This window comes from Rutidosis leptorrhynchoides, chromosome 9 (genome assembly GCF_046630445.1).
Source record: "Rutidosis leptorrhynchoides isolate AG116_Rl617_1_P2 chromosome 9, CSIRO_AGI_Rlap_v1, whole genome shotgun sequence".
Taxonomy (NCBI): domain Eukaryota; kingdom Viridiplantae; phylum Streptophyta; class Magnoliopsida; order Asterales; family Asteraceae; genus Rutidosis; species Rutidosis leptorrhynchoides.
In genome coordinates this window covers 21945919-22090097 of record NC_092341.1, presented here as the reverse complement: position 1 = coordinate 22090097, position 144179 = coordinate 21945919, and the positions used below count along the sequence as shown (strand labels likewise).

Here is a 144179-nt window from a genome sequence, read left to right as displayed (position 1 = left end):
TGAATTTTGTCTATACACTATTCATGCAATCATTGCAGTAAGATGTGACTAGACTAAAAATGATAAGCAGGTAATATCTTAAGGATGATAAACTGATGATTTTCGACAAAAACGATAAGCAAAATTTTTTGACATGCAGACACGGTCGACGTCCAGACTCACTAATGCATCCTAATGACTTATCAGTTATACATACTAATGCAGACCTGGTTCGCTAAGACCATCGCTCTGATACCAACTGTAGAGACCCGTCCTAATCCATCCAGACGAAGTCTATATCGGTTATAAACGATTCACAACAGTTGATTACAACGCGAGGTACTTGACCTCTATATGATACATTTTACAAACATTGCATTCATTTTTGAAAATACAATCTTTCATTACATCGAAAGTTGACGGTGTGCATACTATTTTATAATATATCTAACTATAATTGACTTAATAATAATCTTGATGAACTCAACGACTCGAATGCAACGTCTTTTGAAATATGTCATGAATGACTCCAAGTAATATCTTTAAAATGAACAATTGCACAGCGGAAGACTTCTTTCATACCTGAGAATAAACATGCTTTAAAGTGTCAACCAAAAAGGTTGGTAAGTTCATTAGTTATCATAAAGAATCATTTCATAATTTTAATAGACCACAAGATTTCATATTTCCAATTCTCATAAACATACGTCCCATGCATATAGACAAAAATCATTCATATGGATTGAACACCTGGTAACCGACATTCACAAGATGCATATAAGAATATCCCCATCATTCCAGGATCCTCCTTCGGACATGATATAAATTTCGAAGTACAAAAGCATCCGGTACTTTGGATGGGGCATGTTGGGCCCAATAGATCTATCTTTAGGATTCGCGTCAATTAGGGTGTCTGTTCCCTAATTCTTAGATTACCAGACTTAATTAAAAGGGGCATATTCGATTTCAATCATTCAACCATATAATGTAGTTTTAATTACTTGTGTCTATTCCGTAAAACATTTATAAAAGCAGCGCATGTATTCTCAGTCCCAAAAATATATATTGCAAAAGCATTTAAAAGGGGAGTAATGAAACTCACTTAATGTATTTTGTAGTAAAAATACATACGACGACATTGAACAACGCAAGGTTGGCCTCGGATTCACGAACCTATATCATTTGTATATATATTAAAATATATAATTGTAATCTAACAAATTTATGTATTATTATGAATGGTTATTTTAGTAACTTGTATGTTTCATTAATAATTAAATTAACTATATTTATTTTATATACATTAGATAAATAATTAGTATTTATTATGAAAATAATAATGTTGTTATGTGATATGTAGTAAATACATTCATATATAGTTACTTACTAAATAAGATTTGTATCTTTTTATGATAGTAATAATACTATTAATAATACTTTTAATAATAATAGTAATAATAATCTTAATATAAATTTTAAATGATGGTAATAATTACAATAATAATACTTATAATGATAATATTAGTATTAGTAATAACAATATAATAAACCTAATAATAATAATACATATGTAATAATAATATCAATAATACTTAGTGATGGTAATAATATAGCAATTTTAATAATACTAGAGTAATATCAATAACAATCTTAATAATAATAATAATAATAATAATAATAATAATAACAATAATAATAATAATAAAAATTGGGAACTACCTTATAAGCTTGTCTTAAAAAAAATGCCCCGAACCGGGCTCGAACCCGAGACCTCTCGATACCCCAACACTCGCTTAAACCATTAGTCTGCTGCTTTCATATCTGTTTTAATTCGTTTTTAATTTGTTTTAAACCATTTACGAATTTCTTCATCTTCTTCATGCCTTAATCGACTAAGAACCAATTTAATCACATTATGAAGTCAATTTCAGGATTTAACAACAAAATGTAAAACGCTTGCAAGTGTGATTACAATTTATCAGACACAATCACAAACTAAAAAAAATAAATATTACCCAGGCTGCTGTTCGAAAAAGAAAAAAATATATATGAACTCAAATTTTGATTTAAGAATTTAGACGTTTTTAGACTAAAGTTTCTTCATGAAATATGTTGTGAAACCTTTATAGAAGCTCTCTAGATTCTGAATTTCAACAGAACCATCCTATAAACCTTTAATTCGATCATTAAACTCCCGTTTAACTTTTTGCTCAAGAACTTTGACTTTAAAATTCGTGTTTGATTTGTAAAATTGGAAGCGAAAATTTTATACAAACATTTACGACATGCTTTAGAACCACACTGCATTTATCGATTTTTAATTAGAACAAAAATTCAAATTTTGGCTAAACGGGTACAAGAACAGAGAACAACTGGCTTTTGTGCTTTTCTGATTAAATCAAATCGACTAACACAAGTGCAGTTGTTAATCAATAGTAATGGTAAAACAATAGAATGATTTATGTCTAATAATGTGAATCAAATTGTTTGTTTTATAGCAAGTTTTCGACAGGAAGCATCAACCGAGGCCAAAAGAAAGAAAAAAATAAAATAAAAGATGATACCGACCTGAATTTGTATTATATCTGTGTTTGGATTCGTTTTTATCACTTTTACAAACAGGAACAACAATCACTACAGATGAAGTATCCGTGAACTGAACCTAATCCTTTATTCCTGATTCTATATATTTATTATTATAAATTATTAATTATAATTGTATTACAAATAATAATAATAATATTAATAATAATAATAACATTAATAATGATAATAATAAGAGTAATATAATATGTCATAATAATAATAAGTTTTAGTGTAATTGATAATAATAGTATTTATATATGTATCTATTTATAATAAAAATATACCTATTAATAATAATATTGTTGTTAATAATAATAATAATAATAATAATAATAATAATAATAATAATAATAATATCTAGTAATAATAGTAGTATTAATGACAATGATAATAATAATTAATGTTAATAATAATTAAATACAAATAACAATAATAATTATTTTAATAATGATAATGATATTATTTATCATAGTACTTTTGTTAATAATAAATATAAAAATAATGCTAGAAAAATCTTACAATAATAAGTAATAATATTAATAACTATTAATAAACAATACTGATAACAATAATTTGTATGTTTCAATTTCTATATATGCCATTTAATAGTTATACATTTTATATACTATAAGATACCCACAATCTTAATTTTTGTATAGAATCATATAAATATATATATATATATATATATATATATATATATATAGATATTTATTTTTGAAAAATAACTTTATTATTTGATATACTATTTTACATACTTAACTATAATGATCAATTTATATTTTAAAATTTCTATTTATTACATCTACTTACATTTATATACATATGCATATTTATTTACAAACCATAGTTCGTGAATCGTCGAGAATAGTCAAAGGGTAACTCGAATATATAGTTTCCAAAATTTTTGAGACTCAACATTACAGACTTTGCTTATCGTGTCGAAATCATATAAAGATTAAGTTTAAATTTGATCAAAAATTCCCGGGTCGTCACAATATGCATTAGTGTTAGCAAAATAACAAATAAACGCAATTACAATAACATGTTAAATCAAAATTAAACTTATACTCATTTTCACAATTTTAACAATTCTACATTTTTTTTCAAATAAGCATTTATGAAAATGTTTACAAAGTTCATGAACATTCAACTCAAATAACATGTTAAAATAACCATTACTAGCAATTAAACAAGTTTCAAATGGCATTTACATCAATTTAATCAAGTTCATGAATTTTAGACCTAAAAAGTCCACTTTAATTCTTAAAAATCATGTTTAGGATCAAAGTTTGGATCATTTAGCTACCTAAACAAGTTACACTACTTAATTTAGCAATAATTCATGACAAAAATCGGCCATAACCTATTTATATCAAAAAGCCCCAAATTGCTCAAGAACACAAACCCTAGATTCCTAAAAATTTTGAAGTTTTTGGCTTCTAATCATGTTAAATAGCATCAATCTAGGTTATACATGCATAATATACTAACAATTTAACTCTAATTACACTAGAAATTAACAAAATCAAATTAGGTAAAATATTTGATAAATATCACAAAAACTAGAAAGTTTATGAGTTTATGGGTGTAATTTTTACCTTCTTGCTAAAAAATCCGAACCTAGGCATGATTAGAGCGGATTGTAGGATGAAATTTGGTTGAATTTGGTGAAAAAATGGTGATTTGAGGAGTGTATGTGTGTGTGTTTTCGTATATGTGTGTGTGTTGTGTGGAGAAGACAGAACTCGCTGAGAGTTTTAATTCTGGCCATATATTGGCCTCCATGCGATCGCATGGATTTGAAGGCCAAACCCCATGCGATCGCATGGGGTCCTGGTATTTTTTTTTTTAAACCTTATACTTATTAAAATAAATAATTAATTAAATTTTAAAAATTTTGTTTCTTTTTAGGATGAGGGCGTTTCGGATCGTTGTCCTAGTCCGTCCCTCGACAAAATTTTAAAAATTTGTCACGTTTTAAGCGCGGTTTTAAAAGTAAAGATTTTTGGGTTTTTTAATGTTTTTGGCTTACTTTAATTCAATAAGATTAAAAATAATGATAATAAAAGTTCTCGTCCCTCCCTTGGGTAGAGCAATTTCGGTTCAACGACCTAGTTTTCAACTCACGACGAATTTTTAGAAATCACATTTTTAACTTAATGAAATAAAGTAAATTTTTGTTTTTAAATTCACACCAAACTTAAATTTAAAATGCATAAAATTAAAAATTAAAAATTCATACCAAATTTATATTATATTTTTGTTTTTATACATACAAACTTATATTAAAAATATTAATTTTTCAAATATTTACAAACTTAAATATATTGATTTTAAAAAGCTTACAATAATAATTTAATATGTATATATTAATTTTAAAAACATGGTAAAAATTAAAATTCAAAATCTTTTTGGTCTTTTATCCCACTTTAATCAATCAAATATTATCAAAAATATACGCCCCTCTTTTCGGTAAAGTAATTTCGGCTATATTACCTAGTTTTACTCCTGACGAATTTTTGAAATATTTTGGACTGATTGATTAAAGATATTTATACCTTAAGAATAAACGGTAAATTTCGCAGTGATGTAATAAATTTTTGTATGATATCAATAATTTTGGTTACGCATACCTAATTTTATTGAATACCAATTTAATACTTTATAGCGAACGATTCAGCGTTTATTATCAAAAGGTTAAAAGCAATAAAAATAAAAATAAAATCCGTACATACTTACCTGTGAGAAAGAATTCTCAGAGACCTGCTTTACCCGACTCATAGGAGAGTCGTGTGATTTGGTTCCCCATAGCTACATAAGCATAACCTCGAATCTTTAATATCTTTTCTTCTAAACATATAATCGGTCCTTCTCTGCATAGAGTAACAAATTCGGTATTTGAATATGTTTGATTATTTGAACATTTACCTTCGTGTGACCATTTTCCGCATTTGTAACATCTTTCAAGGTGTCGTTCTCTTCTTTTTGTTGTGGATTTTGATTTTCCTTTACCAAAATGTATCTTATGATGATCTTTTCTGAGTTCTTTTCTTACTCCGTCCATTTTTTCTCTTATGAATGATACCAGTTCACTCGGAAGTGTGTCATTATTACGTTTAGTAATCATAGCATGTAGCATTAGACCATGGTTCAGATCAAAGGAATTCTTCATCTCGTAAAACCTAAAAAAAATAAAAATTCAAAATGGGGGGAGAAGACTAGTTCTTTAGGGTCTGCTAGGGAAAGACCATTCGGATTCCATTCTCGAAAACTACACGAAAACAGAATATCTAACTCTAACAGAAATATATATTACCCTAAAAAATTCGAACCTTCCCACACTTAGTCAGCTGTGGTGTTGAAATTGTGATTAACTTCATCTTCAACTTCCATTAGATTATCTATGTAATGTTTAACTCTGTGACCATTAACTTTAAATTCAATCCCATTTGAATTTATTAATTCTACTGTTCCGTATGGGAAAAATCTTTTGACTATGAATGGTCCAGACCATCTTGATTTCAATTTTTCAGGAAATAGCTTGAATCGTGAATTGAAAAGAAGAACTTTGTCTCCTTCTTTAAATTCTTTTGAACTTCTGATTCTTTTATCATGCCATTTCTTCGTTCTTTCCTTATAGATTAACGAATTTTCGTATGCTTCATGTCTTAATTCTTCTATTTCGTTTAGCTGACTTAACCGTAGACGTCCAGCTTCATGTAAATCAAGATTACATGTCTTCAAAGCCCAAAATGCTTTGTGTTCAATTTCTACTGGAAGATAACATGCTCTTCCGTAAACGAGTCTGAAAGGTGTGGTTCCAATTGGAGTTTTGTAGGCTGTTCTAAAAGCCGAGAGTGCATCCTCCAATTTCATGGACCATTCCTTCGGATTTGATCCTACAGTTTTCTCTAGAATACGTTTTAATGCTCGGTTGGTATTTTCAACTTGTCCACTTGTCTGTGGATGATAAGCGGTTGAGATTTTATGAGTTACTCCATATCTTTTGAGAACTTTCTCAAGTTGATTATTACAAAAATGAGTACCCCGATCACTTATTAAAGCTTTCGGTGTTCCGAACCTAGCAAAAAGACGTTTTAAAAAGTTGACTACAACTCGTGCATTGTTAGTTGGAAGAGCTTGTGCTTCCGCCCATTTAGATACATAATCAATGGCAACGAGAATGTAGAGATTATTATGAGATTTTGGAAATGGACCCATAAAGTCAATACCCCAAATGTCAAATATTTCACATACTTGAATGACATTTTGTGGCATTTCATCACGTTGACTTATTTTTCCGGCCCTTTGACAAGCATCACAGGATTTGCAAAGAAGGTGTGCGTCTTTGAAAATTGTAGGCCAATAGAATCCAGCATCGTAAACTTTTCTTGCTGTGAGCTGAGGCCCATAATGCCCTCCTGTTGGTCCTGTGTGACAATGGTTTAAGATTTTACTAGCTTCATCTCCGAATAGACATCAGCGTATTATTCCATCGGGACAACTTTTAAACAAATGTGGATCTTCCCAGAAATAGTGTTTTATATCACTAAAGAATTTCTTTCGTTTTTGGTACGACAACCCTTTTTCAAGGAATCCACATACTAAGTAGTTTGCATAATCTGCAAACCATGGAATTTCACTATAATCTATCTTCAATAGATATTCATCAGGAAAGTTATCTTGTATGTCCGATTCATTTAGAACTTCTAATTCGGGATTTTCAAGACGAGAAAGATGATCAGCGGCGAGATTTTCTGCTCCCTTTTTATCTCGGATTTCAATATCGAACTCTTGTAAGAGTAAGATCCAACGGATTAATCGTGGTTTAGCATCTTGTTTTGAAAATAGGTATCTAAGAGCAGAATGGTCGGTATAGACCACCGTTTTAGCTAGAACGAGATATGAACGAAATTTGTCAAAAGCAAAGACAATAGTAAGGAGTTCTTTTTCAGTAGTTGTATAATTTGTTTGTGCTCCTTGTAACGTCTTACTAGCATAATAAATAGGTTGAAATCGATTTTCAATCCTTTGTCCTAAAACGGCTCCCATTGCAAAATCACTTGCATCCCACATGAGTTCAAATGGTAGATTCCAATTTGGAGTTATCATGATCGGCGCATTAGTGAGTTTCTCTTTAAGAATATTAAAAGATTTGATACATTCATCTGAAAAGATAAATGGAGCATCTTTTTCTAAGAGTTTATTCATAGGAGTGGCAATTTTAGAAAAATATTTTATGAAACGTCGATAAAAACCGGCATGCCCTAGAAAACTCCTAACTCCTCTAACATTGGTGGGATGTGAAAGTTTAGCAATTACATCTACTTTAGCTCTATCCACTTTAATTCCTTCCTTTGAAATTTTATGACCAAGAACGATGCCTTATTTAACCATGAAATGGCATTTCTCCCAATTAAGTACTAGATTTGATTGTTCGCATCTAATAAGCATTCGTTCAAGATTAACTAGACATGATTCAAATGTATCACCGAAGACTGAAAAGTCATCCATGAAAACTTCCATGCATTCTTCTATCATGTCGTGAAAAATCGCCATCATGCACCTTTGAAAGGTTGCAGGGGCATTGCAAAGTCCAAATGACATGCGTTTGTAAGCAAAAGTACCATAAGGGCATGTGAATGTGGTTTTCTCTTGATCCTCAGGTGCTATTGGAATTTGAAAATATCCGGAAAAACCATCAAGAAAACAATAGTAACTATTTCTGACTAATCTTTCCAACATTTGATCAATGAAAGGTAAGGGAAAGTGATCTTTTCTGGTGGTGTCATTTAATTTTCTATAATCAATACAAACATGCCATCCTGTTACAGTCCTAGCAGGAATAAGCTCATTTTTCTCATTTGTGATGACAGTCATGCCACCCTTCTTAGGCACGCATTGAACTGGGCTTACCCATGGACTATCAGAGATTAGATAAATTAAACCTGCATCAAGCAGTTTAATAATTTCTTTCTTAACAACATCTTGCATATTAGGATTTAGTCTTCATTGATGTTGCACATACGTTTTATGACCTTCTTCCATAAGGAATTTATGTGTGCAATAAGAAGGATTTATGCCTTTAATATCATGAATTTTCCATACAATAGCTGGTTTATGAGCTTTTAGCACAGTAATGAGTCGAGATTTTTCATTTTCAGTAAGAGAAGACGATATTATTACAGGTAATTCAGATTCACCATGTAAATAAGCGTATTCCAAATGGTTTGGAAGTGGCTTTAACTCTAATGTCGGTGGTTCTTCTATCGATGATTTATATCGATATATGTCTTCTTCTTTTAGCATTTGAATTTCTTCTGTTGTTGGTTCATATCCATTAGCCATGAGTGCGGCTAACATTTCAGCTTCTTCAATTGGTTCAGTTCCTTCTCCTAAAGAACATTCTCCTGTTCCTTGTAATTCTGGAAATTCTTCTAACAATTCTGCATGTGAATCTATAGTTTGAATATAATAACATGTATCATCTGCAGATTGCGATTGTTGCATGGCTCTATCAACAGAAAAGGTAACACTCTCGTCCTCTATACTTAGGGTCAGTTTCTTACCGAACACGTCTATTATTGCTTTAGCCGTGTTTAAGAATGGTCTTCCTAATATGAGAAGAACTCGAGAATCTTCTTCCATGTCCAGAATAACAAAATCTACTGGAAATACTAAAGTACCAACTTTAACTAGCATATTCTCCATTATCCCTCTAGGATATTTTACTGATCGATCGGCTAGTTGTATACTTATTAGTGTTGGTTTCAATTCTCCAAGGTCTAGTTTAGCGTATAGTGAATACGGCATTAAATTTATACTAGCACCTAAATCTGCCAATGCTTCTATTGAACTAAGACTACCCAGAAAACATGGAATTGTGAAACTTCCTGGATCTGAAAGTTTTTCTGGTATCTTATTCAATAGCACTGCAGAACAATTAGCATTCATTGTTACAGCCGAGAGTTCTTCCATTTTCTTTCTATTTGTGATTAGATCTTTCAGAAATTTAGCATATCTAGGCATTCCTGAAATCACATCAATGAAAGGAAGATTTACATTTATTTGTTTAAACATATCCAAGAATTTGGATTGCTCGGCTTCAAGTCTCTCTTTTCTCATTTTACTCGGGTAAGGAAGTGGTGGTTGGTATGGTTTAACATAAGGTTTAGCCTTAATTGTGTTATCTTCATTAACCTTTTCAACTACCGGTTCTGTTTCCTTATCTTGCTCAGATTGTGGTTCTTGTGTAGTAGGAATAGCGTCCTCAGAAATTACAGGCATTTCAGGTGGTTTAAGTGTAATACCACTTCTTGTGGTAATGGCTTTAGCTGTTTCATTCCGGGGGTTAGCATTTGTATCGCTAGGTAAACTTCCCGGTTTTCTTTCACCTATCAACCTTGCTAGGTTGCTTACTTCTTGTTCCAAATTTTGAATAGAAGCTTGTTGATTTCTAAATGCTTGAGAATTTTGTTCATTGGTTTGTTTCTGGGATGTGAAAAACTGCATTTGAGATTCAACTAGCTTCGACATCATGTCTTCTAAATTTGGCTTTTTATCATCGGTTTGTGGCGGTTTGTTTTGAAAATTAGGTCTTTGCTGGTTGTAAGTATTATTGGATACTTGTTGATTGCTAGGACCTTGTTGGTTGTTGTATGGAATATTTCGGTTATAATTCTGGTTTTGATTGTAGATTGGTCTTGGCGGTTGATAATTATTCTGATAATTATTTCCAGGCCTTTGGTTCATGTATGAAACATTCTCTCTTTGTTCCATTGTTTGTTCAATACTGAGACAATCTTTTGTCAAATGTGGTCCTCCACACTGCTCACAACTAATTCGTATTGAGTGAATATCTTTAGTCATCTTTTCCATTCGTCTCTCGACAGCATCTATCTTTGCGGAAATGGAATCGAAGTCATGGCTAGAATCGGCTCTAGCTGCTTTAGATGATCTAACGATATCTTTTTCTTGATGCCACTCATGTGAGTGGGAAGCAGTGTTATCAATAATTTTGTAAGCGTCAATTGTTGTTTTCTTCATAATGGAACCACCAGCTGCTATATCTATGTCTTTTCTTGTAGTGATGTCGCATCCTTGGTAGAATATTTGTACTATTTAACAAGTGTCTAAACCATGTTGCGGACATCCTCTCAATAACTTTCCAAATCTTGTTCACGCTTCATATAGAGTTTCATTTGGCTTTTGTGTGAACGTAACAATTTCTCCTTGAAGTCTTTCGGCTTTAGATGCCGGAAAGAATTGTTTAAGAAATTTTTCAACTAAAACGTTCCATGTATCAATCGCCCCTTCAGGTAACGATTCTAACCAATCTTTGGCTTCTCCCTTTAAAGTCCAGGGAAATAACATGAGATATGTCTGTTCATCCTCCACTTCTCTTATTTTAAATAAAGTACAGATCCTATTAAAAGTTCGAAGATGTTCATTTGGATCTTCCTTCGGCGCACCACTAAATTGGCATTGATTAGTTACCATGTGTAAGATTTGTCCTTTGATTTCATAATCTGGCGCATTAATGTCAGGTTGAGTAATTGCGTGACCTTGACTAGTGTGTTTAGCTCGCATTCGGTCTTCCATACTTAGAGGTTCCAGATTCTCCATGATTGAATTTGTTGAATCTGAATAACTAGAGGATTCTGATTTAATGGGTTGTTCCTCGACAATCTCTGTTTGAATGATTGGTGGTTTCGGAGGAAAGATTAGTGGTTCAGGATCTCTGAATTGTCCCTGAATATCCTTCGGATTCTCAATTGTGAGGTCGGGTTCAAAAAATGGATTATCGGAAATTTGAATTGGAGTACTTGGTCGACTGGATGACGATTCTAAAGAAAAATCAACGGCAACAATATTGGCTAGATGTCTTGATCGAGTTACAGGTGGTGAATGTATAAAAGGTGGTGAACGTTTTGCTCGGTGCATTCACTGAATATCCTATTAGTTATAAAAGATAAAAATTATATAAGTTATCAAATTAATAGACTTTTTTGATTTTGCCCACGTTTCGAATAGCCAATAGATGCAGCAGAGAGCCAGAACCCTTTAAATCGGAAGCTCACAACTCAGCCACTAACAAATCCAACTATTACTACGAACCAGAAAATTTTGGATGTCTATCAATTTAATCACTTAAAATAATTTTTCGTTGAAGTTTAAAGAAATTTTAGAGAAGAAATAGAAAAAATTCTAAGTCCTAAAAACTAGAGAGTTGAGAAATAAGAAAGAAAAAGAGCTCGTCAGAAAACGTCAAAAAATAAATGGTCGAAAAAAAATAAAAAGAACGTAGCGCGTCGAAACTTAAAAGTATAAAAACTAAGAATTAAAAGTTACGTCTAAAAATATTAAAGCTTAAAAGAAATACTATATCCAAAACGACAATAATTTAAAAAGGTACTAAAATCAAAAAACGGCGTCGGAAAATTCTAAAGCACCTAAATCTTAGTCTAAAGTAAAAGCACTTAAGGGATTTTATGGCAAAGCCTAAAAATCTAGAAATAAAAATAACTATGGCAAAAACTATGACTTAAAACTAAATACGAACGAAAAATACAAATATTATGCTAAAACAAATAAAAAGATACAAAATATAAAAATAAAATTAAAGTTGTAAAAAGTACAATTTTTTTAAAAATATTATTTTTATATTATTTATTTATAAAAGTATTAATTTTATAATTTATTAAAACTAATTAAAACTAAAAATACAAATTAAATAAAAACTAAAACTAAATAATTAAATAAATAACCCTAATTAGGGTTTTAATTAATTATAATTAATTTATCCTCCGTAATTAATGTAGTAGGAAGTCAATCTGTGGCGTGTCAGCTCAGGCCATGCGATCGCATGGTCTTTGTGTTATAAATTCATGCGGTCGCATGGAGTAGGGTTTCGGGCCAGAATTTGGGCTGCTACAGTACTAGGCCCGATTACTTTAAATATATTTTTTTTTCTATTTTTCTGTTTTTAGATTATATAAAATATATATATATAACTTAAATAAAAATTTAATTTTAAAAACTAAAATAAAAATACTTTTTAACTTTATATATATTTAATAACTCTTAAAAACAAATATATAGATTTTGTTTTTCTTTTTATATTTTTGTATTTTTTTATTTTTAAAAACGTATATTTTTACAAAATAAAAACTTAATAAAACTTTATTAAAAATCTTTTTTTTATGGCGTTGCGCTTTCGACGTTTAGAAGTTCCCCGGCAGCGGCGCCAAAAATACTTGATGTTATGCGATGGGTATACGAAATAGTATTAATTTTTACAAGGAAATACTATTAAATAGGATACAATTTTACACAAGTTATTTATTTATTTATAGAATGGATATACCTAAACCTTGCTACAACACTTATAGGCAGTGTACCTAATCGTACAGTAGTGTAGTTTTTAGTAAGTCCGGTTCGTTCCACAGGGATCTTAGCTAAGTTTAACGCTATATTTTTAACTTATAATTGTAAAAATACAAAAATATATATAAGTAGTATTATTATTATAAAAGGGGGTTTTTACTGTTTAATGACCGGTTTGTCGATTTTAAAACTTTAGTCGCAGTTAAAACCTAATGTAAAATATTAAAAATAAATATAACTTAATTTAAAGCGTAAAGTAAAAGACAATAATGAAATTGCGATAAATAAAAGTGCGTAAAGTAAATGACAATAAATAAAGTTGCGATAATTAAAAAGTACGATAATTAAAAGTGCAATTAAATATGAAATAAAGGAATTATGCTTATTTAAACTTCTGTAATCATGATGTTTGACGTGTTGATTTTAGTTTATTCCCATGGGTTAATTGTCCTTTGTCCTGGATTATTCAATATGTTCGTTTGGTTTTTGTCCATAACAGTCCATCAGTCATAAATATAAAGTGCGAGTGTCCTCGTCAAATTATCCTTATATCCGAAGTCAAATATTCCAACTAATTGGGGACTTAAACTATAATTACACCAAGTGTCCTTGTATATAATTCACCCCTGTTTTAATAAGTCCATTGACTATTATTCCATTCCCGTGTCCAGTTAAATGAACGATTATTAGTACTTATAAATATCCCGTCCATCGTGTCCGATCGAGTGTATATGGTTATTTATAGGTACGTCCAATTGTAAATCTTTATATTAAATTAGCAAACTATAATTTAATTAAACAAATATAAAGCCCATTAATAACCCATAGTCTAATTTCCACAAGTGTTGTTCTTTTGTCCAAACCCCAATTATGGTACAAAGTCCAATTACTCAGTCTTAAATAATTAGCCCAACATCACGATTACTTCTGCTTAAATAAGCATAATAATAACTTAGCTATGAGACATTAATTTAAAAAGGTTGAACATAACTTACAATGATTAATAATAACGTAGCTTTACACGGACATAATTTCGCCTTACACCCTTACAACATTCGCTAACATACCCTTATTATTATTAAAATTAAAATTAAAATTAAAATTAATATATATATATATATATATATATATATATATATATATATATATATATATATATATATATATATAATACGTTGATAGATAGAGAAGAGAAAAGATGATAACATTATACCGAATTCGTTGCTTTTTATAGGATGTGGTCTGGTACTGTTCACCATGCGATCGCATGGCTTTTCTTCTTCCTGGCCATGCGATCGCATGGCCAGCTGGGAGAGTTCACATGTTGTTGTTTGCTTCTTGCCGACGGTTTTTAAATAATAATATAATATATATAATTTTAAGAATTAATTATATATTATATTATATTCATGTGCATAGTTGACTTGTAATTTTTAGTCCGTTGCGTCGAGCGTTGAAAGTTGAATTTGGTCCCGGTTCCGGATTTTCGAACGTCCTTTCGTACAATTTAATATCTTGTATTTTGCGTTTTGCGGCTTGTACTCTTGTAATTTTGAGACGTTTCTCACCAATAATTTGAACCACTTTGATTGTACTTTGTACTTTTTAGCTTTTTGGTCGTTTGCGTCTTCAAATCGTCGAATCTGTCTTTTGTCTTCACCTTTTATTATTTAAACGAATATCACTTGTAAATAGAACAATTGCAACTAAAAGCTTGTCTTTCTTGAGGGATAATGCTATGAAATATATGTTCGTTTTTAGCATTATCACCTTAGTTGATTTTTTGTACATTTGGAATCGGTTTGATTTGTTTGTTGGCTTGCTTGTAGTTGGTTGTGTTGCCTTTTAGGCTCGTTTGTAACTTTTGTTTGTGTTCTTTTGTTAATAGATGAAAGATTCATGTTTTTAATGTAAAGGCTTAGTTTTATTAAAATGAAAAACAAGTATAACTTGAGATCGAATACACGTAAAAGAATTTAGTTAATATTAAGATTAAAGAATGTTACAATTGATTCAGAGTACCATCTGACTGGTAAGACCCTACGGTCAATTGACTAAGCTATTGGTCTAATTCCAAACAAACAAATGACATTGGACAATTATATTGCTAACTCTAAATTACCAATTTTACAAACCATTTAAGCATCTAATAAACCTAAGCTATTGAGATCCAAGTATCCAACACATACTAATAATTAAAAGATATTTAATCTATACATACTACGCGAACAGTCCATGTGGTTTGTTCAGATTACGCATTCAGTCCCTAAATCTTTTTTCTTGCATGGATAGTCCTCGTGATTTTCACATTTTGAAAACACAGTCCTTGAGACCGAAGAACGTTAGAAACTCTGTTAAAACCCCTCACCTGCTATGTACATGAGGATATTTTTGTCATTTTTCTTTATATTTCTTCTTAAACACCCAGCTTCATCTTCATTTATCATAACACTCAGCTTCATTTTTGTCCTATTAAAAAAACATGAACACACAAATGTAATCCCGCTTCCATTTTTCTGACTTAGCCGGAACCACTTCATCCTATTAAAAGAACATAAACCCTAATTTTTTTCAAACCAAATAAACACCTAGCTTCATTTTCGTCCTATTAAAAAAACATAAACACACAAAGGTAATCTCGCTACCACTTTTTCGACTTACCAGGAACCAATTCCTCAGATTAGAACTACATTCCTAGGGACGCTCTACCATTTTATATATTCATTATCAACAACATAACCATAACTGAAATTATGGTGGAAGGATCGATATATGTTTTTACAGGTTGATTGTCAAAGATCCGTTGAACGCTGGACTACAACGACGATGAACATCACCGGTGAAATGTGGTTAGGCTTTATGATTTACAACAACAAACTACAATATGGAGAAATTGCTTTCGGCAAACCTTTTCAGTTTCTGAATGTATCGAGGTGACGATTTTAACAAGTTTCATCTTTTATTAGAGGTGAATGTGTCTCAACCTTGGTAAGAAGATAATGATTTAAAGGTGACTTTGGTTTGTTCTATTGCTTCTGGCGACCAACTTCAGTTTCTGAAGTATTGGAAACTTGGAAAGTAGTGTTAACTAGAAACATATAAAAAATTGGAAACATAAGCAAAACCAAGATGCATTGTTATTGGTCAATAATACCACTTCGATATTCAAAAGTTATGTGCCTGTGTTTTATGATAACAATAAATACATAAACGCATAAATAGGGTAAATAACACAAGTTTGTAAACCTCCTTTTTCTTATGCAAATGAACAAATCTTTAAATGTGTCAAAAAAGTCAAAATGAAAGGTCCTTTGTTAAACAATTCTTCTACGATCAGATCATGACTCAACTGTGAAATGATTCGTGATGAAGATACAACGGAAAAGGCTTTGATGTCTTAACGTAGAGACAACACTAAGTTATGCTGACTCCAAGAAGACACATCAAGGCTCTGATACTTATGAAACAGGAAAGTTGTGCTGACTCAATGAAGAGGCAGCATGCTAACTCAACAAAGAGAAAAAAAAAAAACTGTGTTGGCCAAGCAGAAAAGTTCTCCAGGCTGTACATGGCATAACTAAGTCACAGTGGAATCGTGTGACTCGTTGTTAAACATAGTTTAATATACGATAGTTTAAAAGCAAGTCCTTTGAAAACGTATTTAATATATCTTTCTTACAAGACACTCTAAGAAATCTAGAACTTTCACTTTCATATATTGTGGGAAAGTGAATCACATTGCACTTAAGAAATTTCTATAAATGTTTCCTAAATAATCATATCGTGACAAAGTGTTTTAGTCCTTTGCCTTAAGCTCAAGTAATTAACTTAATTAGTGGTCATTTAAGTCCTATTAAAAGTTGCTCTCTCTTTGTAACGACCTGAAAAAATCGTCATTGACGGCGCCGTTAACTTAGGTCCCCTTACGTGGTTATAGTCCCTCAATGAGACGCGTTTGACCAAAATTATGTCACATTTATTTGAAACGTATATGACTTACAAAGTTTAGTTTACCAAACGGTTCGACAACAAGTTTAAGTTTATAAAAGTTATAAAGTATAAATGAAATGACTTGCAACATAATATAAGTTGAAAATCACGGTTTGCTATAAATAGTGTAAGTATATATGCTTTAAGTTGAATCCAAAGGTGCTATCACTAGCGTATGCATGTATGCTTGACCTCAAGCAAGTAATCAAAGTGTGCGGAAGCATGTATCAAGTAGCCAAGTATGAACCTGAGAAACATATAGAAAACTGTCAACGAAAAACGTTGGTGAAATCATAGGTGTATTTGTAAACGTTATTTTTGAACCACAAGATTTAGTATTTCCATAAAGTTGATTATCCAAATCGTTTGCATTCCAAAAGTACGTTCGCGAGCACCCAAATATCAAACTTAACTGTTTTGTACCCTGTTACGTAGTGTTAGAACATACACTATACTCGAAAATATATTTCATCCGCTAACGGAAGCGAACCGTCCGAATGAGGGCTCGTCAAGCCCATGTGATCACATAACATAAGTTCACGTTTACACCCTGCAAGTGTAACTAATGATAATTAAATTAAGGCTTTTTGTTCTAACTCACCGTGGAATGTTTGTTGTCGTACTTGTGTTCAAAGCATAAAAGTATGATACGTATATGTTTCTCATCCCATGATTTAAAAGTATAAAATTTGTTAAAAGGATGGGACTATGATCTCACCTCGAGTGCACGAGTATAAAGGTACTTCACAAAGTAAACGTGTGCATGAAAGTTGCTTAGCCTTGACCTAAACAAGTAAGTTGTATCAATTAGCCGGTTACGACACAAGGTCGGGCGAAATGTGTTCAATTAGTCCTATGGCTCGTTAGGACTCGAATATATAGCATGTGAATCACGTTATCAAGTTTCATGCAAGATATAAGTATAAAAGCACGTTAGGACGATTGCATAAGTGTTTGGTTAAGTTTGACTAAAAGTCAAACTTTGTTCAAACTCAACAAAAAAGTCAACACATTCGAGTTGGGTCTCGGACTATTTTTCTGAGCTAATTTATCATATATAAGCGTATTAGAATAAGTTACATGTTAATCGGAGGTGCGTAGCATAGTTAGATTTTTCGTTAAAATGCAAAGTTTAACGGCCCCTGAACACGACAAATGTCGCGCCGCGACATAGGTGGGCCGCGCCGTGGCCATACACGGGAGCTAATCCCTGGGCTGCTTCAAATGTTCAAGTCTCGAACCGAAAATCACCAATTCACAAATAACGAATCGTAAACAATTAAAACATGTATATTATATCGTTAGAAACGTATTTTGACGAGGAATACAACTAAGCGCATATCATCAATCAAATTCATCATTTTCAATAACCAAAACCTCGTCGAATGATCATTTTATAACGTTTCAAGCTCACAATTGCAAACGGTGATTTGGGAATCCAATTTACGCATACGATATGCCGTTTTGAAGGTAATTAAATATACATTGCAACTAAACACTTACTAACAACATTAACAAGCATTCAATGCATCAAAAGTTTGTTTTAAGTCTATCAAACTCTAACCAAAAATCATAAAATCAACAATCATGTTAATGAAGTCTTTCTAAGTCAACCTATATACCAAAATGTAGCTAGTGATACTAGTAATACATTTAATACATGAACTTTAACATAATAACAACATTTAATCATCCAAGACTCAAGATTAAACACACCCATTTCAAGTTCATGCTAGTTCATGCAAAATAACAAGATCGAGCAAATAAATCACATTTTCATGCTAGACTTGAGCCATAGACACTAATTAACACCATGTTAAGTCTATAAAATGAATTTAGAGAAATCTAGAGTTTTTAGAAACCTTACCCCAAGTAGTGAAATTGGTACCAAATTGAAGAGGATGAAGAGAGGATCACGAATATGTAATTTATTTTGATGTTTGCTTGCTAGATCCGATTTAGATGATGAATGAATGATTTGGGAGTTTTAGAGTAAAAATGGAAGTAGTAAAGAGAGAAAGAAAGAAAATGGGTGGTTAATGAATGAGTGGTGGGGAGATGGGTTGACTAGTTGACCTAGTCAACTAGTTTGCCCACTTGGAAACTTCGGTCCCTCGAGTTTGAAGCGGATGCGTGAATTAACCAAACGAATTAATTTAAATACGCGAGAATAAACTGGAGATATTATAATCGAATAACGGAAATATTAAGAACGTTAGTTAACGAAAGATACGAATTTAGATAACGAAAGATATTATCAAAAAAAAGACGGCGTTAAAATAAATTTAACGGAAAATGGCGGGATGTTACATTACCTACACCTTAAAAGAAATTTCGTCCCAAAATTTAGTTGGAATTAAGAGTCATTGTTTCTTCCTCGAAATCTTGCGTTGTCAATTCTACGAATGAGTGAAGGTACTTCCTTGGGCATTCCAACGAACTTTGACGGTCGGATTTTATGTTGTTCTAGAGTTTGGTTTCACGATCTATAATTTCAACCGGTCCTCCTAGGAAGTGGAGTGTATCGTCAATAGTCAGCTCATCGAAGAGGATAACAAGTTCTTGTTTCGCAAGAAACTTCTTTAAGTTTGATACACGGAATGTAGAATGAACGGAATTCGATTGAGTTAGGAGTTCGAAACGGTAAGCAACGGGTACAAAATGCTCCAAGATTTTAAAAGGATTAAAATATCGCGGATTTAACTTTGTACGTTTTCCGAAATGGATTACACCTTTTCAAGGTGCGACTTTTAACATTTCGCGGTTACCCACTTGGGATTCGAGAGGTTTACCTCTAACATCGGCATAGCTCTTTTGGCGACTACGGGCCGTCTTGAGCCTTTCTTAGATTTGAATAATTTCTCGGTTGTTTCATGAATGAGTTCGGGTCCGGTGGTTTGCTTGTCGCCTACTTCGGCCCAACAATTAAGAGAATGACAATTGCGGCCATATAAAGTTTCGAAAAGGTGCGGCGTTAATACTTGAATGATAACTATCGTTGTAAAAGGAATCAATTAAAGGCAACAATACAAGTTCGTAATATTTTTTTCAAAGGTTTGAATCGTATGTTTGCTTGGTCCGTCGGTTTGTGAATGATACGCGGTACTCATGTTTAAACGTGTTCCCAAGGCTTCTTGTAAGGCACTCTGAAATTTAGAAGTGAAACGAGTATCTCAATCCGAAATAAATGGCAATTGCACACTGTGTCGAGATAGAATTCCTATAATGTATAGTTGTACAAGTCTTTCCAATCTTGTCGGTTTCTGAAAGACGTTTGTTAGAATAAGTTTCTTATTGGTTTCCGAAATACGTTTGTTAGGACTATTCACCCTCGTGGTGAATACTAGTATAACGTGAAGAGTCTCTCTCTCCATTGAGAATTTAGATAAAGGTTTTTCTCACACGGAAGTACGAGTGCAATGCGAGAGAAGTTTCCGCCTCGATGTGAGCATATCAAGCGTTTCGTAGTTCGTCAATAAAAGTGTGCGAAGACGAGATAATATACACGTGTAACATATGTTTTGAAGTTGAAAGAATTGGTCATTCGTTCAAAAGCATAAATAGGATTTGGAAATATCAAGATGTGTCCCTGGTATGGTTGTTATCAATATTCTCAAAGTTTTCGGATGGCAACAAGGAAAAATAAAGTCATATACATGGCACATGATGGTGATCAGGTTGATCGAGTCCAATCGCCATCATGGGTCATTAGAACTTCGGTATGACTTACCATAATATAACTACGTTGATCGAGTGTCGTTATATTACGCTAACTCATACCTCCATTCCCATATCACTCCATAGAACTAAGTTTGTGTAATCGTGAAGATTTAAAATGAACAAAGTGTAACGGAATCTCTAACGTGACTCGTATTACATCGAAAGAATTAGTGCAACTCTAAAGATGTGTTTCCCGAGGGAAGTGTATAACCGGTTGTTCATGTCAATGCGGTTCAAATCAAACAATAATGTCTTTGGGTACGACAAGAGTAACGAATCGTGATAACAAGTAGTATGCGACCGTAGTGATAAGCGGTGATGACGATACTCATCTAGAGTAGTGATGGTAGCAACTAGAAGTGGGAGATAGTGAAGGTTACCGGTGTAACATCGATAGTGGTTAGTGATTGCCCTAGTGGGGGGAAACTTTATAGTACTCGTGGATAGTAAGCTGGGATGGTGGTGAATAACAACCTGGGAGACAAAGTTCCCGATCTAGTGTGATTAACGAAGTCATCATCATCCTTACGCATATGAATCTTGAATTTACGTGTGTTACCAGAAAGTGGCAGAGTACGAGTTCGTATGATGGAAATTTGGTACCATTAAAAGTTCACCTAAGAAAGATTCAAGTATAATGTACAAGTAAGCAAGTAAGTGCTATCTATAGCAAATGCAAGTCAGAATGCAATGATTAACTATCCGGTTGTAGTCTAGATTCACTAATGCATCCTAACGACTCTGTCAGACACACTAATGCATGTCCTAGATCCCTACAACCAACGCTCTGATACCATCTGTAACGACCCCACAAAATCATCATTGATGGCGCCGTTAACTTAGGTCCCGTTACGTGGTCATAGTCCCTCAATGAGATGCATCTGACCAAAATTATGTCGCATTTATTTGAAACGTATATGACTTACAAAGTTTAGTTTACCAAACGGTTCGACAAAAATTTTAAGTTTACAAACGTTATAAAGTATAAATGAAATGACTTGCGACATAATATAAGTTGAAAATCACGGTTTGCTATAAATAGCATAAGTATATATGCTTTAAGTTGAATCCAAAGGTGCTATCACTAGCGTATGCATGTATGCTTGACCTCAAGCAAGTAATCAAAGTGTGCGGAAGCATGTATCAAGTAGCCAAGTATGAATCTGAGAAACATATAGAAAACTGTCAACGAAAATTGTTGGTGAAATCATAGGTGTATTTGTAAACATTGTTTTTGAACCACAAGATTTAGTATTTCCATAAAGTTGATTATCCAAATCGTTTGCATTCCAAAAGTACGTTCGCGAGCACCCAATTATCAAACTTAACTGTTTTATACCCTGTTACGTAGTGTTAGAACATACACTATACTCGAAAATATATTTCATCCGCTGACGGTAGCGAACCGTCCGAATGAGGGCTCGTCAAGCCCATGTGATCACATAACGTAAGTTCACGTTTACAACCTGCAAGTGTAACTAATGATAATTGAATTGAGGCTTTTTGTTCTAACTCGCTGTGGAATGTTTGTTGTCGTACTTGTGTTCAAAGCACAAAAGTATGATGCGTATATGTTTCTCATCCCATGATTTAAAAGTATAAAAGTTGTTAAAAGGATGGGACTATGATCTCACCTCGAGTGCACGAGTATAAAGGTACTTCACAAAGTAAACGTGTGCATGAAAGTTGCTTAGCCTTGACCTAAACAAGTAAGTTGTATCAATTAACCAGTTACGACACAAGGTCGGGCGAAATGTGTTCAATTAGTCCTATGGCTCGTTACGAGTTGAATATATAGCATGTGAATCACGTCGTCAAGTTTCATGCAAGATATAAGTATAAAAGCACGTTAGGATGATTGCATAAGTGTTTGGTTAAGTTTGACTAAAATTCAAACTTTGGTCAAAATAAACTAAAAAGTCAACACGTTCGAGTCGGGTCTCGGACTATTTTTCTGAGCTAATTTATCATATATAAGCATGTTAGAACAAGTTACATGTTAATCGGAGGTGCGTAGCATAGTTAGAATTTTTCATAAAAATGCAAAGTTGAACAGCCCCTGAACACGGAAAATGTTGCGCCGCGACATAGGTGGGCCGCGCCGCGGCCATACACGGGAGCTGATCCCTGGGCTGCTTCAAATGTTCAAGTCTCGAACCGAAAATCACCAATTCACAAATAACGAATCGTAAACAATTAAAACATGTATCTTATATCGTTGGAAAGGTATTTTGACAAGGAATACAACTAAGCACATATCATCAATCAAATTCATCATTTTCAATAACCAAAACCTCGTCGAATGATCATTTTATAACGTTTCAAGCTCACAATTGCAAACGGTGATTCGGGAATCCACTTTACGCATACGATATGCCGTTTCGAAGGTAATTAAACATACATTGCAATTAAACACTTACTAACAACATTAACAAGCATTCAATGCATCAAAAGTTCATTTTAAGTCTATCAAACCCTAACCAAAAATCATAAAATCAACAATCATGTTAATGAAGTCTTTCCAAGTCAACCTATATACCAAAATGTAGCTAGTGATGCTAGTAATACATTTAATACATGAACTTTAACATAATAACAACATTTAATCATCCAAAACTCAAGATTAAATACACCCATTTCAAGTTCATGCTAGTTCATGCAAAATAACAAGATCGATCAAATAAATCACATTTTCATGCTAGACTTGAGCCATAGACACTAATTAACACCATTCCAAGTCTATAAAACGAATTTAGAGAAATCTAGAGTTTTTAGAACCCTTACCCCAAGTAGTGAAATTCGTGCCAAATTGAAGAGGATGAAGAGTGGATCACGAATATGTAATTTGTTTTGATGTTTGCTTGCTAGATCCGATTTAGATGATGAATGAATGATTTGGGAGTTTGAGAGTAAAAATGGAAGTAGTAAAGAGAGAAAGAAAGAAAACGGGTGGTGAATGAATGAGTGGTGGGGAGGTGGGTTGACTAGTTGACCTAGTTAACTAGTTTGCCCACTTAGCAACTTCGGTCCCTCGAGTTTAAAGCGGGTGCGTAAATTAACCAAACGAATTAATTTAAATACGCGAGAATAAATGGGAGATATTATAATCGAATAACGGAAATATTAAGAACGTTAGTTAACGAAAGATACGAATTTAGATAACGAAAGATATTATCAAAAAAAACGCGGCGTTAAAATAAATTTAACGGAAAAATGCGGGATGTTACATTTTCATACCCTGTCCAAATTCTTTTGAACGAATACAATAACATCTGGTACCATTTTGATGAACAGACCTCTATATGCCATGAATGACTCCAAGTAATATCTTTAAAATGAGCAAATGCACAGCGGAAGATTTCTTTCGTACCTGAGAATAAACATGCTTTAAAGTGTCAACCAAAAGGTTGGTGAGTTTATAAGTTTATCATAAAAAGTAATTTTGATAGACCACAAGATTTAAATACAGTACACCTATCTCGTGTGCGAAACCATTTTTCAATAATTCTTTGTAACCGTACACATATCTCGTGTACAAAATATCATACACATAACCTGTGTATAAAATCATTCTCCCGATTCATGACATTCACATTTCTTTGCTTTCGTAGCTTGGCTTGGTAACCGACCTTAACATATAATGCGCATTAATAATATCCCCAAAACAGAACATCTCGTCTGTATAATATATAAACTTCAAAGTACTAAACACCACGCCCACTAGCTCTTCCGTCTAGTGAACATTCTGGGTGGGGGTGTTAAACCCGGTAGCTACCTTTAGGTTTCGCGTAAATTAGGGCCATACCCGATTCTAATTCTTAGGTTACCAAGCAATAATAATCAGGGGAAAATATTCATAACAATTAGTGGCAATTATAACGTCCAACTAATTCAATAATAATCCACAGAACTTCTGTCTGCATAATAATTCATTCGAGGAATGTTTTGCTTGTATCTATCTCGTCAAACATTTATAAAAGCATTTCATGTATTCCCAGTTCAAAATATATTTCAAAAGTATTTAATAAAGCAGTTGTAAAAAAAACGCATGTATTCTCAGTCCCAAAAATGTAAAGAGTAAAAGGGAGCAAATGAACTCACCAAATTGTATTTTGTAGTAAAATACATATGACATCATTGAACAAGTATAGAGTTGACCTTAAATTCACGAACCTATATCAAGTATGCATATTAACACATATAATAATATTCAAATAAATATTTATTTTTATATTAGTAATATACTTGTGATATTAAATGTAATATTTATAGTTACTTAAATATTTCTATTTTATATATTTCATTAGGTTATGATGATAATATATTATATACTTTATTAATATATTTAGAATAAATACTTAGTAACAATATTTTTTATTTAAATACCCATAATTTTTAATATGATAATATTTTTAATAAATTCGAGTTATATTAAAACGTAAATGAACAAAAAGTATTTTATTAGTAAAAGTAGTATACTTATTATATATACTTCTATATATCAAATGTTTGTATCTAACTTATAATATCTATCTTTTTAGTTTGAGATCATAAAAAATATAGTTATATTTTATATACAAGATACATTTAAAACTAAAGTTGTAGTTAGTAATAATAATAATAATGATATTAGTAATAAAATGATAATGATAATAATAATAATAATAATAATAATAATAATAATAATAATAATAATAATAATAATAATAATAATAACAATAATAATAATAATAATAATAATAATAATAATAATAATAATAATAATAATAATAATAATAATAATAATAATAATAATAATAATAATAATAATAATAATAATAGGAATAATAAGTATACTACCTTATAAAAATAGCTTCCACAATAATATCGCAGCCCGAGCTCGAACCCGTGACCTCTCGTTCCACACAACCACTCTTAAACCCTCTGATCTATCTTGTTTTTCTGAATTAAACTCAATTTAGTTACTTATAACCCTTTTTATGTTTCAAGCCCGATTAGTCCAATCACATTAAGCCCAACAACATATATACGGCCCAACACTTAGCCTGACTGATACAGTTATTTGATGAAAAAGAAAAAATAACTGTAGGAGCAGGGATTCGAACTCAAGACCTATAGTATATCAACACAACACCCAACCATCCATCTATTTCTCTTTTATCTGTTAAACCACAACTATTGATTTTATTTATATGATGATTCAGTTTCTTCATCTTCATCTATATTATCATCTTCATGTATATCATAACACCCTCACCGAATCATTATCATAATTATCCTTATCTTAACATTATGCTATCGTGTAACACCATCATCATCATCCTATCATACCCGCTATCATACTTATTATCATAAAATCATAACCATGATCATATCTCGTGACCATAATCATAATCATATCTTCATTAGCTTCAACTATCAACTTCATTATCTTCTTTATAGTCATAATCATCTATGATCATCACCATCTTAAAATCATCATCTATCATTATCATTTTCGAACAGGATTCATACAGTAGCGGTAGCAAGGGTGGTTTATGGTTTTCGTTTATCAATAGCAACAACAAAATACTTTGAAATTTAACCGTCTTCTGTGAATGGCCCGGTTTACTTCGACCTAAAAAAAAATATAGTTGCACGATAGCCCAACAGCAATCATCTATGCAGCCCAAGTTGTAAAACTTAAATGGGGTTCGGTTTTAGGGTATAACCCTCGATCGGTAAAAGAAGTGGAAACAGAAACAATACACAATCATTATCGACATCTTTCTTTCCTAATCATGATCATAATCATGATCATCATTACCTCGTCAATTATCATAATCATATTCACAACATGATCATAACCATAATATAATCATGTACATCACCTTGGTCACGTTCCCTAACTACTAACATCAACCTCGTTATCACTATTATATCATCATCAATTATCTTATAACCTCCATCATTACGTTCATTATACTACACCATCATCTTGCTATTTACAATTACTCTCATGGTACCGTAACAAAAAACAGATTTAGTGGTATGGTGTATGTGTCATCGTTTAAGAAACCAAAACAGAAAGTGTTATGTTTGCAATGAGTGGCCCGGTCCATGATAACTTACAAATGAGTCCAATAACAATGTATTTGGCCAAAGTAGCGGTTTACATCGGGTTCCACTTAAATCCCTCAACATTTGTTCTCTAGTATCGACCCCACTCCCCACTAAAAGAATACATGTAAGTGGAACTTGATTAGAGGTGGTCTGCCATTTAGATGATACAAGTCCCACTTGTTAATCTAATTTCTAATGGATATAAATATATAATACACTCATATAGAATTAATAAGACTTATTGTACCCACTAGTGAATAGATAAGCCAAGTGGGGTAATCCTAATTGAGAAATGTCGGCCAAAAAGAGGTAATACGCACAAAGGATTATTATTTGCAGGCATTTGTCCTAATATATAATGGTTTGGTTGTGTGGTTTGTTATAAAAAAAAAATTGTAACAGATTAAATATCAAGATAACAGTTAGCAGAGAGAAAAGATCATAGTTGATACTTGGGTGATGATTGTACGTGTTTGATCAGAAAGAATAAGAAAGGAACAGGCGAGTAATAGGTCAGCAGTTTGATGATGATTCATAGTTGTTTAGTGGTGACTAAAAGGTAGCGGCTTATGGATTTTCGTTTGATGATCAAATGGGTTTGATGTGGGTTTTCAAAGGTGGTGAGAGTTATGGTGATTCAACGAAGAAGAACTCGAGCAAGGTGGTTCGATGGTGATTGTGTGTGTTAGTTTATGGCAGTAGCACACAAGAGTTTCAGAAAACAATCGAGTATGGTGATGCAAGGTTGGTCATAAAGTGATGACAATCGTAATTCTTGTTGAAAAAGAGAAAACGATTGAAAATGGTACAAGTGACTCAAGAGGTAATTACGAGTTTTAATATTTGTGTGAGTAATATATATATATATATATATATATATATATATATATATATATATATATATATATATATATATATATATATATATATATATTGTGGGTGATACCACAATAATATTTGATCGCATTTTGTTTTATAATATAGTTTGGATTCAGTTTCTATTGAATTGAGATAGATGTGTAACAAGACTTGAAAGATAATTGTATTGTAGTGTGATTCGAGATCGACAAGAAGAATCAAATCGAAGAGATAACAACAAAATAATAAAAGAAAACAGATGGAGAATGTTGTCAGAAATATTCGAGCCAGGAAGAAGAAACAAAAAAAATAAAAAGGCAGATAGGGATTGGAAACAGCTTCGTACACTTATTTGATTTTGATTTCCCAACATTTTGTTTTGCATCTATGAATGGAGATTGATACGAATAAGATATAGTACAAATAATGAGCATAGATGAAGAAATTTTGTAAAAGTTGATTGTGATTTCTAACAGAATTGTACGATCGATTTGGTTGTTTAACTCTTCCAGAGACATGAAACAAAATTTGGATAAAGATGAAAGGAACGTGAAACAAATTTGATTCTGTGTTTTAATCTGTATTCAATCTAATTTTAATACATACAAAAATACTGATTTGTATATTGTATCTGTATATATATATATTAGTATATATATATATATATATATATATATATATATATATATATATATATATATATATATATATATATCTGATTTTATATATCTGTATTTATATATCTATATGTATATATTTGTATTTACATGTTGTGATTAATCTTATTAATTAATAAACAAAACCATAATAATAATACACTTAACAATAATAACAATAAAAACTTATATTAATATGCTAATAATCATAATAATATTATTATTAATGATAATAATAATTATATATTATACATTACATGATAACTTATATTGAGTATTAAATTGAGTAAATAATTTTCAGATATTACAATATACATGTAGAAATCATATATTTATATATAAATTTATTTTAGTTACAACTTATTTGTTTTATATCTTATTTTACATATTAAGTTTTAATGTTTAAATTATAGTTCATTATTTCCAAATATTATTATATATATACCTACATTTAAAATTATATATATATATATATATATATATATATATATATATATATATATATATATATATATATATATATATATATATATATATATATATATATATATATGCATCTATGAATGGAGATTGATACGAATAAGATATAGTACAAATAATGAGCATAGATGAAGAAATTTTGTAAAAGTTGATTGTGATTTCTAACAGAATTGTACGATCGATTTGGTTGTTTAACTCTTCCAGAGACATGAAACAAAATTTGGATAAAGATGAAAGGAACGTGAAACAAATTTGATTATGTGTTTTAATCTGTATTCAATCTAATTTTGATACATACAAAAATACTGATTTGTATATTGTATCTGTATATATATATATTAGTATATATATATATATATATATATATATATATATATATATATATATATATATATATATATATATATATATATATATATATATATATATATATATATATATATATATATATATATATATATATATATATATATATATATATTAGTATATATATATATATATATATATATCTGATTTTATATATCTGTATTTATATATCTATATGTATATATTTGTATTTACATGTTGTGATTAATCTTATTAATTAATAAACAAAACCATAATAATAATACACTTAACAATAATAACAATAAAAACTTATATTAATATGCTAATAATCATAATAATATTATTATTAATGATAATAATAATTATATATTATACATTACATGATAACTTATATTGAGTATTAAATTGAGTAAATAATTTTCAGATATTACAATATACATGTAGAAATCATATATTTATATATAAATTTATTTTAGTTACAACTTATTTGTTTTATATCTTATTTTACATATTAAGTTTTAATGTTTAAATTATAGTTCATTATTTCCAAATATTATTATATATATACCTACATTTAAAATTTTATATATATATATATATATATATATATATATATATATATATATATATATATATATATATATATATATATAAATATAAATATATTTATTTATAAACAATTGTTCGTGAATCGTCGAGAGTAGTCAAAAGTTAAAGGAATGCAAGAAAACAGTTTAAAAGTTTTGAGACTCAATCTAACAGACCTTTCTCATTGTGTTAAAAATACTAAATCGTATCAAGAGTTTGGTTTAAAATTAGTCAAAATTTTCCGGGTCGTCACAGTACCTACCCGTTAAAGAAATTTCGTCCCGAAATTTGAGTGTAGTTGTCATGGTTAACAATAAGAATGTTTTCATGACGAATAAGAGTTGATAAATAGAATTTTATCATTATTGATTAATATCGATAAAACGATTCGATTTAAGTGAAACGTCCGAGTGAAGCTGTCACATAAGAGTGAAATGAGGAATTTAAGATTCGTCTTGCTTTTGACGTAGTCACGTTTGAATTTAGAAATTAAGGTGCATCTTAACTTTTGGCGTTGTCTTGGTTGAATTTCGGGAATCAAGGGATTTAAAGAAATCTTTGAAATCTATAAGATCTGATTCTTCGGTGAATAAGGAAATTAAGATCTCTTTGATTAAATGCGATTATTTGTCTCGATTGTTCTATCTGATACTTTCATTATAAATTAACCTCTCCCGTTCCATTACTTTCACCATTTTAATACTTTCTTTCTTAATTCATATTTCTAAGAATTGTGAAAATGCTTAATCCAGTTCTAATCCTTGATATTTTCTTGATTATCGTATCAATCACTCTTCTCTTTCAATTACCACCAGAGGAATCTGTTTACTTCTACTATGCTCTAGGGATTATTGTATTTCTTATTCTCCCGTGTCTTTATATTGCTATACGCATTGATATACACGGTTTGTAATTTCAGTGTTGTTATCGGGCTTTATATTTTCCCTTATATTTCGGAGCTCCATGCTGTTGTTTTCTCTTCCCGACTTTATATCAAGCGAATAATGGTCCAGAATTCATAGATATAGAGTTTCGAATTGTAGTGACCCGAACTTTTCCATGTTTATATATATTAATTGAGATTGATATTTACATGATTAAATGTTTCCAACATGTTAAGCAATCAAACTTGTTAAGACTTGATTAATTGAAATATGTTTCATATAGACAATTGACCACCCAAGTTGACCGGTGATTCACGAACGTTAAAACTTGTAAAAAATATATGATGACATATATATGGATATATATATATATAGTTAACATGATACTATGATAAGTAAACATATCATTAAGTATATTAACAATGAACTACATATGTAAAAACAAGACTACTAACTTAATGATTTTTAAACGAGACATATATGTAACGATTATCGTTGTAAAGACATTTAATGTATATATATCATATTAAGAGATATTCATACATGATAATATCATGATAATATAATAATTTAAAATCTCATTTGATATTATAAACATTGGGTTAACAACATTTAACAAGATCGTTAACCTAAAGGTTTCAAAACAACACTTACATGTAACGACTAACGATGACTTAACGACTCAGTTAAAATGTATATACATGTAGTGTTTTAATATGTATTTATACACTTTTGAAAGACTTCAATACACTTATCAAAATACTTCTACTTAACAACAATGCTTACAATTACATCCTCGTTCAGTTTCATCAACAATTCTACTCGTATGCACCCGTATTCGTACTCGTACAATACACAGCTTTTAGATGTATGTACTATTGGTATATACACTCCAATTATCAGCTCTTAGCAGCCCATGTGAGTCACCTAACACATGTGGGAACCATCATTTGGCAACTAGCATGAAATATCTCATAAAATTACAAAAATATGAGTAATCATTCATGACTTATTTACATGAAAACAAAATTACATATCCTTTATATCTAATCCATACACCAACGACCAAAAACACCTACAAACACTTTAATTCTTCAATTTTCTTCATCTAATTGATCTCTCTCAAGTTCTAACTTCAAGTTCTAAGTGTTCTTCATAAATTCTACAAGTTCTAGTTACATAAAATCAAGAATACTTTCAAGTTTGCTAGCTCACTTCCAATCTTGTAAGGTGATCATCCAACCTCAAGAAATATTTGTTTATTATAGTAGGTTATCATTCTAATACAAGGTAATAATCATATTCAAACTTTGGTTCAATTTCTATAACTATAACAATCTTATTTCAAGTGATGATCTTACTTGAACTTGTTTTCGTGTCATGATTCTGCTTCAAGAACTTCGAGCCATCCAAGGATCCGTTGAAGCTAGATCCATTTTTCTCTTTTCCAGTAGGTTTATCCAAGGAACTTAAGGTAGTTATGATGTTCATAACATCATTCAATTCATACATATAAAGCTATCTTATTCGAAGGTTTAAACTTGTAATCACTAGAACATAGTTTAGTTAATTCTAAACTTGTTCGCAAACAAAAGTTAATCCTTCTAACTTGACTTTTAAAATCAACTAAACACATGTTCTATATCTATATGATATGCTAACTTAATGATTTAAAACCTGGAAACGCGAAAAATACCGTAAAACCGGATTTACGCCGTCGTAGTAACACCGCGGGCTGTTTTGGGTTAGTTAATTAAAAACTATGATAAACTTTGATTTAAAAGTTGTTATTCGGAGAAAATGATTTTTATTATGAACATGAAACTATATCCAAAAAATATGGTTAAACTCAAAGTGGAAGTATGTTTTCTAAAATGGTCATCTAGACGTCGTTCTTTCGACTGAAATGACTACCTTTACAAAAATGACTTGTAACTTATTTTTCCGACTATAAACCTATACTTTTTCTGTTTAGATTCATAAAATAGAGTTCAATATGAAACCATAGCAATTTGATTCACTCAAAACGGATTTAAAATGAAGAAGTTATGGGTAAAACAAGATTGGATAATTTTTCTCATTTTAGCTACGTGAAAATTGGTAACAAATCTATTCCATCCATAACTTAATCAACTTGTATTGTATATTATGTAATCTTGAGATACCATAGACACGTATACAATGTTTCGACCTATCATGTCGATACATCTATATATATTTCGGAACAACCATAGACACTCGATATGTGAATGTTGGAGTTAGCTATACAGGGTTGAGGTTGATTCCAAAATATATATAGTTTGAGTTGTGATCAATACTGAGATACGTATACACTGGGTCATGGATTGATTCAAGATAATATTTATCGATTTATTTCTGTACATCTAACTGTAGATAACTAGTTGTAGGTTACTAACGAGGACAGCTGACTTAATAAACTTAAAACATCAAAATATATTAAAAGTGTTGTAAATATATTTTGAACATACTTTGATATATATATATATATATATATATATATATATATATATATATATATATATATATATATATATATATATATATATATATATATATATATATATATATATATATATATATATTGTTATAGGTTCGTGAATCAACCAGTGGCCAAGTCTTACTTCCCGACGAAGTAAAAATCTGTGAAAGTGAGTTATAGTCCCACTTTTAAAATCTAATATTTTTGGGATGAGAATACGTGCAGGTTTTATAAATGATTTACAAAATAGACACAAGTACGTGAAACTACATTCTATGGTTCAATTATCGAAATCGAATATGCCCATTTTTATTAAGTCTGGTAATCTAAGAATTAGGGAACAGACACCCTAATTGACGCGAATCCTAAAGATAGATCTATTGGGCCTAACAAACTCCATCCAAAGTACCGGATGCTTTAGTACTTCGAAATTTATATCATATCCGAAGGGTGTCCCGGAATGATGGGGATATTCTTATATATGCATCTTGTTAATGTCGGTTACCAGGTGTTCACCATATGAATGATTTTTTATCTCTATGTATGGGATGTGTATTGAAATATGAAATCTTGTGGTCTATTATTATGATTTGATATATATAGGTTAAACCTATAACTCACCAACATTTTTGTTGACGTTTTAAGCATGTTTATTCTCAGGTGATTATTAAGAGCTTCTGCTGTCGCATACTTAAATAAGGACGAGATTTGGAGTCCATGCTTGTATGATATTGTGTAAAAACTGCATTCAAGAAACTTATTTTGTTGTAACATATTTGTATTGTAAACCATTATGTAATGGTCGTGTGTAAACAGGATATTTTAGATTATCATTATTTGATAATCTACGTAAAGCTTTTTAAACCTTTAATGATGAAATAAAGGTTATGGTTTGTTTTAAAAATGAATGCAGTCTTTGAAAAACGTCTCATATAGAGGTCAAAACCTCGCAACGAAATCAATTAATATGGAACATTTTTAATCAATAAGAACGGGACATTTCACGAATGATCATGACGTTCTAAGAAGAAAGGAACGAAATCTCACGATTTCATTTGTCAAATTATCAGAATCACTGAGGATGGAACTATCAATAATATATTTTATTGATATGTTCGGAAGTTAAGTAGAATGAAAGAGTTATGTAACATGGTTCATGATAAGGGTATGATCTGTGATCCTTTATCACGTTCCATCATAAACTCAGCATGACTTACTATAATATAATTACGTTGGCCAAGCACCATTATATTATACTAACTCATGCTTCAGTTCCCTACACTTCTCCAGAAACCATTCATAATTCAACTCGAATTTTTAAGAAAGATAGATACTAAAACAAATTCCTGTATGATGTAGTACAGATAGTACGAAGAGATATATAATTTCGGACGAGAATATTTATGAAAATATCTTCAGATATATCGAAGATATTTATGATGATATTTTGGAATTTCAAAGTTCGAAGGTTGATGAAGAAATTTTTTTTTTCCGCAAGATTTTACATGAGTACGAAGCAAGATATTCTCTAAAGATTTCATCGGATCCAAAATTACCTGGATTCTTTGAATATAGGGTTTGGCCCTTGTATTTGTCCTTGATCTCCTTCTTGGTTAACTCAATCCGTTTTTCAGTACTAATTTTTCTATCGAGTGTTCCTAACATTCCATTCTTTATTATCAAACTTTTGGTCATTTAGACCATCTACAATTTTGTTGTTTCCTCTGCATTTAATGCTACCATATCTGAATCATCGGTTATCAATCCGAGGTGGTTTCAAGAGAATTGTGTTTTTAGATGATTAAACGCTGATGGTAATCGTCAAGATACGAATGATTGTTTAGGATGAAATCAAGTGGCAAACTTATATATTAAAGTTATAATAAGGCTAATCCGAATGAAAGTCAAAGTTGATTTGCTGGAGCTGTGACAAAATTGGCTAATTTTGAAAAGTTATTGTAAAGTTATTTTCGGTAATAACACGCCAATGGATCTGGCACAGTTTTAAATTTAAAGTATGACTTTAAAAGATGTAGGAATCTAAAAATGATGTCTTATGTTAAATCTTGACTTGGATTTTGATCGGTCAAAATCCAAATATGAAATCAAATTTGAATGAAAATGGTTATTCTTTGGTGAACGGATACGTATATCTGTGGTTGTAAGTAGGATAGTAAATGATTGTTGAATCAGATTTGAAGAATGTGCAGTGTAACTTTATATATATATATATATATACACACACACACACACACACACACACACACACACACACATATATATATATATATATATATATATATATATATATATATATATATATATATATATATATATATATATATATATATATATATATATATATTGTAGGTATATATATAATAATATTTGGAAATAATGAACTATAATTTAAACATTAAAACTTAATATGTAAAATAAGATATAAAACAAATAAGTTGTAACTAAAATAAATTTATATATAAATATATGATTTCTACATGTATATTGTAATATATGAAAATTATTTACTCAATTTAATACTCAATATAAGTTATCATGTAATGTATAATATATAATTATTATTATCATTAATAATAATATTATTATGATTATTAGCATATTAATATAAGTTTTTATTGTTATTATTGTTAAGTGTATTATTATTATGGTTTTGTTTATTAATTAATAAGATTAATCACAACATGTAAATACAAATATATACATATAGATATATAAATATAGATATATATACAGATATATAAAATCATATATATATATATATATATATATATATATATATATATATATATATATATATATATATATATATATATATATATATATATATATGTATATATATACATGTATATATAGATATATATATACACTAATATATATATACAGATACAATATACAAATCAGTATTTTTGTATGTATTAAAATTAGATTGAATACAGATTAAAACAAAGAATCAAATTTGTTTCACGTTCCTGTCATCTTTATCCAAATTTTGTTTCATGTCTCTGAAAGAGTTAAACAACCAAATCGATCGTACAATTCTGTTAGAAATCACAATCAACTTTTACAAAATTTCTTCATCCATGCTCATTATTTGTACCATATCTTATTCGTATCAATCTCCATTCATAGATGCAAAACAAAATATTGGGAAATCAAAATCAAATAAGTGTACGAAGCTGTTTCCAATCCCTATCTGCCTTTATATTTTTTTTTCTTCTTCCTGGCTCGAATATTTCTGACAACATTCTCCATCTGTTTTCTTTTATTATTTTGTTGTTATCTCTTCGATTTGATTCTTCTTGTCGATCTCGAATCACACTACAATACAATTATCTTTCAAGTCTTGTTACACATCTATCTCAATTCAATAGAAACTGAATCCAAGCTATATTATAAAACAAAATGCGATCAAATATTATTGGGGTATCACCCACAATAAATATATGTATATATGTATGTATATATATATATATGTATATATGTATGTATGTATATATATATATATATATATATATATATATATATATATATATATATATATACATATACTTAGGTTTATATTACTCACACAAATATTAAAAATCGTAATTACCTCTTGAGTCACTTGTACCATTTTCAATCGTTTTCTCTTTTTCAACAAGAATCACGATTGTCATCACTTTATGACCAACCTTGCATCACCATACTCGATTTTTTTCTGAAACTCTTGTGTGATACTACCATAAACCAACACACACAATCACCATCGAACCACCTTACTCGAGTTCTTCTTAGTTGAATCACCATAACTCTCACCACCTTTGAAAACCCACATCAAACCCATTTGATCATCAAACGAAAATCCATAAGCCGCCACCTTTTAGTCACCACTAAACAACTATGAATCATCATCAAACTGCTGACCTATTACTCGCCTGTTCCTTTCTTATTCTTTTTGATCAAACACGTACAATCATCACCCAAGTATCAACTATGATCTTTTCTCTCTGCTAACTGTTATCTTGATATTTAATCTGTTACAATTTTTTTTATAACAAACCACACAACCAAACCATTATATATTAGGACAAATGCCTGCAAATAATAATCCTTTGTGCGTGTTACTTCTTTTTGGCCGACATTTCTCAATTAGGATTACCCCACTTGGCATATCTATTCACTAGTGGGTAAAAGAAGTCTTATTAATTCTATATGAGTGTATTATTATATATTTATATCCATCGGAAATTAGATTAACAAGTGGGACTTGTATCATCTAAATGGCAGACCACCTCTAATCAAGTTCCACTTACATGTATTCTTTTAGTGGGGAGTGGGGTCGATACTAGAGAACAAATGTTGAGGGATTTAAGTGGAACCCGATGTAAACCGCTACTTTGGCCAAATACATTGTTATTGGACTCATTTGTAAGTTATCATGGACCGGGCCACTCATTGCAAACCTAACACTTTCTGTTTTGGTTTCTTAAACGATGACACATACACCATACCACTAAATCTGTTTTCTGTTACGGTACCATGAGAGTAATTGTAAATAGCAAGATGATGGTGTAGTATAATGAACGTAATGATGGAGGTTATAAGATAATTGATGATGATATAATAGTGATAACGAGGTTGATGTTAGTAGTTAGGGATCGTGACCAAGGTGATGTACATGATTATATTATGGTTATGATCATGTTGTGAATATGATTATGATAATTGACGAGGTAATGATGATCATGATTATGATCATGATTAGGAAAGAAAGATGTCGATAATGATTGTGTATTGTTTCTGTTTCCACTTCTTTTACCAATCGAGGGTTATATCCTAAAACCGAACCCCATTTAAGTTTTACAACTTGGGCTGCATAGATGATTGCTGTTGGGCCATCGTGCAACTATATTTTTTTTTTGAGGCCGAAGTAAACCGGACCATTCACAGATTACGGTTAAATTTCAAAGTAATGAGATTTTGTTGTTGCTATTGATAAACGAAAACGATAAACCACCCTTGATACCGCTACTGTATGACTCCTGTTCGAAAATGATAATGATAGATGATGAATATATATATATATATATATATATATATATATATATATATATATATATATATATATATATATATATATATATATATATATATATATATTTATAAACAATTGTTCGTGAATCGTCGAGAGTAGTCAAAAGTTAAAGGAATGCAAGAAAACAATTTAAAAGTTTTGAGACTCAATCTAACAGACCTTTCTCATTGTGTCAAAAATACTAAATCGTATCAAGAGTTTGGTTTAAAATTAGTCGAAATTTTTCGGGTCGTCACATACACTCCTTAAATAGACTTGTCATAATAACGACTAGGTAACTCACAATGTATCTGTTATACTTTTAATAAAGTTATGTATTGACCAAAATCTAAAAGACCTCCTTAAGTGTGTTGATGAGAAGATCAAGGAAAGACGCTTACTTACTTTGTAAAGGACCTGTCTACATCAACATGCATGTTTCAACATGTATTCAAACATATTCTTTTAAGCCAAAGATACCTTTATGTTTGACAAGATTTTATAAATGTTCCTAGTTGAATGTTGATTTGATTTAATTGTTAGATTGGTATTTGGATTTGGGTTTCTAGTTTTGATTTTCAAGAAGAAATATAGTTTGTATTGATTTTGGTTCCTGGAAGAAAATGGAAGAAAACAATCAAAAATGACGAAAATACCCTCATATGCATGGCATGTGGGGATGTAACTGAGGTTTTTAATGTCTGAGATCAATCTCAAGAAAATGTGTCATCCACTAGCTAGGACTGACCATGCAAGAAAAAAAGTCTACGGAATTACTGCTTAATATGAGCAAACCACAGGGAATGTCGGCATAATTATGTCTTTTAATCCATCATTACTATCGTAAGATGCATTCCAGTTTGGACTTTCATCCAGCTTGTTAATGAGAACTGTTCGTTTAAGTGTTGTTAATATCATAACTAACTTATCAGTGTGTATATATATATATATATATATATATATATATATATATATATATATATATATATATATATATATATCTATCGAGGTTTTAATAAAATTTTGCAGTTAAAAAAATCGAGGTTTTAGACTATTTATTTAATTTATTTGCAAATAAATAGTTAAAGTCAACCTAATAATTAGAATTGATAAGTGATAGCATCAGTAGCAGAGATAGGGAGGGACGGAGGGTGCTCAGCCTCTCCCAACAGGCCTAATTCCAAAAAAATATTAATAGCTCATATTTAATATTTCTAGTAAGCCTCCATCAATCATTCATATAACTCAATTTTTTTGGTTAACAATCTTCTTCCAAACATAAATTAAGCGTAATATTAACTAAAACAAATCGTAAAAGTTTACTTATCAATTACTTACATTGGCCATTTTAATTTTCATACTCCATATTTTATAATAGTATTTTTTATCTTTTGATAGTAAAGTTTCGTAGTAAACTAGTTATCTATATTTATATATGTATTAAACAAATATAATAAGTTATATATAGAAAGTTGACTTGTTTTAGTTTTATTTGATTTGACTCGTTTAATTGTAGGGTAGGCCTCTCGTATCGTCAAATCGTGGCTCTGGCTCCGAATAGCATTGCATATTGGATACTAGCTAGTCATCAGAGGTTTGTTTTATGTGGTCATATATATTATTTTTGTGGAGAGTTGTCGTTGCCAGCGTGTCTGATGGATCCTTTCACTATACTTATTTATTGTTAAAAGCATTTGAACTAGACGTTAAGTTAATAATTTATTTACTATGAAATTAGAATCTTTTTAAGGGCAAAGTGTGCATTCAATGTGTGTATTGTTTAATAAATGATCTGGACATCGTTTTTGTATTTACTGATATTGATGATTGATACGGATCGGTTATTTTAATACAAAACAGCTATAACGTTGTCAGCCGCCAAGTTGTGATTTGTAACATTATTAGACTTGTGATTAAAGATGGATCTTTCATGTATATATCTTTAATTAGTTTGTTCATCTTTCATGCTCATCATCATATAATAACTATCTTTTTAAGTAAGTATCGATATGATATCAGTTGTATAATCGTCTATTAGGCGTTAAATAATATTTGAAATGTTCAAAAAAAATTGAGTAAAGCGTTTTTCAAAATAATTGTTCTTAATAACATACGTAAAACTATTAGATTACACTTTTACATTAATAATTAAATAATAAGAAAATTGTTTCAGAATTAATCTAGCTGTAGGTTAAGAAGTGCATTAAAAGAATACGAAGTAGTTGATGGTTAAATGATATTTTCAAATTTCTATTTCATTCACTAATTGTTCCAGAAGCACTAATTGTTGCAAAGCATGCAACTCCCTAACTTATGTACATGAACACTAAAGCATGAGTACTAAGTAATAAGATAGAATCCCGGATTAGATAACCATGTGAGCCAATCGTAACTCCGCCCCCTCGATCTATTGGATCCACTTGAATGTACGTTTGTTTATATGGCGTGCCACATGATATATTAAAAGAAATAAATTTAAAATTGCTTTTTACCAGTTTTTAAATTATATTCTGTTGGTGATACGATCGAAACTAAATATTTGAGATCAGAAGGTTTTAAAAGTTAGGTTCAATACATGGTTTAGTTAGTGGACGACAGTTTATTTTCTAAGTATATGTGGTAGGTACGTAGCATAAATTGGGCAATTAATTATTGTACACTAGCTTAAAATTTGTTTCATAACAAAAGAAATCTGATAATGACTTATGCGTACACTTTCAAAGGTTGTTAGCTAAATTTTCCCAAACATAATTTAGTTTTAGCATGTTTTTGCTTTTAATGTTCCACTTATTTTCACTTGTCATATGTTACAGAGCACTTCTGCCATGCATATCTCAATTCATCGTCCACTACTAACTTTTTTTTGGGCGAAAAAAGAAAATTGAAATAATAGAATTAGATATCTTCATCAATTAATGAAGGATATCAATCAAACAAAAGATACAATAACGAAGTAAAGCTCGGTTATGAGTTGAAATACAATACAAGGCATTAAAGCCTAAAAACATAATAAAAATTGGTTTCGATCCCATACATAAGATTGTAAATCATGAAAAAGATTGAGATTGGTAGCTCATAGAAAGACGTTTAGCTTGAAATTCCACACAATGACTGACCTCATGATTATAGCGATCCAATGTATTCTTTTTCAACATTTGATTAAAGAAAAGAAATCGGTTCTCCAAATTGAAACTAATCCTCCCGATCTTCCAACAGCTTTGGTTTGAATTGCTTCGAATGTATAGTGTTACCAAACCTCATTAAGTAGAGGTTGCACTACACGTTGTACCATGGTTTCTTGTATTGCTAAAAATTGAAATTGAAAGAGATTGATTAAAGAACCCGCCATACGACCTCTCGATTTGTTTCCGAGGGCGCGGCACGAGGCGAGCCTCATGGTTTTGATGTGCTAACGGGAAGCTCGTCGTCATCCATGTTTTTCATAAGATCGTTAAATTTCTGCAACTCTTTTTTGTATGTTAATTAGTTTTTGGGCCCCGAATTGTTGACTATTTAACTTGGAAGCTTTAAGAGTCGTTTCTTGTCCGACTACGTGGCTGATTTAACTAGTTGTATTGAAGATAATAGATATGATCGGGACGTCATCAATCCAGATATTGTTATTTGATTGGATAAATAGTTAACCACTTATATATCCACATTAAATTTTTGTATCGCAAATAAAAAATTTTTTTTTTTTAAATAAATCAAATTGCGTAAAAGATGACTAGTTGTTGAATTTGTATAATCCCACAAAATTTAATACTCAAATTTAACACTCCCCTTTAAAAAAAAAAAAAATTCACCTCTTGATCTTGTCATGTCAACAAAAGTACTGTGACGACCCGAAAATTTCCGATCAAATTTAAACTTAATCTTTATATATTTCTGACACGATAAGCAAAGTCTGTAATGTTGAGTCTCGAAAACTTTGGAACAGTTTACATGAATGCATTTGCCCTTTTACCATTCCCGACGATTCACGAACAACTAATTGCAAATCGATATGTGTGTGTGTGTGTGTGTGTGTGTGTATATATATATATATATATATATATATATATATATAAGTAATAATTGGAAATATAATTCGAATTATTATATGTTGTTGTTATTAAAATTAAATATATAAAATAAAATAAAATATGATATTCTAATAATTACTATTTAAAATATATCAATATATATAATCGAAGTATATTAAATAAATATATGTGATTTCGAATCTATTTTGTAAACGACGGTAACGCTCAATTGTCATTCGATTAATAATAAACGAGTTAAAAAGGAACTTATCTTAATTTAAGAATAAACGGTGATCCGAAAAAAGAGTTATATAAAATATAGACTTATTAAAAATACAATTAGGAACTATTTGTTGAATTTTAAAACTTTGCATATTTTACTTGGGGTTGGGAGTGAATAATTAATGTAATTTTTATTTAATAGTTAATGCTCGAATTTTATATCATAATGACCAAAATAAATAAAGATAATTAATCTAAAAATTTGAGATTATTCTGTGGACTTTTATTCGCCACTAATTATCAACGAAGCACGAAACATTACCAGTAATAACTGTCGCCAGGCTATTAAATAATTGTACACCCGTGAATTTAACTAGACTCACTGTTTGCTTTTCATGATTAGTGACACATATTTTTTTATATTATTATTAATTTATTATATAATTATATATTTACATATCATATAGAGGGAGAAAAACGCTAAAACATACACACCATCCTTCTTTGGTTCATAGTCGCCATCCATCTCCATCCTCAAACCACCATTGACCATCGTCCGCCACCATGAACGATCACCACATCTCTCTCTCTCTCTATCTCTCTCTCTCTCTCTCTCTCTCTCTCTCTCATTCCCTCTCTCTCTCTTCCACTATGAATCTTGTTTCTTTTTATGTATCCATCTGTTTTTCTGTTTATTAATCTCGACCACCACCACCCTTATCACTAGCTACCACCGTCACCATATAAACCTTGCGTGATATTATTTTTTTCTTTTTGTTAACGAGTTACACCACCAAGACACTCACCATTGATGCCAATTACTTCGGTTGACTGTGTTATGAACTAACTACTGCTGCATCGATTTTCTGTGTGGATCAAAGCTAAGTTGTTGCTACGGATACTACCTATATCTGTAACTGTTTCTGTTTCACTCGAGTTTGCTACTGTAGTTTAACGAAATTAATAAAGATGGTGATGAACAGTGACTTATGATATGAAGATGATGAAGTTGGCGATGATTACACGAGGAAGACAATGAAAGCTACTACTGCTCTTTGTTTTATCTTGTTTTGTCGCCGAAACCACCACCACAGACCTCACATCCACTATAACCTGCGTATTGTTTTGGTTTTATGAACTATAAAAGTGATGACGTGAACGATGATGATGAGCTGTGTTGTTAATTAAAGAATTGAAAGATGATGATAGTGAGGCGTGAAGAAGATTTAATAACGAGGAAGAAGTTAACAACTTATCTTAACTTTCGTTCATTTGTTTGTTTTTTTTCTTTCCCATCGACTGATAACACAATTACAGCTAGACGAATTAAAAACGGGTTCTGGATCGTCTGTTGGGCCAAAGTTATAATTTTGGGCCGAGGTTTATATATATTAATCTGTTGGCCGGGCTGCCATGTTACTTTTGGGCCGTGTTCCATATTATAGTTGTGCGGGTTATATAGTTAGAAATCGGGTATTAAAATAAAGATGAATGGGCAGTGGATTGGTTTGGTGTGGTGTTGGGTTAGCGGGAGGTCGCGGGTTCGAGTCCTGGCAGAGACTGTTTTATATTTATTTTTTTTGGAGCTTATACTCTTAAGGTAGTAAATTATTATTATTTTCATTATTAGTATTATTATTAGAAAAAGTATTATTATTATTATTAATATCATTAACATTATTATTATCACAAGTATTATTAATATCATTATTATTACCGTTATAATTATTATTATTATTATTTTATTTGCATTATTATTATTATATCATTTTTATTATTAAAACTATCATATAACATTATTATTAAAGTTATTATCCTTATTAAAATTATCATTTTTAAAATTTACATTTATATTATTTCTATTATTACTATCACTATTATCTTTATCCTTAAGCTAGTATTACTACAAATTATTAATTTTGCAAACGAAAGATATGTATATATATATAAAGTATACTAATATTACATAAAATTTTGTTTTAACTAATATTATTGATGTAACATTAATTGAATATCAAATAAGTATCATAACGTATTATAAGTATTAATGAAATTATATATAAGAATATTAATCTTAATACATAACAGAATATATATAAACTTAGTTGATTTATATTATAATGTGTTAATATATATACATGATATAGGTTCGTGAATCCGAGGCCAATCCTGCATTGTTCAATATAGTCATATGTATTTTTACTACAAAATACATTAGGTGAGTTTCATTTGCTCCCTTTTTAAATGTTTTTGCAATATATATTTTTGGGACTGAGAATACATTTTTATAACTATTTTACGAAATAGACACAAGTAATCGAAACTACATTCTATGGTTGGATTATCGAATCGAATATCACCCCTTTTAGCTTGGTAGCCTAAGAATTAGGGAACAGACACCCTAATTGAAGCGAATCCTAAAGGTAGATCTACGGGCACTAACTCCCACATACTGAAAAATGGTATGCTTTAGTATTTCGAGTTTATATTATACAGATGGATTTCTGTTTTGGGGATATTCTATATGCATGATGTTAATGTCGGTTACCAGGTGTTCAATCCACATGAATGATTTTTAAACACTTGCGAGTGTATGATTATTGAATAAAGGAAATCTTGTGGTCTATTAAAATGATGGAAATGAATATTTATGATAAACTAATGAACTCACCAACCTTTTGGTTGACACTTTAAAGCATGTAGTGACCCGAACTTTTCCATGTTTATATATATTAATTGAGATTGATATTTACATGATTAAATGTTTCCAACATGTTAAGCAATCAAACTTGTTAAGACTTGATTAATTGAAATATGTTTCATATAGACAATTGACCACCCAAGTTGACCGGTGATTCACGAACGTTAAAACTTGTAAAAACTATATGATGACATATATATGGATATATATATAGTTAACATGATACTATGATAAGTAAACATATCATTAAGTATATTAACAATGAACTACATATGTAAAAACAAGACTACTAACTTAATGATTTTTAAACGAGACATATATGTAACGATTATCGTTGTAAAGACATTTAATGTATATATATCATATTAAGAGATATTCATACATGATAATATCATGATAATATAATAATTTAAAATCTCATTTGATATTATAAACATTGGGTTAACAACATTTAACAAGATCGTTAACCTAAAGGTTTCAAAACAACACTTACATGTAACGACTAACGATGACTTAACGACTCAGTTAAAATGTATATACATGTAGTGTTTTAATAGGTATTTATACACTTTTGAAAGACTTCAATACACTTATCAAAATACTTCTACTTAACAAAAATGCTTACAATTACATCCTCGTTCAGTTTCATCAACAATTCTACTCGTATGCACCCGTATTCGTACTCGTACAATACACAGCTTTTAGATGTATGTACTATTGGTATATACACTCCAATTATCAGCTCTTAGCAGCCCATGTGAGTCACCTAACACATGTGGGAACCATCATTTGGCAACTAGCATGAAATATCTCATAAAATTACAAAAATATGAGTAATCATTCATGACTTATTTACATGAAAACAAAATTACATATCCTTTATATCTAATCCATACACCAACGACCAAAAACACCTACAAACACTTTCATTATTTAATTTTCTTCATCTAATTGATCTCTCTCAAGTTCTATCTTCAAGTTCTAAGTGTTCTTCATAAATTCCAAAAGTTCTAGTTTCATAAAATCAAGAATACTTTCAAGTTTGCTAGCTCACTTTCAATCTTGTAAGGTGATCATCCAACCTCAAGAAATCTTTGTTTCTTACAGTAGGTTATCATTCTAATACAAGGTAATAATCATATTCAAACTTTGGTTCAATTTCTATAACTATAACAATCTTATTTCAAGTGATGATCTTACTTGAACTTGTTTTCGTGTCATGATTCTGCTTCAAGAACTTCGAGCCATCCAAGGATCCATTGAAGCTAGATCCATTTTTCTATTTTCCAGTAGGTTTATCCAAGGAAATTAAGGTAGTAATGATGTTCATAACATCATTCGATTCATACATATAAAGCTATCTTATTCGAAGGTTTAAACTTGTAATCACTAGAACATAGTTTAGTTAATTCTAAACTTGTTCGCAAACAAAAGTTAATCCTTCTAACTTGACTTTTAAAATCAACTAAACACATGTTCTATATCTATATGATATGCTAACTTAATGATTTAAAACCTGGAAACACGAAAAACACCGTAAAACCGGATTTATGCCGTCGTAGTAACACCGCGGGTTGTTTTGGGTTAGTTAATTAAAAACTATGATAAACTTTGATTTAAAAGTTGTTATTCTGAGAAAATGATTTTTATTATGAACATGAAACTATATCCAAAAATTATGGTTAAACTCAAAGTGGAAGTATGTTTTCTAAAATGGTCATCTAGACGTCGTTCTTTCGACTGAAATGACTACCTTTACAAAAACGACTTGTAACTTATTTTTCCGACTATAAACCTATACTTTTTCTGTTTAGATTCATAAAATAGAGTTCAATATGAAATCATAGCAATTTGATTCACTCAAAACGGATTTAAAATGAAGAAGTTATGGGTAAAACAAGATTGGATAATTTTTCTCATTTTAGCTACGTGAAAATTGGTAACAAATCTATTCCAACCATAACTTAATCAACTTGTATTGTATATTATGTAATCTTGAGATACCATAGACACGTATACAATGTTTCGACCTATCATGTCGACACATCTATATATATTTCGGAACAACCATAGACACTCTATATGTGAATGTTGGAGTTAGCTATACAGGGTTGAGGTTGATTCCAAAATATATATAGTTTGAGTTGTGATCAATACTGAGATACGTATACACTGGGTCGTGGATTGATTCAAGATAATATTTATCGATTTATTTCTGTACATCTAACTGTGGACAACTAGTTGTAGGTTACTAACGAGGACAGCTGACTTAATAAACTTAAAACATCAAAATATATTAAAAGTGTTGTAAATATATTTTGAACATACTTTAATATATATGTATATATTGTTATAGGTTCGTGAATCAACCAGTGGTCAAGTCTTACTTCCCGACGAAGTAAAAATCTGTGAAAGTGAGTTATAGTCCCACTTTTAAAATCTAATATTTTTGGGATGAGAATACATGCAGGTTTTATAAATGATTTACAAAATAGACACAAGTACGTGAAACTACATTCTATGGTTGAATTATCGAAATCGAATATGCCCTTTTTTATTAAGTCTGGTAATCTAAGAATTAGGGAACAGACACCCTAATTGACGCGAATCCTAAAGATAGATCTATTGGGCCTAACAAACCCCATCCAAAGTACCGGATGCTTTAGTACTTCGAAATTTATATCATATCCGAAGGGTGTCCCGGAATGATGGGGATATTCTTATATATGCATCTTGTTATTGTCGGTTACCAGGTGTTCACCATATGAATGATTTTTATCTCTATGTATGGGATGTGTATTGAAATATGAAATCTTGTGGTCTATTGTTACGATTTGATATATATATATAGGTTAAACCTATAACTCACCAACATTTTTGTTGACGTTTAAAGTATGTTTATTCTCAGGTGAATATTAAGAGCTTCCGCTGTTGCATACTAAAATAAGGACAAGATTTGGAGTCCATGTTTGTATGATATTGTGTAAAAACTGCATTCAAGAAACTGATTTCGATGTAACATATTTGTATTGTAAACCATTATGTAATGGTCGTGTGTAAACAGGATATTTTAGATTATCATTATTTGATAATCTACGTAAAGCTTTTTAAACCTTTATTTATGAAATAAAGGTTATGGTTTGTTTTAAAAATGAATGCAGTCTTTCAAAAACGTCTCATATAGAGGTCAAAACCTCGCAACGAAATCAATTAATATGGAACGTTTTTAATCAATAAGAACGGGACATTTCAAAGCATTTTATTCTCAGGTATGAAAGAAATCTTCCGCTGTGCATTTGCTCATTTTAGAGATATTACTTGTAGTGACCCGAACTTTTCCATGTTTATATATATTAATTGAGATTGATATTTACATGATTAAATGTTTCCAACATGTTAAGCTATCAAACTTGTTAAGACTTGATTAACTGAAATATATTTCATATAGACAATTGACCACCCAAGTTGACCGGTGATTCACGAACGTTAAAACTTGTAAAAACTATATGATGACATATATATGGATATATATATATATATATATATATATATATATATATATATATATATATATATATATATATATATATATATATATATATATATATATAGTTAACATGATACTATGATAAGTAAACATATCATTAAGTATATTAACAATGAACTACATATGTAAAAACAAGACTACTAACTTAATGATTTTTAAACGAGACATATATGTAACGATTATCGTTGTAAAGACATTTAATTTATATATATCATATTAAGAGATATTCATACATGATAATATTATGATAATATAATAATTTAAAATCTCATTTGATATTATAAACATTGGGTTAACCACATTTAACAAGATCGTTAACCTAAAGGTTTCAAAACAACACTTACATGTAACGACTAACGATGACTTAACGACTCAGTTAAAATGTATATACATGTAGTGTTTTAATATGTATTTATACACTTTTGAAAGACTTCAATACACTTATCAAAATACTTCTACTTAACAAAAATGCTTACAATTACATCCTCGTTCAGTTTCATCAACAATTCTACTCGTATGCACCCGTATTTGTACTCGTACAATACACAGCTTTTAGATGTATGTACTATTTGTATATACACTCCAATGATCAGCTCTTAGCAGCCCATGTGAGTCACCTAACACATGTGGGAACCATCATTTGGCAACTAGCATGAAATATCTCATAAAATTACAAAAATATGAGTAATCATTCATGACTTATTTACATGAAAACAAAATTACATATCCTTTATATCTAATCCATACACCAACGACCAAAAACACCTACAAACACTTTCATTCTTCAATTTTCTTCATCTAATTGATCTCTCTCAAGTTCTATCTTCAAGTTCTAAGTGTTCTTCATAAATTCTACAAGTTCTAGTTTCATAAAATCAAGAATACTTCCAAGTTTGCTAGCTTACATCCAATCTTGTAGAGTGACCATCCAACCTCAAGAAATCTTTCTTATTTACAGTAAGATATCTTTCTAATACAAGGTAATACTCAAATTCAAACTTTAATTCAATTTCTATAACTATAACAATCTTATTTCGAGTGGAAATCTTACTTGAAATTGTTTTCGTGTCATGATTCTGCTTCAAGAACTTTCAAGCCATCCAAGGATCCTTTGAAGCTAGATCCATTTTTCTCATTTCCAGTAGGTTTATCCAAGGAACTTGAGGTAGTAATGATGTTCATAACATCATTCAATTCATACATAAAAAGCTGTCTTATTCAACGTTATAAACTTGTAATCACTAGAACATAGTTTAGTTAATTCTAAACTTGTTCACAAATAAAGTTAATCCTTATAACTAGACTTTTAAAATCAACTAAACACATGTTCTATATCTATATGATATGCTAACTTAATGATTTAAAACCTGGAAACACGAAAAACACCGTAAAATTGGATTTACGCCGTCGTAGTAACACCGCGGGCTGTTTTGGGTTAGTTAATTAAAAACTATGATAAACTTTGATTTAAAAGTTGTTATTCTGGGAAAATTATTTTTATTATGAACATGAAACTATATCCAAAAATTATGGTTAAACTCAAAGTGGAAGTATGTTTTCTAAAATGATCATCTAGACGTCGTTCTTTCGACTGAAATGACTACCTTTACAAAAACGACTTGTAACTTATTTTTCCGACTATAAACCTATACTTTTTCTGTTTAGATTCATAAAATATAGTTCAATATAAAACCATAGCAATTTGATTCACTCAAAACGGATTTAAAATGAAGAAGTTATGGGTAAAACAAGATTGGATAATTTTTCTCATTTTAGCTACGTGAAAATTGGTAACAAATCTATTCCAACCATAACTTAATCAACTTGTATTGTATATTATGTAATCTTGAGATACCATAGACACGTATACAATGTTTCGACCTATCATGTCGACACATCTATATATATTTCGGAACAACCATAGACACTCTATATGTGAATGTTGGAGTTAGCTATACAGGGTTGAGGTTGATTCCAAAATATATATAGTTTGAGTTGTGATCAATACTGAGATACGTATACACTGGGTCGTGGATTGATTCAAGATAATATTTATCGATTTATTTCTGTACATCTAACTGTGGACAACTAGTTGTAGGTTACTAACGAGGACAGCTGACTTAATAAACTTAAAACATCAAAATATATTAAAAGTGTTGTAAATATATTTTGAACATACTTTGATATATATGTATATATTGTTATAGGTTCGTGAATCAACCAGTGGCCAAGTCTTACTTCCTGACGAAGTAAAAATCTGTGAAAGTGAGTTATAGTCCCACTTTTAAAATCTAATATTTTTGGGATGAGAATACATGCAGGTTTTATAAATGATTTACAAAATAGATACAAGTACGTGAAACTACATTCTATGGTTGAATTATCGAAATCGAATATGCCCCTTTTTATTAAGTCTGGTAATCTAAGAATTAGGGAACAGACACCCTAATTGACGCGAATCCTAAAGGTAGATCTATTGGGCCTAACAAACCCCATCCAAAGTACCGGATGCTTTAGTACTTCGAAATTTATATCATATCCGAAGGGTGTCCCGGAATGATGGGGATATTCTTAAATATGCATCTTGTTAATGTCGGTTACCAGGTGTTCACCATATGAATAATTTTTATCTCTATGTATGGGATGTGTATTGAAATATGAAATCTTGTGGTCTATTGTTACGATTTGATATATATAGGTTAAACCTATAACTCACCAACATTTTTGTTGACGTTTAAAGCATGTTTATTCTCAGGTGAATACTAAGAGCTTCCGCTGTTGCATACTAAAATAAGGACAAGATTTGGAGTCCATGTTTGTATGATATTGTGTAAAAACTGCATTCAAGAAACTGATTTCGATGTAACATATTTGTATTGTAAACCATTATGTAATGGTCGTGTGTAAACAGGATATTTTAGATTATCATTATTTGATAATCTACGTAAAACTTTTTAAACCTTTATTTATGAAATAAAGGTTATGGTTTATTTTAAAAATGAATGCAGTCTTTGAAAAACGTCTCATATAGAGGTCAAAACCTCGCAACGAAATCAATTAATATGGAACGTTTTTAATCAATAAGAACGGGACATTTCATTACTTGGAGTCATTCATGGCATATTTCAAAAGACGTTGCATTCAAGTCGTTGAGTTCAATAGATATTACTATTAAGTAAATGACATATTAGGTCATTTATAAGTTGGATATTATGAAATGGTATGCATGTCTGTCAACTTTTGATGTAATGAAATGTTGTCTTTTAAAAACAAATGCAACGTTTGTAAAATGTATCATATAAAGGTCAAATACCCCGCGATGTAATCATATGTTATTGTATTCGTCCTTATGGATTAGGACGGGTCGTCTCATGTACATCACTAATATTTGACATTATAGTCACGGTTAGAAACAGTCTAACAGATTTTTATCGCAACGCACGAAACCCTGATCTCGTTTATACATAAAATCTATTAAATTATTAATATTCCTTGTTCATTTAGTAACCATTTATATATCTCCATATTAAATTTTGGTAATCGTAAATAATTTAATTATTATAAAAAAATCAAATTGCGTAAAAGATGACAAATTGTTGAATTTTGTATAATCCCACTCATCAAGTACCTAATATTTACAGCTGTATACTATTCCAACTTAAAAAGTTAAAAGCAGAACAAAGTTAAACTCCTAAAAAAACAAATTCAGATGAGGAAATGAGGTATGCCTACCCCACTTGATTGCTATGCAACGTGGAACCTACGTGTCAGCTACAAGATCATAATGACACGTGTCACGAAAAACTTAATTTAACAATCTCACGTCTATAAATAACACCATCATCTCTACTTCTATTTTCCACATCCATTTTCTGTTCAGTGTCGTCCTTTGAATCTTCGCGAATCTATTTTTCAAATAAAGTTTTTTTATTATATTCTAAAAATTTTGCATTCCTCCAAACGTCGTCGTTTCAATCTGAATCTCATCAGTTTCTTGATCGCATCTGATTAAAAATAAAATACAAAATAAAATGAAAGAAACTGTTGCAAATCCCCTGCATCTTAAATCGTTGAATCATATATCACTTGTATGTCGATCTGTTGAAGAATCTACTGATTTTTACACAAACGTTCTTGGATTTTTTCCAATTCGAAGGCCTGGATCGTTTGATTTCGACGGTGCTTGGTAATTAATTTAATTTAATTTAATCATCACGTTGTAATTTAAATTTATGTAATTATGCAGCTGCTGTTGTTAATTTGAATGATTATGATTAATTTTCAGGCTGTTTAACTACGGAATTGGAATTCATCTATTGCAATCAGAACACCCTGATAATATGATCAAGAAAACTGAAATTAATCCCAAAGATAACCATATTTCATTTCAGGTATACTTAATTATTTGTCTTGGATTAACTATCTGATTATTTATTTATTTTTTAAATCATTACTTATTTTTAGTGACTTTATACCATATCAAGTTACACGTACACCTAGTTGAATCCTTAATCTCTTAAAGTAACAAGAAGTTAGATTGCACTGTTTAATATATATTCGCACAACCTAACGTGAAATAGTAAAACTATCATTATTCTTAATCATACACTATTAAATACTATGCACTATTGAATATAATATATGTGGTAAAGTGTTGTTCACTATAATAAAATATTTGGATCATTATTATGAGATATATACGCGTACAACATATACTAACAAACTATCCTAACATATCTTTATCTTTAACTAATCTAATATTTACCAAACTATAAAGTTATGATAAACAAATTGTGCGGTATTCTAAAATTTAATTATAATATAATGTTTTTGGTGATAGTGTGAGAGTATGGGAGCAGTGGAAAAAAAGTTGAAAGAAATGGGGATAACATATAAGAGACAGAGGGTAGAAGAAGGAGGAATTTATGTGGATCAGTTATTTTTTCATGATCCAGATGGTTTTATGATTGAGATTTGTAACTGTGATAATTTACCGGTGATACCAATTGCCGGAGAAATGGTTAGGTCATGTTCCCGGCTAAACTTGGGCATTATTACTCAGAAGCAATTACAAACATTTGTTTAGTTGTAAAGCTAAAGCTAGTGGATTCTTATTTGGTTATGTTGTCATGGTTTTATTTACTTTGTAATCGTTTTAGATTTGTTTTTTTTTTTTTATATATTGTGCTCTATTTTGTTGTTTAATTAATAAATTTAATTTAATTTTGGTGATGACCTTAGTGGGGTCATTACCATTTTTATGTCTTCAATTTTCTCTACTTGAATTAATAATAATTTTTCCCCTGGTAATGAACTACTCCGTATGATTTTAATAAGAGGTTGAGAGTTTATAGAAGCTTGTAATAGCTTGAGTTATAATTTCAATAGGTGTTTTAATAGGTTTTAAGTTATAAACTTTTAATTTGGCATACATCGAAAAGTAGAGTTTAAAAAAAATATAGTAACTAATCAAGCAGGCTTGCCTGAGTGGTCACCGAGTTGCCCAATGAAGCACACCACTCGGGTTCAATCCTTGGCTATGACAAATTGTTCAAAAAAGGAGTGTGACTAGAGGGTGCGCATAATGCGCAATTCACCCGGTACCAGGTCTCGCGCTCGGGAGGCTTGATTACCCGAGGTTTTACCTTGAGCCAATGTGCTCGTTGTTCATAGGAGGGTTTCCTTGTTTACCCAATATATATATATATATATATATATATATATATATATATATATATATATATATATATATATATATATATATATATATATAGTAACTTCTTAAAAAGAAGCTTCTAAAAGTTCTAAAACTAGTAATAAAAGATGGAGCTTTTGGTCACGAGAAGGAAGGGAAAAAATGAAGTCAATTTGTATATACAACAACAAAATCGAATGAAGTCACAATGGTCATGAAACTGAAGTTAACTGTATATAAAACAATAAAACCTAATCTCGCACTTGTAAGGTGAAATGTAGACAATCTTGTCTCTAACTTAAAATAGAAGATAAGTCATTTTTTTAACCGTTAGTCAAGGAAGAATTCTTCACCCACAGAAACTCTCTACTCCAGGGTTAGTTTAATTTAACCATATAAAAACGTGTCATCAGTCGATTGATTAAAAAAAAATTAAGGAATGAAAAAAGAAGGGGAAATAGAAAAATGGAAGAAAAAAAAAGTGTAAAAAAAATTTTATGAGGTGGTTCTGATCAATTAACGATCGATTATTTTAACATTTTAAAAAATGATTAACGGTCGGTTAATTAAACGTTTAAAACTAAAGAAATGAAAAGGAAAGGGAAAAAAAGATATGAAAAAGTTGTAAAAAGAATAATTAAAAAAAAGTTTAAAAAAAAAAATTTGAAGTACCACAATACCTCCGGAGTGAAAGGGCCCGTTCATATCGATTATAAACGATTCACAATAGTTGATTATATTGCGAGGTTCTGACCTCTATATGATACATTTTACAAATATTGCATTCATTTTTAAAAGACAAACTTTCATTACATCGAAAGTTGACAGGCATGCATACCATTTCATATTATATCCAAACTATAAATGACTTAATAATAATCTTGTTGAACTCAACAACTCGAATGCAACGTCTTTTGAAATATGTCATGAATGATTTCAAGTAATATCTTTAAAATGAGCAAATGCACAGCGGAAGATTTCTTTAATACATGAGAATAAACATGCTTAAAAGTGTCAACCAAAAGGTTGGTGAGTTCATTAGTTTATTATAATCGATCATTTTCATAATTTTAATAGACCACAAGATTTCATTTTTCATAAATAACATTACACTCGCAAGTGTATAAAAATCATTCATATTGTGAAAGCTTGATAACCGAACTAACGGGATGCATATAGGTAATCCCCCGCATACTCGCAAGTATGCTATATAACGGCAATCGCAATCACCTTTTAAATCGAAGTACTAAAGCATTCCATTCTTCAGAATGGGGTTTGTTAGGTCCATAGATCTATCTTTAGGATTCGCGTCAATTGGGGTGTCTGTTCCCTAATTCTTAGGCTACCAAGCTAAAAGGGGCGATATTCGATTTCGATAATCGAACCATAGAATGTAATTTTTGAGTACTTGTGTCTGTTTCGTCAAACATTTATAAAAGCAGCGCATGTATTCTCAGTCCCAAAAATATATATTGCAAAATCATTTAAAAGGGGAGCAAATAAAACTCACGATACTGTATTTTGTAGTAAAAATACATATGATGTCATTGAACAAGTGTAGGGTTGGCATCGGATTCACGAACCTATATCATTTATATATAATATTAAAACATATAATCGTAATTGGACAAGTTTATATATTATATCTTAAATTATATATTATATATATATTTAATTTGGGCCCTGAGATCCTTGCAAGAGGTCTCAGGTTCAATTCTTGGGGTGGCCAGGGAAGGGTTGGAAACAGCCAGGGAGTATTCCTGATGGGCTGCGTACACTAGAGTATGGGGTCGGATTACTCGCCCTTCCCGGGTAACCCGAACAGGGAAAACCTTACAACTTTTTTATTTGATTAGTATTATAATAAAATACCTAACTTGTTATATATGAATATTTATATAAATATTGTTAATACGATTAATACATACTTATAACCTTAATAATATTTTTAAAACTTTTATTTTCATAATCCTAATAATTTTAATATTAATAATATTGATAATACTAATAATAATAATACTGATAATTTTAGTGATAATAAAATGATAATTGTTAATAATGATAATGATTTTTATTAATAACAATACTAAATATGGTAATAATAATAATAATAATAATAATAATAATAATAATAATAATAATAATAATAATAATAATAATAATAATAATAATAATAATAATAATAATAATAATAATAATACATATGTTAATAATAATAATAATCCTAATAACTATAAAATGATACTAATATCAATATTAATGAAAATAATAATAAATTTTATTATTTTTCATAATAATAATGATAATAATAATAATAATCATGTTTGTAACTATAATCATAATAATAATTAATAATTGATAATCTTTATCATGGTACTTATTTTAGTAATAATAATAAAATAATTATAATACTAATAATAATAACAATATTAATAATAAATAATATAATAATGATAATAATAATAATGATAATATTCATAATACTTAATAATAATAATGCTAATGATAATAATACTAACACTTAATAATAATACAAATAATAATAATAATAATTATAATAATAATAATAATAATACTAATAATAATAATAATAATAATAATAATAATAATGATAAAAATAATAACAATAACAATGATAATTTATAATAACAATGATAATAATAATAATAATAATAATAATAATAATAATAATAATAATAATAATAATAATGATTTTTAAAAATATAAAACTACCTTAGAAGCCCATTTTAAAAATATTGCACCAAACCGGGCTCGAACCCGTGACCTCTGGCCCACCCGACAACAACCTTAACCATTCGTCCATTGCTTCATTTCTGAATAAATTTATATCCTACTTATATTTATCCCGTTTTATTTTCTCTCTCTTATTCTTCTTCCTCTTCTAAATTAAATCGAACATAAACCATTTGTTACAACGATTTAAGGATTGAAACTAGGCCTTGTTAACAAACAGAAACGACTCAATGTTTGATTAAATCAATTTAAACAGAATAAAAGAAAATTTAGTTGTAACAGCTTTTCAAGAACACGTTTGACCTCAAACATCAATCCAACGATTCAGACAGATTTAGATTGTAATTTCAACATGAAAAAGACTTTAAATCCCTCCTAGAAACTTTTGCCATCATTAATTGATCATGAAACATTAAAACGAATCCGAATTTTATGATGAACACAATCTTTGACTTTTTGAAAATAAGGTTTGACTCGAAAATTAGAACTCGATAAAAAGAATTGGGATTTGAAAACTTATAGGTAGTTTAAGTATTTGATTTCTAACATATCTACATTTAAGGATTTTAAAATGGAATTCGAATTCGAAGTATTTGAGAAAGTGACCAAGAACAGAGGACACGAGTTGTGTTCTTCAAATTAAATTTTAATTTTGTTGTTTAAGCTCGAATTGCATTAGTATGGTATTATATAGATGTTAACAGATATAATTACATCTAATGTAACTCATTTAACGTTTGTTTGCTAGCTTAATTGGTACGACCAAATTAATCAAATCAGAAGAAAAATTAGAAAACTCCAATCGACCCTAACAGAATTTGGATTCTTTCAAGTGATTGAATCCTTGATTGGTACGAATTTGAAGACAGGAAATCAACTCATCTACAGATTGAAAACGATTTGAAGCTGAATACGTAATTTTCTGTATTTATTTATATATATTTAATCGTATTTATATATTTATATATATATAATTCTGTATATGTATATGTATAAATATATATATATATATATCTGTATTTTGTATATATATGTATTTAATTATAATCTTTATATATCAGTATTCATATATCTGTATTTATATCTGTAATTGTATATCTCTTATTCTTATATATTTATATTCATAGATTATAATTAATCTTATTAATAAATATAATAATAATACTCTTAATATTATAAATAATAGTAATACAAATATAATAGTAATAATAATAATATTTTTACTGATGATAATGATAATAATTACTATAAAATGTATAACAATAATACTAATTATAATAATACTATTATTATTAATAATAACAATAATGCTAATAGTAATAATAATAATAATAATAATAATAATAATAATAATAATAATATATCAATTTATATATATCAACTTTCATATCTATATATTATCTATTGATAATAATAATATATCTAACACTGATTTTAATAATGATAATAATAATAAAAATGTTAATAGTACTAATAATATTATTAGTTATACTAATATTAATTTTATTGATAATAATAATATTAATAATAATAATAATAATATAACAACTTATACTTATCAAATTTCATATATATATATATATATATATATATATATATATATATATATATATATATACACACACACACACACACACACACTTTATATAATAATATTAATGATATAAATATTAATATTAATATTAATATTAATATTAATATTAATAATAATGAAAGTAATGATAATAATATTAATATAACAATTACACATTAACTTGTAATTACATAATATATTACCATTTATTATATTATATCTATCAATTATATACTTTATTAAATCTTTAATATTTATATATTACAGTATATATAATACTACTTATGTATAGAATTCATATATATTTACATTTTTATTTACACATAAATGTTCGTGAATCGTCGAGCACAGTCAAAGGGTAATTGATTACATGAATAAAATTCTAAAATTTTCGAGACTCAACATTACAGACTTTGCTTATCGTGTCGAAATCATATAAAGATTAAGTTTAAATTTGGTCGGAAATTTCCGGGTCGTCACACGGAGTTTGGGTATTTACAAGTGCACCATCGTGAATAGTAACTCTAATGACCCGTACTAATCCATCAGGACGAATACATTACATTTGGTTACATCGCGAGGTATTTGACCTCTATATGATACATTTTACAAACATTGCATTCGTTTTTAAAAGACAAACTTTCTTTGCATCGAAAGTTGACGGCATGCATACCATTTCATAATATATTCAACTATAATTGACTTAATAATAATCTTGATAAATTCAACGACTCGAATGCAACGTCTTTTGAAATATGTCATGAATGACTCCAAGTAATATCTCTAAATGAGCAAATGCACAGCGGAAGATTTCTTTCAAACCTGAGAATAAACATGCTTTCAAGTGTCAACCAAAAGGTTTGTGAGTTCATTAGTTTATCATAAACATTCATTTTCAATATTTTAATAGACCACAAGATTTCATATATTTAATTGTACACGTAACCCGAGTAAAAAATAATACGCGTAACCCGCGAATTAAAAATCATTCGTATGGTGAACGCTTGATAACCGACTTAACTTTAATGCATAGAATATCCCCAAATAGAACCTCTCGTCTGTATAATAATAATAATCTCGAAGTACTAAAGCATCCCTACCCCGGATGGGACTTGTCGAGGTCCATAGATCTATCTTTAGGATTCGCGTCAATTAGGGGCCATACCCGTTTCCTAATTATTAGGTTACCAAGCTAAAAAGGGGTGATATTCAATATTCATAATCCAGCCATAGAATGTAGTTTTTGATCACTTGTGTCTATTTCGTAAAATATTAATAAAATCAGCGCATGTATTCTCAGTCCCGAAAATATATATAAAAAGGGAGTAATGAAACACACGATATTGTATTTCGTAGTAAAAATACATATGACGTCATTGAACATGTGTAGGGTTGGCCTTGGATTCACGAACATATATCATTTGTATATTTATTAATATACATAATTGTAATCGAACACATATATATATATATTTATTAGTTATATCCTTTTTATATTAATAGTGTATATATATGTTTCATATATTCATTTTGTACATATAAAAATATTAATTTTTGTTATTTTATATGTATTAAATATGTTTTTAGTATATATATATATATATATATATATATATATATATATCATTTGTATATTAATAATAGTAGTTATAATAATACCAAAATAATATTAATAGTGGTAAAAATAATAATAATTATAATACTTATTATTGCTAGTAAAGATAATAATGTTAATAATTCTATTAATGATATTAATAATGATATTAATAATTATAATTATAAAAATATTAATCTTACTGTTAATGATGGTTATGATACTGATTTTAGTTATTACATAATAATAATATTCGTGATAATACAAATAATAATACTTATATTAATATTAACAATTCTGTTATTTATAAAAAGATACTAATACTAATATTTACAAAAATAATAATAATTTGTATTATTTTCATACTGAAAATAATAATAAACCTATCCATGATAATAATATTATAGTTTTAAATTTAATAATAATATTATAATTAATACTTATAATAATATAATAATAATAATAATGGATATGATACTTATAATTATAATAATAACAACAATTATGATACTTATAATTATAATTATAATTATAATTATAATTATAATACTAATTCTAACAATAATAATAATCATAATGATTACAATAATAATTATATTTATAATAATAATAATAATAATAATAATAATAATAATAATAATAATAATAATAATAATAATAATAATAGAAATGAAATTTAAGAATGTATACCCTTTTAAAGCCTTTTCCAAAAAAATATTGCCCCATACAAGACTCGAACCCGTGACCACTCGCATACCAGCTAACACCCTTAACCATGGCTATGTCGTCTGTTTATCTGTTTTAAATCCTCTCCATTTACTTATAATTCGTATTATTTCAACTTCTATATTTCTTCTTCTGCTTCATCGTTTAACCAGGTAATTCAGTAATCAACACCATTAGTTACCAAACGTTTTAGGTTTTTCATTTAAACATATTTTGGGTTATTAAATTAACAGACTCATCACACCAAAAAAAATATATATATATCAAACAGATTGCTGTACGAAAATATTATGAAGAACAACTTGAAATTTGATTTTTAAATATAGATCGTTTTAGCTCTCGATTTCTAAATGAAAAAGACTTGAAATCCTTCCTAAAAACTTTCTCCATCCTTAATTGAACTCAATACATCGTATTGAACTCGAATTTTTCGATGATCCGACGATTTGACTTTTTACAAAAATACTTTGACCTTGAAATTTGAATTTGATATAAGAAATTGGATTATGAAACTTTGCAGAAAGATTGAACACATGATTCCTAACTAAACTGCATTTAAGGATTTTTAAATTTGTTAATAAATCGAGCTTTTGGAAATGAGAGCAAAACAGGGTATCGACGGTTTCCAGTTTAATTTTTCTGTTTTCCAAATCGACTTGCTATAGCAGAGATTATATAATGTAGTTGATGGATTGCTGTAGTCACTAATTGAGGTTGTCTTCTAGTAAAATTTGAAGTCGACATAATATCTAAGCAGACAGGAAATATTCGTTCAGGAAGAAAAAAATTAAAAGCAGAAAATGATTTACAACTGAATTTGTTTGCTAATGTGATTTGATTCGATTTTTATAAAAGATTAGAGACAAGAACAAAATTTAATACCGTTCGATAGTGATATCAACAGTATTCGATTCTTTTACTAATCATATATATATATATATATATATATATATATATATATAATTAGTAAATATAAATGTATTTATAATAATAATACTTTTATTAATAATACTGAAAATAATAATAATATTATTAATATCAAGTATAATGATAATTATTAATAATGATATTAATAATAATAATAATATTATTGATAAAGATAAAAATAATAATTTTTAAGAATAATGATAATAATATGATAATATCAATAATAATAATAATAATAATAACAATAATGATAACTATAATAATATTAATGACAAAAATCATAATTTACTACTAAGTATAATAATAATTAAATAATAGTAACAATAATATTAATAATAATACTATTAATACTGATATTAATATTAATCTTTATTTTAATGAAAGTAATAATAATATTAATATAGTAATTATATTTTAACTTATAAGTAAGTTTAATATGTTGATATTACATATTATTAAGTGTGTAATATTTAATAACATCTAATATATATAATACACGTATTGATTATTTAATATTTATATATCTTATATATAATGCAATATACATATAATATTAATTAGATATAGAAACCATATATATATATATATATATATATATATATATATATATATAGTAACTTAATTATTCTGTATATTATTTTACATTTTTAATTCAAATTGATTAAAGTGTATTTTATTTATTCAAAATATTATATATACACTTATATTTATGTATATATATATATATATATATATATATATATATATATATATATATATATATATATATATATATATATACATAATTATTTACACACAATTGTTCGTGAATCGTCGGGAGCAGTCAAAGGGTAATTGATTACATGAATATAATTTCAAAATTTTTGAGATTCAACATTACAGGCTTTGCTTATCGTGTCGAAATCATATAAAGATTAAGTTTAAATTTGGTCGAAAATTTCCGGGTTGTCACAGTAACATGCTCATATCATTTAAATAAAATAAATAACACTATTTGATGAATATTATATTCAAAATCAATAACATTTAATATTAACATTCTAATTATTGAATTATCGAGGTAAGAAAACTAACAATCATTTACATATTTAACATTTATCTGGTAAATAATATATTAAATTTTATGCAAATGTATAAAAAGGTAAAATTTGATAAATCTTGATTAAAATATATATTTTTGAATATTAACATCATTTGATTAGTTTTTTTTAGATTATAAGACCGCTCTCAACTATGACACATATCAAAGATAGACACATGTGCTACATCAGCGTCGTCTCAACAACTTTTTCATAAGACTTAACCCATCACACTCTCTAGTATCCATGACAAACCCTGTTATCATCAAATGGACCCAAATAAATTAATTAATTAATACAATGTACTACTTTTAATGGGTAATGTACAACAAAATAATACAAACTACTTCGTCCTTGAATATGCTATACTAAACCATGATGAACGACGGGCCTTGGAAAAAAGCTTCAAGGAAACTCGCTAGCAATGGAGTCTTCTGGCGGTGCCCCCAAGAAGCTCCAATGATGTAGCCGTTGTGACCAGTCTAATACTAATAGGTGAATATTATATTCAAAATATAAAGCATTTAGCAATGAATGTCAAGTGTTTTTCCCTTCCTTATTTTATTTTGTTTTTTTAAAGGCAAATAGTAGGCATCATATACTCTCATTTGTCACGTGCGCACGTGCTTTTGGGAGAAAACTCGAATCACATTGCAGGAACCCGATCCTTAAACCATCCCGAGGGGCAGGCGGACCGGGTTTGAATCCTGAATGGATCCAGGAGAAAAATCCCTTGGGGTCAATCTGGAGCTTCATCTTTCAGGCAGATTGATTAATAGGATGAGCAGAGCGAGACTCGAATCCATGATCTAAACCCCAAGCCCCACACAAAAGGTATGGAGATACCATTGAAGCAAACCTGAAATAGTATTTTTATTTTCTTTTAATCACTCCCATATATCACGTAAATAATTTTTTTTTTTTTTGAACGGCAAGCTTGCATCAGTCCGGACCGAAGTCTAGTCATCATTTGCACACACACACGCGTTCGGGCAGGAAACCCGAACCACACTCAGGGGATACGACCCTTAAACCATCCCATACAGGGCAGGCGGGCCGGACCTTAATCCCGGAGCGGATCGGTAAAACCTTCTCTTTGGGCCATATAAGATTCTTGGATTCTTTATTATGAGCTGGATGGTGGTCTAGAAAGATCGAATCATACTACACACTACTCCCCCAAAAAATGTCACGCTATTGATATTGATAGTGTTGTTTTATTCGCATTTGACAAATCATGAATTTTAGACCAGAGGGTGTCGTGATGGTTTATTTCGATGTCTCTTACTTTCAAGTCTAAAAAGATTTTTTTTTTTTTTTTTTTTGATTTGATAAAGTAAAAAAATAATTTGGTGTCAATTTTTCAAAGTCTTGGTGAATATAAATGATATGTGGATTAATAAGAAATTAAAATAGATAAAAAAAAAGGGGAAAAAAAAAATAACCATGAATCACGACGACATTCCGAACTTCGAAATGGACATCGAGGCATTGTTGAAGGACCGTCGATTTCGATGTCCATTTCCGAATTAGTAAACTTAGTAAACAATAAAAATTAGGTGAAAGGACAAATCACTCCAATCGAAATAGTAACCCCACAGGGAGTAGGGCACTCTCACAATTAGTATATAGGGATAATTACAAACAATTACGATGTTGGGTTTCAGGGTTGGAATTTTAAGTTTATTTATAGAAAAAGGTAACATAAACTATGACGATAATTTTAGGGGAAATGACTAAATATACGTTTACATATTATAAATATTACACTGTAACTATTTGGAGGAGTACAGTCGTAACAGTCCCCTTTTGTCTATGTAGTCTTGTCCTGTTGGCCGGGGAACTCAGTGTAATCTTGAAGTACTCCATAGTAAATTTCGTGAACTCGGATTATAATATGACTTGATAATTTATCTATTTATTAGTCGGTAAAAACTTACGTGGTATACAAAGGTTTCCTTAGGAATCACATCAATAAAGATTATAGGAAGCGGACAAGAGTTGAGGACTTGTGTACGATAGATATCACACCTGTCCAATACTCCAAAAGACATTCACATGTTTTAGAGTTGTTGTTGTCGTGCACTCTGTATAAAGCACGAGTTAATTAGTACTTTGTTAGATGCCATATCGTACACAAATTTACTATATTTTGCTTATTAAATTATCGACGTGGCATGGGAAAGAAGACAATACACATAAAGAGAGAAGTTTCTATAAAATGGTTCAGTTTGTATGGCACATTATTTGTTCTTGTAAGCAAGATCTAGTACTATATGGACAGTATGTTACTCATCTTACATTCTCTTTGAGTTTAGAAGCAAAAGTTAACATACACATCTTACATCCACTTTGAGTTTGAAAGCAAAGGTTGGAAGACATTTGTTTCAATGATTCAATCCGAAAACCAGTTAAAAGTTAATTCGACACTTACATTGGAATAATATATAAAAATGATACTTTAAAGAGTTTTACTATTCAGATAAATAATGCATATTTTTAACTAGGAAGTGGTCCGGAGGGCCCACTTCATTGGGCCCAAAAATAAAATTCATAAAATAAAAAAAAATTAAAAAAAAGACGAAATAAATGATGCGACGCAAACATCATCCGGTGGTTACTATTCATTCCCTATGGCTATATATATATATATATATATATATATATATATATATATATATATATATAATGTATTATAAATTACATTAACAGAAAAGAATTCAAAAAAATGTATTCCTTCCCTAATTTAATAGTCACCGGACAAAAAATACACAGTTTAAGAAAAAAGGATTGACACATGTACTTATCTGTCTACTTTTCAGTTTTATCCTTTACTTTTTACTTACATTTTTGTCTTACTCAAATAAAGTAAGAGTATAAAAGTACTTTAACTAATTATCCTTATTTATTTATGGAATTGGACTATTAATTTTGGGCAGACAAAAAAAGAAAGCACGACTATCTAATTGAGATGGAGGGAGTAATAGATATCATGATTAACTAAAATCACATCGGTATATCACACTTGTTAGTCTAATGAAGAGTTTGGAGGAACTCGCAAATGAAGATGAGAAATTTTCATCTTTGAATTCGGATACATAGAGGATCTTTGTGCTGGTTGATCGGGTGGGTGAGACTACCGTTGAGAGTTTTAATGAGAAATATAAGTAACGGTCTTTTGTCAGTATTTTCCTCTTAGCCAACATGTCTACACCCGTATCGTCTTTATGTTAAGTGTGAGTGGTTCTATTTTAAAAGGCTAATTTTTTTCAAATGGCGTTATTAGCATCACTCTGGGGATTTAACCACCTTCGCGATCATATGCCACTCACACACACGTTAGGAGAAAATTCAATTCGCGACGATGTTGGCGGTACCATCGAAAGTCGGGAATTACTAGCTTATTGATGGTTTTATACTTTTATTATACACTATTTATAACTTGTATTTATACATTTATAATATTAAGTATTATTAATTAATTATTAATATTGTCCTTTAAAAAAAGTCTAAAAGTTAAATAAAGACAAAATTGTTAAAATTGTCCCTGTATTTATGTACTTTTGCCCAAATCATCCTTGTGTTCATAAAACTGCATAATACATCCTTAAATGCCAAAATAAGTCTCAAATCAATCTCTGCTTTAGAAGTTTTTGACTAGATACATGTGTTTGTAAAGTATATTTACCAAACTAATGCATCTTTAAAAATATATTCATAACTCAAGTACATCCTCTTATCTCTAACTTATTAAATACAAAAAAAAAAAAAAAAAAAGGAATTTTTTATGAAAAAAAGTTAAGACATATTTTATTTATCATCAATCACCACAAACTACTGAGCATTGAATGAATTTACCCAGGGACTCAAAAGAACAATTTACCCAGGGACTCAAAAGAACACACAGAGCCTATACCACTACATTATAATTTGAGATATATTACAGTATATAAACTATTAAAGAAGAAAAAAAATAGTTCGTAGGTAAACACTTCGAGTGCAGCTAATGTATTTCGTGAGGTGCAGTTTTAACTTAGTTTGTAGCTCCTCTTGTTGGACTTCGTATGATTTTTATTTCTGTGCTAAGCCATTTTTGTTGTTGTGTTAAGCCTCTTTTGTATGTAACTGGTGTCTTCATCAATTTGATGAGGTATACCTTATGTTACATATTTTTTTTTTCGCTAAACAAAGCTCTTGTATTTCGATCCTTGTATGATATATCTGTATTTATATATTTATTTATTATACACGGAGGCTCGGATACCCGTAGAAAAACTCGTTCACACGATAGTTAGTAAGTAAATTGGGACCCGAATACTCGTGAAGAAACTCGAAACCCGATAGTTATTAAGTAAATGGGGACCCGCCGGATTTGGGACCGAATTTCTTAATCGGGTTTGGGACTTAGATTACCTTAATAGGGTTTCATAAGAATTTCCTTTTTTTTTTTTTTTTTTTTGTATTTAATAAGTTAGAGATAAGAGGATGTACTTGAATTATAGATATATTTTTTAAAATGCATGTTTGGTAAATATATTTTACAAACACATGTATCTAGTCAAAAACTCCTAAGGCAGGGACTGATTTGGGACTTATTTTGGTATTTAAGGATGTATTATGCAGTTTTATAAACACAGGGATGAATTGAACAAAGGTGCGTAAACACAGGGACGATTTTATCAATTTTGTCTTAAATAAATGTTATTGCCCATTAAAAAGTTAAGAAAGAAACCTTTGTGCTTATCAAATCCAATAACAATAGCCCATGTGCTTCACCAAAGATCCATATTTAGATCCAAACAATGGCCCACGTACCTAAACCCGTGACTGCAATTCTCGACCTGAACTGCTAAATCAATCAGCGGTGATGGATGTAATATTACGACAGTTGTCGCGACAATTTCCGGCGAAATCCCTAATTTTACGATCGTATAATAAACCCATCTTAAACCATATTTTACCGCTATTTAATCCGGCCGTTAGATGTTTCAGTTCTCCTACGACTGCTCGAAATCAGAAAACGGGTTGGTTTTCCGGGTTGGGAAATAAAAAGAAAGTTATAGATTTACCATGTATCGTTCAAGCGGGTGACCCGGTTCTTCATGAACCTGCTCGAGAAGTGTTGCCTGGAGAAATCGGGTCGGATCGTATTCAGAAGATTATTGATGATATGGTGCAGGTCATGAGGAGACGACCCGGGGTTGGTCTTGCTGCTCCACAAATTGGTATTACTTTAAAAGTCAGTTTTTTTTTTTCTTTTTCAATTTACATTTTTTAACATCGTGATTTTAATTAATTATTGATTGATTATATAGTACTTCTAGACGTTTGAGCTGTATTATTTGGCTCTAAGGAAATGTAATTATATATCATCTGATTAATGATAGTTTGAAACACAGTAATTGGCGATTAAATTTTGTTGCTATGAACTTTAAATTTATAGTTATTGTATGTATTTCGGTGACATGTCAACTTGTAATGATGGCGCGTCACGTCATACAGCTGACACGTACGTCAAAGTACCAAAAGTTAAATACAATTCACTACACACAAGGAGGCCCGAATAGTTCGATACACACTATGAATGTTTGAGCATAAAATACATTTTCGTGAACTTTAGATTTTTTATTGTTTTATATTTGGTTTATATTATGATCAGATAATTGTGTTGGAGGATTTAAAAGAATATATAGCACAAGCACCGGAGGAGGAGAATAAGGCGCAAGACAGACGCCCATTTGATCTCTTGGTATCTCCTTCTACAACTTTATCAGCACTCAAGTTTTTTATTTATGATTTGTTGAAGTTTTGGTATCCGTTTTTTGAAAATGCAGGTTATTTTGAACCCAAAACTTAGAAAGAAGGGCAACAAATCGGCGTTGTTTTTCGAAGGTTGTTTAAGGTGAGTTTGCTGACCTTCTGGAGTCACTTTAGGATTTAGCTTTCCGCATTTTATTTCTTACTATGAATTTTTAGGTGCTGTATGAATTATGAGTCCTATGTATATTTAGTGGCTTATGAGCTTATTAGTTTCAGCTTAATTAAGTTAATTAGCTCATAAAGCAAATAAGCCCAATTATTAGTAACAACAATGCTGGTGTTGTTTCTGCCTCATTGCATCTAACTAGAAAGAGTTTCGGACCGCGCGTTGCGACGGTTGCATTTGGATATACGTTGTTTGTATACGTATGTTTACTACCTATTACATACATATATAAAATATAATGTTGTACATTTGAAAATTTGTGAACACAAATATTTATAGAAAACACGATATTTCCGGAAGTAACATATTTGTTGATCCTTTCTCTTCTTTATTTCTATCAAAACCACCGAGCCTTGTTGAAGAACTCGATCGTCAATGTACCGTCTTGTACAACCCACTTTAAATGACCCTTTGTTAAATTGTACATATTTTTTAATCAGATGTAGAGGCAAAGTTTGTGTTAGTTGGAACGATTGACTAATTAAGTCATTGTAATGTTGATTTGCACCCTTCCTAATTTCTCAGTAGCGAGGTGGTAGCTTAATAAATTTTGATGTTCAAAAAAATAATATCGTGTTTGCTTTAATTTTCCCCAAGAAAAACAAATATACCTAATGGCCCGCGGGTTGCGGTGGAACATTTTAGCGTCTTTTTTTGAAACTAAAATGTTGAGCAAGAATTGAGATAAAAAAAATTGCGAACAAAAAGAAAGAAAAAAGGGGCAGGAGGACTCGAACTTAGGTCTTCTTCTCTTACAAAATCATGAACTTACAAGTTGCTCTAGCTATCCGTTTCGAATATAGTTAATTGCGTTTTGTCCGTAAAATTATTTCGAGTTGAACGGTGATGATGGAGAAATGTATCTCGCTTCTAAAAAAGAGATAAATCTCTTTAAAAAATTGGTGGATTTTATTTATTGATTATTATATTAAATTCAAAAGTTACAGTTTAACCCTTTCAAGTTACTGAACATTTACAACTTTTATCCTTGAATAATTACATCTTTAACCCTCTAAATATAGCCCATTTGACATAATTTCCCGTTGACCAAACTACACTCCCTTGTAACGACCAAAAAAAGGTTGCAATTATTATATATTGAAATTAGAAGATTTGAATGAGTATGTAATTAAATTCTCCTTAAAATAAATGGATTTGTTCTGTGTGAACACACCTTGTTAAACGGCATTAAGCAAAACTAGTACGGCGCAAAATTAGGTGGCTGTTAGTATATAGAGAAAAAAAGGTTGCAATTATTATATATTGAAATTAGAAGATTTGAATGAGTATGTAATTAAATTCTCCTTAAAATAAATGGATTTGTTCTGTGTGAACACACCTTGTTAAACGGCATTAAGCAAAACTAGTACGGCGCAAAATTAGGTGGCTGTTAGTATATAGAGAAATAAAGCCTGCCCTTTGTGAGACTAAGGAATAACCATAGTTTATATTGATATAAGAGGGTCTTTTGGATGTTCGTTTGATAATAAGGTTTGTATTTGAGTTAACTACATGTTTGGTCATTAAGAGTCGAAGTAATCACAAAGGAAGAAACTTGTAAGTTGACCTTTATATCCATTGTTATAGTCAACTATTGATCATTAATCGATTAGACTATTGTTATTGCTGCGTCAAATTGATCAGTGAGTCAGGTTGGGCACCCATTGACGGAAGGTAACGAATTAAATGGAGTGTGAGGGGGAAGCGTGAGTCACAAAGACGGAAGGGTGGCACAACTTTCCAACTAATCATGATTTTTTTTTTGTTTTAATAAATATTTATTTTTATTATTTATTTATTATTTTCCTATCCAACTTCCATTCAAATTTTACCATATCACCTTATAAATATTTGTCACAAAAATTTGACCTTTTAGGTTAATGAATGTCAAATACAGTCATAGTCAAAAACCCATGTTTTCACCAAAAAGTGCACAATTTGCATCTGACATTACAGTCAGGGTTAATAATAGTCTTATGATTCTCTAAGGTACATCCAAGCACACCTTAATTGTTTCAAAACTTTAATGGAGATGGTCATGGTTATTATTTGGTATTTATTTAATTATTTGATTGTTTTTTTCCAGTGTTAATGGATATAGAGCAATGGTGGAAAAGTACCTTGAAGTAGAGGTGAGGGGGTTGGATCGAGATGGTAAGCCTATGAAGGTCGATGCTTGTGGATGGCAAGCTCGTATTTTGCAGCACGAATGTGACCATTTAGACGGAACTCTGTATGTCGACAAAATGGTGAAGCGAACGTTTAGGACTATAGAGAATTTAGATTTGCCTCTTGCCAAGAGTTGTCCTAAGCAGGGGGTTTGCTAGTGTTAAGGTTTAAGGAAGATTTCGTTCAAGTAGAGATTCATTGGCTATGTTTATGATCTTTTATATGGCACACTAAAATGTGATAAATTGGGTGTTTAAAAGCTAAACATCATCCAAATTAGGATGCAGGAGTTTTTCTTGTATGTTTTATTGATTAGATACAAGTAATAAAATGTTATAGCTTGTTTGTTTTCTGGTCTTTCTGTGCATGTCACTAAACCGCCTAAATAAATAGTTTAAACATATTGAAAACCGCAAAATAAATAGTTCATTTATTTTATATAAACTACTTATCGCCGTTTTTGACATGTGTATCAGTCTTAAGATCACTTGTGACCTTATATATCCGGTTTTTTGCATTCGCAAGAGACACTTGCGACCTTGCATATCCTTTTGTGGTCGCAAGCTCAAAAAATCGGACATGATTGAAATCAGACCTTTCACAAATTCGAAAGACCCCCCTGTGGCTTGCAAAGACATTTTTGCAGTTGTTTTTTTTAGGGCGAGTTGTTACTGTTTGTTGGAAAATCGTGTTTTCTTTAATAAGTCTAGGGGTCGAAATTGCAAAGAGTGAACGATCTAGATCTCACAATTAGGGCCTGTTTACTTGAAGCTTAATAAGATTAATTGCTTAATGGAATTATTTGGTCAGTTTTTTTTCTTGTTTACTTAGGACTCATTAATTAATCAAACCTTAACAAAAGGCTTTGTGGCTCACCCCAAAAACCTATGTACTCCAGATACAGCCCTCCATATTCCATCCCGTACCCTTATATTTTTCTTTTCTTTACGTTATCTCTTAAAACAACAAAATACCTAAACCAAATAATTTCCCCCAAATTGCTTCATCTGATGCTCCGACACCCCGTTTCCACCAAAAATTGATCTCCAGCTTTAACTCGAAATCACCATCGATGCTCCGGCAAACGGCAACCCAAATCAAACATCGATGCAGGTCCGTTTATTGCTAACCTTCTGATACTCCAGTGACGACATGCTGCCCCTCTATTACTCCAGCGATGGCACCCCATCTTCTGCTATAAACAATTCTATAAACAATTGTTTGGATTAATTTTTAACGTTGCTTCTTTGGCTTCTATTTGCAAAACCATTGTTAGATTTATATTCCACTTGTAAGTCATCGTTTATGTAGATGTAGATATAAACAATGGTTCATAATATTTGTTAGGTGTAATAGCTGTAAAGCAATTGTGTTGATTTATATTTTATTTACACGTATTATTTACTTGTATATTTTATATTAGGTATAATAGATTTTAATGGAAACAATCTTTGAGCCGTGGTTTGATTTGTTAATATGTGAATATAATTGATTTTATTTTGGTTCATGGGTAAATTTGTAATTTACATTATTAAGATACTTTATTAAACCAAAAAAGTAAACACCATTGTATTAGTATTGAATTATTTCATATTGACATCCATATCCATATGTCCATTCATATGGATAACATGTCTTAATGAAAAAAAAGTAAACAGGCCTTAGTAGAGGTACCATAACACAATTGATTCAAGTTATAGGGGTTAAAGTGTAACTTTAGAAACTATACTCGACCCGACGGTTGATCGGAGCTAAGGTTGCGCGTGCTCGGGCCTCCAGTCTCTACTCCTCACCCGAAGATCTCCGATCAGATTACGCTGTACGTCTTCCTCTCATTCTATTTATAAAAGTGTCAACAAATTATGCATATTTACATATATGTATATGCAATTACACATCTGTATTAGGGCACGCTTTTGATATTGATCTGATTTTGATGTTGTTCCGTGTTAAGTTTCCGTAATTACATCTTAGTAGTGATTGAGATCATTATCTAATAACTACAAAAAGTTGCTAATTCTATGTGATTAAAATGTAATTATGTTTTAACCTAAGTCTCTGAATAAAAATTTTAAAGTCACAATTGAGTTGTTATCTTAGAATTAGTTCACTCGAGGTTGAATTTGAAGGTTTGGTAATCAGTTAATTTTGGACATGATATAATTTAGGTAAATCTCTAAAAATAATTTTTATGATTTGCAAATGAATTTTATAACGGTTGCTTCGAATACTTGTTGTCACTGTTGTAAACGGCGTCCGTTGCGACGCCGTTGCGCCGTTTTGGTGACTAAACCGTTTCGACCCCGTCCCGTTTTCTTATAAGCCGGTCAACGGTCAAAAGTCAGGTCAAATGCTGGAAAAATTGGGTCAATGCCGGTCAAAAGTTAGAAATTCTGTTAAAATCGGTCGTAAGTCGGTCAAATCAATCAAAATTGACTTAGTTTAGTATTCCATTTTGTATTATAACGCTAATAGCAATTATAGGTACAAACTTGTCAACGAAGGTTTTTTAGCTCTAAAATATGTGTAAATATATATATAAAAGTCAACATTAGTCAACATCCGTTTCGACCCCGTCTCGACCCCGTCTCGACCCCTTTTTTTCCGTTGCGACGTTTTGAGGTCGCTACCGTTTCGGCCCCGTCTCGCGTCTTTTTCAACCTTGCTTGTTGTAGGTATTTATATAGTCTTGTTGGGTAGTAATTGTGCAGTGGAATAAAATGACTAGCACAGCTTGCTTTATGATCATTAGCAAAAATGACATTCCTATATACGAGGCCGAAGTTGGTACTGCTCCTAAGGTATGATTTCTTCCGATAACATCACTTGTAGAGTTGAACATTAAAGTGGATATACATTGAATCATGTAACTAGTTTTTGTTATGTTTGTAACCTAATCTACCGTGTTGATACTTTGAAAAATAGCATCTTTCAATTGTGATTACACGTAGGTAGCATAGTTCCTCACTTTAGTAGAACAACAACAACAACAATAATACCCAATCCCACAATGTAGGGTATGGGGGAGGTGGAGTGTAGACAATCATTCTTCGAACCCTAGATTAGAGGGAAGTCACTACTCCATCCGCGGGTATAGAACCCGCGACTAGATAAGATCGTCCCACCCTCTACTCGAGAGTCAAGAGATTGCTTCCTAAAGGACCTCCGGCCAGGAAAGCTCATTAAAACGAAATAGTGCGGGCATACGTACCTGTAAGAGTTATGTGCGTCTAGGAAGATGAACCCATACAAAGAAGACAAAAAAGAAAACACATATAGCAGTAATGCTCTAATTAAAAATAGGGGTAAGCCAAGCCAAAGCAATTGTGCAACACTAAGGCGACTCGTAAAGACCCCAATGGCCCAATTGCAAGCTATTGTGGTGGGCCTTTCCCCATGAAAAATAAGATTAATATCGAGTGAACCGATGGCTCACATATCAAATATTAAACTGATAAGAACAAATGAATTACTATTGATATTTCTTGTTAAGATTAGTTAGACGAGATTGTGATTTCCAGCTCCCTGTTTCCTATTTATTCATGTCATAATACTGATTACTAGTATGTAAAGCAATCGTATGTGCAAAAGTAAACAATGTAGTCATCTTTTTGTTAAAATTCTCCTTTATCATGTATGTAGAAACTCATATCTTGAACTAACCTTTTAGAAAGAAGAAGCTGCACATCAGCATCAGTTTATCCTCCATGCGGCTTTGGATATAGTCCAAGATCTTGCATGGACAACAAGTGCTATGTAAGATTCAAAATCATTCTCACTGACACTAGTAATATGGGAATAATGGTATTTTTCTGCAGTTCACAAAGCTCAACGTAAATCCGTCAATATTTTTGTTTCCAGGTTTTTGAAATCAATCGACAGATTCAATGATTTGGTGGTATCAGTATACGTAACAGCTGGGCATATCCTTCTTTCTTTTGTAATTTTGTTTCTTTGTTACCTCATAATTACATTACACGCAAGCAAAAAGCTAGGGTAATTTAGGTCGTACATCATGGTCATGATAAGTAAAGTTTGTATTAGGGACGGGGTGGTAGGGTGTGTTTGGCACTATGTTTAAAATTGATTATGTGATATGGAATAATCAACTGCAACAAAACGGGCTGCAAGAGATAGTGTTTTTTGTGCTTCTGCTTTTTGAAGTTGTGATAGTAATATAATCAAGTAGTTGCAGCTACCCTTTAATAGAGATTCTGACCCTAAATATTCTTATAATTAGTTTCACTTTACCTGAACACTAGAAAGTAATCATCTGCTACTTGAATACACGATATTCAGATAATCACTTGAAATCGCAATGCGTAACACCCCTTAGTTATATGCAAGTCTCATATATTAAGGTGGCATTTCGTTTGAAGATTGTATCATTTTGTACATTTTTATCGTCATCTTTCCTTGTTTTACCCTGACTCAAGCTTTACATACACGATTGATGTTGCTTCATGATTCTCGAAATGAAGATGGAATCAAGAGCTTTTTCCAGGAAGTCCATGAGCTTTATATAAAGGCAAGTTTTGTACTATATGATAATTTGACTATCTGGCTGTTAAATTTGTTTTCCTTAACCCGTTCATTCGCCTTATTATATTTTATTTCATCAAGGATGGTCCATGGGATATGCACTTCACGGATGGTTCCTGTGGTTTGTATCACAAATCACTGGTGGTCCCTATACTTTTTTTCCGTCATTGATGGTCCCTATGGTTTGCATTTTGAATCACCGATGGTCCCTGTAGTGCATATCCCATGGACCATCCTTGATGAATAAATGCAAACCACAGGGACCACCGGAGATCCAAATGCAAAATACAGGGACAACTAGTGATTTAAATGCAAAATACAAGGACCATCCTTGACAAAAAAAGTTCCGGGACCAAGAATGATTTTTTATACAAACCACAGGGACCATTCTTGATATTTTGTCTAAATAATAAATAATGGAGTGATAACTACACTCCCAAAGTGCATATGGGTGTTTGATTGACAAACTTTTCTTAGATAGGTATTTTAGCTGCTTCTTTTTCCACGCTATCTGTTTATAATGATCAGTTTTGATTTTGTTGCGTTTAATCTCTGCAGATTCTTTTAAATCCGCTCTACCTTCCAGGATCTCGTGTTACGTCTTCACATTTTGATACAAAGGTCCGAGCCCTCGCAAGAAGGTACCTATAATGTCGTCGTTTCAAATCTTCAAAAGAGTGAACTTATATTTCATATATCGTGTTATAAGATTTCGTTTTTAGTGACTATTAAGTTCCATTGGGTTATCTAGAAGTGCGTGTTCTTGGATTCTGGCCAGTTATACAACTTGGTCATGTGTGTGTTTCAACTCTCAATTAAGTTATGATTTTTGTAAAATCTTTTTATCGTATAATCATATGACTTGATCGTCAAATTCAACCGCGTGTTTGTTAACGCGTGTTTGTTAATGGTTAGGGGATATTATATCAAATGTGACAGCAGGATCATGTTATCTTGTAAATTGTCAGTTTCATTTTGAGGAGAATTACAAAATGGCGATCTAAACAAGCGACTAAACCTAAACAAATGGGGAAGAAGCAAGATTCGGGTGAAGAAAGAGTCCTCTAATCGGGTAATTTTTTAATGTTTTTCCATTTAACCAATTACAACCTTCGATCGAACTCCATTCCCATTTATTCGTACGATCTTGATTTCTCCCCCACACGATCATTCCCGAACCGATTTCCTTGTATAAACACACTCCGCCTTCAATTCCCACACACTTTGTACTACCACCAACAAAATTTTCACTTAAGCCAACCGGCATTTTCTCAATCAGATTCCATTCATCGCTCTCTCTCAACTCCCAAACCGACACGTTCCCGCCATGGGTCCCACCGACGACAGTCAGTTTCCTGTCGCGTGGGACTAGGGCAGCAAACTCGAGCGTGTCGCCTGTTGGTACACTGAGTTCCTTCCATTTATTTGTATTCATTTCAAATCCCATTATGCTATACGCACGGGCTGAGGTCATCCAATATAGTACCCCGTTTGAGTAAACACTCTCATTTGGGGTCCATACCGTAAGCCGCACGGCAAACTCTAACGGCATGGACCCCACAATCGTCCACTCATTACTTCTAGAATCGAACATTTCTATTGTCGGTTCGTATGACGTGGCACCTCCACTTGCCGCCTCACACATCCCACCCGCCACATACACGTTAAACCGGTTATTATCACTAAAACGCTCTATGACTCCTACTGCGGGATTAGTCCTCGGTTTTTTCAAATTCGGAAGGTGGCGGAATTCACCAGTAAACGGATTACAAATCGATAACCGAATAGGTAGCCCACCAATCGACTTTAACACTATCAACCCATGTCCTCCGATCGTTGAAACCGGTCTAGTCATGCTAGGAACACGTGCCAAATTAAGCAGATGCCATGTTTTCTCAATCGGGTTATGAACGAAACAAATGTTAACATTTCGAGTAGGTAATGCAACGAACCATGGCTCGTGACGGTGGTTGCAGCGTGGCCTTATCGACCTCCTGCAGTTGTACCAGTGGTGACACGTGGTCATGGCACGTGCTAAAGAGTGTGGAGGGAGGTAGGAGAAGATGTTGGCTAACAAATCAGAAGGAAGATTTTCCCACATCTTTGAATGGGTGCATCAAGTGTGCAACAACCAAAGCAACAAGATGGAAGAATTTGCAGTGGTATAAAATGAAAAAGAACAATGATGAAAAGTGCAAGGAACCTTTTCTTAATGGGTTATTTGCATAGAGATGCGTGCCTAGTATTGTTTGTGATCGAATCTGAAACACATGGGGGCCGTATGTACTCATTATTGTATAATTTGTTGTGTTGTTGGTATTTATTGGAGTTTGGTTTTTGGAGAGTTGAAAAGCCATAAAGCACACACAGAAACTTCCAAAAAATGTTCTGTAAATCATAAGACCATTTCTTTTTTTTTTAGGACAGCGAAATTGGGATCACCCGAGGGGGACTAAACCACCCGTTGCGATCATCTCCCGTTTCGACTATGCCGATGCAGCGATAATAACCCCGCCCCCATCGCTGTCCGGGAGGAAACCTTGAAACCGATCCAAGGGCACGGCCAAGTAAAACCCCCCATTCCTTTACCCCACTTAGGGGTGCCCCGGGTGATTCCGGACGGGCAGGATAGAGTTGCATTTACATTTAAGTAATTGTTGTAGCCGGGTGGAGTCGAACTCCTGACCTCAAGTGTATTAGAGGCAGGCCACTACCACTCAACCACAACTGCAACCCCTCATAAGACCATTTCTAACGTGATATCACAGACAGTTGTGTATTTTTTTTTGCTAAAAAATAAAAATTGCATGTGATATGTCACTGACATTTTTTAACTGTTGTGTCAGTTTTTTTGGTCAAATATTAGATAGGGTGATGTGGTTAAATCTGATTGAAAATTGAGAGAGAAAAAATAAATTAATAATAATAAAAATATAGTAATTAAATTTGGAAAATCACTGATTGGGTGGAAGTAAAAATGATGAGTTTTTGTTTTTGCGTCACAAGTCCAACTGACGCTTTGGACTTACACCTCCGTTAACTTTGTTACTTTCCGTCAGTTGGTGTCCAGCTAATCTGACGGAGCCATCTGACTTGCTGTTAGAATCGGTCTAAGTAGGGTATCTCTTTATTAAATGTGCATTAAAGTATTGCATAGTACAGTATTTTAAAACGTATTTGATAGTGTACATCTAAAAAATAATGTACGAATAATCACGCCAATTAAAAGTCTAGTGGGGTTTGCTTATACGGATCTATCTATTTATGTTTGAATCAATGGATAGATAATTAAATCAATGGATAGATAATTAAGGAGCACAGAACGATAACGATGTACAAAAATGAATACGCCATAGGTAAATGACACGCCATTGTGGTCAATTATTGACGTGTTTATGCGTATTAAAATTGTTATCTTATATTCATAGGTACTTTAAAATGTACACTAGTTTACCAAAGATGTGAAACACAAAAAGTTTGATGGTAAGACTGTGTGACAGAATTCCTTTCTCAATATTTGCTTCCCATGACTAAATAGTCATAACCATCGACATACTTCCTCGATATTTTAATTAAACTTTAAATTTTTTATTTTCATTAAATTTAAATTAAACTACAATAAAATTTAAAGTACATTAAATTAAAAAAAAATACACTAAAATATAAAATTATATTAAATTTTAAAATTATAAAAACTATTCTTCGTCTTGATGTTCTTGTTCTTCGTTTTGATTTTTTTCATCTCCATTTTTGTCATCGTTAATGTGTGAAGGTCCCGCTTCATGTAGATTGTTTGAATTTATTGTCTGATTATGTCGGGATTCGAATTTGAGGTATTGCGATTCATATTGATGTGTTTGGAAGTAAAAAAGATGATAAAATGAGAATGTATTTGGATATGAAAAAAGTGATCAAATGAATGAATGATAAAAAGATGGATGAATGAGAGGTGTTAGAATAAAATGAATGAAATATGGATGTATATATTAAGAAATAATAAATAAATAAAATCAAAAATAGCCGTTGGAATTTACAACGGGTATATTTTTGCCCGTTACCTACATCCACAAAACATTTCACAGCAAGACAAAGACACAGACGAAATGGAGGGCGGATGGCTGGACGGACCCCTAGACGGGTCGCTGCCATCAGCGCCCTCCTAGGCGGCGACCTGGGCGGGACTCAGGGTCTAACCGTTGAAAGCACTCTAAGCAGTAATTTTTTTTTATTGTTTTCAACAGTTATGTAACTATGTAGAATAATATAGTTAGAAGTCGACAGAATATGATATCGACTAATAATAATATAAACTCATGTGAGTGTATAAACTATGAAGTATATGTTGAGTAGTGTTGTATCCCACATCGACCGTGATAGTAAAAATTAAGTAGTTTATAATAGTTTGTGTTCCTCATCCCCTTAAGTTAATTTTTGGGGTTGAATAAGTCTGTTAAACTCATTATGGTATCAGAGTCAAACGAACCAAATGTGTGATGTTGGGAGCCCATGTGTGCACGTCTCGATGTGAGGGGGTGTGTTGGGTAGTTTTGTATCCCACATCGACCGTGGTAGTAAAAATTAAGTAACTTATAATAGCTTGGGTTTATCATCCCCTTGAGTTAACTTTTGGGGTTGAATTGAGTTTAAGTCTATTAAACTCATTAGTATAAGAAGTGTCATATGGTTATGGTTTGTGCAGTTTCTTGGTTCGCTTGGATTTTTAAAGGATGATATCTTTCACCCACTTTAGGATAAATCCACAACAAATATTCATTAACTAGTGCGGACCGGCCCGCACGATGCGGCGGGGAATTTCGGCCGGCGTATTCATATTTAACGCAGTTTTATTTACCGAAGGGAAAACGGCCCATGTGTTATGCGTCGTTGTTGGTGTCGTCGTATTTAGTGTTTTTTAAAATATGTCCGGTTCGAACGTAGTTAGTTTCGTTTTATTGATAAAATTATTTCGAGCTTAACGGTGCTGGCGACAAAATATAACTCGCGGCGAGCAGGAAGATACGGGATGTCGTTGTGTTTAGCGTTTTTTAAAAAGTGTCCGTTTCGAATGTAGGTAGTATTGTTTTGTTCGTAAAATTATTTCGAGTCTGACGGCGTTGTCGGAAAAATTTAACTCGCGGCGAGCGGGAAGATACGGGCTGTCGTTGTGTTTAGCGTTTTTGAAAAAGTGTCCGTTTCGAACGTAATTAGTTTCGTTTTGTTCATAAAAATATTTCGGGTTTAACGATGTGGTCGGTGAAATTTAACTCGGAGCGAGGAGGAAGATACGGGCTGTCGAATTGGTTGGGTGGAGTTTTTTATTTTAATTGAGAGAATTGACGGTTTAACCCCCTGAAGTTTGGTGTAATTTTTGTAAGCTGATTCTAATTGAGGGGGTAAAATGCAAAATCCCAATGTGAAAAGGGCTACTTATCGTTTTTTGTTTGAGGGAACTACTGAAAACCTCGTGGTTTTTAGTATGTAGAGTGTTAATGTTAATGTTAATGTTAATTAATGTTAATGTTAATGTTAATGTTAATTAATTAGTTGTATAGTTAACTAGTTATTGATTGTTTGTGGTGGATTTATAAAAAAAGTGAAGTGGACTAATTATACCCGTTTTTAAATTGTATTTGTAACTAAAATGATTTGCGTATCACAGGTTTAAAACAATGTATTCAATGTACTCCATTAGTCCTTTGTGATTATGAATTATGATATGTTTTATATCTTTGATCACATTCATATTACTTTAATTAATTATTAATTATTATTTTGATATTAAATGAATTAAATGATTTTCCATTTAATGGTAGGGAATCCGTCAATAAATGTCAAACATGTAATCAAGAAACTTTCTTATGATTTTATCTTCTATCCCACTTTAAATCTCGCTTTATGAAGTCCTACACACACCTTTGATATGCAATACACCCATCAGTAATTAATTTCCAATAACAAAAAGTAATTAGGTATCATGTACTCCTGTTAGTTGCAACTGAGTTATGTACACGTACAACTATGAACAGTTTTGGAAGTTTGCCTCTTTTTTTTCAATGGTAAAAAATACTCCGTATATCAATACCAAAAGATAGGCAAAAGCCCTATCTTTTAACAAAACAACATACATCCCACTAACCAAACAAATGACACCTAACAAACAAAAAACACGCCTACAAGGCTACAATACAGCATCGATGCTGTTCCACCTTAATCCATCTCCAATGAACTACCATTCCATTTTATACCACATCTCTTAGCCACTTCCAAAACATTTCTGGATTCTCTGAACAGTTTTGGAAGCCAACAGTTGTTTTAAAGTCGTATTTTGAAAAGAAAGAAAAAGAAGTAAAATGATTTAAAAAATAATAATGTTAAGTTTTCTTAAGAAAATAAAGGAAATAAAAATGAAAGATTTTACCGTAATTATGTTTTCTGTCTTTTCTTTCAACTGGACAGATCTCTTTTCATTTTCTGTCATCCCTCGGTTGTGGCCCTCAAACGTTTGAGTTATTAGTGTAATATTATGAATAGATATTTAAGAGTAAAACACTTATTTAACTCGCAATCTTCATTATTTTGGCTCCAATAAGTATTGTCAAACGTTTTCCCTTTTCTCAACACATTTACATGAATCAAAACGTAAATATTATTTCAAATTAAGTATTGTCAACACAACGGTTCTCCCCATGTACTTTGTGTCATGCATGGGATAGGGAGACGTCATGGGTTCGATTCTTAGAGATGACATGATTTTCTTTAAGCCAATTGAATGTTGGAAGCTTCGACGAGCCCAACACACCCACTATAGAGGACCTAGACTATAGAGGACCTAGACTATACTAGACTCACTACACCAACACTTTGACGTTGGTTAGCCTTTAATTTTATAAATCCTTAGTGCACAATGTACTTAGGCGACAGTGTCGACCATATATCTTTAGGCGGTATAACCGACCATGTATTACTTAGGCGGCAGAGCCGACCATATAATAAGAACAACAAAAGTGCACTAAGAACTTAAACACAAACTAAGGCTTGATCGGGAAACTTAATAAAAACACTTATATTAAATTACAATTACAATATTACTTACAAGCTTTCTCTTCTCTACTTTCTCTAACTCACACTCTTCTTCTCTTCTTCACAACTCACTTCTTATTTCACTCTCACAACTTCACACAACACAAATGAAATCTCCTCCCATATTTATACTACTCCGTGGAACATTCTAGAACCTAAATATTTCCATGGATATATAAATATCTAGATATTTCTACAACCTACAAATATCTAGATTTTTCTTTTACATTTCAATTTCTAGATTTTTCTCTCATATTCTAATATCTAGATATTTTCTTATACATATTAATATCTAGATATTTTACCCATATACATTTACTAATTCCATATTATTCTAAATTTGCATTGTATTTTAACACTCCCCCTCAATGCAAATTTTCTTCCAACGATGTCTTGCAGATCATTCCAAGTGCTTCTCTGAATTTTTCAAACTTTGATTTACTTAGGCTCTTGGTGAATATATCTGCAACCTGTTCATCTGTCTTTGTTGGCACCATCTTGATTTTTTCTTTAAGGACCTTCTCACGAACATAGTGATAGTGCACTCTTATATGTTTTGTTCTTGCATGAAAGACTGGATTTTCTGCTAGTCGTATAGCTGATAGGTTATCGCAAAGAAGATTTACTTGATAATCTGTTGATTGATGAAGATCTTCCATTAGTTGTTTCAACCATGTAATTTCTTGTGTTGCTGATGATGCCGATCGATATTCTGCTTCAGTGCTTGATAAGGATACAGTTGGTTGTCTCTTGCTGCACCATGATATTACTCCCGATCCAAGACTAAACATGTATCCAGTTGTTGACCGTCGTGTATCATAGTCTCCAGCGTAATCGGCGTCACAATATCCAGTCACGTGACATTCTTTTGTTTTCTTGTATAAAATACCAAAGTTGATAGTGCCTTTAACATACCTTAAGATGCGTCGTACAACATCAAGGTGAGGCTTCTTCGGATTGCTCATGTATCGACTAACCACTCCAACTGCATAAGATATGTCTGGCCGGCTTAGTGTGAGATAAATAAGACTTCCGACCATCTTTCGATACATGGTAACATCTTGAAGACTTTTTTCTTCATCTGCTCGTAGTTTTGTATTCGGATCCATTGGGGTTGAGATAGGTTTGCAATTAAGCATTCCGTACTTTTGTAAAAGATCTCGCGCATATTTCTGTTGTCTCAGAAATAATCCTTCTCTTTTCTGCTCTATTTCGTGTCCAAGAAAATTTTTGAGTTCTCCAAGCTCCTTCATATGAAATCTGATAGACAGATTCTCTCTTGTTCTTTAGATCTCCTCATAGTGATCTCCCGTGATGATTAAGTCATCCACATATACTAGCACTATGGCTAGTTTTCCTTGATCTTGTTTCACAAATAAACTAGAATCTGAATGAGCAACTGTGAAACCACTTTGTACCAAGAACTCACCAATTTTCCCGTACCAAGCTCTTGGAGCCTGCTTCAAGTCGTATAGTGCTTTCTTTAATTTGCAGACATGGTCAGGATGGAACTTGTTCTCAAAGCCTCTTGGTTGCTCCATATAAATTTCTTTGTCAAGTTCTCCATGTAAGAAAGCGTTCTTGACATCCATCTGCCACAGCTTCCAAGATTTGCTAGCGGCTAAAGCTAGTAGAACTCGAATTGTTGTGATCTTCGCCACTGGACTAAACGTTTCTTCATAATCCAGCCCATATTGTTGAGAAAAACCTCTAACAACAAGTCGAGCTTTATACATTTCAATGGAGCCATCTGATCGAGTCTTCACCTTATAAACCCATTTACAAGATGTTGGTTTTACATCTTTTGGCTTTGGAACTAAACTCCATGTCTGGTTTTCTTTTAGTGCATTAATTTCTTCTTCCATTGCTTTCTGCCACTCTCGACTTTGTGCTGCTTCTTCATAAGTAGAAGGCTCAATAGGTATTGATTCATCCACATGAGCAGCATTGGCATACCTTGGATTAGGTTGCCTCGGTCTTGTTGATCCCCGTAATTCTTGTACATGCTCCTCGACATCCATTTGGCTTGGACGAACCTCCTCGGATACAGATTGATGCACACCAGTTTTCCATGGACTCTTTTCCTTAGAGTACGACCCTTCTCCTTCTTTTATTGGATCCAATATCTGCTCTTTAGGTTCTTCTTTTTCTTCTGGACCTTCTTCTAATCCATGAGATTCTGGAAGCTCTATCTTTTGAGGTGACCACCATGAAGAAGCTTCATCAAATACCACATTTCTTGAAGTATGACACTTTCCAGTATTTGGATCACAACATCTTCATCCTTTTCTTGATTCATCATAACCGACAAAAATGCACTGAATTGCCTTCTTATCAAATTTGCTTCGTAAATGATCTGGTACGAAGACGTAGCATACACATCCAAAAACTTTGAGATGGTTGACGGTTGGCTTGATCTTCCATAATCTTTCATACGGTGAAATATATCCCAACTTTGTTTGTGGGAGTCTGTTAATCACGTATGAAGCCGTTCTCATACATTCAGCCCAAAATCTTCCTGGCACATTCTTATCATGAAGCATACTTCTACAAGTTTCGGCAAGGTGACGATTCTTGCGTTCCGCGACTCCATTCTGTTGTGGAGTATTGGGACAAGTTAATTGTCTTCTAATCTTGTGCTTCTCAAGATAGATATTGAACTCAGTCGATAAATATTCTCCTCCATTATCTGTGCGTAAGCACCTAATCTTATTATTGAGCTCACTTTCTATCTTCTCCTTGAACTCTTTAAACTTCTGAAAAGTCTCCGACTTTTCCTTCATGAAGTAAACCCATACATACCTTGAGAAGTCATCAATGAATGTCACCATATACTTCATACCTCCAAGTGATGTTTGTTTCACTGGGCCAAAGACGTCTGAGTGTATGAGCTCTAGTGGTGTCTTGGACTGATATTGTGACTCCTTGAATGGCAATTGGTGAGCTTTTCCAAATTGACATCCAGCACATATTGTATCTGTTCTGATATCAATTTGAGGAAGCCCATTTACTATGCGTTTCACCATCATCTCCTTTAACTTGTTGTAGCCCACATGCCCAAGACGTTCATGCCAAAGATCAGCCGTCTCATTCTTTCGAGTCTTATCCACATATGCTGTTTCAGCAGATAGTACATAAACCGACTCTATTCTTCTTCCTTGCATAATTGGATTGCCAACCACCTTCACTCTCTTGAATACGGACACATCTTCTGGTCCAAAGAGCACATAATTCCCTTCTGCTGTCAATTGTGGTACTGACAGTAAATTCTTCTTTAGGCCAGGGACAAGATACACCTTCTCGAGTTGGAGCTTATGAGAGCCGCCTTCATTTGGAATTATTGTCTTTCCAATGTGAGAAATAGATAACCTTGAATTGTCGGCTGTCAACACGACTCTCTTTCCTTTGTAATCATTCATTTCTTGCAGCTTCATCTCATCATTGGTCATATGATTTGAGCACCCAGAATCGATGATCCAATCATCTTTGTAGTTTATTTTTGACTTTAAAGTTGTTGTAAGAGCTTGATCATCTATGTCAGCTTCAACAGATAGTCCAGCTTCTGCATCCCATGTTTCCTCATTAATGGTTGCTTCGAATGTGACATCTTTCTTCTCATCTCTAGCAGCGGCCACATTTCCTTCGAAAGTTCGCCTTCTGGGGAATCTACAATCTCGAGCAAAATGACCCTTCTTGCCACAATTGAAGCATTCACCATTCTTTCTCTTATCATTTTCCCCGTATTGTTGGCGATGATCTCTTCTTCCTTGTTGAGCTCCCCCTGAAGCGTTGCCTTTTGATTTTGGGTGGCCCTTCCATCCATATGTCTTACTTTCTTTCATCGCCTCTTGTCTTCGAGATGTTGCTTTCTTCTTATTGGTGAAGAGTGCATCTTCTCCGTCTTTTATAGTTACTTCATTCATCTGCTTGGCTAATGCCTCTTGATTAGCCAATAGATTCTCCAGCTCTATTAATGATGGTTGAGTAGGCCATCCTCTCACAGCGGCTATAAATCCATTATACTCGGATCTTAAGCCATGGATGATAATTCTCTTCATCCTTGCATCACTCACTTTCTCTTCAGGAGCAAGTTGAGATATCTCACGACAAATAGATTTCACCTTGGTGAAATACTGAGAAATAGACAGACTTCCCTGTAAGATACCCGCGAGCTCATTTTCCAAGAGCTGGAGGCGTGCTTCATTCTTCTTTGAAAATAATTTTTCAAAAGTTTCCCAAGCTGCCTTTGGTGTTTTCTCGTCACGGATGTGGTCTAATAGATCCTCCTCGATTGTAGTCTTCAATATAAATAAAGCCTTCCCGGCCTTGATGTTCCATTTTCTTAAGGCTTCAGCATTTTCTTTCGGTGGAGGCGTTGTGTCACTGCCAGCAACTATTTCCCATAAATCCTGTCCTTGTAGGTAGGATTCAATACAAGTCCGCCAATAACCATAGTTGTGGTTATTGAGACTCTTGATTCCACTGCTCGTACTTGCAAGATCTGCCATCATGACGTCCAACGTCCAATAAACTTGGTCCCAGACCGATGAGCTTTCACAGTCCCTAACTGTGCTCCGACAGAATCTCCCTTAGAGCTTCGGTGAAGTAAACGTCCAACGTTTACCGATGTTTTCCTCCACTAGAAATGGTCCCGAACGACCCGCTCTGATACCAATTGTTGGAAGCTTCGACGAGCCCAACACACCCACTATAGAGGACCTAGACTATAGAGGACCTAGACTATACTAGACTCACTACACCAACACTTTGACGTTGGTTAGCCTTTAATTTTATAAATCCTTAGTGCACAATGTACTTAGGCGACAGTGTCGACCATATATCTTTAGGCGGTATAACCGACCATGTATTACTTAGGCGGCAGAGCCGACCATATAATAAGAACAACAAAAGTGCACTAAGAACTTAAACACAAACTAAGGCTTGATCGGGAAACTTAATAAAAACACTTATATTAAATTACAATTACAATATTACTTACAAGCTTTCTCTTCTCTACTTTCTCTAACTCACACTCTTCTTCTCTTCTTCACAACTCACTTCTTATTTCACTCTCACAACTTCACACAACACAAATGAAATCTCCTCCCATATTTATACTACTCCATAGAACATTCTAGAACCTAGATATTTCCATGGATATATAAATATCTAGATATTTCTACAACCTACAAATATCTAGATTTTTCTTTTACATTTCAATTTCTAGATTTTTCTCTCATATTCTAATATCTAGATATTTTCTTATACATATTAATATCTAGATATTTTACCCATATACATTTACTAATTCCATATTATTCTAAATTTGCATTGTATTTTAACATTGAACACAAATAATGGTGGTATATTTTGACCCTATAGGGAGGTTTTACCGGATTCGTTCACGGACCTCTACCCGGACCACTGTCCGAATGGATGTGTTCCCGGGTACCATCGATCGGGTTCGGGTTTTCGCCCGAACGTGTGTGTTACGTGCAAATGATGAGGGTCGTTGAAATAAATGATCTACTGATACCAAAAAATCGCCGTTAAAAAAAATATATATATATATGCACGGTTTACTCTTTTTCTCAACACATTTACTTGAATCAAATTATTATTAATATGAAAAGTTAACATTTGTTACTACTTAACAATCTAACAAAATACATCAAGATGATTTTTGGTTTCTAATCTCCAATGTCTTTTCAGCAAGAAAACTATTCTAGTAAGAAAAAAAATGTAATTTTATGTGTAGAAAATTTGGTATCCACTTATAGGGGTATCCAAACCTAATGACCTTAATTAACACAAACTTTATTAAGTCAATGTTTTTCATAAGAACCACAAGCAGAGCATTTTGCAATAAATATAAATATATTCCTCATAAAAAGGAGAAAGACAGGTTATTCTTATAAGATGAGTAGCATTTACATATATTTTACATATATATCATATAATAAGTTCATAATGGTATACAAGTATTTGTTTGTTTTGCCACTCATTATAACTATAGTACTAATCACACAAATGACCAAATGGATATTTCTAGACTGTTTATATATCATAGCATGACAAAACAGGTAACCAAATATTTGTTTGTAACACTGATATTTACCTAATATTGACTTGGTTTATGGTTAAATGCATGACACAATTGCCATTTTCATAATGCACCACATGCAATGTCTAATTGTAGGACCTGATTCTGATGCAACCTTATGAGCCATAAGACAAATAAGATTCACCAACAAATTATAAAAATTTGATCTTTATAAATATGATTTCATCCATCTTTTAAGAATAGGACTATTAACTGCACACTTATCCATCACTCTATAAGATCAACATTAGGCAACAAAATTCATGTTCCTTTTTCTTTTATTTTGTTTTTTTAGTCACTGTCTATACTTTTGAGTGATGAAAAAACAAGTACCTTTGCAAGTTGGAAGATAAATGAGTGACAAGGATATCCTCCACATCTTCATTTTGTGATAATTATTCTCTGATTGGTTGGTGAATAATTAAAGAATCCCAACAAAACCCTGCAAAAAAATAAATAAAAAGTAAAATAAATAAGTAAAATAAAATCTTGATTTCATGTTTGGTTTTATGGAAGAATTAATGAGAGAGAACCCATGGCTGCTGACATGAAGCTGAATTGACTACAATCTTCAAGATTTTGCAAAAGTACCAGGTGGGTTTTGTTCTCTATTGGCTTTTTGACTTCATAAATTTACTAAATTTGGTTATTTATTACTAACTAATTAGTGATTTATATATCAAAAATTAGATGAATTTTTGAGCTTTTAAGAGTTGCAAGAGAAGGTCAACATGTCCCTCCACATGTTAAGTTGCCCATCCCATATGTTCTGTATAATGAGTAAACAAGAGTTTCTGCATAAAACAAGGATAAGTTCGACTTCAACGATCACTAACAATCCCGTTACAAGTCCCTTATATTGTCAACCAAATGCAGTGGGAATAATCGGAGGAGTGTCAGCTGACGTGTCACTAAACTTTGTTAAAAAGCTCGTAAAATATAGCAGCGAGGGCAAAGAAGATGGAAATGCACTACCTTTTGTTCTTTGCTCAGATTCGATTATAAACAAGAACACTTTACACCATGATGATTCTTCACATTTGAACGATCATACTCAAATTATGGAAAATTTGATACATAAAAGGGTTTATCTTGAGAGGTCTGGGGCTTGTATTGTGATGCCGTGTCACATATCGCATTTATGGTATGATAATGTTTTAAAAGGGTGTTCGGTTCCTGTACTACATATGGGTGAGTGTGTTGCGAAGGAACTTAAGGAAGCGAAGTTAAAACCAGTATGCAATCCTTAAAAAGGGATTTTATCAAGATAAACTTCAAAAGGAGGTAATCATACGAGTACCTGACACTTGTAATCGTTCAATATATTTATATGCGTATAAGTAGAGGTGTTAATATGATTATTTGCTATTAGATCCTTATTCCTATGTAAATTTTGTACATATCTATATAATCATATACAGGGTTTTTAGGTTATTCTACAAGATAAAGCTACTATGGAACACACGATAATCCCATCAACTGAAGCCATAAGCAGAAAAGACATAGAAGGCGCACGAAACCTGTTGAGAATTGCGTTACAGGTCCTTCTAGTAAAAGCAGTCAACGCCATTATCCTTGCATCAGATGATATGAGAGAACTTTTGCCACATGATGATCCTCTGTTGAAAAAATGTGTCGACCCGTTAGAGTCATTAGCTCGGTCAACCGTCAAACTTGCTCAATCCGCCATATATAGTTCATAACAATCACATATTGAAAAAGATAGAGAATTGGTATATTACTATTTAATGTATTGCCAGTAAGATGATTCTTGATTCAAATTATAATTTTTTTTCAACAGTAAAAGGGAACATTCATGAGAAAATAGTACTATTTATAGCAGTTCTTGATTTCTAAAAAGTCAATGCAGACGAAACTGCTACATACACGGGGCAAATTTGTAGCAAGAAATGCAATGCTATACTTGAACGTATGTTTAGCTAATTACACCTTATATTCTAAATCTCGAGGTTAAAACTATCCAACTTAGGTAAGTAAGTAGTAAGTAACAAAAGTAGAAATCTCGATTAGATTGCCATATCGCCATTATCAACATGAACAAGTGGTGTGTCGTCGATCCAATCAGCATAAACCTGACTAATCTTCTCAATGTTATTCCACTTCAAATCATCCACTCTTTTCTTATAACAAGTCTTATCAACACATTGTGGTACATCGTCTGCATAACCTTGTGCATCATTAAAACCTTGCTTCCGGAGTTCTATTAATGGTAAATACAAGCATTAGTCGCCTAAACAGTGAATGTGTTTACATTATCAATGGCAGAATTAGTACACTAAAACAAATGCCACATCATCGATTTATAAGAAGTCTGATACATATGATATGATCATTTATTAATGATTAAAAGTTTATACAATCTCTAACACCTAACCCTTAACACAGATTATGTAATAAGTATATACAAATATACATATATATGTATATATATATATATATATACCTGATTCACCATGAGCAAAACAGCATTTGAAACCATATTTACAGCTACCAGTTTCCATCCACCTGTTACACAGCCTTGTTTTCCATAGCAATTTCTGCTTTTGCTGCACCATTTCACGATTTGTTTCAGATTTTAAATGACTGAAATTGCATCTATCCCCATTCATGAACATCCAACATGATTTCGGAATATCAACAAACCTAGGGTTTTGATTCTTATTAACCGGTCTATTAAATCCTGTTACATCTGCATTGTAGTGAATGAAACGACATCGATCAGCGTAATAGCAACTACCGCGTTGGAATAGTAAGCAAATTTGGGGTTTGTATTGAGGTTTTCGATCTGGTGAGTGTACGGATAACCTTGGGCGTTTGGGAATTTGATTATGCATCGGAAACATGGCGTTGATTAAGATTTTGATGGTTTCTAATTTCTAGGGTTTTGGGTTTATCAATCGAATGATCATTTTTGTCGTTTAATTAGGATTTTGCGCGTATGCGAGATCATGGTGAACTGCTGAATAACTGTGAATGGAATCACAACTTGATAGTTTTTGCCTTATTTGTGAATTTAATGATTTAAAAAATATCGCATTTCCAAAACAAATTATCAGAAATGTTAATTTTTCTGCTGACAGGTGCTGTTGGCTGTTGCTTATAGTTAGAGGATTCAGTATGTACATTTAAAATACCTAAAGGGTAAAACATATATTAGTGAGTTGCATAATTAATTAAAATATTTCTAATTACAGCCCTTATGTTTATAAACATGTTTAAAACAATACGGAGTAACTTATTACGAATTGCAACAATAATAATTTATTATTTTTTTTTTTATTTTATTTTTTTTGTAAGTAAGGAAACCCTCGTATGAACGAGCACATTGGCTCTCCCATAGAAGATAAAAACTCGGGTAATCAAGCCCTCCGAACGCGAGACCTGGTACAACAATAATAATTATGTCAAACAAGTTCCAATTCCAATATATATATAACGTTTGAAGTACCTTAAGGTTTAATTCGAATTTATAAATCATCTCTATAGTTACTACCCATGCGGATATATATACACAACGTGTTAATTGTTAAATAGTTTGAAATACTATACACTACATAGATATTACCAGTGTTGTAAACGACATTGGTTGCGATGCCCGCTGCGACATTTTGGTGACTAACCCGTCTCGACCTCATCCCGTTGTCTAATAAGTCGGTCAACGGTTAAAAGTCAGGTCAAATGCAGGACATATCGGGTCAACGCTGGTCAAAAGTAAAAAATGCTTAAAATCGGTCAAAAGTCGGTCAAGTCAAATTAACGTAGTTTAGTGTTGCTTTTTATAATATATTAACAATAGCAATTAAAGGTACAAATTGGTGAACGTCAGTCAAAATCCGTCTCCACCCCGTCTCGACCTCGTCTCATCGTTTTAAAATCCCGACCGTCTCGACCCCATTTCACGTCTTTTTCGACCTTGGATATTACTCAGTATTATACCATCATCCATTTTGAAAATGCCAAGACTGATACATGTAATGTATTACTATACTTATTCAACTTAGATAACATATCTAATTTTGGAAGTACATTAATTTTTAACTTATTTATTTATATGCATATAAAGGAAGACATCGATCATCAACGAGCCACGGTTATATTTACTTATTGCCCCCTAGGGTGTTCTTTACCGCACCAGAAGCACCCTCGGCTAAGTTGGCTGCTCCTGTTGCGGCACCTTGTGCTAAACCCAACACACCACTTGCTGCGCCGCTTGCTATGTCCGCTGCTCCATGTGACATCGTCTTCATTGAATCACCTGTCTATAAATTTAAAAAAAACCATACACTTATTCAATTCTATCGTAAACGACATTGTAAAGATTTCGAAGAGAATGTAAAAATATAACATCATCCTTAAGGGCACGATCATAAAATATATCATCAATAATTTTTTTTCGCTTCAAAATATGGTAATTTACTTGGATATAATAGCCCAAAAATAAACATAATAGACCAAAAATCTCAATAGAGCTGATATCTTTTTCACCTTGGCACATTAATATTTGATTCGATTTTGTGTTCTTAAAGGACTTTCCTATTGAAAACTTGAAATTAAAGTAACAATTGACATTTGTCAATCACGTAGCACGATAGGCATTCACGTAGATGTTATCTTAATATCATCATATACGTAGATGCACATCAAATTTGATGATCAATTTGATGGATGACATTTATGTGATCATGGCCGGATTTTAGGCGTGCAAAATGTGCAATCACACAGGCCCCACAATCTCTCAAAAATTATTGAACTTATGTTCTTATATATACGTAAACAAATTCTTATACAAAGAGCCTCTTTTTGTTTGTTAAACGAGACCCCTAAAATTAATAAGACGTCGATGATGTGGGTGGCCTAAAATTAATAAGACGTCGCCTGATTTCAAGGTTATATCTTTTAAAAAGTAATTGCTTACGTGCATTACTTATATTAATAATGTTGGTCTTTTATATTAGGCTCTTTAGCCATTAACTTACAATTTTTATTTCCATTATTGTTAGTTTTTGTTCTTAGATCCACACATGACAAAGTTAAGAAATAAATGAGATTGTAATATATAAACTCGCCTGTTGCAGAACACCAGCATCTTGGTTGGTTGCTGCATCTCTATGCAACTGTGACCATTATGGGAAAAAAAAATAAAAATCCGTTTAAGCCGAAATTCGATGTTATCAAAAGAGTATGATGACATTGCAAACTAAGATCGATCGAATACCTGAGATTGGCCGGTAGCGGCCTGGGCATCTAACAAGGCTTGATTTTGTTGGCTTTCCATGTTTATCAAAGCTACTTCTAATCTTTTATTTATTTTAATTTTATTTATGGACCTTTTATGAGGTAAATTTGCAGGGCTTTTGTATGAAAAAAGAAGAGGGGTGCATTTATTATTTTTTCTATGAAATTGAGATAAAATCGCACCAAAAATAGTGAAGATGCATGGCTTGCTTAACAACACTTGGCATAAGATACTAAATTGGGATGCATTCGTTAACAACTATTTTTTTGACGAAAAACATAAATTAAATTAAAACTGATTGTGTTACGACTGATTCAGAGCCTATTGTGTCTGATTGACATTGACCTAGACCCTGTAACAACCAGTTACATCGAATACAATTACCGTAACCACCTACGCAACCATTGAAAGTCGTTGAACCATTGAAACTCCTCAATCTTCTAACATAGCCTAAGAACTGATAACACCTATCAATGTCAAAATCCCTAAAGCAACCAAAATTAAACACGGTTGAAACCACAAACACAAACACCATTGCAAACCATAACCGAAATCCGATCAAGGAGTCACTCACACTACGCCTAAACAATGAAAATCCCAAACACATGTCCGTCAAAATCGATTAGTAGATGAAACAACGGAGTGACCGGCCAGAGAGTGTCTAAACTGCCGGAAAAACTGAAACAACCAATTGGATGTTGGAATACAACATCCTTGAGTCTACTAAACACAACCGACAAAGTAAAGACGAAACACCATGTCGGAAAACCCGGAAGAGAGGTAGTGACAAACAAGCTAGAGCAACTGGTTGACTTACTACCGAATGTCTTTTGTCAACGTTGTAAAACAAGTTAGGTGAACCGGTTGACTTAACACATAATGTCTCTTGTCAAAGCTAACATAGGGTAAGACCTAAACCCTTTTTAATAAGGGTTTTAGCACGTTAAAAGCAAGTATTAGCAGAGCCGAGGATAACATTATAATCCCGTTTCCGGAACACAAAAACATAAGCAACACAAGGTGAAGAACTATGGTAAAGGGACGACTAGACAGATCTGGTCGGAAAAGATGGTGGAGGAGAAGGAAAAAGGAGACAGAGTCTAATAAAACCCGGACGACCAATATATCCGGTGATGAGAACACCAAAACACCATACACCGACGACCGAGAGTCGCGATGGTAATGGAGTATTAATTATTATAAAGTGACATTGATTAATAGGTTATTAAAGACCAAAAAAAACCAACAATTTCATAGCATAGTGGTACACGTCACCTAAGAAGCTGGGACCCAATGCTTGGAAGTCTTTGTCAAAATGTGTGCAGGTTCGATCCCCTTGTACGTCGGTAATTTACAACACCCTTGACTTTTGGGATTCAAATCTACCGACCTTATGAGGTGGGTTTGGTGGGTTGTTAAAGGTAAGACAGAGTTAAGGTGTCCATGTTGATTTACACTTTTGCCACCAAAGCGAAAATAGATTTGTGTCGTCAACAATGTTGGCTAAAAATAAGGACAAAAATTGTACGTCTACAATAAATTACGGATTCAAAATATTAAAACAAAAAATTAAACTGACAAGATGATGAACTTTAAAGGAATACAATGGTGGTTTACTGGTTTCTATTTAGTTACCTAAAACTCATTCATTTCGAGATCGCTAACATCACTTACTGGTTCAAGTTCTTCGTTATTGCTCTCCATGGCTTCAACATCTTCATCTTCATCTTCATCGCTCAAGTCTTCATAAATAATAGCCTCGGATGACCCTTCTCTTTCTTCATCGATAACCTATACAGTATACACCAACAATGAATCAAATGTACCAACTCTAAACCCAAACAGAGTTGATATAACCCAAACCATAAGAAAGCATTATCGAATAAGAGATAATATAACCCAAACCGTAAGAAAGAATTATCAAATAAGACATACTTTATTGTAAAGCAAGTCCAAAGAACTCGAAAGTTGAGCAGGATTGCAGGTAGAAATTCGAGATTCTATGAGCTGCAAAAACAAAAATGTCATCACTACAACAGATATACTGAACAATGCAAAAGCTTAACATGAGAAAAATGTTCTTCCAACATAATGTATACTAGTTTTGACTTTTTAAAGTCAAACATATTGTTATTGATTACCTGATATAAAGAATTAAGAGCAACCAAAGATGATTCTTGACATATTATGCTGCTTGAATGTTGAAGTAGCAAGCTTTTAAGCCATGGTAGTGCACAAGACAGCAACGCGCCCCTACTGTCACAAGACTCGCAACACAAACCAGAAAAGTCAACGACTGTCAAAATTCAACAACACTAAGAAAACATTATTCTACCAAGAAACCCGGTTAACATAAACTCTAGATTCACCTGACCTTGATTGGATCACGGATATTAGTGACTCGAGAAGTTTAAAGGCATTGGATGGGTTTAAGAGAGATACAGAGTTTGTAATAACCTGTAATAATGTAATAAAGTTTAACACTTTAACATAATTAATATATTCTGTACACCCTTTTATCTATGGGCAACTGCCAAAAATAAATAATTCAAAATCCAAAATTTGTAAATAAGTGGGATACATATAGATTTCTCTCTTCAGAAATTAGTGTAAAATTGAAATTTTTCCAAAAAAAAAGATCTTATGTTCAATTTCAGTACACAGAAGTGAACTATGTCTGAGTCCTCAATATACGGAAAATTGAATTCAACAATTATTATGCTCGAACATAAAGTTAATCACCTTTTGATCTTGTCTAAATAAACAATCAAGAAGAAGGGATCTATCATCTGCATGAAGTGCTTGCTTAAGAAGAATATGAACCGAGTCTGCACTAGGAGGCGTTTTAGGAACACTTCGATCCAAACGCTCCCCAATGGTCGGTTCATCAATGACATTATCAATTTGAACTACACTAATACTATTTCCATTAACTGCACGAAAATCGCAACCGCTTATCACGCTCTACAGTCTACACAAAATAGAGAATTCGATGAACCATAAGTAATTCATAACCTTATTACTCACTGTAATCATGGTTTAACTCTGTATTCCCCAAGTCTGTATCAGTTGCAGCTCGTTTCTTACTCGAAACATATTTTTCGCCTGTGAGATCGATTTACATCAGACTCACAAGTAATCACAACATTATAAGATCAAATACTAGTAATTGAATATCAATATAACTTACATACTACATCATCTCCACTGCGCTCCATATGCATTTTGCGTAAATAAACTGATTTTCTGCAATTCAATTCAATAATTTGTAACTACAAAAGTAAGTTACAGTAGACCTATACTAACTGAAATTAACCACAGGTACAAATTTAAATTTAAATATTGTAATCATTAAATCATTTTATTAGTAATTTGCATACCTGCAAGGGATTAAAACAAAGTTTGATTGTGAGAGGTGAAGCTGAGCAGAAAGCGTCGTCCGGCGGTTAATGGGTCGTCGGAAGACCTAAGTTGCTACGTACTACAACCTAAAAAGCCCAAAGTTGGTATCACAAAAGTTTGAGCTTACAAACTGGGCCTATGGCACCCAAAAAAATACCCATTCTCAAACAAATTCTTGCGCTGGAGCTAAAAAAAAAAAAAATTGCCAGGTTGCCCTCGCAAGGCGCAAGCTTGCGTCCTTGCGCCTTGCGAGCTTGCGAGCTTGCGACCTTATCTGATCAGAAATACGATTTTGTGGATAAGATTTCGTCAGATATCCTAGATTTTTACGGATAACATTTTGTCTCTATATTTAGATTAACCCTGAGACTTTGAAATCATAGTCTCATAACAATTTCAAAAGTTTTCAATGCAGAGCTTATACCCACGTTAAGGTACCATTTTAACCATTTTTTCACTAATTTTTGTCATTATGAATTGTGTTGATGATGATAAATTTGTTGTTAATATATGTTGTGGGGGTTATTTTGAGTACGTTAACAACATACCCATATATATGCCACGAGATTGTTTTAGAATTCGGTTAAGACTCTCAATTGCGCCCGTAAAACCAATGAATCGGAGAATATTGTTAAAAATGTTCTTAAAAAGATTGAATTCCCACCCAATGCAGCTGTTTCAATGAGATACGTTTTTAATAATCATGTTTTTGATATTACTGATGATGATGAAGACTTTCAAGAGTTTTTACAATATGCAATTGTAAATGCTCCTATTGATATTTATATTGTCGATAGAGTAATAATGCATCAGCCACAACGAAATCCAGAAACAATATACTCGACAAACCAACCACTACTACAACAAAACCAAAAAAACCACCAAAACACCAAAAAAACCAAAACCACCAAAACCACCAAAACACCAACCACAACAATTGTTACTACAACATGATACCGAAGAAAACCTCGCAAGTAACAATTTCGAAGTGGAAGAACCTGAATTGCCACTTCCAAACACAGAAGAGTTTGATTTGCATAACTATGGTCTTGAAAACGTATGTAAAATTAAAGAATTAAACCACCCGTTTGAGATACCTCTGGTCGAAGATAGTGATTAAGATGGAGGAAAAGACGGAGACGCAGAATTCCAATATGAAGAAGAAAAGCAAGATCCGTTCTGGAATATGCCAACTCTTTTGAGTCAGCATGAGGAAGAGCGCGAACATACGACTGAAATACCAACCACGTATAGGGTGTCAGATTTAATAAAAGTTCGTCAAACTTTCCTAAACAAAGAAGAGTTTATAAACACCCTTTTTACAAAATGTCTTGAAGAAAACTTCCAAATAAAGCCTGTAAAGTCAGACAAATCTCGGTACACCGCTAAATGTGTGTTGCCAAACTGTGAGTGGAAATGTAGTGCTTACAGAATACGATTCACTGAAAACTTTATGGTAAAGAAACTGCATGACGTACACACATGCTCACGCACACTAATTATGGAAAACAATAAACATGCAACCAAAAAGGTGTTGGGTAGTATGCTTGTGGATTCATTCAAATCTGCAAACCGGGAATATAAAGCAAACGATATACGTGAGGATATAGGCAACCGATTCGGTGTCAGCATATCTTACAATCAAGCATAGAGGGCCAAATGTCATACATTACAGATGCTTCGTGGGGGCAGTGAAGAGTCGTACCAAATGCTTCATATTTACCTATATAACATTAAGATTTACAACCCCGGAAGCGTAACGAATTTGATCACAGACAAAGAAATAGATTTCTGATGTGTTATTATTCTCTTGGCGTAGTTGTAACTGTAAGTATCACTATTACCATTTGTTTGCGTCCTTGCGTTCCTTGCGTATCTATTAAAAAATATTTGTTTTAACATTGTTCATTCCTGCAGGTTCGATCATTTGTTCAACATTGTCGCCCGATAATCATCGTCGATGGAGCGCATTTGAAGGCAGGATATTTAGGTACAAATTTAGTTGCTGTTGCGATGGATGGCAATAATGGAATTTTGCCATTGGCTTATGGAATTGCTGGCGGCGAGACAAACGAGTCTTTGGATTGGTTTTTGGGCAACCTACGAGACCATTTAATGACTTGTGGAATGGGTGATCGTATGTCAGAGCTTACTTTTATTTCTGATCGAGGTTTGCCAATAGCACATGGTGTTTCAACCGTGTTCCCCGAAGCGTTTCACTGTTTCTGCGCTCGTCATTTATTTGCAAGCATTAAAAGTAAATCCAACAAATTCAAATATTTTGAATGACATTATTGGAAAATGGTCAAAGCTTATCGTGTGTCGGATTTTGAGGATCATCTTAATGTATTTCGAAGAAGATTGAAAGCGTCTTACAAAATTTTAAGTGATGTTGGGTTCCACAAATGGTCTAGAAGTAGAGCTGAACATGTTAGGTATTCATACCTTACTAGCAACAGTGTAGAGTCTGTTAATGCACTATCCGTACATGTTCGAAAACTACCTGTTTGCATGTTATTGGAATTTTTCCGCGCTTCGGTACAAGATTGGTATTTCAAACATCGCAACCAATCGGTTAGTCTTACTTCAACTGTTACTCCATATGCTAAAAATAAACTAGCCAAGAGGACGAAAAAGTCAAGAAGATGGCAAGCAATTCCATCGACAAACAATCTAGTAGAAGTGCGCGATGGACGAAAAAATGGCCTCGTTAATCTAGCAGATAAAGTTTGTTCATGTGGGCAGTGGCAGGGATCAGGCATACCATGCGGACATGTTATTGCAGCAGCACGACTCTTTGGAGTAGCTGATGTTACTCAATTTGTATCTCATTGGTTCACAACAGAAACTTATATAAGTACGTATATGGAACACATCCTTCCTTTGCCCCATCGGTCTGAATGGTCGGATCCAGGGCCCAACGTCCTACCAATTGTAAATCCTCCCATTAAGCCGAAAAGAGCTCCCGGACGCCCAAAATCAACAAAACGTCATCCGTCAACTGGTGAAGACACTGAAAAACAGTAAGAACATGTACTCGTTGCAAAGAACCAGGTCATAGTAGGGATACGTGCAGATCTTCAGTTGATCGAACTGGTGAACCAACCACGAAAAGGGTAGTAAAAACATCGGCCTCAACTTCAAATTCGAAGAAGGGTAAGGAGAAACTCACTGACAAAGAAGCGTTTCATGCTTATCAGTCTCAGTTTTATGCAACGTGCAATCTAGCGAGCGATAATTAGTAAACCAATCTCCAAGTTTCTGTTTATTTTCGTATTGTATGTTTTTTATGTCATATCGATCGTTGTAATAAATTCTCGAAGTTTATCTATTTTATGTGTGATAATCTATATTTTGGTTTTGGTAGAAAATAATCAAAGACGCAATACACACTTTGCGTACGCAAAACAATACTTAGACGCATACGCAAGGTCGCAAGATAGACCTTGCGACCACATTAAACCATACGCAAAGTCGCAAATTAAATCTTGCGCCCATGTCAGACTACTAATTGTACAGATACGCAAGGTCGCAAGATAGACCTTGCGACAACATTAAAACATACGCAAGGTCGCAAGTTCAATCTTGCGCCTATGTCAGACTACTAATTGTACAGATACGCAAGGTCGCAAGATAGACCTTGCGACCACATTAAAACATACGCAAGGTCACAAGTTCAATCTTGCGCCCATGCCAGACTACTAATTATACAAAAAATTACACAACTTAACAACTAAGTTTAATACAAAATAATTAGTATTTAAACAGTAATAATAATCATACAACCTGTGCAACCTTTTTAGCATTCTTTGTCGCATCTTTTCCCTCTGGTGGTGGCGGTAGTGTATCAAAACGTGCACGGAAGAACGTCCTTGCCATTCTGTTCCTATATTCCTGTGCAGCCTTTTTTGGATCTCCAATGTCATCAAGCCCCTCCCATGCAAACACCAGTCTCTCCATATGGATGCACACCCAAACACCACAGTCGCCGGTTTCACCTGCCTGCACTGGCACATTACGCCCAGTTTCAATCATCAACTTCATACTCTCATTGTTTTAGTAGTAATCTTCAAGCTGTGATTCTGGCATCTTGTTATAGTAGTCAATCGCGTGCAAATAGACGGGCAAGTTTTCACACAACATTGTGACAACATGTTGCAGCGGTTCACTTGCAAGACCGTCGTACACATACAAACTGTCGTACACATAAAATTTCATTTCTTCTAATTTTAATGATAGCAACAAGAAATGTTCTGGGTGTCTAAAGTGTACTGGGATCAAGATCTGAAACAGAAAGAAAGTTTAGTCACAAAACCATCCATACGCAAGGACACAAAATGTACCTTGCATCCAAATTACACGGATACGCAAGGTCGCAAGACTTACCTTGCATCCAAGCACATTACCAGACACAAGGTCGCAATATTTACCTTACGCCTGTTCCAGTTTACAAAAAACATGTTGTGATTACTAATTATAAACAACACCAGATTGATAATTAGAATGTAAGTACCTGATCACAGGAAGACCAAGCTGGATACATTTTGTGACGATCGCTCCAAATCCATATGGACGAACACGTCATTCATCGATTTCATTGCGAGGTATTTGACCTCTATATGATACGTTTTGTAAATATTGCATTCTTTTGAAAAGGCACACCATAAATGAATATTTAAATCAAAGGTTTTCGACATATGATGATTTCTACATATAGACAATCACCGTAATATAATAGTTTATAATAGTACTTTCGTTGACAATGCAGTCAAAATAAGATACATGGTGATGATTTGGTGAATGCAACGTTTCCTTGAAAAATATGCCATGTAAGACTCCATGCACATAGCTTGTCTAACATATAAGCAAACAGCGGAAGACTTCTAGGGAACCTGAGAATAAACATGCTAACAAGTGTCAACACAAAGGTTGGTGAGTTCATAGTTTTAATATTTTGCATAATCTGTACATAAAGGTGGATCACAAGATTTCAGTTGTTTCATCCAGAAACGTTTATCAAAAATATTCTACAAGATTGAGCACCCTGGTAACTAAACTTTAACGTCTATATAATAAGTACCCCTGTTTTAACATACATGTAACCAACATGTACAATACACGCAAACAACGTGTACTAAACTCAAATAGCATACGTCTGTATAATAGTTCAGGCTAGGGTTTCTAAACCTGGAACAGACGGGGATGTCAAGCCCTATGGATCCATATACAACTACTCACGCCCACCAGTTCTTATAACTGGCAGTTACTAGTTACCAAAGCTAAGGGATTTTCAGTTCAAAATCAGTGTAGAATTTAGTATGTACTTGTATCCATTGCGTTTAAAATAAAGTGCATGTATTCTCAGCCCAAAAATATAGATTGCAAAAGCAATTAAAAAGGGAGCAAATGAAACTCACCTTAGCAGCACATAAAGTCGTTCACCGAAATGTGACCGAAACTTGGAATACCAAATAACCGTAGATCTCAACCTAGAGAACATATGTTGGTCAATAAATGTCTATCAAGCTAGGTCTGGTCATAGTGTATCACAATCCTAATGCTCGAGATCGACATACAAAAGTTATCCAAAGTCGTTTCAAAAAGTCAATCTGACTCAATACTATAGCTTAATGATCATGACAATCGAAACATTCTAACATTTCACATAGTTTCCCAATTCTTGTAAAATTAAACTATAGTTTTTATAAGGCTTTAAAATATGATAAAACAATCAATTTTGACAATTGCTCAACAAGACGAGACGTGCCTTATATAGAAATTCATTTACTCGATTAGTAATATTTGAAAATCCAATTTATCAATCTTATAAACAAGTTATTTAAATATCAATTGCAGATTCAAAAGTAATTCAATTAATGTCAATCATAATTCAGTTGACTATATCTTTAAATTCGTTCATCGAAATTACGCGATTTCTAAATGAAAAGTTATTGATTTTTCGCCAGCTTTCCAAAAACATGCATATCATATACCTTTTATCAGTAATTTATGTATTTAATTCGTGATTCATCATAAACTGTTCAACGACAAAATTAAGCATACAAGCATGCATAAACATATATACTCGAGCACTAGACATGGATACACTTTTAATATATAAAACATAAGATATGAATGCTCACGTATCAATATTGTGATTCAATATTGCAGGAAAGTATGTAGACGCTACTGAGATGATAAACACTATGTTTGACTTACGAATATTATCCTCGAACATTACCCATAACCTCCATAGATATAACCCATAATTTCCTTAGCTCTATCCCACTCGAAAACCCATTTTGAAAGTGACACGCTCATAACCTCGTCGTAATATTTTATGTATAATATTACTAATAATAATAATAAGATTAATAATAATAATATTAATCTTAATAATAATAATAATAATAATAATAATAATAATAATAATAATATTAATATAACTAATAATATAAATATAAATAATAGAGAGATCAGTGTTGTATATGTGTGTGTAAACGAACAGAAATCGACTGGAATTTATAGATGTCTCATGTCCAGCCTTCCCATGCGATCGCATGGGTTCACAGGCCTACAGCCATGCGATCGCATGGCCTCTAAATCCAGCTCACATTATTTTTGTCCTAAAGTTTGTCGACATATTTTTATATTAATATATAATATATATAATATATATAATTAATTATATATTATATTAAATTCACGTGCATAGTTGACTTGTAATTTTTGTTCCGATAAGTCGTACGTCGTCACTCGACTTATGTCCCAATTCCGGTTTTTCGAACGTCCTTTCGTATACTGAGAAAACTTGTACTTTACGTTTCGTGAATCGTACCTTTGTCAAAATATAGTCTTAAATTATCCATAAACTATACCACTCGAGATATAACTTATACATTTGAGTGTTTTGGTCATTTACTTCTATAAATCATCGTCTCGCTATTTGTTAATATATATATATATATAATATATACATTTTCATTTTGAAATAGTGTTTTACTGTAGCAAAGTTTTTTTTACTGTAGCAAATAGTGATTTTCGAAAACACTGTTGCATTTCGGGTACTGTAGCAATTCGAAAATACTGTAGCAAATTAGTGTTTTACTAGTTCATCTTAAACGTTTTAGTTAACTTATCTAAATATTAATCGAATCAATAATCGAATGTTACTATCGTTTACTAAATAACTTGAAATCATATATATATATATGCACATTAAGTTATATATATATTGTTCGTGAATCGTCGAGAACAGTCAAAGAATAATTGATTACATGAATATAGTTCCAAAACTTGAGACTCAACATTACAGACTTTGCTTATCGTGTCGAAAACATTAAATCATTTAAAGATAAAGTTTAAATTTGGTCGGAAATTTCCGGGTCGTCACACATTTCATCACTACCATCCCCAAGAGCAATTATATACGTGTAATTTGGTTCCCTAAAGGCAGTGATTCCTTCATTTTCTTTGAAATTAGGATCTTTGGCCTTGGCCTGCTTCAACTTCTCCTCCTTTTGCTTCAACTTCGCCTCCTTCTCCTTCTGACTTAATCCCCAAAATTCTTTAAAGTTTACAAACTGAGCCAGGAATCCAGATGGCATAATCATCCATCAAGAACTTGCTTTAACCACCTCATATGGAAACTCAGGAGTGTTAAACATCTGGCTTGCTCTGGGGAGAAATCTCTGACGATATCTTAAAAGAAATGTAGCCCAGCCATCAATGTGCTACAAATTAAGAAGACAGGTTAAGATATTAACACAAATTAATTCATGCCATAAACACAAAATTAAGATGAACACTCACCAAGTTCTCCAAATATCCTGCCTCTCCTAACCCCAGCAAGCGAATCCAAAACTCCGTACTAAGGTAAATGAACTGATCACTTTGAAAGATGAACATGCAACGGGTCTCTTGCTTGCTCTGTATAATTGTCGTGGGATCTTTTGCAGGGGGTGCATGCTTTCTCTGATCTCTCCATGCTCCAGTTGGTAGTGGTTTAAGACAACCTTGATCATTTATAAGTCTGTCGATCATGGCCCAGATTTCTTCTTCACTAGCCCAGTCCTTTTCCTTTCTTTTTCTCTTAAAACACACCTTCACATCCTTACAACTTACATTCTTTGGTCCTTCTGTTTCACCAGGTGCAACGTTATCAACTACCATAATATCATCATCAGGTTGTCCATCAACAGCTTTCTGATCAACCAATTGCTCATCAACACATTGCTCTTCTGTATCAAGGTTGACCACATTCATGTTTTCCACTTTCTCAATGACATGTCTAGACAACTGTGCAAAACAGGAAATCTGGTTAACAAAAAACACAGACGCAAGGACGCAAGACTAACCTTGCGTCCACCTAGCGCAAGGACGCAAAACCAACCTTGCGTCTACGTAGAGCAAGGACGCAATACTAACCTTGCGTCCACATCAGTGAATCAAGAACAACAAATATTTAGGATTTTTTTTATAAAAAAAACACTATTGTAATATTGTAATGCAGAAATTTACCTTCTCAATTGGTTTTCTATTTCTATATCCAGGTGAAGTAAATGGGGACCTTAATGCACGCGTGGGCCGTCTTTCTCTTATTCCACGTCGTATTTGCATTGGAGAATGGTTGACAATCTCATTGTCAGAGAAAGATTTATCATAATACGTATCGTCCTAAGCAAATAACAAATATAAAACAAAAAATATATAAATTCAGATGAGAACAAATATTCAAATGAAAAAAAATGATAATTAATAAATTCAAAATATACCGGATACTCTTGCTCTGAAAAAGGGTTTTCTTCGTATTCTGACAATTTCCTTTTACATTCGGTTTATTCATTTTCAACTTTGTCCATCCGCTCTTTAAATTCTTTTTCACTTTTGTCCACCCGCTCGGTCAACAACGCTACCACACGATGTAATTCTAGTACCTCGGTATTTTGATGTGTTGATGTCGGTGTCTGTGCCTGTGTCTGCTCTACAGTTTCTGGAATTATTTCGGTTTCATCTTGCTGGATCTCCTGTTCAACTAATGTTCCAAGAAATAACGCTTCACTATCAATCCACCATTGACAATCCTTCTCTGTATCAGTGGGGAAGAGACCACGTAGAGGTTTCTTGTTCTTGGGACAATTATCCTGCATAATAATTATACACGACTTTATACGCAAGATTACAAAAAATACTTGGAACTTTTCTGGTCAACGAGACGCAAGGACGCAGATATAGGTTTGCGTCTCTAATATAGCAAGTACGCAAAGTCGTAAGTACAGCCTTGCGTCCAAGCTTAGGAGAGACGCAAGGACACAGGAATGGTCTTGCGTCCTTGCCATATCCTCTTTGTTTCAACAGTCAATGGTAATTTCAAAAATTAAATGCAACTAACCTGAATATCTAAGAGTTTAATGTAATCAGATATTCCAAAAGTCTCCGCTGTTGTACTGTGATGCCCCGTATAAAACCATCGTGTACGGATCATCAACAACAGGTTCATCACAAGGTCAAACACTATATGCTGTTTGAAAACAGATTTGCATTCATTAAAAAGATAACGTTTTACAAAGATAACATGTCATAAGACTTATTACAAACCATTGTTCTAAAATAACATAAGTTTACGAATGCAAAACATAAGCTTCATAATTTGAGACATCTCTAGTAATGCAGCGGATAACTAATACAGCAGGTCCTTAACAGCAATTCAATAACAGCATGACATCAAGTGTAACAGTGGAAGCAATAAACCTCTAGGCACCTGAGAAATACACGATTAAAAAGTCAACACGAATGTTGGTGAGCTATAGTTTAAGTTGTAATAGTAACGTAAGATAGGCCACGAGATTTCAGTGCTGCAACAGCATATCGAAACAGTATGAAAAGTATATGCATAACCGTGGGCACCCGGTAACTAGACTTAACGTTTATAACCCCCTGAAAGTACACTTGGAGAGTGCGTATGTTCACGAAGTATTAAACACCCGTTAAATGCTAGCGCGACTAGCCCGAGTTGGGATGTCAAACCCTATGGATCCATATCTAAGATTCGCGTTCACCGGTTCAAAAACCAATGACTAAACGTTACCGTGCTAAGGGGAATGTTTATGCCGTTGTATAACCCACACATGTATAAAGTTTAAGTACTCGTGCCTAGTATGTAAAATGTAAAAAGCGCATGTATTCTCAGGCCCAAAATAATTAAAGTAAAAAGGGATGCTATAACTCACAGTGATAAAAGCGGTAAAGTCGGTAATGAAAGTACGCAAGTAGTAAGTCGGTCCGAAAGGTCGTCAACCTAAATTAAATGTTACTAGGTCAGTAGGTTGTCTTTATGAATTCTAATAGTGCATAAAATAAGTTTAAGTGTCATCATCATCATCATCATTCATCATCATAAAAGCTAAGTAAGTTTGACGAGAATAGAGATCGAAACAATAGGCTGACTTTGGTCAGCTGCTACGACCTCTACGTAAATCGAAAAGACGCATGGTCAGTGTCTATGGCTCCGTATATGAGTCCCCTAACAGGTGACCAATTTTCAGAACCTAACTCATCTTCGTTTGACCGTGACGACGGTTTAAGTGCGAGTAGGTTAGAAATTTCAGCACAACGTTAATAGGGTGTAGTGACTATCGGCGGGCCATAAATCCTAAACCGTAACTCGGATTAAGACGAGGCCTAAACGGAAAATCATCTACTCGAACCGAAATAACTGAAAATCATCTTTCCAATAGCCCAGGTGGTCTGATCAGATAAAAAAATTAGTGGACAAGTGCTCCGGTTGGGTTCTTGGTGCTTGATGCTCATCACGGTTCTCATCCTTGATGCTTGTAGCTTCAAGTGTACAAGCTCGTTGATGGTTTAGCATCACTTTTGACCAAGATTCACCATCAATACATAATATGTTAAGACCAAGTAAGAACACAACTCATTCATGAGTCTTAGATGGATGATGAACCAAGGTTACATCATATCCTTAGTCTTAACACAATTTCAATTCACAATAACAACTAAAGTTACAAACTTTACATTAATTCAACAAGTAATAGCACAATCTAAGTCAAATGAGGTGATGGAACCCTAAGCTAGAGAGCTTGGATCCATTTCACACAAGTTACAAGGTTGCAAAGCTAGAAAGCTTGAACCTTTAAGTGTTCTTGAAGATCTTGAAGCATAAAGCTTGGATCTTTAAGATATATGAAGATAACAAACACAAGTTTGAATCTTTTTCACAAAACAACATGATCAAAGCAAAAAGAACTTAGATCTAACAAAAAGATATGAAGATTCAAGCTAGAAAGCTTGCATCTCGATTGTTCTTGAAGATCTTGAAGCATAAAGCTTGGATCTTGAAGATGCATGAAGATTACAAACAAAAGTTTGAATCTTTATCATAAAATAGAAAGATTAAAGTATAAAAGAAGTAGATCTATAAAAGATATGAAGATTCAAGCTAAAAAGCTTGAATCTTCCATGTTCTTGAAAGATTCATGCTTGAATCAACAAGATATAAGTAAGATCAAAGCTAAAAGGAACTTTGATCTCCATAAAATGATGATGATGATCATGAATTTGAAAAGAAAAAGAAGAAGGAAAAGAAGACTTACAAGTAATGCTAGAAAGGAAAGAAAGAAAGAAAGAACAAGTGTGTGAAAAACCAAAATGATCAAGTGTGGAAATGAGGGACTAAAGGCTAGTATTTATAGGCATAATTTCACTTGGATTTATGACATGGCAAGGCCATTTGGCCGAAATTTTGAGGAGGGGAGGGGGAGACACCATGTTGCTTTATGGATCATGGTTGTCTAAAGTGTGTCCTTTTGCTAGAATCCCATGTGACAATTAGATAAACCTTATCCATTATGCTAGTATGACTCATAATTAATTAATTATTTATTTATTTATTATTATGGGTCACTAGTAATAATACTTGGGCTAATTAATTGGGTCACTAGCTAGAGTAGGGTGGGCTTGAGCCCAACAAGGTAGAAAGTCCAACAAGACTAACTATTGGGCTTTAGCAATTAAATAAATAAAATTAAGCATCTAAAAGCCTAGGTAATTATTAATATAAAATAATAATTAATATTTCGCAGCCCAAAAGTTCCGGTTCTGAAAAAAGTCAAACGTACGCGCAGTCCGCGGTTTATTCGTAACGGCAAGTAACACTAACGGTTATAAAGCATCTAATGGACAAGTTAAGCATTCCACATACACCAAGGCATGTTTTTAAGCATATATGAATATAAAACACGTGTGCCAAGGTTCCGGAGTAATAAAGTAACACAGTACGCACAGATACTCAGTTTCGCTAAAATACAAGGCACAAAAGCAAGTCGAAAAAGTCGGGTCGTTACATTACCTACTTGTTATTGAAAATTTTGTCCCGAAATTTAAGCTGAGGCAGGTGTTGAAGTCGAGAAAGGTGAGGATACTTCTGCTTCATTTGATCCTCTCGCTCCCAGGTAAACTCAGGTCCACGCTTGGCATTCCATCGAACTCGGACAATTGGAATCTTATTGCATTTTAAGGTTTTGACCTCACGGTCCATAATTTTGATAGGTTCTTCCATGAAGTGGATTTGGTCATCAATGGTAAGTTCTTCCAATGGTATGGTAAGTTCCGGTGGAGCAAGACATTTCTTTAAATTTGATACATGAAAGGTAGGATGAACGGCACTCAACTGAGTCGGAAGATCCAAACGGTAAGCAACGGGTCCAACACGTTCCAAAATTTCAAAAGGACCAATATATCGCGAGTTTAACTTTTCGCGCTTTCCAAAACGGATTACACCCTTCCAAGGTGCGACCTTCAACATTACTCGGTCACCCACGTTGAATTCGAAGTCTTTACGTTTAAGATCAGCATAACTCTTTTGGCGATCGCGTGCCGTCTTAAGTCTTGCCTGAATCTGAGAAATCTTCTCCGTCGTTTCATGGACTATCTCGGGTCCGGTGATTTGCACTTCGCCTAACTCAGCCCAACAAATGGGAGAACGGAACTTGCGGCCATAAAACGCTTCAAAAGGCGCGGCTTTAATACTCGAATGATAACTGTTGTTGTAAGAGAATTTGGCTAGCGGCAGATGCCTTTCCCAAGACTTTCCGAAGTCAATAACACAGGCACGCAACATGTCCTCCAATGTCTGAATTGTTCGTTCACTCTGGCCGTCGGTCTGGGGGTGATACGCGGTGCTCATGTCGAGACGGGTTCCCAAGGCTTCTTGCAAGGAACGCCAAAATCTGGAAGCAAAATGGGGATCGTGATCTGAGATAATTAATAGAGGCACACCATGACGAGATACAACTTCTTTGATGTACAGTTGAGCAAGTTTCTCCATTGTGTCTATTTCTTTCATCGCTAGAAAATGAGCAGATTTGGTAAGACGGTCAACGATAACCCAGATTGTATCGTATCCGCCCACCGTCTTTGGTAGCTTCGTGATGAAATGCATTGTAATTGCTTCCCATTTCCATTGTGGGATTTCTGGTTGCTGAAGTAATCCAGATGGGCTCTGATGTTTAGCCTTAACCTTCGAACAAGTTAAACACCTTCCAACATAAGTTGCAACATCCTTCTTAAGATTTGGCCAACAATACTGTTCCTTGAGATCGTGGTACATTTTTCCGGCTCCTGGATGAATCGAATATCTCGACTTGTGGGCTTCATCAAGTATAAGGTTCCGTAGATCTCCATAACGAGGTACCCAAATTCTTCCGGCATAACATCGGAGTCCAGACTCCTTAACCTTGAATTTAGAGACGATAATGTTCAAGTATTCGCGAGATATGTTCTCCTCCTTGAGAGCCTCTTCTTGGGCTACTCGAATCTGACTGTGGAGGTTCGAATGGATGGTGATGTTCAGAGCCCGAACGCGAAGAGGTACCGTCCTCTCCTTTCGACTTAAGGCGTCAGCTACAACATTGGCCTTGCCAGGATGGTAGCGAAGTTCATAATCGTAGTCGTTTAGCGTCTCAATCCATCGACACTGTCTCATGTTTAGTTGCTTCTGATCGAAGATGTGTTGGAGACTCTTGTGATCGGTAAAGATAGTACTCTTTGTTCCATAAAGATAGTGTCTCCATAGCTTCAATGCGAAGACGACGGCTCCAAGTTCGAGATCATGAGTAGTGTAGTTTCGCTCGTGGACTTTCAGTTGACGAGATGCATAGGCAATGACCTTCGTTCTTTGCATCAATACACAACCAAAACCATTCTTCGAAGCATCGCAGTACACAACGAAGTCATCACTGCCTTCGAGAAGAGATAAGATAGGTGCGGTGGTTAACTTCTGCTTCAGGGTTTGAAATGCTGCTTCTTGTTCTTTTTCCCAAACAAACTTCTTCTCTTTATGAGTTAACACAGTCAAAGGACGCGAAATCAAAGAGAAACCTTCAATGAACCTTCTGTAGTAACCGGCACGACCTAGAAATTGGTGAATGTGAGTCGGAGTAGTGGGGGTTTCCCACATGCTGATAGCCTTGATCTTGGCGGGATCAACTTTGATACCTTGATCACTCACAATATGACCCAGAAATTGGACTTCCTTCAGCCAAAATTCACACTTGGAGAATTTGACATAAAGCTGCTCTTGTCTCAAGAGTTTGAGCACTAACCGAAGATGTTGCTCATGTTCTTCTTCGCTCTTGGAGTAGATGAGGATATCATCTATGAAGACGATAACGAATTTATCCAGGTATGGCTTGCAGACACGATTCATGAGGTCCATGAATACAACGGGTGTGTTGGTTAAACCGAATGGCATCACGAAAAACTCATAATGACCATAGTGGGTTCTAAACGCAGTCTTTATCACATCACTCTCCTTCACCCTCAATTGGTGATAACCTGATCGCATATTGATCTTAGAATAAACACTTGATCCTTGCAGCTGATCAAAAAGATCGTCAATTCGGGGAAGAGGATATCGATTCTTGATCGTCATCTTGTTCAGCGCACGATAATCGATACACATGCAGAAGGATCCATCCTTCTTCTTCACGAATAAAACAGGTGTGCCCCAAGGCGACGAGCTCGGTTGGATAAACCCTCGGTCGAGCAATTCCTGCAGTTGAATCTGCAACTCTTGCAGTTCTGAAGGTGCCAGACGATACGGCGCACGAGCTACGGGTGCAGCTCCCAGCACTAGATCAATTTGGAACTCCACTGCTCTAGGTGGCGGTAATCCAGGAAACTCTTACGAAAAGACATCGGGGAATTCATTCACGATTCGCACGTCATTCACACTCTTCTCCTCTGATTCTAAAGCCTTCACATGTGCTAAAACAGCAAGACGTCCTTTCTTCATGATCTTCTGCGCTTTCATACAACTAATGAGGTTCAGTTTCGAACTACATCTCTCTCTGTATATAACCAGTGGCTCACCATCTCCTTGTGGTATACGAAGAGCTTTATCTCCATAGATAACATCAGCCCTTACTTTAGTCAACCAGTCCATGCCGACAATCACGTCAAAGCTTCCCAATTTTATGGGTATCAAGTCAATTTCGAAATTCACACCAGCTATGTTAATAATAGCTCCTCGGCCAATTTGGTCAACCTTTTCAAGTTTACCGTTGGCTACCTCGACAAGCATACTTTCTTTTAAAGGAACTAATGACCAATTTATCTTATCACAAAAGTGTCTACATACATAGCTTCTATCGGCACCAGTATCAAATAGGACAGAAGCTAAAAGATTGTTGATAGTGAATATACCTGTAACCAAGTCGGGGTTCTCACGTACATCCCTTGCATTAACATTAAAAGCTCTACCACGCGGTAGTCCACCGTCCTTCTTCTTATTGAGGCAATCATTCCTAAAGTGGCCCTGCTGTCCACACTCATAGCATTTCCTTGGCCCGTTTTGGTTTGTCCTTGCAGCTGGGACGGGAATCTTGTAGTTCTTACCAACATGTCCGATCCTGTTGCACTTTTTACAAACTGCATTACAGTACCCAGTGTGGTGTTTGTAACACCTCTTGCACTGCGGTAGAGTGCCCTTGTAGTTCGGGTTTGAACTTGTGCCGGGGTTGGGGTTTCCACCGTTGTTGTGTCTCTTAATGGGGGTTTGATCATAGGTCCTCCCCTTACTGTTATCGCACTTTCGCTTGTCACTACTACCCGCTTCAGACTTAGCCTTCTCTGGTTCATTGATGAGAATCTGATTCATGAGTGTATGCGCCATGCGCATTGCTTCGGGAACATTCGGTGGCTTGGACGAGGTGACATTACCCTTGATGGACTTAGGGAGTCCCCAGAAGTATCTCTCCATACGCTTGAATTCCGGGATGACCATGGTAGGACACATAAGAGCTAACTCAAGAAACCTCCGATTGTAACCATCGAGATCATTGCCAACAGCTTTCAATTGTATAAACTCTATTTCCATCTTTTATATCTTGGTTCTCGGACAATACACATCAATCATAGCCGCTTTGAACTCCTCCCATGGCGTAGCATACGCCTCATCAATACCTTGTGCCTGAGCCATGGTGTTCCACCACGTGAGGGCGCCATCAGATAGCGTGCAGGAAGCAAATTTGGTTTTGTTGGACTCGGAACAGTTGCTGACTCGGAATACTGATTCAAGCTTTTCAAACCATCTTGTGAGACCAACAGGCCCCTTAGTTCCGCTGAAGTTATGTGGTTTACAGCTCTGGAATTCCTTGTAGGTGCACTCTTTTCGAACGGGTTGGATAACTGGCGGTGGTTCAGCTTGAGGGTTCATTTCCGCCAAGGCTGCGGTGACTCGTTCATTAATCATCTTTTCGATTTGAGCTGCTGTGGGTGTTATTCGTGTGTTTGCCATTGCCCTTCGAAACAGAAATTTTGACTTAAGTCAAAATCCAGCATTTAATATATAATAATATAGTATATAGTAAACAGGGAAACAACATAACGCATGCCAATTAAGTAACGCAACCAGGCACAAATATCACAAAACCAACATACATTAATGTAAATAGAACACTGTGCAAGAATTTAACAATACAAAGTTCCATTAATAAAGAGTTGCATACATAAGTTCGTACATTACATAAGGAAAACATGGAACTACAACGAGATTACAAAATGAAACCTACTACAAAGCTCTATGGTGACGGTGGGTAAAGGATGTCCAGCACATGGGACATCTGCTCCTCGAGCTTAGTCACCCGAGCACGGAGGATCTCCACCTCTCTCGCCAGTTCCTCGACAGAGGGAGGGGCTGGCAGAGCAGGCGGTGCTGCTGGTGCAGGAGGTGCTGGTGGTGCAGATGGTACAGCTCCAGAGGTAGATGCTGCATGGCGGTAAGGCTTACGCACGAACGGATCAGCCGGGTAAGGCACGACCCGCTTACGGGCGGTAACCCTACGACGCTGACCATGTGCGTTAGTGAACACTTGACCTCCGTTGATCCCCGGAATAACGGTGCCATCGAAACGGTACCGCTTCTTCGGCGGGGTGGAGGGTGGCTGCACAGGTGTATCATCAAGGTTCTCCTCGTTGGAGTCGTCGTCACTAGTGTCATCTGTGGATGAGTCGTCGGATGATGAATCAGCTGGGGGTGGCGGCGATCGGCGACCGGTAGTCATGATCCGGTATCTGAAAGGTGGGATCGGTATGACACGTCCATCAGGAAGGCGTCGGCACCAATGGTTATGCTCATTACGGAACGGAACGTCCCCGTATTCCCCGGGAATCACAACACCACCGGGGCGGGGCTGTGGTTCCTGAGGTATCGGGGCAACTGGAGCTGGAATCTCCGGAGGGTCCTGGGCTCCGACTGCGGTAACCACTGGTACAGGTGTATGGCTGCTGGTTCTGGAGGATGAAGCGCCAGGGTCACTGGTTAACGGGATTTGGTCGACGGGTCTGAATTGCTGTCCAAAATGATGACAGGTGGAATATCCGACATCTGAACAAGGAAAATAACTTTTCCATATCAGTAAGTCATAAGCAAGCAAGTATTAGGCACTATAGCAACCTAGCACGGCAATCAGTACTAATCAGAGATAACATGTGAAAGCAAATAGTAATCATACAAAGGCAGAAATAGGCATATAGCAAGTTCGCATGGTAGTAAAGATAAGCAATAGCATGCAGTAAGATCATACAGGAGAAAGTAGGCAAAGCATGCAGTAAGTCTCGCAGAAACAAGTAAACAAGCTAGTTATAGATTAGTCCTATTAGTGAATCCTACTTAGGTCCGGTCTAGACTCACTAATGCAACCTAATTCCCTACAACCAATGCTCTGATACCAACTGTGACGCCCCGTACAAAACCATCGTGTACGGATCATCACAAGGTCAAACACTATATGCTGTTTGAAAACCGATTTGCATTCATTAAAAAGATAACGTTTTACAAAGATAACATGTCATAAGACTTATTACAAACCATTGTTCCAAAATAACATAAGTTTACAAATGCAAAACATAAGTTTCATAATTTGAGACATCTCTAGTAATGTAGCGGATAACTAATACAGCAGGTCCTTAATAGCAATTCAATAACAGTATGACATCAAGTGTAACAGCGGAAGCAATAAACCTCTAGGCACCTGAGAAATACACGCTTAAAAAGTCAACACGAATGTTGGTGAGCTATAGTTTAAGTTGTAATAGTAACATAAGATAGGCCACGAGATTTCAGTGCTGCAACAGCGTATCGAAAGAGTATGAAAAGTATATGCATAAACGTGGGCACCCGGTAACTAGACTTAACGTTTATAAACCCCTAAAAGTACACTTGGCGAGTGCGTATGTTCACGAAGTATTAAACACCCGTTAAATGCTAGCGTGACTAGCCCGAGTGGGGATGTCAAACCCTATGGATCCATATCTAAGATTCGCGTTCACCGGTTCAAAAACCAATGACTAAACGTTACCGTGCTAAGGGGAATGTTTATGCCGTTGTATAACCCACACACATATAAAGTTTAAGTACTCGTACCTAGTATGTAAAACGTAAAAAGCCCATGTATTCTCAGTCCCAAAATAATTAAAGTAAAAAGGGGATGCTATAACTCACAGTGATAAAAGCGGTAAAGTCGGTAATGAAAGTACGCAAGTAGTAAGTCGGTCCGAAAGGTCGTCAACCTAAATCAAATGTTACTAAGTCAGTAGGTTGTCTTTATAAATTCTAATAGTGCATAAAATAAGTTTAAGTGTCATCATCATCATCATCATTCATCGTCATAAAAGCTAAGTAAGTTTGACGAGAATAGAGATCGAAACAATAGGATGACTTTGGTCAGCAGCTACGACCTTTACGTAAATCGAAAAGACACATGGTCAGTGGCTATGGCTACGTACATGAGTCCCCTAACAGCTGACCAATTTTCAGAACCTAACTCGTCTTCGTTTGACCGTGGCGACGGTTTAAGTGCGAGTAGGTCAGAAATTTCAGCACAACGTTAATAGGGTGTAGTGACTATCGGAGGGCCATAAATCCTAAACCGTAACTCGGATTAAGACGAGGCCTAAACAGAAAATCATCTACTCGAACCGAACTAACTGAAAATCAAATTTCCAGTAGCCCGGGTGGTCTGATCAGATACGAAAATCATTGGACAAGTGCTCCGGTGGGGTTCTTGGTGCTTGATGCTCATCACGGTTCTCATCCTTGATGCTTGTAGCTTCAAGTGTACAACTCGTTGATGGTTTAGCATCACTTTTGACCAAGATTCACCATCAATACACAATATGTTAAGACCAAGTAAGAACACAACTCATTCATGAGTCTTAGATGGATGATGAACCAAGGTTACATCATATCCTTAGTCTTAACACAATTTCAATTCACAATAACAACTAAAGTTACAAACTTTACATTAATTCAACAAGTAATAGCACAATCTAAGTCAAATGAGGTGATGGAACCCTAAGCTAGAGAGCTTGGATCCATTTCACACAAGTTACAAGGTTGCAAAGCTAGAAAGCTTGAACCTTTAAGTGTTCTTGAAGATCTTGAAGCATAAAGCTTGGATCTTTAAGATATATGAAGATAACAAACACAAGTTTGAATCTTTTTCATAAAACAACATGATCAAAGCAAAAAGAACTTAGATCTAACAAAAAGATATGAAGATTCAAGCTAGAAAGCTTGCATCTTGATTGTTCTTGAAGATCTTGAAGCATAAAGCTTGGATCTTGAAGATGCATGAAGATTACAAACAAAAGTTTGAATCTTTATCATAAAATAGAAAGATTAAAGTATAAAAGAAGTAGATCTACAAAAGATATGAAGATTCAAGCTAAAAAGCTTGAATCTTCCATGTTCTTGAAAGATTCATGCTTGAATCAACAAGATATAAGTAAGATCAAAGCTAAAAGAAACTTTGATCTCCATAATATGATGATGATGATCATGAATTTGAAAAGAAAAAGAAGAAGGAAAAGAAGACTTACAAGTAATGCTAGAAAGGAAAGAAAGAAAGAAAGAATAAGTGTGTGAAAAACCAAAATGATCAAGTGTGGAAATGAGGGACTAAAAGCTAGTATTTATAGGCATAATTTCACTTGGATTGATGAAATGGCAAGGTCATTTGGCCAAAATTTTGAGGAGGGGAGGGGGAGACACCATGTTGCTTTATGGATCATGGTTGTCTAAATTGTGTCCTTTTGCTAGAATCCCATGTGACAATTAGATAAACCTTATCCATTATGCTAGTATGACTCATAATTATTTAATTATTTATTTATTTATTTATTTATTATTATGGGTCACTAGTAATAATACGTGGGCGAATTAATTGGGTCACTAGCTAGAGTAGGGTGGGCTTGAGCCCAACAAGGTAGAAAGTCCAACAAGACTAACTATTGGGCTTTAGCAATTAAATAAATAAAATTAAGCATCCAAAAGCCCAGGTAATTATTATTATAAAATAATAATTAATATTTCGCAGCCCAAAAGTTCCGGTTCCGACAAAAGTCAAACGTGCGCGCAGTCCGCGGTTTAATCGTAACGGCAAGTAACACTAACAGTTATAAAGCATTCAATGGACAAGTTAAGCATTTCACATACACCAAGGCATGTTTTTAAGCATATATGAATATAAAACACGTGTGCCAAGGTTCCGGAGTAATAAAGTAACACAGTACGCACAGATACGCAGTTTCGCTAAAATACAAGGCACAAAAGCAAGTCGAAAAAGTCGGGTCGTTACATGTACACTTCCAAAAAAGAGCCCTTGGTACTCCATTCTTGTCCGTTTTTGTAGCAAAGGATTTAATGGTACGACGGTAAGCCTCGAGGATCCAAATCTACAAATCATTTATTTTAACAATATCAATATATATATTATCTTTAAATAATAAAAGTATTTGAAATCAAACATGTCGTTACCTTAAATGCCCACATAAATCCTGCTAAAGTGTACGCCTTTCCGCTCTCTAATTGGCTTTCCCGAACACCAAACCCTTCACTAACCGCTTCGTAAGTCGGTTCCCATATACGAGACCCCCATGGGTACTTATTAACACTTGAAAAATCTTCAACTAAATACAAGAACTTCTTGTTCACCACATGGGCAGATTGTTTACCCATAAAAGCTCTCTCTACAACTAATATGATTGCTAGTCGAACCACATCATCGTCCGAAACACCAACCCGACTACTTTTTAGAAGCTTCTTTTCAATATCACCAATCAAAATGTTTGTGCTCTCTTTAATGGACGGAAATAAACGTTTTCTAATTGGAGCCGTCTCTTTTTCATAATCTTTAGGGATGTAATGTGCCATATCCGTACGGGTACCGAACAAAAACCCCGTTACTAGACAAAACTCTCGGCGACCAAATCTAATAGAAAAATTAGGCTTAAATCTAAACCATATGTCATCTTCCTCCTTTGGGTACTTAGCATCATCAATTCTTTCCAGCCATACAGTTTTACGTTAGAGCATTGCATGTACAAGTCCGGGATCGTTTTCCATGTATTCAAGATCTAACCATACACCAAAACATGTTTCTTTAAATATTTTTATTTGATTTTCAGTCATTACTTTCTTCACATCACCTATAATACTTATTTTATTCTTCATCGTCAGTTTACCTTCAACCCATCCCTGTAAAATTTAACAATAACAACTTCAGCATAGGATACGCAAAGGCGCAAGATTGGTCTTGCGTGTTAAACCATTGGTACGCAAGGTCGCAAATTTGGTCTTGTGACCAAATTGTGTCCGGAACTCAAAGACGCAAAATGATCCTTGCTCCTGGACAGTCAAACTAATTTGACGAGCAACAAATTGTTGTTTCACCAAATAACTATACAAACCAAGAGATAATATACCCCATTATTAAAAAAAAGCAAGAATACGGTTAAATAATGATGATTATCATAGAGACATTTCATCGAACAGTAGGTGTGCACGTTTTCACATTTATATATGAACATATGAAATTTATATACAACTCCCATATAACTAACATTATAGTGAAGGAAGAACTAACATGCGGATTTTCCATTGTTATTAGGTTGATTTCTTGATTTCTTTCTTAGTTAAAATGAAGCAGACGAAGACGATGGTGACGTAGACGCTGGTACGTGGTGGTGGTGGTGAATACGATGAACTAGGGGTAGTGCAGGTGGTGATGGTGGTTACGATCTACTGTTCGAACGAGAGAGAAGATGATGGAGCTTTGCGTATTTGCGTTTGTCTAGGTTTGCCGTATTTTGCTTCTCTGCGTCTGGGGATGTGTGTGTGTGTGTGTGTGTGTCAAGTGAATGCTGAAAATAGGTTTATAACCTAATAATAACAAGCGCAAGACGCAAAGACGCAAGGTCGCAAGAACCAAAGACTTTGCGTCTTGCGTCCAGTCGCAAGGTTCGATTTGCGTCTTTGCGTATAGTATGATTAATATTTTATGTTGCTGCTGTTTGAGTTTTTTTTATTTATTTAACTTCTGTTAATGTATATGTCCATCTAAGTTTACAAATATTTATCTAGTGCTCAAGTGTAAGTTTATAAAAGTTATTGATCAAATTACTCTCGTCGTCCTTGAACTTGTACTGAAATTAAAATGAGCAATAAAACAGATAGGCTAAAATTAAAATACCATTAGGATATTTCATTAACCCGAAAGTAGTACAAAAGGCCCTACGACCTAGTTTATTACATGATCAACCCAATTATAAAATTTAAGCAGCATACATAATCTCAGCATTCAACACCTCCTGATCAGAGGGATACACCAACTCATCTTCATCAGCAAAGAAGTTGTTCAACAACATGCCATAGGGCAATCCTCTCTCACCAGCTGCAGGCAATCCCGCCATCCGATTAACAACCACATATGCCAGATTAATTGGGATTTGTTGGAGCAAACACATCAAAATCAAAACTTCAGTTACATATAGCTCCACATCAGCATCATCTCGAAACATGACATTCCTCTTGATGACCGTCATCGTCTGTTGATACTGGTCCTGAATATGTTCTTCCCTGATAATGACAGGACCACTGTTTGGCATGTCAAAACCAGGTTTACATAGTCCCGAAACAAACCCAGAAGCTGAGAATGAATTTCCTGTAGCTGACCTTCTCGGGGCATTTTTCACATCCTTGCTAAGGCTGAAAAACTTGAAATCTCCATCTGGAATATCCAGAATCTCAGCAAACTCCTCCAACGTCCAATCGTAGGAATAACCAAACATGTTCACATGAACACATTTCAATTAACGTGGATCAAAAACATAGTTTGCATAGAATTCCCTAACAAGTCTGGGATAGTACTCATTATCTCGATAGAGAAAAGCTCCAGCATATATTCTCCGCCAGTACGCAGAAAAACTACCTTGAGCAGCAACGTAAAGACTAGTAAGAATAGGACGTTCGGCTAATAGTCGTCGTCTTTCAGCAACTTGTTGTTCTGACTCTCCTTGTGAAACTCGGTGTGAAGCTCTAGCTCTTCTGTCCATGGATATTAACTGAGATTAACTGTAAATAACAAAATAATTAAAAATAATCATCATTAACACAAATAATAAATATTAAAATTAGTGAAGAAAATGCTTAAATTAGTACTTTAAAGTGCCTTTAATCAATGAATTGCACAAGGTTGGAATTGTTATGAGACCGTGAAATCAAAGTTCCAGGGTCATACTATAAATATGGTAAAAATCTTATCCGACAAAAATCTAGGAAATCTTACTAAATCTTATCTGAAAATCCAACATCTGATCAGATAAGGTCGCAAGCTCGCAAGGCGCAAGGACGCAAGCTTGCGCCTTGCGAGGGCAAGACGCAAGTCTTCTTGCGTCTTGCGAGGGCAAAATGACAAATTTTTTTTTTTTTGGCTCCAGCGCAAGAATTTGTTTGAGAATGGGCATTTTAGCTATAATCCCTTTTTTTTACTGGGAAATTGTTCAAAAGGCCCATAAATCATACGGAGTAAAGTCTAAAAAGGATATGCCCTTAAATTTTTGTAATTGCAAAAATGCTTTCACACGCAACATATTGGGTGATTGGTGCTTGCGTGCGAGCTACATGTAATCTTGGACGATACCGTTAAAATGATCTAAAACTAAGCACCACGCATCGAGCACCACGAAACCGTACTTGGAGTATGTTTGACAAAACTAGCTGGAGCTTTAAGCTAATAGCTGTTAGCTTTTAGCTGATATCTAGTAGATGTTAGTTTTTTATATGTATTTAGTTGTTTGACAGAGTAGCTGAAACTGTTAAAATAAAAAGTAAAATGACAAAAATCTAGAAGCTAAAAGCGAAACGCTAGTTCTAGTAGTTTTTTGATTTTTCTCTCCCTAAAAAAACTTTAAGCTCTTGCAATTAAACGGAGTTTTTTTTATTTGATATAAGGTTTTTCACAAAAACTAAAAGCTAAAAGCTATAAAAAGCTTGTTGCCAAACATGACTTTGGTGCGTGGTCACGGATCATTTTTAGTTTCATTCATACGTAGTAATTTTAAGGACCAATTGTTTACACTTGAGAATTTGAGGTTATTTGCACTGATTTCTCTTTTTTATTTTAAAAAATCCAATCCAACGGCACCTTAACTAAACTAAAAAGTAATGGTCATGAAATTCGTACACCAATAAAAACTCTTCGTAATTCTCTACTTGTGTTTTGATATTACCCTTTATATCCAAAATAAGTACTATCACACTTTAAAGCACTATTCGTACACCAATAAAAAAAACTATGTGGATTCTCGGTTGGAATTTGTCGAGACTTTAAAGTTCTATAATAACTTATTTTCTAGAGATAAAACACTTTTAACAACACTTTATATGCAAGAAACAATAAAACACAAATAAATAGTTAGATATTGAATGCACTTAACCATCACTGAGCTGAAAAAAAATAAAATAAAATAAGCTGTTGGCGGTTTGTGTTCTAAATTAAAACAGTCATTCTGATTTTCAAAAACACACCACTATTTCTGAATAAAATAACATCACTTTTGGAAAATTGGATATTTCATGGAACCAAAAACTAAGTTATATTTCCAATTCTGTTTAGTACATCAATGTAGAGTCATACTAATAATATTTGTAATAAAGAAAACATGTAGAAACAATAAACGACCTTTTTGTAAACTAAGGTCAATATTACATTACAGTCTTAATCAAATCCCAAAACTTAAGTTATCAAAACACAAATCCCCATCTAACAACCAATAATCCCGACACCCTAGTATCCATTATTTTATAAGTAACAAAACATACCAAAAAAAAAAACGTTATATATATAATTTATATATTTATATATGTGTATACAAACCAATCCCCACTCTACACTTCTACTTAGTTCTCCCAGCTCAAAAAATTGTATACTTGTCAAGTCATTCTTCAGGTTAATCTTTATTTAAACTAACTCATCGTATCGTTAGGCTCCAAGTCTTGAATATAGCCATTGACATACATCTTCCATTTCTCTAGGAATTGTGTAATGACCAAGTCTACAAAAACACATGCACCATTTTAACTTCAATATAGTTCTTTTTAAAGTTTTGATACACATGGAGTTTTTTTATAGCTTACCCTTCATAACATTTAAATGTAACATAACGAAAACCAGCTACACTCATCATCATCGAAGACCTTTCTCCGAATTTATGTGGGACTACTTCATCGCCTGAGTCAGTAGTTAAAAAAATAAGTATAATTAGTTGATTACCTGCTAGTGAAATAAAAAGTTGAGGTGGAATGATATGCGGGTCGAATAGGTGGGGGGTTACACGTCAAATTGGGTAAGTTTTGTGCATGCCAATATGGGTTGGGTCGGCTTGAAACGCTTTTAGTTCAATATTTTTATGAAGACATTATGAGATCAAACTCAAAAAGTATATCTTTTCAAGTAATTTGTCTAAAACTGTTCATTATATTTGATGCATTAATTTTGGCAACTTTTGAGTTTTGACATGTTTGACCCGTTTTAACTTTATCAACTTTTGAGTTTAGATATCAACATCAAGCTGCTAGAAGAAGTACATACAATTTCCATGACATATTAGAATAGGCAATGAAGCTGCGCGTATTGCAGCATCGATTGATCCTATTCTGCTCCTCAAGTTCCTGAACAAGTTAATTCAACTACATCAACCTTTAAGAACGTTAAGTTTTTTTTATTTTTTTTTTAAAAGCCGAAACAAGTTTTTTTCGTTCATTTACCGTGCACCAGGAAGGCATCCGCTTAATCCAACTACAGCTTTTATGTTAATTGGGTACACGTTTCCATTTCCATATTTTCCTTGAGCGAAACAGGCTGCCGAGTAAAGCGCACACGCAGCACCGTTACTAAACCCTCCAATACCAAGTTTCACTGTTATAAAAACATTAAAAAAAAAAAACAAAAACAAAAATTGTTAGAATTTTAGTAAGATTTGGAAGCTAAAGCATGATAAGGTCTGGTGACAAATTACCATCAGAAGGCTCGGATGATAATAAGTTTGCGATGTGTGCAGCAGAAGCGTCTAAACCTTCAACATCAACTGGACCATCTTCCGAAAGCTCTCCTCCATCAAACCCTGTTAAGCACAAGTAAGTATTGTTAATTAACGTTAATATATGTACAAATTAAACAATGTTTAATTGTTTTAAGTTTTGATCATAAGACATTACATGCAGCACATAGGAATCCCCCGAGAACTGTCACCGGGCGCGTAGGAGCGGTAGGGCATATCCATTTAACCTGCAACGATAACACCCTTCACGTTCACTGATCGCCATTTTTATTTTAAATTTTTAATATCACAATTAAATAATAAGGAAAAGAAAACATTATATGTATGCTTACATTTGGTAGAGGAAGGTTGCCTAGTTGTTGGGACCAACTGCAGTAATTAAAAAGAAAAATATCAATTGTTGTGTTAGTTATAAACATGATTCAGAATGAGGTCCTTGCAACATATTCATGAGCATATAATTAACATTAATGTAACAAAATTAAATCATGAATCCACCTCGAGCCAGTATCGCCAACACCATGCAACCAAACAATAGTTGCTTGGTGTTTTGCTCTTGGCCTAATCACATACGTTCTTCCGTATTCTATCTTTCGCCGAGCCGTTCTACTGCCTAGAATTCATTGAAAACTTTAATCAAACACTTGGTATGCAACAACCAACACTATAACTACAAATGATTTTTGAGCTTACCAGAACCCATTGACGCACTTGAATAACTCATTACTGACATGTTAAGGGTTTAAAACAAAAATGTACTAATGAAGTTTGCTTGTATGAATGAAAAGATGTAATGAGTTTGATGAAACAGGTTTGTTGTGGCAGTATGAATTTATAGGGAAATTTGGGAATAAAACAAAGTGAATATTCAAACACTGAATGTAAAACAGCTGCCTAAAATCCAAAAAGAAACCATATGCCATCAAAAGCAAAAAATCTTTTTCATTATAAGAAAGATAGAGACACAAGAATCAAATGCATAATTAACTCTACTTCAAAATTAAGGGCTCAAAATTTAGACAGAAAGAATTTATGCTTTGATAGTGCAGTTAACTAATGTATATATAAAAATTGACAACTTTTGAAAGCTAGAATATTACTTGAACAATGACAAAGAAAAGAACAATCCAATTTGGTAAATAGCTTTTTTTCAAGTTTACAATCATTTGCTTTATATGTATCACAATCACAATTTTATGTATATGGTATGATGGATGGATATATCCATTATCTTCTAAGTGAAGTTCTGTGTCTATATTTTCATCATTATCGCTTGTGACTTGAAAAAAATTTGATCTTTATATTTTTAAACATGATTTTCCAGAGAGAATTTGATAAAACAGAAAATTAACTATGTATGAAGGCTTTTTTTTTTTTTTTTTTTTAACATTATTTCACTTTTTTGTACTTCTAATCTTTGATCCGACTACCCCGTTTTTTTCAACTCCGGCAGCCTCACTACTCCTATGGCAACCGAGCGAGTCTAAGAAATAATTTTTGCGGTTAAAAAAAGAAAAAATTGGGCTGCTGGTCACTCATGATTACTCCAAATTTTATGATAGCCACTGATGTTTGTTTTGAACATGGTTCGTCACCCAAGTATGCAAAAGTTCCATGATTGGTCACCCTTGCTAACTTCTGAAAAAAGCCGTCAGTTTAATCACACGTGTGTGTGGACAACTTTTTTTTTTTTTTTTACAGAAGTAAGTTAGGGTGACCAACCATGAAACTTTTGCATACTTGGGTGACTAACCATGTTTAAAACAAACATTAGTGGCTATCATGAAATTTGGAGTAAACATGAGTGATCGACGACACAATTTTTTCTTAAAAAGATTAGTAAAACGGTTTGAATTATAAAAGTTGCATAAAACATCATTAAAACATTGAAAAATTATATAGTTTTAGACAACATACTTCATATTCATATGTCTAAAAAAAAAGTGTTACTCAAATATTCAATTTAAGATATTTTGTTAAAATATTTATTTTTTATTTCATTTAATACGTTAATTCGAAATTAACGCAATGGTTGGGTTTCATTTTTTTCAAGTTATTCGATTATAATTGTTCATTTAAAAACAAAATCGAAAATCGAACCAGAGACGAATATAATGAAAACCGAATTTTAATTCCATCCGGTTCGGTTTGGTAGAAAATAAAAAGTGATACAATTTTGTTTTTTAGACTTTTGGTTTTGAAATCGATATGTGGTATGTATATATTGAATATTGTAATATATATTACTCCGTATTAGTTAAATTCGGTTTTTGGTATAACCGAATTAAAACATTTAAAATTAAAAATGAACCGAAGATCAAATTTAAATGTGTAAACACTACCAACAGAAAAATTCAAATTTGCTTTTTCTTATTTTGACATGGTTCGGTTTTCATATAAAGTCGAATATTAAACACCCGTTATCAAGAAGCACACTTTATGCAATGCATATATATTTCTTGTAAATATACAGCGGGTTGGAATTGGAATTAAACTCAGGATCTATTTCACAAAGTTCTTCTCTCTTTTAAAATGAGTAAACACTTTGACAAAAGTTGAATTTATTTAAAATTATTATAGACTAGTTATTAAAGTTACAGTTACGAGTTATTTGTCTTGACTATCTTGTCTCACACTCCCAGTTGCGTGTCGTGTTGAAAACTTATCACCTTCAATTAATTCAATTATGTTATAATAATAATAATAATATAGATATGGATAGTCAATTTTGGTGTATACATATAGTCAATTTTGGTACACAAAGTATGTATTTTTATATTGAGATTTTAGGCTATAAATACTCATGAATGCAAGCATTAAACTTGCACCATTTCTCACACTTACAAAGTGTTTCTTTCTTTCTCTCCATTATCATCTTTGTTCTTACACTTCATTATTAGTATTCTAAATCAAGAATCAAATCACTAAAGGTAGTTATAAGCCTACTGAATTATAACATCAAGAATCAAATCACTAAAGGTAGTTATAAGCCTACTGAATTATAACATCAAGAATCAAACCACTAAAGGTAGTTATAAGCCTACTGAATTATAACACGTTATCAGCACGATAATCTTAATACTAAATATGGTTGGCTCTGCCACCAAAATGATATATGGTCGGTTATACCACCAAAATGATATATGGTCGGTTATACCACCAGAATGATATAGGTCGGTTATACCACCTGAAAAAATATATGGTCGACACTGTCGCCAAATTTTCATTTATGTTTACTAATATTTATATTTTTGTTATATAACATTTATTTATGATTGCTTACACATGGTCGACACTGTCACCTACTTATCATTTATGTTATATTAAATTTATGTTTAATGTTTATATACTTATGAATATAAATTGACTCTAATTTATCATGATGTTTGTTTTAATTTTTGATAATAGAAAATGTCGAATCTGGAAAAGCTTAAATTTACTCCTTTAGAATCAACTGGAAACAACTACATGCCATGGGTTATAAAAGTAAAAATGCATCTTAAATCAATGGGCATTCTTGAAACCATAAATGAAAACAACACTTGTTCTGAAAAAGAACAAGCTACGGCATGTTGCTTTATTCATCAACATATTGATGAATGCTTACAAAATAATTATGTGACTGTAGAAGATCCCCATGTTTTATGGGAAGGTCTCAAAAGCAGATTCAATAATCAAAGAGAAATTTTTACTTCCAGCTGCAATGGAACAATGGAGAACATTAAGGTTCCAAGACTTTAAGAAAGTAAATGAATACAGCTCAGCTCTGTATAATACATGTTCACAACTTAAATTCTGTGGACATGAAATTAGTGATGCAGACATGATGGAGAAAACTTTCTCCACAATGAATGCTGCAAACATCACAGTGCAAAGAAATTTGAGAATGCTAAAGTTCAAAACATATCCTGAACTTAATTCATATCTCTTAGTTGCAGAGCAAAATGATGAGCTATTAATGAAAAATCAGCAATCCCGTCCTACTGGTACACTTGCAATCCCTGAAGCAAATACTGCAAATAATTATAAACAGGGACAAGGACGCGGGCAAGGTCGTGGTTATAATAACCATCACCATCATCATGCCAAAAGCCATAACTATGGTAGAAACCATCCTTATGGTAATGGTAATGGGCGTGGACGTGGTCGTGGTCGTGGCCGTGGTGGTCAAAGAAATAATAATCCACGAAAATATAAATATCAACCACAAAACAAGCCCACTAAACAAGATGTTGAAGAAAATTCTTCTAAAAATTCTGAAGAATCTTGCTACAGATGTGGTAGAATGGGCCACTGGGCTAATACTTGCCGAACATCTAAACATCTTGTTAAGATGTATCAGGATTCGCTGAAAGGTAAAGAAAAGGAAGTAAATTTTGTGGATAATATTGATCCAACAGTCACTGAGAAACCATCTGATTTATATGAAGATTTCTTGAATGTTTAAGTTGTGTGTCTTTTGAAAAATAAACGATTTAATATCGTCTGTCTTTGTCATTATGTTTGCTAAATGTTTCAGTACTATCTATTTGCGTTTAAAATATTGTGTAATATTAATGTACTCACTATTTATTTCTTATATATGAAGTTCAATATGAATTTTGCTGGAATACAACATCAATCAAGTGGTGGAGATCTCTGTATAGCAGACAGTGGAACTACACACACTATACTTAAATCCGAGAAATATTTTATTGATCTAAAACCAACGGAAGGAACTATACATACAATATCAGGACCTGCTAACTTGATAAAAGGGATAGGAAAGGCAAATTTCATACTACCAAATGGTACAAAATTTTTAATAAATGATGCCTTATTTTCTCCCAAGTCAAGCAGAAATTTATTGAGTTTCTCCGACATATACCTTAACGGGTATGATTATCAGTCAGTGACAACAGAAAATGAGAAATATTTAAGTATCACTGACAAGAGTCATGTGGTTGAAAAACTGCCAAGACTTAGTTCTGGATTACATTATACACATATAAATGTACCAGAAATACATATGGTAGTTAACGAAAAATATATTGATCCTGGTGTATTCAGTTTATGGCATAACAGATTAGGCCATCCAGGATCAACAATGATGAAAAGGATTATTGAATGTACTCATGGACATCCACTAAAGGATAGAAAAATCCATCATGATACAATGGTTCCATGTACATCTTGCTCTCTTGGAAAATTGATAACTAGACCCTCACCACTTAAGGTTGAGAAAGAATCACCAATGTTTCTTGAAAGAATTCAAGGTGATATATGTGGACCAATTCATCCACCATGTGGACCATTTAGATATTTCATGGTTCTAATAGACGCATCTAGCAGATGGTCTCATGTTTGTCTGTTATCAAGCCGTAATGTGGCATTTGCAAAATTTCTTGCCCAAATTATTAAATTGAGAGCTCATTTTCCTGATTACACCATTAAAAGGGTGAGACTTGATAATGCTGGTGAATTTACATCTCAAGCATTTAATGACTATTGCATGTCTATAGGAATTGTTGTTGAACATTCTGTTGCTCATGTGCATACACAAAATGGTTTAGCCGAGTCATTGATTAAACGTTTACAGTTAATCGCTAGACCATTGATAATGAGAACAAAACTCCCTGTATCTATATGGGGTCATGCAATTTTACATGCTGCTGCATTGATTCGCATCAGACCAAGTGCAAGTCATAAATATTCCCCCCTACAACTTGCTTTTGGTCAAGAGCCAAATATTTCCCATCTTAGAACATTTGGTTGTGCAGTGTATGTTCCAATTGCGACACCACAACGTACAAAAATGGGTCCTCAAAGGAGGTTGGGAATATATGTTGGATATGAAACATCTTCAATATTAAGGTATATTGAACCTATGACAGGTGACGTTTTTACAGCACGTTTTGCTGATTGTCATTTTAATGAAACACTGTTCCCTAGATTAGGGGGAGAAATAAAAAATAAAGAAAATGATGTTTCATGGTGTGAACCTCAATTAAAGTATCTTGATCCTCGCACAAAAGAATGCGAGACAGAAGTTCAAAAGATAATGCATATACAAGAACTTGCAAATCAATTGCCTGATGCATTTACAGATACAAAAACGGTGACAAAATCATATATACCAGCAGTAAATACTCCAGCTCGAATTGAAATTCCAAAAGCTGGCAATAACGTCACTCATGAATCTTTGCCACGTCAGAAACGTGGAAGACCAATCGGTTCAAAGGATAAAAATCCTCGAAAAAGAAAATCAGCTGATAATGAAGTAAAAGAAAGTGTTCAAGAAGAACCACAAATCAGTACTCCTACTGCAGAGGAGATTGATGATGTCAATACAGAAATTGCAATCAATTATGCATATTCAAAAATATTATGGAACCGAAATGAAATGAAAAATCTTGATGAGAAATTTTCATTTAATGTTGCATATGACATCATGAATAATGATGATGATCCAGAACCAACATCTATGGTTGAATGTCAAAATAGACATGATTGGGCTCAATGGAAAGAAGCAATACGAGCTGAATTAGAATCACTCAATAAAAGAAAAGTTTTCGGATCCATCATTCTCACTCCTAAAGATGTGAAACCTGTAGGATACAGATGGATTTTTGTCCGAAAAAGAAATGAGAAAAATGAAGTTACAAGGTATAAAGCTAGACTTGTAGCTCAAGGTTTTTCTCAAAGACCGGGAATTGATTATGAAGAAACTTATTCTCCTGTTATGGATGCAATTACTTTTAGGTACTTAATCAGTCTGGCAGTTTCTAAAAATTTAGAAATGCATCTCATGGATGTTGTGACTGCTTATCTATATGGATCACTTGATAGTGATATATATATGAAGATACCTGAAGGATTTAAGGTACCAGAAGCATCAAATGCAAAACCCAAAGAAATGTATTCGATTAAATTACAAAGATCTTTATATGGGTTAAAACAATCGGGACGTATGTGGTATAACCGATTAAGTGATTACTTGATAAGCAAAGGGTATACAAATAATCTTACTTGCCCTTGTGTTTTCATTAAGAAAACAACATCCGGATATGTGATCATAGCTGTTTATGTTGATGATCTTAACATCATAGGTACAAATAAAGAGATCCATGAAGCCATTCAACTTCTAAAGAAAGAATTTGAAATGAAAGATCTCGGAAAAACCAAGTATTGCCTTGGTTTACAAATTGAGCATATGCCTAATGGTTTACTTGTACATCAAACAACATATACTGAAAAGATTTTGAAACGTTTCAATATGGACAAGGCAAAACCATTAAGTACTCCTATGGTTGTTAGATCACTCAATGTTGAAGCTGATCCATTTCGTCCATGTGAAGATCAAGAAGACATTCTTGGACCAGAAGTACCATATCTTAGTGCAATTGGAGCTCTTATGTATCTTACAAATTGTACAAGACCTGACATTTCTTTTGCAGTTAATTTGTTGGCAAGGTTCAGCTCTGCTCCTACCAAAAGACACTGGAATGGGATCAAACACATATTTCGATACCTTCGAGGAACTACTGATTTAGGATTATTTTATTCTAACGAATCAAAACAAGATTTGGTTGGTTATGCAGATGCAGGTTATTTATCTGATCCACATAAAGCTAAATCTCAAACTGGATATGTATTCCTAAATGGAGGTACTGCAATATCATGGCGTTCTCAAAAACAAACACTTGTTGCTACATCGTCAAATCATGCCGAAGTGATTGCATTACATGAAGCTACTCGAGAATGTTTTTGGTTGAGATCAATGACACAACTCATTACTGATTCTTGTGGACTAGAACGCGATAAAAGTCCAACAACTATCTATGAAGATAATGCAGCTTGCATAGCACAGATGAAAGAAGGGTATATCAAAAGTGACCGAACAAAACACATACCACCTAGATTCTTCTCATACACTCAAAATCTCATTAAGGACAACCAGATTGAAATGAGATATGTGCAATCTAGCAAAAACTCTGCTGATCTTTTCACGAAAGCACTTCCAACTGCTATTTTCAGAACACACGTTCATAACATTGGCATGAGACATGTTCAAAAGATGTAACAGCTGAAGCGATGTCTACTTGAGGGGGAGTCAACTCCATGCTGCACTCTTTTTCCCTTAGCTAAAGTTTTTTCCCACTGGGTTTTCTTTAGCAAGGTTTTTAACGAGGCAGTAATTTATAGTTGATCTTCAACAAAATAAAATTGCTATCCAAGGGGGAGTGTTATAATAATAATAATAATATAGATATGGATAGTCAATTTTGGTGTATACATATAGTCAATTTTGGTACACAAAGTATGTATTTTTATATTGAGATTTTAGGCTATAAATACTCATGAATGCAAGCATTAAACTTGCACCATTTCTCACACTTACAAAGTGTTTCTTTCTTTCTCTCCATTATCATCTTTGTTCTTACACTTCATTATTAGTATTCTAAATCAAGAATCAAATCACTAAAGGTAGTTATAAGCCTACTGAATTATAACATCAAGAATCAAATCACTAAAGGTAGTTATAAGCCTACTGAATTATAACATCAAGAATCAAACCACTAAAGGTAGTTATAAGCCTACTGAATTATAACAAATTATTTTTTCTTTAGATTTACTGTATTTATTGTTATTATACTATACATTCAATGACGATTCCAGAATTGTCCTTAAATTTTTTTTTCCATTACGAAATATATTTGAATGTTATTTTAGTGGTAGTTTTCTTTCAAAAAATTACAAATTCAGAAAATATAGAGGTCCGAGTAGTTAAGGTTGATGGGGTACTACATAACTGTTGTTCGTTACCATATACGCAGTACTATTGTTTTTTCAAATATCCGTGTGCAAATACATTTAATCAATAACCTTTAACTTGAAATGTAGTTATATTTATATAGCTATTCATGGAAATGTTATGCGTGTTCATGTATGATTAGCGTGTGGTAGAGATTGATTATTCTTTCGGGACATGACCTTAAATTTATCATATAATAAAGGAACGATCCAACACTATTATCATAACAGTTGTCAATCATAAAATGCAAGTAATTTAATCGTTAAGAAATCAAGTTTGTTTATAGAGTAATATTTTCTATCTAATATTCTAATCTAATCCAATTTAATTTTATAATCTATCTAATATAACTTCTAATCTAATCTAACTATCTAATCTAATTCTAATTATATATAAAAAGAAAGAAGGTGATAATTAAGTAAATGTATTCAATTACAATAATTTTTTAAAATCATAATCTCACCGGTAGGAATCTAGGCACAATGGAGCGAGGTCCTTGAACCCCACTAATGAGGAATTTGTTATTATAAGTATCATTAATATTAATATTAATTAATATTAATTAATATTTAATATACTAAAAGATGTGGAGAAGTGTGTAGTTTAGTTATATCGTATTGTTGTTTTGAGTTTGGTTTCACCTTACAAACGGTCCCTCAAATTCAACTATATTTACACAACGGTCCCCCAAGTTTACACTTTTCAGGGGTTAAAAGTGTAAATATATAATTTTATTAAAATAAATAAACTAATTCCACTCGAATTTATAACAAGCCCTATCTTCTCGCTCGGTGCGAGTTAAATTTTTCCGAGACCACTGTTCGATTCGGAAAAATCTTACGAACCCAACGGGACTAACTATACTCGAAAAGGACAATTTTTTAAAAAACGCTAAATACAACGACAACCCGTATCTTCCCGCTCGCCACGAGTTAAATTTTTTCGACGGCAGCGTCAGGATCGAAATAATTTTATGAGCAAAACGAAACTAACCACGTTCGAAACGGACACTTTTAAAAAAACGCTAAACACAACGACAGTCCGTATCTTTCTGCTCGTCGCGAGTTAAATTTTTTCGACAGCACCGTTACTCTCGAAAAAATTTATTGAACAAAACAAAACTAACTACGTTCGAAACGGATACTTTTTAAAAAACGCTTAACATAAGGACATCTAAAACGACGCTTAACACATGAGCCGTGTTCCCCTCTATAAATACACAACGCTACCTTAAATGTGAATATGCGGCCTGAAAGCCCCCGCCGCAACGTGCGGGCCGGTCCGGACTAGTTTGAGTTATATATGACGCTATTAAATTTAAAATATGATCACGTATGTTTTTAAAATAAATGGTTTTATCTAAAGTAAATAGTTATTCTTTAGAAAAGATTACAAAGTAACGTTCTAATTGTATATATAACCCTTTTGTGTTTTAATCATAGAATCGTCACTGATCTCACGATTGATTTCGGTGATGATGTCAACACATTTGTCTCTTATATTTTAAACTACTCATTTAAATTTCAACTATTGATTACAATTTTAACTAAAATATTATCCGTCTTCTAATTAGGGAGACATTCTTCCTAATTAGTTGTTTGTCTCTTATAAATTAGTTACAAATTATTTATTTCTACGTTGAATAATTATTAATTATTGTTTGATATTAAAAGATATATAAATAATTGCTAATTATTTATGAATAAATTAATCATATATATATATATATATATATATATATATATATATATATATATATATATATAAATTGTGGTAAATGGTGTCAATCCCCCATTGGTCCTCCACCCCAAAAAACACTATTAACGCAAATAGTACTTTAGTATTTTTTTAATCTTTTTTTTCCCTTGCACTTACCATATTATGTGCACACCCACATCTGCTTCTAATGACTTCTACAATCTTCAACACCAAAATCTCTACTCGCCTCCACAAAAATCATATCTGTTAATCAAATCACAAATTCTATTTACCTTTTGACCTCCGCCTTTTGCAGATCCCTGTCTTGAGGCAATAGACAAGATTTTGCGTTCGATATTCACGCCTACACCAACCCTAATCTGAGTTCATTGAAGCTTTAAATATGCTAACAAATCAAATCGCTACTAAATTGAGTTATCGGTCTGGAGTTCCATTGACACAATCAACGGCGGTGCGGAATTCGACCACCAGATGGTGGTGTTTTCTGGGTCAATTCCGTTGATATGTTTGTGGTCACAACATCTTAAATCGGTTACTTCAGGTACTGAAGCTTCATATTCTTCAATCCATTTATGTCAAATGGCTAAGCCTTCTCGCTATTACAACGACCACCATGGTGGTTGAACATTCACCGACCTCAGCACCACCGCCGTAAACACCATTATCGTAACCATCGCCGTCGTAACCAGCACCACAAGTTTGTTAGTATATAATTTTGGACTTTGAACAAATTCCTTCTTATAATTGTTTATTAGATTATATTGTTTATGGTTCTTACAATTTTTTGTTGGAATCTGTTTGTGGTTTGGTTGAAACTTGACATTGGGTATCGCTTTACTTGATTTTAATCAAGAAGATGTGAGTCAAAGGAAACTAAGCATGAACCAAACGATATTCAACAATTGAAGTCTTCCGTTTTATTCTTAAGGTGCGGTTTCGATATTGTTTACATACATATACGTAGATAATCAAGGTAACATACTTAAATTACACACGGTAATTTTAGGTCTTCATTATCTGTATCATGTATCCTACTGTCATTTTTCGATAGGCCTGAATGATGTTTAGTCCGTATAATTGTTACAGTACATTCTCATTAGGAATGTTACACTAGATATTCATTAGGTAACTATTTAGTCGTTATCAAATATGTCCAATAGCTGCAACATATGAATGGGTTCTCTAAACATGACTACATGTAAAAAAAAATGAGGTATGAGGGTAAGAGGTACTGTTGAGTTGGGCTTTTTAGGTAATTTATTTCATTTTGTTCGAAAGATGTTGATCATATAACTAAAAGACGTGGGATTTTTAGTCGTTTAATATGTTACGATAAGTCGTTTTGAAAAAAGCTACAACTTTTGGCACATACATAATTTTTATGAAATATTTAATATTGGTTTGTGTCAAGTTTTGATTTCCAATGGTCCCAGGTACGATCCTTGCTTTTGGTTTTTTTTTTTTTTTTTTTTAAACTTCACTTCATAATTTCAATGCTAAACATGTATAAAAATTTGTCGTTTATTTTTAGTGACTTTTAGTAGTTAGTGGTTCAATTTTTTTTCTTTTTATTTTTATTGTTAAAAATATTACAAAAGGAGTTTTACAAATCAATTAATTAGTAGTTCCAAATTTTTCCATATTATTTACTCTTAACAATTAATTTATTATTGAAAGTTAAATTATTGTAGTTCTATGCCGCCAACAGTAATGCAATTTGGCCTTAGGAATTTGTTATTTTTTATTTTGTAATCATGTTTTGTTTTTTATGTGGGTTTCATTCCTTTTTAAGAACGATCCCATTACACTACCGGTTTCATAGATTAGCATAATTTTGGCATTCACCGTCTTCATTTTGTAAAAGGAAGCGTAGAGGCACCATGTGACGATGAGATGAAGGTTACGCCGTAGAAACAGGTGCAATTACTTCTTTCTGACTGCTTCTTGGATATTTGTTGCATTTGCTCTCTTAGAAGGATTAAACCCACTGTTTAAACTTTTGAGTCATCGGTGGTAAAATGGCTGGGTCATGTATGGCGGGTAATGAAATCAAGCAGTTTTGACACAAGACAGGTTAGTACTCATGGGACTTAGTGACTTTGTAACTTATAGAAGGTACATACTTTCTGCGACTTTGTTATTCAGGTATGTAACTTAGTGTTTTTGCTCCTCCTTTTGTCACGTTAATCCTTTTTAAGGCCACAACTACTCTGTTGTTGAGAACCAAGTGAGGTGATGGAATGCTCCTTAAGGCCCCGGGCTAAAAATGCAGAAATGAATAGTGGATGATAGCGGCGATTGACCGATAGCAATGGGGTGGGTATGTCTTACAAATCAGCCAACTCTCAAGGTACAACATAGGGACCTTCCCCGATAGTCTCTTTCATCATAATATTGAAAGCTTCCCCAGTTGGTAGCAAACCATATTTTTACGTTAGTTAGTAACTCCAGCTGATAAAAACTTTGTTGTACTTCAACCATATGTTCAAATCTTTATATACATAATTCTGTCGCAACGCGCGGATCACAAAACTAGTTATTATTAATTCTCGTTGTGACATGTTATAAATTACTAATAAGATAATATTTTTATGATATATTTGAAAAGAAATACTTACTTTGTCTTAGTTAGTTAAAATAAAGAGTGTCACTGCATTGAAAAACATATTATCTAATACTTGTTATTATGTATTGATATTTACCTAGTCATATTCATTTGTCTATCTAATCCAAATTTTAATTTCATAGGTGAGCTATATATTGCTAGGATCAAGAGGGAAGAACATGTTGGGTAGCGGCGGACGTACAAAAAATTATCACCGGTGGTGATATTGTTTTTAAAAGTAAATGGTGACTTTTGAGCAAAATATGAAGACTTTATACAGAAAATATGGAGACTTTTGGACAAAATAAATTTATTGGGAGCAAACTGAAAAAAAAACTAATTTTTTTGCACTAAAATTACAAATTTACTGTGAGCTGATTCCAACCCTATCCCTATATTTTCGCCCATGTGTTAGAGGAAAGTGGGGGGAAGCATTTTTGAAACACAAATTTATGGAAGTGAATGTGTGAAACCAGAGTGAGAACGATATTCTAAAATATAATAAAGGTAACTGTGTCGTTCAGAATGTTTCTCCCACTTTCTCCCAACATGTTCTTTCCTATTAATACTACCTAAGGTTTAAGAACTCAGAACTCGGGGAGTTCTCGGCTGGACAATTTTTGAGAGTTCTTGGAGAACTCGGGAGAACTCGGTTGTTGACTAACGTTGACTTTCTAATATAAACTAGTTTTATGAGCCCGTGCATTGTACGGTAGAGAATTTTTTTTTTTTTTTTTTTTTTTTTTTTTAAGTTATCAATTATAAAATAACAATTCATGCTTAGTATAATTATTAGACTTTTGATATAATTTTTATGATACATAATACAATATATAGCTACAAACAAATGTTGACCGAGATTTGACCGAGATATTCAATTTATCGGACGTTGACCGAGAAACTCAATTTATCGTTCGTTGACCGATAAAATTGAAAGTTGACCGACTTTTTTGAAACGAGAACTTGACAGCCTTCTGAAAACAAGTTATCGGCAAGTTCTCGGTCGATTTTTTCGATTTTTGCACCATGAATTTCTACCCATATAAAATCGTGCTGAGAACACAAAGCTCTTGAATAATCATGTCAGATGATAAATAAACACAACTTCTAACGCAATGAAGCAAACTTCATTTCTGAAAATGTTTATTTAAAGTATAATTCTTAGCAATGAAAATTACTTGACTACACTTTAAGCAACTCGCAACATTTTCAATTAATTTTTACAAATTGGCCAATAGAATTATTTTGACTTTCACCGATCCTTAAAGGATATTAGACTTTTCCATAAACAAGTATTTTAGTGCTAATGCTTGCGCCATTATGTTTTTTTAACAAATACTTTAGATACTTGGCAAAATCGTTAGATATCAGTTTCGTCATTTCAGTATCATCGCCTCATAAAATCGGGAAATATTGGTTTTATATATTTATATATTTATATATCAATATTATAATACAAAAATATACAATCTCTCTTGCCAAAGGTGAACATTATTATTTTGAAACTAGTTTTGAATAGATTATCAACTCGGACCAATCTCTCTTATCGGGGTCTAGAGAGCACATTGGGTGTTTCTTTTATAATTTCGGAATCGAGCAGTTAAACCATTGAATGTTCCATTGCATTTCTAGGTCCTTTGTCAAATCGTGAGCAATGTTGGGTGAAAAAGGTGATTAAAGAGTAAGGCTGAAGTTTTTTTATTTTGGAAAAATGGTGAAATAGTCTTTTTGTAGACTGTATTTGATGCATGAAAAGGGATGGATAGAAATGGTGATATTTTTGTGAAGCACTCATATAATTCTGATAAACTTTCTTTCTTCGGGAATTTTCTTATGACGAACAAGCATCCTTTTGAGTCTAAGTTTCTCGGTCTTCCAGTGGTCTTTAATTTTTGATTTTATAAGTGCTACTAATTTGATTAGAACTTTGAAGAGATGTACCTTGATATCATTTAGAGTCTTTGCACTTTTTTTGGGATATCAGTGTAGGTAAATACGTATACGAAACTGAAATAACTAAACATATTATCACAAACATATAATCAAATTACAAATAAATAATTAAAAGATAAAGTTAAAAACGATCTAACCGATATTAGGTTGAACCGGGCTTGTGTTTGACACAATTCCCTTAAATAGATTCGACGTGTGTTCCCAGGTGAACTTCTCAGGTCTTTCTGCCCGAGTAATAATCGTATTAGGAAGCGGAGCAATATTCGTGTTAGTCCCTAAAGAAGCCTAGATCCACCGGTTTGTGAGTTGATTAGTGGGTTAGAGGTATTAGTTAGCAAGAACACTTGAGAGAGAATACAAGAGAAATGTAAGTGCAAATGGATAACTAGTTTAATTAGATGTGCGGAGGTTATTTATATATGACAACCTCCCTAGTTACAAAAGTTACATAGTTACCATGGTAATTACTAGTAAATACATTACAAACAAAGATTAAAACCGTTAAACTATTACATAAACATATGTCAACAATCTCCCCCTTGGCGTGCGGTTTTCAAAAAATATCACATCCTAATCATCAGCTTTGACTAGCACGTCACTTTCATCGGTGTATAGTTCCTTGATAGTTCCTTCTTTTTTGCTTCTTCCTCAGCTTTCATCGCCTTAATCACGTCACTTCCCGATGTATAGTTCCTTTCATAGTGTTTGGGAAGTATGAACTGTTTGAGGCTGGTGATTTTGTATTCAAATCATGAAACATATTGAGAACCCGTGAAGTAGTTCTTCTTCCTGTTAATCCCCAACGAAGTATCAAATTGCCTCATATAAAGCCTGAATTCAAGGAGTTCATTGATGTGATTTGCCATCTCGTTCGTCATCAGCTTTTGATAGTTCCCTATGTTCTCTGTTCGTTTGCAAATGTCGAAGAACTTTAGAGCACGCTTGAGGGTTCCATCTGAGTATTTTGGCAGCTCGGATTTGCGAATGAATATGGGCCTTTTGATTTTGTTGAGAAAAATGAAGCCTTCTTCAGGGGCGTCCAAGCAATAGCATATCTTGAATTGAGACAAATCCAGAGTGTCGATGGTTTGATTAGGCGCGGAGAGCAGGATCTTCTTTTGAATTGATTCGACACCTAGCTGAAGATCATATTGAGAGACAAGTTTAATTTTGTCTTTCATGAACCTTCTCACCCTTTCGATTGCCGTTTCGATAACCCAGGTTTTTCTTATTTTGTCCCTCAACCAATTGTATAGGAATAACACATCAACCGGATTGAGTTCATTCAGATCATACTCCGAGAACGTGTACTCTTGGTCGTTTGAACGAATCACTCTAAAAAATGGGGTAAACACTCTCTTAGATAATGACCTGCAGAACACACTGTTTATGACAATAATCGGATTCTCTTTCTGGTCTTCCATATCAAACTCATCCCAGTTCTTATAAATCCGCCTTTGATAACGGTACATTATCAACTTGTCCTTGTCATTAAGAAAATCATAACACCCGATTGGTTTGAACCTTTCAGCTACAGGCACGTTTTTGAGTTTATCTTCACTCACGAAGATCCTATAGGCTTGTTCCTCAAGCCAACAGCCCTGTAATACCTCTTCAGATTGGGGTTCACCAAGTTTGATCGAAAGTGATATGTGTTTGTTGAATTCTCCATGTTGAGGATCGGATGACGTGGATTGATCAGGAGTTGGTTGAGCGGTTGGTTTGGAAAACCTTGGTGCAGTTTCACCGGTGTATTCCTGAGTGACAAACCGATCAAATTCATTCAGCTCTTCCTCGTCCGGAGCTTCTATGTTTACGTAATTTTCTTTAGTGAATGCTCCTTCAATGACCGTAGTAGGCTGGGGTTTCAAGTTTCTGAAGTATTCTTCCTCTTCTTCTTCTTCAGATTTTGGTATGATAAGTTGTGGTGCGGTTGTGATGATTGATTTAGAGTGTGAGGTGATGGAATCGATGTTGTCATGCCCCGTCCTAATCCGTCTGGACGAAGTCATCAACATCTGGTTCCATTGTGATGATCGACTCTAAATAATGTCTTTACAATGAGCAAATGCACAGCGGAAGATTTCTTTCATACCTGAGAATAAACATGCTTTCAAGTGTCAATCAAAAAGTTGGTGAGTTCATAGGTTTATCATAAAATAATAAAATTCATCATTTTGATAGACCACAAGATTTAAATCCTGCATGGTACAAATGGGCCCGAATCCTATACCCACCTGTAATGTACATGCGATATCTTTTAAATACAGTACATCTTTCTCGTGTACGAAACCATTTTCATAAATCATAGTAACAGTACACATATCTTGTGCACAAAAATAACATACACATAACCTGTGTATAAAATCATTCTCTCGATACATAACATTCACATCATTTGGTGGCAATTATCATGTCCACATAATTCAATGGTGTCAATTATCACGTCCACATAATTCAATGGTGGCAATTATCATGTCCACATAATTCAATAATAATCCGCAGAACTTCTGTCTGCATAATAATTCATTCGAGGAATGTTTTTCTTGTGTCTATCTCGTCAAACATTTATAAAAGCATTTCATGTATTCGCAGTTCAAAATATATTTCAAAAGCAATTAATAAAGCAGTTGTAAAAACAGTGCATGTATTCTCAGTCCCAAAAATGTAAAGAGTAAAAAGGATCAAATGAACTCACCATACTGTATTTTGTAGTAAAAATACATATGACGTCATTTAACAAGTGTAGGGTTGACCTTGGATTCTCGAACCTATATCATTCGTATATATATTAACACATATAATCACATAATTCCTTCCATATAATACTTTTATATATATATATATATATATATATATATATATATATATATATATATATATATATATATACTAAGTGTTGTAGTTATATATATATATATATATATATATATATATATATATATATTTTATTTATATCAAAAATCAATAATTTGTTATATGTACTTTTTATATAATCAATGTTAATATGTTTAATATAATTATATGTAATATTAATATAAATATATAATATTTATTTGTTATATAAATAATACTATTAGTAATAATAATAATGATTCTAGTACTTATAATAATAATAATAATAATAATAATAATAATAATAATAATAATAATAATAATAATAATGTTAATAAAAATAATACTACCTTCAAAATAAGCTTTTAAAAGGAATTTCCATAAACCGGACTCGAACTCGCGACCTCTCGAATAAGCACACAACACCAAACCATTCCACTGCTTTAACATTTCTGTCTTAATCCATGGAATGAAATATATAACCCATATATCTCTCTGATTCTCTTTCTTCATCAATTTAAACTATCATCGTCATCTTTGTATTCGTATATCATCATCAATCAATATCCTATTCATGTACCCACTGTAACTTCATCATGCACATCATCGTCGATTTAGTTTCATCATCACTCTATTCTTTTAATCATCAACGTCTAGCTCACCATCAAAGTAACATCACGATCATCCTTAAATCATCATCAATATTTAAGCATTATCTATATCATATCATCGCCACTATCATTATCATGAACCAACCTCACTCATCATAATCTTATAATATCTATCATCTTATATCATTATCATCTAAACCCCATGAATCAATCATCATAATCATCCTTATTTAAATTTGGGTTTCGGCCCAATTAGGAACTCAAAATATATGGCCCAAAGATCAATTCGTAAAGCAAGTCCACCATGATAATTCTGGCCCAGCTTCTATCTGATCCAATAATTAAATTTTTGGCCCAATGAACACAATAGGGCACGGTCCATAGATAGATACCATCAACAAGTTTAAAAAAAAAATTAACTTGTACGATGCAAATATGGTGGTGGGGCTCGTCTGTTAACATAGAAACAACAATACCTGATTTACAACTCATCATTCCATTATCATTTATTATAATAACTAAGAATTTTGATCATAAATCACCTTTTCTATCTAATCCTCTCCTTGTAACAATAACAATTTCTTTAAGTGTGGTTTCGTGGCTGTGAAAACAACAATAAAAAATATAACGTAACAGCAGAAGTTTCAACAGTAAATAGTACCAGTAACAATAGTTGTAATCGGCTGTTGCGAGGGTTTCCTGGTGGCGAACAACAGCTTATGATGATTTCTGGTGGTGGTTTGATCGAAGAGAAGAAGAAAGACAAAGGTGATGGCGGTTTTATGAAGATGGTGTTTGGATTGCAAAACAGAAAGGAATAGCAGTAGAACAAGTGAATCGATTACAGCTAGGAGGTGATGTATATTGCTAATAAATCAAAGTGGTGAAGTGGTGGTTTGTTGATGATTTAACAGTAGCCGATGGTTGTGTTGGTTCACCGAAGGAGTGGTGATAGGTTTGGGTGGTTTTCGACAGTGTTGGCTTGCAAGTTGAATCAACCCGTAACCGGAATGGTAACAGTGATATTCATTTCTTTTTTTTTTTACGCGTTTTAGATTAGAACAGAAATAGTAGTTGTAGATTGTCGATGGTTATGAGGAGGTAAGAGGATGGTGGAGGTTTAGGTGATGTGGTGGTGATTATGGTAGCTAAGTGAGTTTGGTGATGGAGTTGATGGTTTACAAGGAAGGAGAAGAAGAATGTGGAGAGAGAGAGTGATTTAGGTTGTGAT

The 144179-nt window shown here is 32.9% G+C and overlaps 8 protein-coding genes, 1 long non-coding RNA gene and 1 other non-coding gene across 11 annotated transcripts; 6 read left to right on the top strand and 4 right to left on the bottom strand.

Moving 5' to 3' along the window:
* Positions 1–52501: 52501 nt before the first annotated feature.
* Positions 52502–53750, top strand: LOC139866455 (glyoxylase I 4-like). The gene is made up of 3 exons (XM_071854690.1): positions 52502–52814; positions 52914–53019; positions 53469–53750. The coding sequence occupies exons 1-3, from the start codon at positions 52660–52662 to the stop codon at positions 53712–53714; spliced, it is 507 nt and encodes a 168-aa protein (XP_071710791.1). The 5' UTR covers positions 52502–52659; the 3' UTR covers positions 53715–53750.
* Positions 53751–67820: 14070 nt separating this feature from the next.
* LOC139867134 (peptide deformylase 1A, chloroplastic-like) lies at positions 67821–71441 on the top strand. The gene is made up of 4 exons (XM_071855466.1): positions 67821–68215; positions 68636–68725; positions 68811–68878; positions 71049–71441. The coding sequence occupies exons 1-4, from the start codon at positions 67844–67846 to the stop codon at positions 71287–71289; spliced, it is 771 nt and encodes a 256-aa protein (XP_071711567.1). The 5' UTR covers positions 67821–67843; the 3' UTR covers positions 71290–71441.
* Positions 71442–72816: 1375 nt separating this feature from the next.
* On the top strand, positions 72817–76547 carry LOC139865891 (uncharacterized). Its single transcript, XM_071853992.1, has 6 exons — positions 72817–72950; positions 73832–73932; positions 74802–74887; positions 74993–75054; positions 75574–75659; positions 76232–76547. Exons 2-6 carry the CDS (start codon positions 73852–73854, stop codon positions 76322–76324), a joined length of 408 nt encoding a protein of 135 aa, XP_071710093.1. The 5' UTR covers positions 72817–72950; positions 73832–73851; the 3' UTR covers positions 76325–76547.
* Positions 74432–74628, bottom strand: LOC139869637 (U2 spliceosomal RNA). The gene has a single exon (XR_011766234.1). It is a non-coding gene; the product is annotated as a U2 spliceosomal RNA (small nuclear RNA).
* Positions 76548–76627: 80 nt separating the features above from the next.
* LOC139865890 (F-box only protein 6-like) lies at positions 76628–77939 on the bottom strand. The gene has a single exon (XM_071853991.1). The coding sequence runs from the start codon at positions 77772–77774 to the stop codon at positions 76692–76694; it is 1083 nt and encodes a 360-aa protein (XP_071710092.1). The 5' UTR covers positions 77775–77939; the 3' UTR covers positions 76628–76691.
* Positions 77940–89195: 11256 nt separating this feature from the next.
* On the top strand, positions 89196–90772 carry LOC139866518 (uncharacterized). Its single transcript, XM_071854770.1, is given in 4 exon segments — positions 89196–89450; positions 89547–90093; positions 90095–90140; positions 90278–90772. Coding segments are annotated over 3 exon segments (834 nt in total). The 5' UTR covers positions 89196–89450; positions 89547–89587; the 3' UTR covers positions 90560–90772.
* Positions 90773–95661: 4889 nt separating this feature from the next.
* LOC139867820 (uncharacterized) lies at positions 95662–97337 on the bottom strand. Its single transcript, XM_071856171.1, has 7 exons — positions 97304–97337; positions 97158–97218; positions 96856–97075; positions 96488–96570; positions 96255–96366; positions 96049–96120; positions 95662–95904 (listed from the first exon to the last, which is right to left on the bottom strand). The coding sequence occupies exons 1-7, from the start codon at positions 97335–97337 to the stop codon at positions 95749–95751; spliced, it is 738 nt and encodes a 245-aa protein (XP_071712272.1). The 3' UTR covers positions 95662–95748.
* Positions 97338–99630: 2293 nt separating this feature from the next.
* Positions 99631–100542, top strand: LOC139867819 (uncharacterized). The gene is made up of 2 exons (XM_071856170.1): positions 99631–99772; positions 100136–100542. The coding sequence occupies exons 1-2, from the start codon at positions 99631–99633 to the stop codon at positions 100540–100542; spliced, it is 549 nt and encodes a 182-aa protein (XP_071712271.1).
* Positions 100543–123133: 22591 nt separating this feature from the next.
* LOC139866496 (uncharacterized) lies at positions 123134–125213 on the bottom strand. The gene is made up of 9 exons (XM_071854748.1): positions 125125–125213; positions 124930–125044; positions 124764–124800; positions 124589–124658; positions 124390–124494; positions 124139–124289; positions 123963–124042; positions 123509–123602; positions 123134–123426 (listed from the first exon to the last, which is right to left on the bottom strand). The coding sequence occupies exons 1-9, from the start codon at positions 125162–125164 to the stop codon at positions 123354–123356; spliced, it is 765 nt and encodes a 254-aa protein (XP_071710849.1). The 5' UTR covers positions 125165–125213; the 3' UTR covers positions 123134–123353.
* Positions 125214–135107: 9894 nt separating this feature from the next.
* On the top strand, positions 135108–138256 carry LOC139865991 (uncharacterized). Of its 2 annotated transcripts, none has more exons than XR_011765187.1 (3): positions 135108–135872; positions 136809–137294; positions 137693–138256. It is a non-coding gene; the product is annotated as an uncharacterized lncRNA (long non-coding RNA). The 2 variants fall into 2 exon arrangements; XR_011765186.1 differs by lacking the exon at positions 137693–138256 and having other exon boundaries at positions 136809–137017; positions 137143–137643.
* The last annotated feature ends 5923 nt before the right edge of the window (positions 138257–144179 follow it).

Excerpts from the sequence above, each read along its gene's own strand:
- LOC139867134 (XM_071855466.1), top strand. The coding sequence starts at position 67,844 with ATGGATGTAATATTACGACAGTTGTCGCGACAATTTCCGGCGAAATCC. Across the intron at positions 68,216-68,635 it reads AAATTGGTATTACTTTAAAA|ATAATTGTGTTGGAGGATTT; the intron begins GTCAGTTTTTTT and ends TATTATGATCAG. Across the intron at positions 68,726-68,810 it reads GACGCCCATTTGATCTCTTG|GTTATTTTGAACCCAAAACT; the intron begins GTATCTCCTTCT and ends TTGAAAATGCAG.
- LOC139867820 (XM_071856171.1), bottom strand. The coding sequence starts at position 97,337 with ATGCATATGGAGCGCAGTGGAGATGATGTAGTAT. Across the intron at positions 97,076-97,157 it reads ACAGACTTGGGGAATACAGA|CGTGATAAGCGGTTGCGATT; the intron begins GTTAAACCATGA and ends TAGACTGTAGAG. Across the intron at positions 96,121-96,254 it reads CTCTTAATTCTTTATATCAG|CTCATAGAATCTCGAATTTC; the intron begins GTAATCAATAAC and ends TTGTTTTTGCAG.
- LOC139865890 (XM_071853991.1), bottom strand. The coding sequence starts at position 77,774 with ATGTGGGAAAATCTTCCTTCTGATTTGTTAGCCAACATCTTCTCCTAC.
- LOC139865891 (XM_071853992.1), top strand. The coding sequence starts at position 73,852 with ATGACTAGCACAGCTTGCTTTATGATCATTAGCAAAAATGACATTCCT. Across the intron at positions 74,888-74,992 it reads GCATGGACAACAAGTGCTAT|GTTTTTGAAATCAATCGACA; the intron begins GTAAGATTCAAA and ends TTTTGTTTCCAG. Across the intron at positions 75,660-76,231 it reads TCCATGAGCTTTATATAAAG|ATTCTTTTAAATCCGCTCTA; the intron begins GCAAGTTTTGTA and ends TAATCTCTGCAG.
- LOC139867819 (XM_071856170.1), top strand. The coding sequence starts at position 99,631 with ATGACTTGTGGAATGGGTGATCGTATGTCAGAGCTTACTTTTATTTCT. Across the intron at positions 99,773-100,135 it reads TTTATTTGCAAGCATTAAAA|CCAAGAGGACGAAAAAGTCA; the intron begins GTAAATCCAACA and ends AAAATAAACTAG.
- LOC139866496 (XM_071854748.1), bottom strand. The coding sequence starts at position 125,164 with ATGTCAGTAATGAGTTATTCAAGTGCGTCAATGGGTTCTG. Across the intron at positions 124,495-124,588 it reads GGGATTCCTATGTGCTGCAT|GGTTTGATGGAGGAGAGCTT; the intron begins GTAATGTCTTAT and ends TGTGCTTAACAG. Across the intron at positions 123,427-123,508 it reads ACATTTAAATGTTATGAAGG|ACTTGGTCATTACACAATTC; the intron begins GTAAGCTATAAA and ends GTGTTTTTGTAG.
- LOC139866455 (XM_071854690.1), top strand. The coding sequence starts at position 52,660 with ATGAAAGAAACTGTTGCAAATCCCCTGCATCTTAAATCGTTGAATCAT. Across the intron at positions 52,815-52,913 it reads TTTGATTTCGACGGTGCTTG|GCTGTTTAACTACGGAATTG; the intron begins GTAATTAATTTA and ends ATTAATTTTCAG. Across the intron at positions 53,020-53,468 it reads ATAACCATATTTCATTTCAG|TGTGAGAGTATGGGAGCAGT; the intron begins GTATACTTAATT and ends TTTTGGTGATAG.